This window comes from Podarcis raffonei, chromosome 13, assembly GCF_027172205.1.
Source record: "Podarcis raffonei isolate rPodRaf1 chromosome 13, rPodRaf1.pri, whole genome shotgun sequence".
Taxonomy (NCBI): Eukaryota; Metazoa; Chordata; class Lepidosauria; order Squamata; family Lacertidae; genus Podarcis; species Podarcis raffonei.
The window spans coordinates 1,497,358-1,637,866 of record NC_070614.1 but is presented as its reverse complement, the minus strand read 5'-3'; the positions used below and the strand labels follow the sequence as shown (position 1 = coordinate 1,637,866).

General features: G+C 49.1%; 4 protein-coding genes, 1 long non-coding RNA gene and 1 pseudogene across 9 annotated transcripts in view; 5 read left to right on the top strand and 1 right to left on the bottom strand.

Annotated features, from left to right (window-relative positions):
• The window catches only part of UNG (uracil DNA glycosylase), a 5,875-nt gene extending 260 nt beyond the window's left edge, over window positions 1-5,615 (top strand). Inside the window, exons 2-7 of one of the 2 annotated variants that reach the window (XM_053362326.1) lie at window positions 469-666; window positions 2,083-2,178; window positions 2,794-2,891; window positions 3,069-3,157; window positions 3,955-4,133; window positions 4,472-5,615. In XM_053362326.1, coding sequence (XP_053218301.1) covers window positions 469-666; window positions 2,083-2,178; window positions 2,794-2,891; window positions 3,069-3,157; window positions 3,955-4,133; window positions 4,472-4,612 — 801 coding nt within the window. In that variant the 3' untranslated portion in view covers window positions 4,613-5,615. Of the gene's footprint in view, window positions 1-351; window positions 667-2,082; window positions 2,179-2,793; window positions 2,892-3,068; window positions 3,158-3,954; window positions 4,134-4,471 lie in introns of those variants that run through there. The other variant, XM_053362325.1, reaches the window with a different exon arrangement.
• A 2,913-nt stretch (window positions 5,616-8,528) lies between these two features.
• LOC128400220 (uncharacterized) lies at window positions 8,529-10,936 on the bottom strand. The gene is made up of 2 exons (XR_008327320.1): window positions 10,225-10,936; window positions 8,529-9,864 (listed from the first exon to the last, which is right to left on the bottom strand). It is a non-coding gene; the product is annotated as an uncharacterized LOC128400220 (long non-coding RNA).
• A 529-nt stretch (window positions 10,937-11,465) lies between these two features.
• LOC128400215 (uncharacterized protein K02A2.6-like) lies at window positions 11,466-12,918 on the top strand (the record flags this gene model as incomplete). The annotated part of the gene is made up of 1 exon (XM_053362324.1): window positions 11,466-12,918. A coding segment is annotated over exon 1 (1,407 nt), but the record flags the coding sequence as incomplete, so codon positions are not given.
• Window positions 12,919-32,620: 19,702 nt separating this feature from the next.
• Window positions 32,621-35,783, top strand: LOC128400219 (uncharacterized protein K02A2.6-like; annotated as a pseudogene).
• A 3,916-nt stretch (window positions 35,784-39,699) lies between these two features.
• On the top strand, window positions 39,700-62,060 carry GLTP (glycolipid transfer protein). The gene is made up of 5 exons (XM_053362329.1): window positions 39,700-39,858; window positions 52,012-52,073; window positions 56,602-56,735; window positions 58,979-59,129; window positions 61,344-62,060. The coding sequence occupies exons 1-5, from the start codon at window positions 39,756-39,758 to the stop codon at window positions 61,524-61,526; spliced, it is 633 nt and encodes a 210-aa protein (XP_053218304.1). The 5' UTR covers window positions 39,700-39,755; the 3' UTR covers window positions 61,527-62,060.
• Window positions 62,061-70,581: 8,521 nt separating this feature from the next.
• TRPV4 (transient receptor potential cation channel subfamily V member 4) lies at window positions 70,582-126,785 on the top strand. Of its 4 annotated transcripts, XM_053362312.1 has the most exons (17): window positions 70,582-70,749; window positions 73,949-74,123; window positions 99,523-99,937; window positions 104,058-104,230; window positions 106,351-106,503; window positions 107,722-107,862; window positions 109,532-109,830; window positions 110,927-111,106; window positions 111,221-111,379; window positions 113,449-113,541; window positions 115,284-115,357; window positions 115,875-116,040; window positions 117,326-117,392; window positions 120,137-120,453; window positions 121,341-121,468; window positions 124,911-125,032; window positions 125,994-126,785. In XM_053362312.1, exons 3-17 carry the CDS (start codon window positions 99,561-99,563, stop codon window positions 126,149-126,151), a joined length of 2,607 nt encoding a protein of 868 aa, XP_053218287.1. In that variant the 5' UTR covers window positions 70,582-70,749; window positions 73,949-74,123; window positions 99,523-99,560; the 3' UTR covers window positions 126,152-126,785. The 4 variants fall into 4 exon arrangements, with proteins under 4 accessions (XP_053218287.1, XP_053218286.1, XP_053218288.1 ...); XM_053362311.1 differs by lacking the exon at window positions 73,949-74,123; XM_053362313.1 differs by lacking the exons at window positions 70,582-70,749; window positions 73,949-74,123 and adding an exon at window positions 71,161-71,260.
• The last annotated feature ends 13,724 nt before the right edge of the window (window positions 126,786-140,509 follow it).

Below are 140,509 nucleotides of genomic sequence, written 5' to 3'. Positions count from 1 at the left end.
TCGCTTCCAGCGGGGGAGAAAAAGGCGCCTTCCTGAGGTACCGGCCAATGGGAAGCGCTTTAGCCGCCCTCAAGCCAATGGGAAGCGTCCGGGGGTGGGACTAAGTCCGACGGGGTGCTCTTAACCAAGAAGAGCTAGGGCTACCTTAGCAACAGATCAACTGAGGGCAGGGGCTTTCAAGCAGAACTGCGATAGGGCGAGCGGGCTGCAGGGCTCGGGACCGGCGGCCAATTAGGAAGCTGTTTTGATGGCCCGTAACCAATGAGAAAGGAAGGGGGCGCTATCTCGCAAGTGATAGGCCGATACACGGCGCTTTTGGTGTCGCTGGCCAATTGGGCGCGAAAGTCGCCCGTGTTTTGTTTTCTCATGGCGGCGGCGAGGGCGGCGGGCCCTGGCCTGGCGTCGCTCCGCTGCTGCCTCGCTCCTGCTGCCGCTTGGCCGCCCCTCACGCGCTTCTTCCGCCCGCAGGCAGGCTCTCCGAAGAGGTCGAAGGCTGGCGCTCCGTCCCCGCCTCTCAGCCCGGAGCAGCTGGAGCGGATCCGCCGGAACAAAGCGGCGGCCTTGCAGAGACTCGCTTCCCGCCTCAGCAGCCTCGCTCCTCCGGAGGTCGCGCCGGACTGGAGGCTCGCTCTCGCCGGGGAGTTCGCCAAGCCCTACTTCGCCCAGGTGGGCCAGGGGCGGAGAGGAAGGCGGGGGGCTGCCATGGGCAGGGCAAGGGGGAACTGCCGTCCCGTCCGATACGCGGCGGCTCCCCAGGATGGGTCTCAGCCCATCTCCCCTACCTGACGGCCTTTGGAGAGAAGGTCGATTGCAACGCACCTGATGCAGCAAAGGATGTGCTCCCGCACGGAGCTGCAGTCCGGGCCACTTTAATAGACCCCCCCCTTAATTTATTATATCGAAAACAGACCTGCTGTTGCTGTGCTGTGTCAAATGGACTGTACCAAAATCTGCACACTTGCCTGCCTTGGTGCCTATCTCTTTCCTCCTTTACAGACATGCATTTCTTCCCTTTCTGTTTTATGCCATGTCGATAGCTTATTCAATACTTGGTAGCAGACTTCTATGCTTGTTACTCACGCAAGTGTGCCGCTGGGTTCAATAGGGCTTCCTAGTAAGTGTGTGTAGGGTTATTTATATATTTATGATTAAAGTTTTCCTTGGCTTAAACACCTTGTCTCTTTTTTCAAGTTGTGCTGTACAGTCTTTTCTACAGATCAGTTACATTGTTGAGTACAGTATAAGGTTTGGGAGAGGAGGGGGGGGGGTGAAATTGTGTGTGTAGGGTTCTAGTCCTGCAACCTGGTCTTTTGTATGTTTGCATGTAAGCGGTTCCTTCTATATTTCATGGAGCTAGCACCCATGGAAATTTACATAGGATGTGGTCTTACTCTCCTTGTGTATACTGTATTTACAGAATAATTAAGTGGTTATTCCTGTCTACCTTGCGGGCCCAAAGTGGCATTAACAGTTCCTCCAAAACCATTATTGATCAGCCTTTATATACGAGAGAGATGCAAAAGTATTTAGATTTGATCTACCCTGTCTCAAGAAGCTCCTGGTGGCTAGAAGTATTTTGTTAATTGTTGAGCATGTATCTTGCTGCAACTGACGTTGGAGTCCATAGATGTTAGGCAAGAAGCTGTGGCTAAAAATTGGAGAGGGGCTCCAGGGTCATCACTTGTCCTGAAATGGGAGGCTCCACCTTGCAATGTTCCCCTCACTTTCAAGCATGTTTCTCAAGTTTCTGTATCTCTTGAAAGTTCATCACAACTTTTCTGAAAACTCAGCCGCCTGGCTTATATCATGGGATCCAATTTCAAGTCTGGGTGAAGCAAACTCTTCACATCTTTAAAAACAATTGGTTGGCTGGCCTCTCTTTAAAGCCTTGGGCATAAATGGGATGTATTGACAGAAGAAAGCTTTATGCGTTAACTGAATTGAAATTTTAAAATGACTGCTTGAAACACAATATTGTGTGTGACACCTAGGTGCTTGTGTGCAATCAAACCGCTACCTACTTAACCTGCTGGCCCTCCTTAACCAGGATTGGAAACTGTCTGCTTCTGTTTCCCAAAACAGCTAATGGACTTTGTTGCTGCAGAGCGCAAACGCTACACAGTGTATCCAGCTGTGCATCAAGTCTTCACCTGGACTCAGATGTGCAGTATCCGTGATGTGAGTAAGCCTGGTACAATCAGCCCTACATTTATTCTACCTTTTCCTTCAGGAGTCACTAAGATGTCAGTGATATCTTCTCTTTTTTCCGCCTCTAGATAAGCGTTGCACTTTGTGTCTGCATTGTTTTGAAAACCATGGGCTAGTAACAATAATGTTTGGTGCTGCTAGTTGCATTTTGGCCTCAGAATGTTTTGCATACACTACTGTATCTAAGTTGTCCTGACTGTAAAGGGAGGCCACTATTAGTTAATCCAATTGGATAAATGCTAGGTGAAGCTGAAAGGGGTGGAATGGAATGGAATGGAATGGTGGGGCTTCCTTAAAACTACCCATGTTCTGAGATTTGAACATGGAGCTTTTAATCAAGCACGCTACATAATAATAATAATTTATAATCATTTATTATTTGTACCCCATCTGACTGGGTTGCCCATGAACTGTGGTGTTTATATAGTTGTCTCATTGGTCTTCTCTGAAACACACGAGAGAAAGAGCAAGGGATAAGCAGCCACATACTGTGTCCTACCAAAGGGACGTATTAAACTGGGCAGAGATGAATGATAGCAGGAGTGATTGTATTGAACAAATTTCCGCTTTTGTAACTTTGTTCAGGTAAAAGCTGTCATCTTGGGCCAAGACCCATATCACGGACCCAACCAAGCACACGGACTCTGTTTCAGCGTCCAGAGACCAGTTCCACCTCCACCCAGGTAAGATTAGGCTTTAAACTTTGTGGTCCTATTAGGACCAGATATGCAATACTGCCTTTCCATTAGTCTTTCATTTGCATAGTTATCACTAATATATTGTTATGTTATAAATGAAATCCCTATGATACAAATGCATGAGAGGAAGTCTGTCAAAACCTTTCTGATTTTTGATCGTAGCCTAGAGAACATCTACAAAGAACTGGCTGAAGACATAGAAGGCTTTTCTCATCCTGGCCATGGAGACTTGACTGGGTGGGCTAAACAAGGTGAAGCAGGATCAAAGTTTGTTGGGCGCTTTTCCCCCTGTGGTGGGCTTCCCCCAGTTGCTATCATGTGTGTTTGTTTCACCTTCTGGGTACAGATTGCTTCTTTCCAGCAGTCAGTCATAGTACTTGCAGCAGTGGATGGAGAATTCCTTTCAGCACGCCCCAGATTTTAGCAAGGAAACAGCCCCTGAACATCCAACACAATCCCAGCCTCCTGCTGCTTCAGAGAGGCTAGATCTTGCTGAAAAGAGCAAGCTTAGCTCAAATACAGTGGTACTCTGGTTGCGAACGGGATCCGTTCCGGAGCCCCGTTCGCAACATGAGCAGAACGCAACCTGCTTCTGCGCATGCGCGTGACTTCATTTTGCACATCTGCGCATGCGCGAGCGGCAAAACCCGGAAGTAACCCTTTCCAGTATTTCCGGGTCGCCGCAGGACGCAACCTGAAAAAACGTATCATGAAGCAAACGTAACACGAGGTATGACTGTACAGTACAGACTTTACAGAACAGTGGATAGTTTTGCTGCTACATGCAGCTCCCTTACAGAACAGCTGCTTATTATAAGTTTATACAGCCATTAGCATTAAATTAAACACACAGGCTACAATAAAATGCCCTCAAATACGCTGGGAGGTGGGGGTTGACCTCTTCTGGTGTTGCAGAATTTGGCTGGGATAAACATATTTTGTGTGCAGAGTATTGATCATTTGCCCTTCCTAGCAGCAAAAGCAGCATATTTTTATTTAATGTTTTCTGCATGCTTGCTCACCCTTTCCTGTTTCATTTTCAACCTAGGAGTACTGCTACTCAATGCTGTTCTTACAGTCCGAGCACACCAAGCCAACTCCCACAAAGAGAAGGGCTGGGAGCAGTTCACAGACGCAGTGGTCTCCTGGCTAAACAGCAACTTGGATGGTGTGGTCTTCATGCTTTGGGGGGCTTATGCTCAGAGGAAAGGCAGCTCTATTGACAGGGTAAGTGCACCGTTGCTTTTCCATTCCTCTGGAAGTGACACTTGTCTGGACAGTGGGGAAAAGGCTGGAAGCTGGTCTGTGTGGTATGCAGCATGGAATCTAATCCTGAGCTTGGATTATGGCCTCATGCAGCACCCATTAGAGTACATTGTTTTAAAAGGGTATTCTGGGACTGCAGAACTGGGATTATTAGAGGATGGGCTCAGGTTTGGTCAGTGTTTCTGTTAAATGATATTGGTCCATGGAACAGCAGTACAAAACCTAAGATTCTGCAAATGTGGTGGCAGTTCAGTGGGGCGGGATGACTACAAGGTCTTAACATCTCTGATTTCTTGCAGAAACGGCACCACGTCCTACAGACAGCTCACCCTTCACCCCTGTCAGTGCACAGGGGTTTCTTTGGCTGTAAGCATTTCTCTAAAACAAATGAATTGCTGAAAAAGTCTGGGAAGAAACCCATTGATTGGAGCACCCTGTGACACAGAATTTGAAACCAACTGTGTTTGATTCTTAGAGTACAGTCACTACTTGGGAATAATTCTTTGGATTTGTTTTAATTGAATGTGCCAGATCAAAGAGTCTACTCCAAATCTCTTATTTTGGAGTAGCTTTGAATTTAATGGAATTAATCCTGAAAATGTGTTTTTCACATTTTTGGTGCATTTTGGGACAAAAATAGATTGGCTGAGATGTTAGCCTTTTTATGTTCACTCTGGCTAGTGCCAAGGAAGGCATTCCATTCTGTTATTAGCTAGTGTAAAATGGGCTTGTTGGTTTTTACTCCCCATCTTGTACATCTAATGTTGAGGGAAATGAAAGCACCTTTTCATATATATTTTTACACCAAAGAATTTCATTTTTCATTTTTGGCCCACTCAGTGAAGTATCCATTTAGCAAACTGTTTATGATGTACAAATCAATGTCTTATTTAGTCTTCTAAGCTTGTCCTTTTATCAGTTGTCAATTAAAAGTTGCATCATTTGCTGTGAACTGTGACCCTGTTTTCACACTGTTTTCTGAGGTCTGCAGGAATTAGATCAGCTGTGGCAAAGTCAAAGGCTTCCAGTTGCTTTCTTCCTATTGGGATAGGGAAAGGATGGAGCCAGATGTTTGAAAGCATTGCCTGACCTATAGGAGAAATGGGGTTCCCAGTGCTAATGATGGTTGTGTTAGGGAAAACATCACACATGAAAATCTTACTCAGCCACAGTTGGCAGCTAAACTTCTGTTGCAGGTATTGGGCTTGTAGGAGCCGTCATTATCAACTTCTGTAAATTATAAGAAAGTCTGGCATACCCTTTTTATGTGCAAATTGCATAATAAGATATTCTGTTCTGGTATGTTTTAAATACCAAATTATGACTTGTACTTGTGGTGGTTTTTTTACTCTTTGTACCACTAGGTGACAACAATGCAACTAATTTTTTTTACAGTCACTGTATATTTGTTATAAAAAATAAACATATTTGTTATTTACTGTTTGTTGGCTCCCCCCACTGCTTCTTTTGCATATGTGTTATTAAATTTATTACCCACATTTCACCAGCAGTTCCCAGGGTGGGTTGCAACAATTTAAAATTGGGAATTAAAAACAGTTAAAATGTATTGCATATGCAAGAATAAGGTGGATCCTGAAAACACAGATTTCAGGCGCCAAAGGCCAGGGTAACGCAATGCACTTTAAGCACTCGCCAAAAACTTTATATTGAGGCAGCCAGATGCACCTCTGGGAAAGGAGCACCACAGCCGAGTTCTACAGACTTATTGAATTACAATAAATCTCAGCAAGTTTCCAATTAGTTATTGAAATGAGAATGACTGTTAGCGAAACACGCTGTACCAGAGTTGTTCATGCATAGTGGGGTCCAGATAGTATTATCTACTGAAAAGGTTAGGATAAAATACCATATTTCTAAGAGGTTGCCAGCATCTTGGGTGGAGCATTTGACTGGCGAGTTTCTCCATTGATGCTACTGTCCACACTCCTGAGAAAACTGAACTATGCTGAAATGGCTAAAATGACCGAAAGAATCAGTAATCGGGAAGACCAAAATTTTAATAAGGAATGGGGAAAATGTATAACTTATCTTAATTGTAAATAGTTAAAATCGTTAGTAGGATTGGAATAACACTTGTAGTTTAAGGTTGAATTCTGGACATAATGGCAGAGGTAAAGGACTTGGAGTATAATAAAAGATGCGGGAGGAAATTATGAATAATCGCAAATAGCACAACATTTGTAGGGTGCCCAGCTGGGCACCTTCTTTGCTGGAAGACGCATCCCTGTTCTGATCTATGCAGATGATGCAGCAATGCAGTGGTACCTCGGGTTACATACGCTTCAGGTTACAGACTCCGCTAACCCAGAAATATTACCTCAGGTTAAGAACTTTGCTTCAGGATCAGAACAGAAATCATGCTCCGGCAGCAGCGGGAGGCCCCATTAGCTAAAGTGGTGCTTCAGGTTAAGAACGGACCTCCGGAACGAATTAAGTTCTTAACCCGAGGTACCACTGTACATGGGTAGGCAAACTAAGGCCCGGGGGCCGGATGTGGCCCAATTGCCTTATCAGTCTGGCCCGCGGATGGTCCGGGAATCAGCGTGTTTTTACATGCGTAGAATGTGTGCTTTTATTTAAAATGCATCTCTGGGTTATTTGTGGGGCATAGAAATTTGTTCATCCCCACCCCCCACCCCCATATAGTCTGCCCCCCACCCAAGGTCTGAGGGACAGTGGGCCGGCCCCCTGCTGAAAAAGTTTTCTGACCCCTGACCTTTTAGAACACATGACATGACAAAGTGGAATATGGAATGCTGCAGCATTATGCACTTGATGTGGAACCCAGACACTTTCTTCTGAAGGTGAAAGGAGTAGAGACGTAAGCCGTTTCTTCTTTGATGGAAGATCAAGAAAAACTTTGCGATAAACTTTGATAATTATTATGGACAAAATAGTTATGGACAAGTCTGTGCTTATTTACTTACTTACTCTCACACACACACACTTATAGCCCGTGGAAAGATGGGCTATACATATTTTAAATAAATACCTGACATGGGCAAATATTTTGATGGAGGAAGTAATTTTTCAGGAAGAAGAGCAATATTATTGCTGTAACCTCTGAAATAATGAGAGTCAGAATTAGGGAAATCAATTTCTGATTGTCTTGAATGTACATTCTGTTTGGATGTGTCTAATAAGCCTCCTTCTGAACTGCTGTGCACATGACTAGAAAATCAAGGGCAGAGTCCTGCTAAACTTGTTTTGCTGATGATCTCAATTTAGTTAGCACCACAGAACAGGCAGTTCCTTCTTGGTTTCAGTTTATGAAAGTTAACAGTAGAAACTGACAAATTATCTCTTTTGTACTCCCTACCCCCTTGTCCTGTCCCCCAGTGTTACAAAACGTGGGTTAACCCAAGCAGGATGTCTACCAAGGGATTTCAGAATGAACTCTATGCTCTTGGTAGCAAGCTTGAGGGACCACCCAAGGCTGAACCTTGGGAGGTTGTGGTCTTTTTCTTCATCTTGTTCATTGGTACGTATGAATCATGCTTGCAACTTTCTGAGCTCGTCAGATGGGTCTATTTTGTCATTCAGGAGCTATGAATAATCTATTCTTTTTTTTGAGCTTTTCTTTAATCTACATGGTTTCTGATTCCTCAGCAATTGTGATGCTCAGGACAGGCTTTAAGTAAAGGTTTGTAAGAATTCAGTGCAGATCTACGCTGCTAAGTTTCACCATACAATATAAATGCTACATATATACCGTATTTTTCGCACCATAGGGCGCACCGGACCATATGGCGCACCTAGTTTTGGGAGGCGGAAAACAAGAAAAAATTATTCTGAACCCCAGAAGCCAGAACAGCAAAAGGGATCTGGCTTCTGGGATACCATGTGGCTGTTCTGGCTTCTGGGGTAACCGCGCCAAGCCTCTTCAGGGCAGCGGGATGAAGGCTCCCCCTGCCCAAAGAGACTGCGCAGGGCTAAAGCAGAAGCCAGGACAGACGCGTCGCTGAAGGGGTACTGTGCCTTCTCTCTCTCTGCGCAACGCCCCTCCTTCACAGGAGAGGTGCTGCGCAGAGAGGGAGAAGGGGCAGCGCCCTTCAGCGAAGCTGGAGAAGGAACAGAAGAAGACCCTTCTGTTCCTCCTCGGGCTTCGCTGGACAGGCGCGTTGCTGTGAAGCGGGAGGAGGAACAGGAGACAAGGCTGCTCTATCCAGTATCACTGGAGTGTAAGCCTGAAGCTAAGATGCCACTTTTGCCTTTAGCTTGCTGTACAGCACTATGGGTTGTAGCCAACTATGTCCTACTCAGAGGAGACCCCTGGAAATCAATGCCCATTAGAAATTGCAAAGATCCTTAAATTATCTATTATGCTAACAATAATAAATTTGTGTATGTTTATTCAAAACCTGCCAAAGAGTCCAATTCATTTTGTTGTTGTTTTAAGTAATTTGTAAAAAGTTCCCATTCTTCTTTAAAGCTACAGTTGTCCTTGTCTCGCAGTTTATTTCAATTTCGCCAGTTCCGCATAGTCCATCAATTTCCCTTGCCACTGTTCTTCATTCTTCCATCCTTGTGCTATCAAGACTCTTGCCGCCGTTGTCACATACATAAATAAGTTCTTTCATTTCCTCGGCAGGTCTTTTCCTACAATCCCTAACGAGAATGCTTCTGGGTTTTTTGACAAATGTTAGTTTAAACATTTTCTTCAACTCATTATTATTTCCCCCCAAAAATTAATTTCTCTACATTCCCACCACATATGGTAAAAAGTCCCTTCTTTTTCTTTGCATTTCCAACATGCATTTGACCCAGTTTTATACATTCTTGCAATCTGTACTGGTGTTATATACCATCTATACATCATTTTCATATAATTTTCTTTCAAAAGAGAGCAATCTGTAGGTTTTAAACCTGTTTTCCACTATTTTTCCCAGTCCTCAAATAGTATGTTATGATCTATATCTTGTGCCCATTTAATCATGACTGATTTCACCTTTTCATCTTTTGTTTCCCATTCTAGCAAAATACTATATGCATCCTTCAGCAACTTCACTTTCCCTTCTATGACTTCCTTTTGAAATCTAGAAGTAGTGTAACTAAATCCTTTCTTGTCTTCTTTATATATCTCGTGTAGTTGCCTTTAATGTAGCCAACTCTGAAAATAGTCTTTTATTTCCTCATACTCTTTTAATTTCCATTTTCCTTCTTGATCCTTTAGCAAATCCCTATATGTAAGCCATTTTCCTTTTTTACCAAGTGGCTTGAGCAATAAAGCTTCAAGTGGTGAAAGCCACCAAGGGGTCTTCTGGTCTATTTGTATCTCTCCCAAACTCTCATTAATGATTTCCTAATTATATGATTGTAAAAACTTTTATGTACTTTTCCTTTCCCATACCATAAGTATGTGTGTCATCCCAATCTGTTGTCATGGCCTTCCAAATCCAATGCTTCTTGCTTTTCCAGTTTTATCCAGTCCCTAATCCATACCAAACAAGCAGCCTCATAGTACAATGCTACTGTGAGCCCAAGCGCTTTGCTTAGCCAGGCTGGTCAGGAAACAGACATGCCGCTTCAGTCACCCAGTTTTCGCAGAGGGGTGAAACGGAAGGAGGAGATGCGGAGATTTGGGGTGGCCAAGTTCTTATGTTGGGGGGGAACTGGAAAGGGGCACTCCCGGAATGTGCAAGTGACTGAGACAGATATGAACTTTGGGTTCCTGCACTGTACATAAAGGTAAAGGTACCCCTGCCTGTACGGGCCAGTCTTGCCAGACTCTAGGGTTGTGCGCTCATCTCACTCTATAGGCCGGGAGCCAGCGCTGTCCGCAGACACTTCTGGGTCACGTAGCCAGCGTGACAAGCTGCATCTGGCGAGCCAGCGCAGCACACGGAACGCCGTTTACCTTCCCGCTGGTAAGCGGTCCCTATTTATCTACTTGCACCCGGGGGTGCTTTTGAACTGCTAGGTTGGCAGGCGCTGGGACCGAACGACGGGAGCGCATCCCGCCGCGGGGATTCGAACCGCCGACCATGCAATCGGCAAGTCCTAGGCGCTGAGGTTTTACCCACAGCGCCACCTGCACTGTACATAGTTTGCTCTAAATAAAACCTGTAAAAGACAGGTTGGAGTCCTGGCTGTTTACTTGCAAGCAACCACCTGCAAACCTGACAGTATTCCGGTAGTCACTGTGGTTGCTTGTGTGTAGCAGTGCAGAGCAGCACAATGGATGAAGAAATTGCGCATCAAGTAGCAGCCCTGAGGCAGAGAAACACGGACCTGGAAGGGCTGGGAGCCAGACTGGAGGAGTGCAGAGCGCAGGACCAGCAAATCAGGGCCACTCTGGTGGGGAGATAGGTACTGTCGCTGGTGAGCAAATCTAGTGGGAACCCTCAGGAATACCTTGCCTTTAAGACTGAGATCAAATACGCCCTGGACTTGCAAAGGAGGGAGTTTGAAAATGACAAGGAGAGGGTTGCCTTTGTGGTTGCTCATTTAGAGGGGGGCGCCAGGGAATAGGTGAGCTGAAAACAATGCCTTCCAGGACTTGGGAAACTTTTATGAGGCTATGGATGCAATGTTTACCAGCGAAATACAGGGCAATGTCATGCAGCAGGACACAGATGGAAACATTCACCATCCCGCAGAGCCCATCACCCAGCCCTTCCCGGCTAGCTTTTATTAGCCAGGATCACAAGGATCCAGGAGACAGGTGATCGGTTTCACTTGTTCAAGCAGCCTGTCCACATCCTCAGAGGTACAGATTGGAATTGATCCCATGCAACTTGACTAGACAGAACTCTAGCACTCTCCCCCCCAGGCCCTGCTCCCACAGTGGAGTCTACCTCCTTCCTAATCTGAGCAACTATCTGCAAAAAACTTTGCAAAATCATCAACATGGGATAAAACATCTCTATCACTCTCTGGAAACTATTTGGATCCATTAAGTGGTGGGGGCGGACCATCCGAATTGGTCCCACCTCCCTGCAGAGGGGAAGGTTGTAGAGAAGTACAGTTGCACCAGGAAGTGATCTGACCATGGCACTTCTTTTGTTTCACTTTTACTTAGTGTCAGATCACCCACATCCATAGAGGTGAACACCAGGTCTAAGGAATGTCCATGACTGTTGTGTATTGAGTCAAAGGATTTTATATCTGTATTATTATTGTCTGTATTTGCATTAGGGTAAAGTAACTGCCTTTTGGTTCCAGAGGGTACAGCTACTATTGGTTCATTTAAGCTGCTGTATTTGGATCCTCTGTCTTATTGGTTTCCTCCAAAAGGCAGGACTGTGATTGCCTGATATTGTTCCCCCCTGGTTGTGGCGGAAACCATGAGCGGAAGAGTTGTCGTTTCCGGGATGCTATGTGCCGGACGTGCGGGAAGACAGGTCACATCGCCAGGGTCTGTAGATCGGCGGCGTTGGGAGCGACAGGAGCACCTAGACTGGAGCATCGCAGACCGCCCACAGCAAACCATGTTCTAAAGGACTGCCACTACGTAACGGAGATCAACGGGAGGGTCGTGCAGTTTCCAGCGCAAGGCAAGGCACACGTCAAGGTGAAGATTGAGGGTCAGCTGTGCGACATGGAGGTGGACTCCGGATCTGGATTCACTATCGTGTCGGACCAGACCGCGAGGACATTCTTCCCCAGGGGTAAGTTGCCCCCTCTGGAGCCCTTCCCGGCAACTTTGCAGTCATACTCAGCGGGCCGCATCCATGTCATGGGAATGTGTGCCGTGAGAGTACAGTTCCGGGACAAACAGGCGGTACTCAAACTGGTGATTGCGAAGGGCAGTCGCCCCAGTCTCCTGGGCACTGACTGGTTCCCCGGCCTGGGACTGAGTATATCAGGGCTTAATTCAATCCAAACCTGCCCTGAGATGAGCGAGGCATTATGCAAAGAATTTGCTGGTCTCTTTAATGGAAAACTGGGTTGTTATAAAGGGCCCCCAGTTGACTTCGAATTGGACCCTGGGGTGGCCCCAATCCGACTCAAACCAAGGCGAGTGCCATTTGCACTGCAACCCAAGATCGAAGGAGAGCTGGATAAATTGGTCAAGCAGGGAGTTCTCTCACCCGTGGACTCTGCTAAGTGGGAGACTCCAATTGTCACGCCCCTTAAAGCAAATGGGGAAGTCAGGATCTGTGCAGATTACAAATGTACTATCAATAAGGCACTCAGGGGAAACTCATACCCCATTCCAGTCGTATCACATCTGTTGGCTAAACTGGCTGGGGGCAAGGTGTTCGTCAAAATTGACCTGGCACAAGCTTACCAACAGCTGCCAGTAACCCCACAATCAGCGGAAGCACAGACTATTGTCACACATAAAGGGGCGTTCAGAGTTAACAGATTACAATTTGGAGTTTGTGTGGCCCCAGGGATTTTTCAAGGGCTCATGGAACGCCTGTTAAGAGGTCTGCCGGGGGTCTTGCCATTTTTTGATGACGTTTTGATTGCTGGAAAAGACCCACAGGAACTGGTTGCGCGTGTCCGTGCAGTGTTGCTCAAGTTCAAGGAGGTGGGGTTGCAACTGAAAAAGGAAAAATGCAGTTTTGGGGTGCCAACTGTGGATTTCTTGGGGTTTAAAATTGATGCATCAGGCATCCACCCCACAGATGCTAAGATTAAGGCCATCATTGAAGCACCACGACGACAGAACAAGACGGAGTTGCAGTCATTCCTGGGACTTATTAACTTTTATCATTCGTTCTTACCCAAGAAAGCTTCGGTAGCTGAACCATTACATAGACTGTTGCAGAAAAAGAATGTGTGGCGATGGGGGCAGGGGCAGCAGAAGGCTTTTGACTCCTTGCGGGGAATGCTGAGTAGCAGGAGCGTCCTTGCTCATTACGATGAGTCGAAGCCGCTGGTCCTGGCATGTGATGCCTCTCAATACGGCCTGGGGGCGGTGCTGAGTCATAGGGAACCGGATGGGTCGGAAAAGCCCATCTCTTTCTATTCCCGTACGTTGTTGCCCACGGAGCGCAACTATGCTCAAATTGACAAAGAGGCGCTTGCAATTGTGGCAGGAATCAAAAAGTTCCATGATTATGTGTATGGTCGCCATTTCTCCATTGAAACGGACCACAAACCACTGTTAGGGTTCTTCAACCCGAACAAACAAACACCACAAATTCTCTCCCCCAGAATGTTGCGTTGGTCTATATTCCTGAACGGGTTTCAGTAGACCTTGACCCATGTGCCGGGGAAACGGTTGTGCCACGCTGATGCGCTGAGTCGATTGCCTCTTCCTGGTGGGAGCAATGAGGATCCTGCTCCAGCGGAGCACATAATGATGCTGGAAACACTTCCGGGGGCTCCTGTAACGGCTACTGATATAGCTGAGAAAACGAGGAAAGATGCTGTTCTCTCCCGTGTGCTCACTTGGGTGGGGAGGGGGTGGCCAGGTGGTCCGCATGAAGACAAATTCAGGCCTTATGCGACAAGGCAGCACGAGTTGTCCATGCATAAGGGTTGTCTCCTGTGGGGAGATAGGGTGATCATCCCAGATATATGGAGAAACGTGACTCAAAGAAGTAGGAGGCCCAGGGTTCGCTCTGATTGTTTAGAAATACGCAATCGCTTTGAGGTCCTTTCCCCTAGCATGGAAGACGAAGAGCAGACTCCATTTGAGGATCTCTCCCTCATTACAGTCGATCAGGTATATGAAGACGAGCAGCAAAGGCAGTCTTCAGGGAATGTGCAGGCGACCTTGGAACGGACAGCTCACGGAAGAACCCCGACCAGACCTAAGAGGAGGCGTGTAGTGGTGATAGGGGATTCCCTACTGAGGGGAACAGAAGCAGTGATCTGTGGGCCTGACAAGATGTCTCGGGAAGTGTGCTGTCTCCCCGGGGCTAAGATCCAAGATGTAACTGAACGACTGCAAGGAATCATAAAACCCACTGACAAATACCCCTTCCTCTTGGTTCATGTGGGAACCAATGACACTGCAAGCAATAGCCTCCAGAAGATCAAAAGAGATTACGAGGCTCTGGGCAGGAAATTGAAGCAATTAAATGCACAAATTGTCATCTCATCTGTCCTCCCAGTTGAACGACGTGGCCCAGGGAGAGAGGGAAAAATAGTGGAAGTGAACAACTGGCTTCGCAAATGGTGTAAACAGGAACGGTTTGGATTCTTAGATCACGGAATGCAGTTTCTTGAAGATGGACTTCTGGCAAGCGATGGGCTGCACCTCACAACGGTTGGGAGGAATGTTTTTGCAAAAAATCTCAGAAACCTCATCAGGAGGGCTTTAAACTGACTAATGTGGGGGAGGGAGACAGTGCTCCTGAAGGTAGGAGTCTATCAATTGATGAAGATGATCATCCAAATGTCATAGACCGAATGGAGCAAACAGCACGCAGACCTAGTGGTGGGAGGAAAAAATCCTTAAATAAGAGACACGGGGGAATGATTAATGGACTTCAATGTCTGTACACTAATGCGCAAAGCATGGGAAATAAACAAGATGAGCTTGAGCTCTTGGTACAGCAAACTAAATATGACATAATAGGAATCACTGAAACCTGGTGGGATAAGTCCCACGATTGGAATGTAATAATGGAGGGATACAATCTATTTCAGAGAAACAGACCAGACAAGAAAGGAGGAGGAGTGGCGTTATATGTCAGGGATGTGTATACCTGTGAAGAGATCCAAGATTTAGAACCTCAAAGCCAAAGTGAGAGCATTTGGGTCAAAATTAAGGGAGAGAAGAATAACAGTGACCTCACTGTGGGAGTTTACTATAGATCCCCAAGCCAAACGGAGGACATAGATGATGCCTTCCTGGAACAGATGGCCAAGCATGCAAAAGGAAGGGAGATAGTAGTAATGGGGGACTTCAATTACCCGGATATTTGTTGGATGTCAAACTCAGCCAAGAGCATAAGGTCAAACAGATTCCTCACTGGCCTTGCAGACAACTTCATTGTCCAGAAAGTGGGAGAAGCAACAAGAGGAACAGCCATTTTAGATCTGGTCCTAACCAATGTTGATGACCTGGTTAGTGGGGTAGAAGTGGAAGGATCATTAGGCGCGAGTGATCATGCTCTTCTGAAGTTTACTATACAGCGGAAAGGAGCAGCCAAGCATACTAGGACTCAATTTCTCGACTTTAAGAAAGCCGACTTCATAAAACTTAGGGAAGTGCTTGGTGAGATCCCATGGACAGTAATACTAAAAGGAAAGGGAGTTCATGATGGCTGGGAGTTTGTTAAGAGGGAGATAGTAAAAGCACAACTTCAGGCAATACCAATGAGACGGAAACATGGAAGGTGCCTAAAGAAGCCAGGGTGGCTATCTAAAGAACTTTTAACTGAGTTAAGATTAAAAAAGGATGTGTACAAAAAATGGAAAAGGGGGGAAACCACCAAAGAGGAATTCAAACAAATAGCCAGCACGTGTAGACACAAAGTCAGAAAAGCTAAGGCACAGAATGAACTCAGGCTTGCTAGAGAGGTTAAAAGCAACAAAAAAGGCTTTTATGGGTATGTTCGTAGCAAAAGGAAGAACAAAGAAACAGTGGGGTCACTCAGAGGAGAAGATGGTGAAATGCAAACAGGGGACACAGAAAGGGCTGAACTCCTCAATGCCTTCTTTGCCTCAGTCTTCTCCGATAAAGAAAACAATGCCCGACCTGAAGAATTTGGAGCAAATGATTCAGCAGAGGAAACACAGCCCAGAATAACTAAGGAGATAGTACAAGAATACTTGGCTAGTCTAGATGTATTCAAGTCTCCAGGGCCAGATGAACTGCATCCAAGAGTATTAAAAGAACTGGCAGATGTGATTTCAGAACCACTGGCAGTCATCTTTGAGAATTCCTGGAGAACAGGCGAAGTCCCGGCAGACTGGAGGAGGGCAAATGTTGTCCCTATTTTCAAAAAGGGGAAAGAGAGGACCCAAATAATTACCGCCCAGTCAGTCTGACATCAATACCAGGGAAGATTCTGGAGCAGATCATTAAGCAAACAGTCTGTGAGCACCTGGAAAGGAATGCTGTGATCACCAATAGTCAGCATGGATTTCTGAAAAATAAGTCATGTCAGACTAACCTGATCTCGTTTTTTGACAGAATTACAAGCCTGGTAGATGAAGGGAACGCAGTGGATGTAGCCTACCTTGATTTCAGCAAGGCATTTGACAAGGTGCCCCATGATATTCTTGTAAAGAAGCTGGTAAAATGCGGTCTTGACTATGCTACCACTCAGTGGATTTGTAACTGGCTGACTGACCGCACCAAAGGGTGCTCATCAATGGTTCCTCTTCATCCTGGAGAAGAGTGACTAGTGGGGTGCCACAGGGTTCTGTCTTGGGCCCGGTCTTATTCAACATCTTTATCAACGACTTGGATGATGGACTCAAGGGCATCCTGATCAAATTTGCAGATGACACCAAACTGGGAGGGGTGGCTAACACCCCAGAGGACAGGAACACACTTCAAAACGACCTTGACAGATTAGAGAACTGGGCCAAAACAAACAAGATGAATTTTAACAGGGAGAAATGTAAAGTATTGCACTTGGGCAAAAAAAATGAGAGGCACAAATACAAGATGGGTGACACCTGGCTTGAGAGCACTACATGTGAAAAGGATCTAGGAGTCTTGGTTGACCACAAACTTGACATGAGCCAACAGTGTGACGCGGCAGCTAAAAAAGCCAATGCAATTCTGGGCTGCATCAATAGGAGTATAGCATCTAGATCAAGGGAAGTAATAGTGCCACTGTATTCTGCTCTGGTCAGACCTCACCTGGAGTACTGTGTCCAGTTCTGGGCACCACAGTTCAAGAAGGACATTGACAAACTGGAACGTGTCCAGAGGAGGGCAACCAAAATGGTCAAAGGCCTGGAAACGATGCCTTATGAGGAACGGCTAAGGGAGCTGGGCATGTTTAGCCTGGAGAAGAGGAGGTTAAGGGGTGATATGATAGCCATGTTCAAATATATAAAAGGATGTCACATAGAGGAGGGAGAAAGGTTGTTTTCTGCTGCTCCAGAGAAGCGGACACGGAGCAATGGATCCAAACTGCAGGAAAGAAGATTCCACCTAAACATTAGGAAGAACTTCCTGACAGTAAGAGCTGTTCGACAGTGGAATTTGCTGCCAAGGAGTGTGGTGGAGTCTCCTTCTTTGGAGGTCTTTAAGCAGAGGCTTGACAACCATATGTCAGGAGTGCTCTGATGGTGTTTCCTGCTTGGCAGGGGGTTGGACTCGATGGCCCTTGTGGTCTCTTCCAACTCTATGATTCTATGATTCTATGATCCCAGCACCACTGAGAAACAGGGTTCTTGAGACGCTTCACATGGGACACCCGGGAATGGTCAGGATGAAGTCGCTAGCCCGATGTTATGTGTGGTGGCCTGGAATGGACCAGAACATAGAACAATGGGTACGAACATGCAAGGCATGCCAAGAGGTGCGGCCAGAAGTGGCCAGAGCACCAGTTCACTGGTGGGAGCAGTCCAGATCTCCCTGGAGCCGGCTGCACTTAGATTTTGCTGGGCCATTCCAGGGGAAGGTCTTTTTGGTTATCGTCGATGCATATTCCAAATGGTTAGAAGTGGCGATGGTCCCTAGCATGGCATCAGCTGCCGTAATCAAGGTGTTGAGGCAGCTGTTTGCAACCCACGGGTTACCTGAGACCATTGTATCAGATAATACAATGATAGATTCCGCCAAGCCTTGCGGGACCTTGCTCCCCCTGGCGACTCATTGACTGAGCTTGTTGAGGGCTGGAATATCCAGCTCCTGGCAGCCATCGATGAGATCGCACCGAAGCGCCCTCTGCGACCCCGCAGAAACCGGGCTCCCTGGTTTACCGAGGAGCTCCGGAAAATGAAGCGGGACCTCAGACGGCTAGAGCGAGTATGGCGGGGTGCCCGTGACGGAGCCTCAAGAACATCTTATAGGGCTTTTATGAAAACCTACGAGATGGCGGTGAAGGCTGCTAAGAAGTCTTACTTCTCGGCCTCCATTGCATCCGCTAGCTCTCGCCCGGCGCAATTATTTAGTATAATCAGGTTTTTAACATCCCTTGAAGGACAGCCAAATTTAAATAACAATTTGACACACGGCTGTGAGGCATTTGCGAGCTTTTTTGCGGAGAAGGTCTTGTTGCTCCGCCATGACCTCCCTGCCAATTTGGATACAATAAAGGAACTGGAGGCCCCTCGACTGTCCTCGGGTCCAGTATTGGACCACTTTGACCGGATATCCCCAGCCGATGTGGACAGACTCCTCCGAGCTGGAAAGCCCACCACCTGTCCTCTTGACCCGTGCCCGTCTTGGCTGATTAGAGCGTGTCCAGACGAGGTGCGGGCCCTCCTGGGGGATATCATCAATTTGTCCCTTGGCACGGGGACATTCCCAGGGGAACTGAAGGAGGCAGTGGTGCGCCCGCTCTTAAAGAAAACATCATTAGATCCTTTAGATCTATCCAATTACCGCCCGGTTTCGAATCTTCCGTTCCTGGGTAAGGTGATTGAGAGAGCGGTTGCTGAACAGCTTGGTGGGTTTCTGGATGAAACATCGGCTCTGGATCCATTCCAGTCTGGCTTCCGCGCTGGTCATGGGACCGAGACAGCTCTGGTTGCCCTAACAGATGATCTTCGTAGACAGCTGGATCGAGGTGGGTCGGGGCTGCTGATTCTTCTAGATCTGTCAGCAGCTTTCGACATGGTCGATCATGAACTTCTGGACCACCGCCTTGCCGACGTGGGGATCCAGGGCACAGTCCTTCAATGGCTGCACTCGTTTCTCTCTGGTCGGGGACAGAGGGTGGCGCTTGGGGGGGAATTGTCATCGCGCCACTCCTTGGTGTGTGGAGTACCTCAGGGTGCGATACTCTCCCCAATGCTTTTCAACATCTTTATGCGCCCCCTCGCCCAGCTTGTCCGGAGTTTTGGGCTGGGTTGCCATCAGTATGCCGATGACACCCAACTCTATCTGTTGATGGATGGCCATCCTGACTCGGCCCCAGACACACTGACCAGATGTCTGGAAGCTGTGGCTGGATGGTTACGTGGGAGCCGGTTGAAGCTAAATCCTTCGAAGACAGAGGTCCTGTGGCTGGGACGGGACGATATGGGAGTGGGGGGGCAACTCCCATCTCTTGCGGGGGCGCAGTTAGTGCCAGCACCGTCCGTTAAGAGTTTGGGTGTAATCTTCGACACCTCCCTTTCCATGGAGGCGCAGATTGCAGCTATAACAAAGGCGGCATTTTTCCATCTCCGCCAAGCTAAGCAGTTGGCTCCTTACCTCTCTCGCCCTGACCTAGCCACTGTGATCCACGCGACGGTCACCTCCAGACTGGATTATTGTAACTCGCTCTACGTGGGGCTGCCCTTAAGACTGACCCAGAAACTCCAGCGGGTGCAGAATGCTGCAGCGAGACTCCTTACGGGGTCTTCGCTGCGAGATCACATTCATCCGGTGCTATATCAACTGCACTGGCTCCCGGTGGAGTACAGGATCAGGTTTAAGGTGCTGGTTTTAACCTTTAAAGCCCTATACGGCCTAGGACCCTCGTACCTACGGGACCGCCTCTCCTGGTATGCCCCACAGAGAAACTTACGGTCTTCAAATAAAAATATCTTGAAGGTCCCAGGCCACAGAGAAGTTAGGCTGGCCTCAACTAGAGCCAGGGCTTTTTCGGCTGTGGCTCCGACCTGGTGGAACACTCTGTCACAAGAGACTAGGGCCCTGCGGGACTTGACATCTTTCCGCAGGGCCTGCAAGACAGAGCTGTTCCGCCAGGCCTTTGGCCAGGGCACAGCCTGACTCCCTCCCTCGGCAATCTTCGCGGAGCTCTGGCCCAATGGTGGCCAGTGGCTTGAATTTAATTAATTTTATAATGAATGATTTTAGAGTGTTGTTTGTGTTGTACTTTTGTATTGTTTTATTGTTGTTAGCTGCCCTGAGCCCAGCTTCGGCTGGGGAGGGCGGGATATAAATAAAATTTATTATTATTATTATTATTAATGGGGCAGCTTTTGTATCCCAAGAATTCAGGGCATTCTTGGCTGATAACTTCATAAGAGGGGTCACATCCGCGCCCTTTCACCCATCCTCCAATGGGCAGGCTGAGCGCATGGTAAGAACAGCCAAAGAATCCATTGCGCGCTTAATGGAGGGTAACTGGTCAGCTCGCATTGCGCGAATGTTATTTTTGCAGCATGCAACGCCGTGTACTGCGACGGGCAAGTCGCCAGCTGAGCTGCTCTTGGGTAGAAGACTGGTAACGGTGCTGGATTATGTCCACCCGGATAAAATGCCAAACCGTAATTCAAGAGCAACCCCCCAGGCTGAGACTGACACAACAAGGTATCTCGCCCCTGAAGATCTGGTCTGGGTGAGGAACTATTCACGAGGTTCGCGGTGGGTGGCTGGTGTGGTCACCCGGACTAGTGGACCTGTGTCCTATTATGTGACCTTGGAAAATGGGCAAGTTTGGAAGAGACATATAGATCAGCTGAGGCGCCGGGCGCTCAGCAGGGAGGGGTCAGATAATTCATCTCTGGCTAACGACGCAGAGCTGCAAGACCAGAGTGAAAATGGCCCAGAGGTGCAGTCACCAGGGGCTTCAGCAAATGAACCAGGGTCTGCTAGTCCTCAGGATGACGAGGTACAGGTAGGGGACCCTGCCATGTCTGGGACTCCATCTGTTCCTGACGAAACCCCTATAGCACCCCCCTACCACAGGTAACATCCAATCCAGAACCAGCAACACCTGTTGTCAGGAGATCAAGTAGAGTTTGTAGGCCCCCACAGTACCTGAGAGATTACGTCTGCGGTGCTCACTAGGGGGGGGAGGGGTGTTGTGTATTGAGTCAAAGGATTTTATATCTGTATTATTATTGTCTGTATTTGCATTAGGGTAAAGTAACTTCCTTTTGGTTCCAGAGGGTAACAGCTACTATTGGTTCATTTAAGCTGCTGTATTTGGATCCTCTGTCTTATTGGTTTCCTCCAAAAGGCAGGACTGTGATTGCCTGATATTGTTCCCTCCAAAATGTATCCTTTCTAGCTAGTTCCCTGTCCCTATAAATGTAGCTCTCCCCTCCTCAGTTCTCAGTCTTGTTTGCTTTAATAAAGAAGTGTTACTACAGAACTGTCTCCAGCATATTATGTCAAGAGAGCTGAAATCACAAACCCCACGTCACAACAATGACTATGAGTTGGGCCAAACTTATTCAGGGACAGCCCCATGGAGGCCATGCTTTTCACAGTGTTTCATAAGATTGAGCGGGTCTACTGTTTCAAATATCTGGGGGTAGTTTTTCATTCTGCCGGCAGTAGGAAAGCACATGGGGATCATGCTGCTGATATTGCTCAGAGGAGCTCATCTGCAATCCTTTAATTTCTTAAAACAAGAGGTGGGCACTATATACCTGCAGCACTCAAATTATTTGAAGCCAAGCCAATAGCACAACTTCTCTATGGTGCCCGGCTGGGCCCCTTCTCCAATTTTGCACCACTAGAACTTGTACAATCCAAATTTCTAAGATCAGTCCTCCAAGTCCCAAAATGTGTCTCTAATGCTGTCACGGTCCGAGTCAAAGTCCCTGCTGAGGACGTCGAGACCAGGGGCTAGATGGCAGGGTGGGAGCAGGAACGAGAGCCCAGAAGTCAGGAAGCCAAGAGTCCGAGGGTCAGAGAGCCAGAGTCTTTTTTTTTTTAAGATATTTATTAAGATTTTCAATTTTTTATACAAACAAAAAACAAACAAAAAAAATTAAAAAAGACATATAGTTCATAATACAATCTTTTCAGTAACATATTTCTCTGACCTCCTCATACCTCCCCTTCTTGTATTCCCTTTTAAATTCTTTGTTCAGCAAATCCTTAACTTAAAGCATTACAGCTTATAATATCACCTTATTTTCTATCCAAACCCTTTTTTTCATCCATGTTCCTTTATATCATTACAGCTAGAAACCACTCAATTTCAATCCAACATCATTCAGCATTCCTTAATTTTACAATATTTCTGTAAATAGTCCTTAAATTTTTTCCAATCTTCTTCTGCCGACTCTTCTCCCTGGTCACGGATTCTGCTCGTCATTTCTGCCAATCCCATACAGTCAATCAGTTTCATCTGCCATTCTTCCAGAGTGGGTAGATCTTGCATCTTCCAATACTTTGCGATGAGTATTCTTGCTGCTGTTGTAGCATACATAAAAAAAGTTCTGTCCTTCTTTGGCACCACTTGGCCGGCCATGCCCAAGAGAAAGGCCTCTGGTTTCTTCAAGAAGGTATATTTAAATACCTTTTTCAATTCATTATATATCATTTCCCAGAAAGCCTTAATCCTGGGGCACGTCCACCAAAGGTGAAAGAATGTACCTTCATTTTCCTTACATTTCCAACATTTGTTATCGGGCAAATGATAGATTTTTGCAAGCTTGACTGGGGTCATGTACCACCTATATATCATTTTCATAATATTCTCCCTTAAGGCATTACATGCCGTAAATTTAATCCCGGTGGTCCACAACTGTTCCCAGTCAGCAAACATAATATTGTGTCCAACATCTTGTGCCCACTTAATCTTTACAGATTTAACCGTCTCATCCTGGGTATTCCATTTCAGCAGCAAGTTATACATTTTTGACAAAGTCTTAGTTTTGGATTCTAACAATTCTGTTTCCAATTTAGATTTTTCCACCTGGAAACCAACTTTCTTGTCCGAATTGTAAACCTCCATTATCTGGTAATAATGAAGCCAATCTCGCACTTTATCTTTCAATTTCTCAAAACTCTGCAATTTCAGTCTGTCCCCTTCTTGTTCCAAAATTTCCCAGTATTTTGGCCATTTGGCCTCCATGTTAAATTTTCTCTGAGCCTTAGCCTCCATTGGTGACAACCACCTTGGAGTTTTATTTTCCAATAGATCCTTATATCTAATCCAAACATTAAACAATGCTCTCCTGACAATATGGTTTTTGAAAGCTTTATGTGCTTTAACCTTGTCGTACCACAAATATGCATGCCACCCAAATACATTGTTAAAACCTTCAAGATCCAAAATGTCTGTATTCTCAAGAAGCAGCCAGTCTTTCAACCAGCAGAATGCTGCTGACTCATAATAAAGTTTAAAGTCTGGCAGGGCAAATCCACCCCTTTCCTTTACATCAGTTAATATCTTAAATTTTATTCTAGGCTTCTTGCCCTGCCAGACAAATTTAGAAATGTCTTTCTACCACTTCTTGAAACAGTCCATCTTGTCCACAATTTGCAATGTTTGAAACAAAAACAACATTCTAGGCAATACATTCATCTTTATAGCTGCAATTCGACCCAACAAGGAAAGCTTCAAATTTGACCAAATTTCTAAATCTTTTTTCACTTCAGCCCAACATTTTTCATAATTATCTTTAAACAAATTCCCATTTTTAGCTGTCATATTAATCCCCAAGTACTTCACTTTCTTAACCACAGTCAGTCCTGTTTCATTCTGAAACTTCTCTCTTTCAATTGGTGTTAAGTTTTTCTCAAGAACCTTAGTTTTTAACTTGTTCAATTTAAACCCTGCAACCTGACCAAATTCTTGAATTAATTCTAAAACTCTTTTGGTACTAGATTCTGGCTCCTGTAATGTCAAAACTAGATCATCTGCAAATGCTCTCAATTTGAACTGTTTAGCTCCGACCTGTATGCCTTTAACCATCCGGTCCCTTCTAATCATATTCAGCAAAACCTCCAGGACCGATATAAAGAGCAGAGGGGAAATTGGGCATCCCTGTCGTGTCCCTTTTTCTATCTTAAATTGTTCTGTAACCACATTATTTACAATTAATTTGGCCGTTTGTTCTGAATATATTGCACCCATACCATTCTCAAAACCATGGCCTACCCCCATACCCTGCAGGTTCTTTTTCAGGGGCGAGATGGCAGGGTGGGAGCAGGAACGAGAGCCCAGAAGTCAGGAAGCCAAGAGTCCGAGGGTCAGAGAGCCAGAGTCTAGAAGCCAAGGGTCCGAGGGTCAGGAAGCAAGGAGTCACAAAGTCAAGGGTCCGAGGATCAAAAAGCAAGGAGTCAAGGAGCCAAACGCAGCAAGGCAGGGAATGTGTTGCTGTGGCAAAGAGCCAAAGGGAAATGCTGACCTTATATCCCTTCCCAGCTCTTGCCACCAGGTGCTGTGAGTTACCAATCAGCCTCACCTGTGTGGCCGCGCCTTGTCTCCTCAGAACAAACTTGGGAAGGCCCCAGTCCTGCAAAGTCCTACTCGCCACAGGGCCTGGCTCCTGCACGCACTCCTGACAAATGCCACTCTGAGACTAGACAGACTTCACAAAAGTGGAGGCTAGAGTGTGGGTGACTATACTCAACTACTGGCTCAGACTGTCTCTATTTCCCCTTGGCCTTATCCCACTAACTATGAGTGATGATTTTCAATCCACATGGAAACAGGCAGTGGCAACTAAAAACTCATCCCTGGGCTTCTCTCCAGGTCTTCTACTCAGCATGGGATATGATCAGGCCAAAGCACTCATTAAACAACATGTAGCAGACATAGAGCGCCAACTGGATCTAGCCAGGACCCCAACTTTTATTGCCAATGAATCTATCAGGTACTCTGCCTCCCTCATGGCATATCTAACTAAACTTGAAGTCCTAAGCATCGTAGGGCCTTTACCCTGGCACGATGTCACACCCTCCTCTCGGCTGTCATTGAAGGTTGATATAGGAAGAGAGACAATGCCGCTGTGATTCTGGACAAACAGAAACAATAGAGCATGTGCTTCTCCAGTGCCATTTGTATTAGCCTCATCTACCCACTCATCTCCCCATAAGTACCCAGGGTGCACAGGGCAATTCTATACCTCCCTGCTGCTTTCAGATACCAATCCTGCTACAACATACAACGTATGTTGCATAGCAGTGCTCAAAATTTGTCGGATCATGACCTGCGCCACAAACTAGATTTAATGAACACTCATATTGGAGTGCTTTGTAAATCGATAGCCATAGCCTTTTATATACTAACCTTTTATGCTCTTCCACATCTGTTTAATGCTCCTAACCCTTCTTTTAGATTCTTTTAGCTTCTTATAGTTTTTTATATTTACCTTCTGTTTTAATAATTTTAGCTTTCCAAAATGTTTTACAGATTTTAAATGATTGTACCTCACCCTACTTATGCTGGTCTATGACCGTAATAAATATTTTATTTGATTAATAATAGGCCCCCCAAAAGGGGAGGGTGGAAGTCCAGAAGATTCCTAGGAATCTTGTTTTTATTATTTATGTTTGATATATCTCTGTAAAATTTTAATTTGAAAAACCAAATAAATAAATTTGTAAAAATAGAAAGGGGGGGGAGAGGACGGAACTGAACTGGCTCAGTCAGGCAATATGCCTTCTGCACAATTTCAGATGGAAGTTCTTTGCAAAAGAAGAAGGAAAAATTAAAGTTTAGGGTTTTTCAGATTAAATGATATTTGTTAAATTTTCAGCAGCACAAAAAAAATCCACAAAAATGGCAGCAAAAAGTTAGTGTACAAAGCATTATTTATCAATTTGGTCTGTCCACAGGGTTATATTCACTGTAAATGACATTTATTACAATGTATCGCCACTATCCCTTCTACAAGAAGTCATGTTTTTAAGTTAGTTTTGCTTCTATGAATAATTCTGTCTTCCTCTATGCTTCTTCCTTAAGAAGCTAAAATGATTTCTGTGGCTGAGGGGGAAGCGGACCCCAATCTGCAGCACATACATCCCAAGCAGTGCTTGTAACCATCTCTAGAAGGAAAACACTATCCCCTTTTGGGCTTTTTGTAAAGGCCAATAAAAGAACAACCACCACACCATCAAGACAAGCATGGATGACAGACTGGAGTACTGGGCCCAAGCTAACAAAATGAATTTCAGTGGGTGTAGATGTCAGGTTCTGTACTTGGGCAGGAAGAGCCAGCTGCACATATATAAGGTGGGGGACACCTAGCAGTACATGTGAAAAGGACAGAGGACCACAATCTGAACATGAGTCAACAGTGTGATGCAGCAGCAAAAAAAGAAGAAGAAAAAGCTATTGCTAATCTAGGCTGCCTCAACAGAAGTATAGTGTCCAGATTGTTATGTACAGTGGTACCTCGGGTTAAGTACTTAATTCGTTCCAGAGGTCTGTTCTTAACCTGAAACTGTTCTTAACCTGAAGCACCATTTTAGCTAATGGGGCCTCCCGCTGCTGCCGCGCCACTGGAGCACGATTTCTGTTCTCATCCTGAAGCAAAGTTCTTAACCCAAGGTACTATTTCTGGGTTAGTGGAGTCTGTAACCTGAAGCGTATGTAACCCGAGGTACCACTGTAATCTTAAATGCTTCGGCATTTAATACCACTGTATTAAGATTAGCTGCAGTTCTCACTCAGGGCCACCAGTATCCAAATGAAGGATTGAGAACTGTTGCTCACTGATTGGTTAGCTAGTTGGGAGTTGTTACAGTTACAAGTTACTTAGTATTCTATAAAGCACCCAGCTAGGCTGCAGCGAGTCTGACTCCAGGAGCAGTTCTAACAGCTGCAATAAAGAGCTGTGGATCTAACAGAGCTGTGTCCTTCGTCCATCATTCCCACTATTTAACACTGGTGACGAAGGTGGGATCAGATGAAACAAGACACAGCCAGAGCTGAACTGCTGAGCTGAACACTCAAGAGCGGAGATATCGCCGAGGCTAGCGTCCCTCCCTCACCATTCAACCGGCACCGGGAAAACATGGCGAGGGTTTGTTGCTCGTCTACGCCAGCAGATACTCTACCAGCACTGGGAAACAAGAAGGCATCGGCAAGGTATGCTAACAAGGACTGCCACGCTGTCACCAACTGCCGTTGCTCAGCCGAGCTGACAGTTGGCTGGGCTGACGGGTCGGAACACAGGAAAATTTATGTCACCGTGACTATTGAGGGCAAACCATGTGACATGGAAGTTGAACTCTGCCATGTCCATCGTCTCTTGGAGTACCATCAAAAGGTTGATTCCCCAATTATCTAAGAAACAATTGGACTCCACCTACCTGCATTTGAGGGATTATCAGGGAAATAACATTCCGGTTGCAGGTGTGGACAAGTTCAAAGTGACCTTTATGGAATTTTTGGGACCGCTGAAATTAGTCGTGGTCGATGGAAATCGGCCCAGCTTGCTGGGACTGGACTGGTTTGCGTCCCTGGGGTTGGAAATTACAGGCATCCACAGTGTTTCACAGTCAGAAATAGACGCCATCATCACAGAGTTTTTGGAAGTGTTTGATGGAACCTTGGGACAGTACGTGGGGTCACCCATCTCCTTTAACCTTGATCCGCTAATCAAACCCATCAGAGTCAAGCCTCGACGTGTACCATTTGCACTCAAGCCTAAGGTGGATGAACAACTGGACAAGCTGATCACACAGGGGGTCCTGGAACCCGTAGACAAAGCTAAGTGGGAGACTCCCATCGTGACGCCCATCAAGCCTGACGGAGCAGTGCGCATCTGTGCTGACTATAAGTGCACGATAAACAAGGCGCTCCAACAGCATGCGTACCCCGTCCCTGGCATCCAACACTTACTACGCTCACTGGAAGAGGGCGAGGTTTTTGCGAAACTCGATCTTGCTCAGGCCTACCAGCAGCTGCCGGTAGATGACGCCACTGCCAAGGCCCAGACGACCCACTCACCGTGGGGCTGCAGTTTGGAGTCAGTGTGGCGTCATTCCCACTATCTAACGCAGATCAAGGGAAGTACAGTAATAGTCCCACTCTCTCCTGCCTTGGTCAGAAGACACCTGGAATACAGTGTCCAGTTCTGGGCACCACACTTTACGGAGGAGGAGATTGACAAGCTGGAACATGGGCAGGGGAGGCTGACTTGGGGTTGGGGTTGTTTTCTCCTGCTCTGGAGGATAGAACTCAAACAATGGCTTCAAGTTACAAGCAATATTTTGACGAAACATCCGGAAGACCTTTCGGACAGTAAGAGCTGTTTGGCAGTGGAAGAGACTCCCTCGGGAGGCGGTGGCCTCTCCTTCCTTGGAGGTTTCTAAGCAGATGTTGGGTGGCCCTCTGTCACGGATGCTTAGCTCTGATTCCTGCATTGCAGGGGGTGGGCTAGAGGACCTCGGGGGTCCGTATCAAATACCTATTTTTGGTAACAGTTTTGAAAAAAGTATACGTCGAACGCCGCTAGGTTCCAGAGAAGATGTCACGCCGCAGCGACTACAGTTCCCAGCATACATTTGCGCGCTCCGTGCTTGTTCTTCAGCCCTTCTTCCAGCGGTGCATGCTGGGTAACATAGTCCTCCCAGTGGCTGGTTTCCACACAGATGCCGATGGGAGGTTGCCGGAAATGCCTCCCTCCCGAGGCATGCTGGGTAGTGTAGTCTGCCCATGCCGCTAATCTCCGCAGGAATAGCCGGCGGGCCGAAGGAGCTCTGTGCAAGGCATGCTGGGAAGTGTAGTCCTCTCCCGCTGGAACGGCTCTCAGGCTGCAGTCCTGGGCGACCCTGCTCAGTCCTGCTCGGGGGGCATAGCATAAGGGGACGCTGGATATAGAAAATGGATCATCTTGGGTTTGCGTGATTTTCACAGGAGATCTCCCCCAAAGGGCCAGCACATCACAGATCACATCTGCCTCCGCTGACTAAACTGCAACCTTCCTGGATCTGGTGCTCTGTAGCAGCCGGGCTGTGATGCAAAGCATGGATCCCAGGAGCGGGTCCTGATTCCACACGGGGCCCTCTTGAGACCCCCAGCAAAATGCTCTTGGATCCTTCCTTCCTTCCTTCCTGTGACGGTGCGGTGTATGCACAGCTGTGCTGCTGCCTGATGGATTAAGGCAACCTTGTAAAGTGAAATATAATTCGAATAATTTCAGTAGTAGCTTTAAGAAAGACATGAGACCTAAGACAAATTAAGGATTAGTTAAATTATGAGAGACGTGTGTACCGGCAACAAGTAATATATAATTGAAGTAAGGAATAGACGTGAAGTTGGGTCTATAGTTCAAAGACCAAATCTTGCTTTATTGTTCTGTAAATAATTTTGTGTTCATTATTATTTTCATTTGTATTTTTGGTTTTCTTCCTTTTCTCTCTCTCAGTGTTTCAACAAAAAAGCAAATGAATTTATTTTTTAAAAAAAGAAAGAAATATGAAACTGACAGAAATAAATTCTATGATGCTTTCCTTTCCTTTATTATCTCGGAGAGAGACTTCTTAACCTGAATACTGTTTGATTTTTCTTGTTTATCCTTCCTTATGACAACACACCATTGATCATCACCAGGGTTTACTGGAGATTGCTTTTGAGTCTATAGACTTTTCTTAGCTATTGACTTCCTGGGTTTGTTCACTGTGATTGCCTTTTCGCAATCCTTGAGGCTCTGTGACTTGGAATCGTGGTTTTGTGCAACTTTGTCTAGATTTTACAGTTCAGTCAGTGGAAATGGATATGATCTGTGATTTGACCGAGGTTTTGGAGGTTTCTTCTGTAAAAGTCATCTGAAGTCAAGCAAGATCCATTTTTTAAATGTCCTGAATTCAACTGTTGCCTTCATCCTGGCAACATTACATTGCAAGTGATAAGCTTAATGGGGAAGGATAGTGTTGCCAAGAGGATGCATTTGCAAAAGTTGGATTTCTCATAACTGCCAGAGCGGCGCCTGCATTGTAAGTCGACCCCCCAGCATGAATTATTAAGTCCCATTCATTGCCCTGGAATTAAAGCCATCTCAGTTAAGCGCTTTGGTATGTTTATCCACACACAAAAAATTTCTTCTACACCCCAAGACCAGGCCTTGTTAAGAATCTGATTCTGACCCAAATGCAGAAGAACACTTAACTCCGGAAACGAGGGGTGCTGAGACTTCCGCTTATATCCTCTGCCCTAGAGCAGTTCCTCAGTGTTGTGGTGTGAAAAGGGTATTCTGCACATGCCTAGAGGTACTCCTGTCTTGCTTACTACTTTTTGTGTTTCAAGACTTCCATTGTTATGATATAACACAAAGCTGTATGTACACAGAAAGGGTCTTTGGCACATTATATGTGTTGATTGGCTTATAAATGCCAGGACGGCTGTATTACCATCATCTTTTTGTGTGTGAAATACAGCAGAGAATTATGCAATTATCGCTATCTACACTACATATTATTTTCATCTGACCTCATTGTTTGCAACGCCCGCAAAAAGATAACCACACAACACTCCATGCATTTGATGAAGTGTGCTGTAATCCACCAAAGCTTACACCATAATACATCTTTTTGTTTTTAAAGTGCCTTAAGACTCTTTGTTGTTCATCTTATACATGTCAGCTCAGAAGTAAGTCCCATAAAGTTCACTGTGGCAGACTGCCAGGAAACTGGGCAAAGAGTTGCAGGCTTAGGCATGTTTTATACTTTTACAGTATTTGATATGGTTGTTGTGCAGTGTTAAGAGGTTTTGGGGCAACGTGCCACCAGTATGCCAAAGACACACATCTATACTTCTCCATGACATCTGAGTCAAGAGAGGCTGTGCATGACCTGGACCACTGTCTTAGCACGATAATGGACAGGATGAGGATAAATAAGCTGGACTGCGAAGATGGAGACACTCTGGGTGGGTGGTTCTCATGTCTGGGAGGTTGGTCAGTTGCCTCCATGTGAAAGAGCAGCTTTGTAGTTTGGGGTGGCTTTGTTGCTGGAGGCTCCGGCAGCCTCAGTGGCTGAGTGCCTTTTACTAGATATGGCTGGTGTACCAGCAATGATGGCTGTTCTTGGAGGGGGTAGTCAGGCCACAACGATTCATGCACTAGTCACCTTGATTCTAGATTCAGGTAGGTAACCGTGTTGGTCTGACGCAGTCAAAATAAACATAAAAATAAATAGTCCAGTAGCACCTTAGAGATCACCTAAGTTAGTTATTGGTATGAGCTTTCGTGTGCATGCACACTTCTTCAGATACACTGAAAGAGAAGCCACCAGACCCTTATATATTGTGGGAGAGTGGGGTGGTGTTTTCCTGAGAAAAACCTTCCCCTCCCAACACTCCCACTAAGGGTCTGGTGGCTTTTGTTTCAGTGTATCTGAAGAAGTGAAAGCTTATACCCAGAATGTTATGTACTGAGTTGAATAGGATCCAAACTGCAGCAGTCTGATTGGTCCTAGAACAATAGGATTCAGAATGCAGCAGTCTGATTGGTCCTAGAACAATGCAGCAGTATGATTGGTTGGCAGGAACTACCCAATCATGCTCCAGATAGAAGTGAATCCACAACCTGATTGGCTTACAGTAGAATTCCGGAATTAGCCAATCATGTGCAGCCCATTGTGTAAATAATGTATATAAAGCAGATACTTTGAGGGGACTTTCATTCATTCCTCCTCACCACTATGAGCTGAATAAAGAGCATGAAATCACTTTGTGACTCTGAGTATATTTCACTGGCGACGAAGGTGGGACCCCGCTGAGCTGCCTGCCACACACAGCACCGCAGCACTGCCACCTGCCGCACCGCTGCCTCGCACCGTGTATCCAGGCTTCAGCTCCGGGACACAAGGAACTCAGAATGGCAACCGACAACAGCTTCTCGCCATTCAACCCAGCATCGGGAGACTGGGAAGCGTACGCCTCCCGTTTCACCTTCCTCCTAGAAGCCAAAGGGGTCACCGACGAAGAAGACGCCAAGAAGAGGGCGATATTCTTCAGCGTCTGCGGAGAGGAGACGTTTGAAATCACCCGGGCTCTCCTTGCGCCTGAAGACGTCACTACTGTTCCATACAAAACAAGAATGGAACAGCTGAAGGGGCACTTTTCGCCACAGCCCTCAGTGGTGGCTCGTCGAAATGCCTTCTACGCAAAGCGGCAAGCCCCTGGGGAAACCATAACTGGGTTTGTGACCTCTCTCTGCCAAGCCACCTGGTTCTGCAACTTCTCAGAGCTGGAGAACATGCTTCGTGACCGCCTCGTCGGTGGCCTGAAGGATGAGAAGCTGCAACGACGCCTCTACGCTAAGAAGGACCTAACGTTCCAGGTCGCTCTGGAGGAGGCCCTGGCAACGGAAGCTGCTGAGAGGTCGACGCAAGAGGCACGGCCGAGCCAGCCGTCCCAACCGAGGGTCCACCACGAAGACCTCACCGACGACTCAGGATCCAACAGGGAGGAGGTGCACCGAGTACAGCAGCGCACTCAAGCAGCCCACACACCACAGCTGCCTTGAAGAGAAGGAGGGAACTGAGCAAGCTGTGGAGAAAGTCACGAGAGGAGGACCTTCCGTTTCCGCAACGCAGAGTGCAGGCAGTGCAGAAAATCGGGACACATCGCCCGGGTGTGTTGGGCTCGGCCCACCCGACGCCAGGCATCAGATGACCAATCCAAGAGCCCCAGGTCCCGGGGCCCAACGCACCAAGGCAACTCGACAGAGCTCATGGACTTCCAGGTATACCAGTTGCCCCACCCCAACGTAGAGAAAATTTATGTTGACGTACAGATAGAGGGGGCCCCATGCCGCATGGAGCTTGACACGGGTTCAACTCTATCCATAATCTCGGCAAGGACCTTAAGGAAACTGTGTCCTACTGGGGGTCCCAAACTCAGGCCGGCCCCATTCACCCTCCGGGACTTCCAGAAACGTAAGGTCCCCACAATGGGGGTGGGGACCTTCAGGGTGCAATACCGAGGGCGGACGCAGCAACTGGACTTGCTGGTGGTCAAGGGCCCCTACATTAGCTTACTGGGGTTGGCATGGTTTGGACCACTGGGGCTAGCCGTCACCGGGGTGAACCATACTAGCTTACAAGTGGACATGGACGCCATATGCAAGGAATTTCCAGGGGTTTTCGATGGGAAATTGGGACAGTATACGGCCCCCCCCATTGCTCTACAGCTTGACCCCCGCAGTACGACCGGTCAGGCTCAAGGCCCGCCGGGTCCCGTTCGCCCTGAAACCCCGTATAGACGAGGAATTGGACCGGCTCGTGGAACAAGGAGTGCTGGAGCCGGTGCCTAATGCCCCCTGGGAAACCCCAATCGTCACACCCGTCAAGCCTAATGGTTCGGTCCGCATCTGCGCAGACTACAATGGTCAGCCAGTGGTCAGCCATGTTCTTGCCACCCTGGCTGGGTCGAAATTTTTTGGCAAGCTGGACTTGGCCCAAGCATATCAACAGCTGCCAGTAGATGAGGCCACAGCAGAGGCACAGACGATTGTGACGCACAGAGGAGCATTCAGGGTAAAGCGGCTGCAATTCGGTGTCAGCGTGGCACCAGGCATATTCCAGAATCTAATGGACTCGCTCCTTAAAGGGATTCCTGGCGTCACCCCCTTCTTCGATGATGTGTTGATTGCCGGGCCCACACCAGAGGAGTTTGAGGACCGCCTCCGCACCGTTCTGCACCGTTTCCAGACAGCGGGTCTCAAGGTGAAGCGGGAAAAATGTCTACTAGGAGTGCCTCAGGTGGACTTTCTGGGATTTATGGTGGATGCAGAAGGGGTCCACCCGACTGGGGACAAGGTACGGGCCATTTGTGATGCCCCAGCGCCCAAGAACAAGACTGAACTTCAGGCCTTCTTGGGACTATTGAACTTTTACCATTCCTTCCTTCCCCACAAGGCGGCGGTAGCGGAGCCCCTACACAGACTCCTGGACAAGCGGGCCCCTTGGGTGTGGGGCCAGCGCCAGGAGGCCGCATTCCAGGCAGTCAAGGACTTGCTTGTCTCAAACTCGGTCTTGGCACACTTCGACGAGAGGCTGCCGGTGGTGCTAGCATGCGACGCCTCGCCCTATGGAATTGGCGCTGTCCTGGGACACCAACTCCCGGATGGAAGAGAGGTACCAGTGGCATACTTTTCCCAGACACTCAACGCAACCGAGCGGAACTATTCGCAAATCGACAAGGAGGGTCTGGCAATCGTGAAGGGAGTAAAAATATTCCATGATTTCTTGTACGGGCAGCCCTTCACCGTGGTGACGGACCACAAGCCGTTGCTTGGCTTGTTTGCCCCGGAAAAGCAGACCCCCCAAGTGCTGTCTCCTCGCGTCCTCAGGTGGTCAATTTTCCTTGCCAGCTACCAGTATGCACTGATTCACCGTCCAGGGAAGGCGATGGGCCATGCAGACGCCCTCAGCTGGCTACCACTACCGGAAACAGGCCCCAACCCAGCACCTGCACAAGAGGTTATGAGCCTGGAGCTGCTTCCCGACCGCCCCATTCAGGCACAAGAAATTGCACGCCATTCCAAGAAAGATAGGGTCATCTCCTGGGTCCTGGACTGGGTGTGGAGGGGATGGCCCAGCAGCAGCCCCGGGGCAGAATTCGCTGGCTACACAACCTGCAAACATGAACTGTCGGCCCACAAGGGGTGCCTGTTATGGGGAAGCAGGGTTGTTGTTCCCCAGCCCCTCCGCAAAAGGGTCCTCACAGCCCTACACGAGACACACCCAGGGGTAGTAAGAATGAAGGCCCTTGCCAGGAGTTATGTGTGGTGGCCGGGGATCGACGGAGAGATAGAGGCCTGGGTCAAACACTGCCAGGCCTGCCAAGAATCCCGCCCAGATCCCCCAAGGGCCCCAGTCCAGTCCTGGGAGTCCGCCCGAGCACCATGGTCACGCCTGCATGTGGACTTCGCTGGCCCCTTTCAGGGGAAAACATTCTTCATAGTGGTGGACTCCTACACCAAATGGCTGGAAGTCGCACTGGTACCGTCCACTTCTACATCCGCAGCCATCCGGGTACTACGCAGGCTGTTTGCAACCCACGGGCTCCCTGACACTCTCGTCTCAGACAACGGGACTGCATTTACGTCAGGAGAATTCCAAACCTTCACAGCGCAGAACGCCATCCACCACATCCGTTCGGGCGCCATTCCACCCTGCCACCAATGGCCAAGCAGAACGCATGGTGCGGACCACCAAGGACACCCTTCGCCGCATGACACAAGGGGATTGGGAGTACCGCCTTGCCACATTCCTTCTAGCACAGCACAGCACCCCCAGCTCAACGACTGGCCGGAGCCCCGCTGAACTACTAATGGGTCGGCGCCTTGCATTCAGATTGGACCGCCTTCACCCCGATAGAGCTCAGGATGAGGTAGTGTTGGGGGAAGGCAAGAACCCCCGGACCTTCGAGGCTCAGGACCCAGTGTACGCAAAGAATTTTGGGGCAGGCCCAGCATGGGTACCTGCCACAGTCACCAGGGTCACTGGCCCCGTGTTGTATGAGGTGCTAACGGATGGGGGGCAATGCTGGCGCCGCCACTGTGACCAGATACGGCGACGATTCCCGGGAGAAAACCAGGAGGAGGAAAGGGCAGAGGAGTCCCAAGGGAACAGAGGGGCAGTGAGGGCCATAGAGCACGAGGGGCCAGCAGGAGAGGCAGAACCAGTAAATACAGAGAGGACCTGCGAGGCCGAAAGGACACCGGAACCAGAACCACGACTGAGTGAGCCGGTTGCGCCAGACCAAACAGCCCCATCACAGCCAGCATCCTTGGAACATGAGCCAGAACCTGAACCCCGGACCAGGGAACACCGCAGGCCGCAACACACACGTAGGCCACCGGCGTACCTCGAGGACTATGAATGCGACCTCCCGGGCAGGACTGGAACTTAGAGGGGAGGGGTGTTATGTACTGAGTTGAATAGGATCCAAACTGCAGCAGTCTGATTGGTCCTAGAACAATAGGATCCAAAAGGCAGCAGTCTGATTGGTCCTAGAACAATAGGATTCAGAATGCAGCAGTCTGATTGGTCCTAGAACAATGCAGCAGTATGATTGGTTGGCAGGAACTACCCAATCATGCTCCAGATAGAAGTGAATCCACAACCTGATTGGCTTACAGTAGAATTCCGGAATTAGCCAATCATGTGCAGCCCATTGTGTAAATAATGTATATAAAGCAGATACTTTGAGGGGACTTTCATTCATTCCTCCTCACCACTATGAGCTGAATAAAGAGCATGAAATCACTTTGCGACTCTGAGTATATTTCACAGAACAAACTTAGTTGGTCTCCAAGGTGCTACTGGACAATTTCTTTATTTAGTAACCTTGAGTTGTTGAATGAGCTCTAGGTGGGACTGCCCTCACACCTGGGCTGGAGGCTCCAGCTGGAGCAAAACTCTGCGGCCAGACAGTTGATGGAGAAATACTATCCTGAGCTTAAAAGCTTGCCAGGGGAAGAGCAGAACTCCATGTCACACTATTACACTTGCTGCATTGGGGCAAGCATTTCCGCTCGCCTGATGGAATGATCTCCCCCCCACCCCCCTTGCACTGTTCTGGGTGCTCTCCTGGGTCCCTCCCCTGAGCCACTTTGGGGTGGGGCAGAAGAGGAGAAAAAGTCCCAGAGGTGCTTGTGGGACTCTTTGTGTTGGCCCCCACTATGGCGACTGTATAGCTGAGTCCAACCCAAAGTATTTGCATTGATTTTCAAGGCCCTTAACAACTTGGGTCCAGGATGCCTTAAGGACCACCTGATTTCTTAGACCTCTGCCTGATCCCTGAGGTCTCGGGGGGGGGCGGAGTCTGTGTGTGTGGACCTTCACAGCTCATATTCAGCAGGTTCAGGAGCATGGGCCCAATCCTGTGGAACTCCCTCTGAGCTGAGATCAGACAGGACTCTCTCTCTGTTGAACTTCTGGTGCCTAGCAGGCATTTTAAGACAGTCCTGGTTATATAGTTAGGCTTTTTAAAAAGACAAAACAAAACTTTGTCATATTTGTTAAGCTGACTGCACACTGGTTAAATATGATTCTGATTAAGTGGTATACATGCATTGCCAAAATAAAATACAAATTATCAGAAATTGGAAAAATAAATACATAAAGGCTGATTCAGGGGGATTAGGTCAAACTGCCCCCTACTTCCCGAACCCCAGCAAATGCCCATCCATCCCTCCTTCCCTTTTGGAACAGTGATTCCCTTCCCAGGTCCGTTGAGAAGTGTTGTCATCCAGCTGGCATGAATTATTGAATGTTGCTAAATTTTTAATACAGATAGGATGGCTTAATGAGCCCCTGCATTTGCCCTACCCTGTTAGATCCACTTGATAAAGACGCCCACATAGCAACGCCCAGCCTCCCTCTCTTGCTTGCCTGCCTTCTGCTTTCCAAAACGGAGGGGCTGGAAGGCACAGGCCTAACCCCCGTTACACAAGGAGTTCTTCCTTCAGGGCCACTGGAGGTGGTAATGCTGAGCTTGGGTGTTGTCCTAGGAAGCCCTTTTCTCCACACTAAAGCAAAGCTTGGCTACATGGGCATGTGAGTGTTAGTGGAAATAGCAGAAAACTGAGTCATGATATGGCTGCACCCACCTAACGCAGAATAACAGGTAAAACCTTTGCGAACCTCCCCCTGTAGCAGTTTCACAAGCTTCGAGGTGGATTATACTAAACTTGTGTAAGATGTTTTTTCTCACAGACTTCAAGCTACAAGAATTATTGTTCTTGGGGGCTACAGAGGGGGCAAAATATAGTCTGGTTGTGACCTCCCACCCCATCCTGGATAGTCACCTTTGCCCTCACCCCTTGGGTCTCATCCTCCACTCAATCAAAGCCAACAGCAGACTCCCTCAACCTGGTGCCCTCCAGATGCTTTGGACTACAACTCCCATCTACTTCCATCAGCGTGGCAGGTGGGAAGCCTACTGCACAGTGCTGAGGCTGATAGGAATTGTAGTCCAAAGCATATGGAGGGCACCAGGTTGGGGAAGTCTGGCCTACAGAGACATGGAACACCTGTCCACTGCTGGCTGCTCCCTCCCACCGCTTGTCAGTTTCCCTTCCCTCTGCCTTCACCCACAGTGGTCCTAGCACATGGGTCACTCTCCCAGAGGTATCGTATGCAGCCATGCCCGGTTCCTCCTCCTCCTTTGGCGATCCTTCAGAGCTGAGTAAGATGGTCTTCCATGAACATGGTCTGAACAGGGAGTCCATGACTGTGGAGGCCAGTTCTGGATCCACACGTCCTTCCACAGTGGGGACATACCGTAGGTTGGTGAGGGTTTGCAAGCGTGCCTTCCTCTTAGCACGTTTCTCCCTTGCGTCTGGAGTTTGAGCGTCTTCAAAACCCATGGCACCTTTGGTAAAGGCTGTTCTCCAATTGGAGCACTTGCAGGCCAGTGTTTCCCAGTTGTCGGTGTTTGTACTACATTTTTTGGCCTGCCCAGTTCCATGCAGTCCAGGACAGAGGCCCATCCCAGGAACTAGCAGCTGTGGCAAGGAAGATTCTGGGAGCTGCCCTGCAGGGCTACAGGAAAGGGTTAAGGACAGCTGTCAAGCCTCTGTGTCTAGCAGAGTTGTCAAGCCTCTGTGTCTAGCCTCTGTGTCTAGCAGAGGCTTGACAACCATATGTCAGGAGTGCTCTGATGGTGTTTCCTGCTTGGCAGGGGGTTGGACCCGATGGCCCTTGTGGTCTCTTCCAACTCTATGATTCTATGATTCTATGATCTAATCCAGCATCCTGCTCTCACAGTGGCAAACCAGACAGGGGAACCCACAGGCATGATTCGAGCATAAGAACCCTGAGCCCTGAACCTGCAGTTTTCTTGCACTGCTGCAAACCTCAGTTGTTCCTCTGAACATGTGCTGACTTCCCCTCTTGCTTCTCAGTGGCCCAACCTTGTGTTTTACAGTCCTGTTGGCACTCAGCACCTGTGTTTGCTATGCACAAATGTCTTACACACATAGATACCACATAGCAGAGCAACATGTTATACAGTGGTACCTCGGGTTAAGAACTTAATTCGTTCCTGAGGTCCATTCTTAACCTGAAACTGTTCTTAACTAGAGGTACTACTTTAGCTAATGGGGCCTCCCGCTGCCGCCGCATGATTTCTGTTCTCATCCTGAAGCAAAGTTCTTAACCCGAGGTACTATGTCTGGGTTAGTGGAGTCTGTAACCTGAAGAGTGTGTAACCTGAAGCATCTGTAACCTGAGGTACCACTGTAATAACATCAATGAATGGAAACAAACACGATAGAGTGTAACATAGGATGAATGTAGCTCTGATCATCTTCAATAAAATACAGCAGAAGAAAGATATTTTTGCCCAACCAATTTACGAGCATCCCATCGATGTGTGACTGTGCATGTGTGCATTGCGCTGAACCTAGAGGCAACTTTTCAAAGGCCAAAGCAGCCCTAAAAGAGCCCAGAAAGGGCAAAAAATGCACTGAGGCCTGTGGAGAGTTGGAGGTTGAGCAAGGAGGTTGTGCTTTACTTGCAGCCTTGGGCAAGAAGTAAAGCACAAGTCCCTGGGCAAGCTGACTTCCAGGTTGGCGACCGGGGGGTGGGAGCTGTAAGCCCCGGGAACAGCGCAGCAGCAGCGGTAGAGGGGCTTTACCCCGTGGAATCCTGGAATGGAAGAGGGGAAGCGACCCGCAGGGTCCTCTAATCCAGGCCCCGGCAGTGCCGGCACGTCAACTCCAGCCTCCCTGACAGAGTTCCCCGCCCCTGCCCGGCTCCGGAGCGCCTGGCCCCGCCGGGCGTGGGGGCGTCGCCGGCTGCGGAGGGCGGGCCGTCCCGCCTCCGCCCAGCTCCGCCCCGGGAAGCGGCTTCTGGCCGCCCGCCGCCGCCTCTCGCTGGCTGCCTGGCTGGGCTCGGCTGGGCTGCGGGCGGCGGGGCGTCGGGGCGCCATGGCGCTGCTGCTGGAGTACGAGTTCAAGGCGCTGCCGGCCGACAAGCAGATCGACACGGAGCCCTTCCTGGAGGCCGTGGCGCACCTGCCGCCCTTCTTCGGTGAGCGGCGCTCGCTCCGGGCGGGGACCGGGACGGGGACGGGGGGGGGCGCTTGCACGGCGGCCGGCTGCTCGCCTTCCTCCCCGGGGAGACTCGGGCGGAAGGGCGGAGGGGGCGCGCCGCCCCTCCAGGTACGAAGCGGGGATGCGCTCGCGGCCGGGAACCGCGGGAGGCGCCTAGCCGTGTCCCGAGGCTTCGTCGCGTTTCTTGTCATCATTCGGACAAGAGCCCGGCCAGGTCGGCGGCCTGGTTCTCCCCTCGCCCATTTCGCGGAGGGGAGAGAGAGAGAGAGGCTGCTTTGCCGCTATCCAAAGAGGAGAATAGTTTTCCTTCCGTTCTCCATTTGTATCTTGCCTTTCTGCAATGCTGTACACAAAGGGCAGCTTAAAAAAGGTAAAAGAAACCGCAAAGATTCCACAACCTGTACAGTCTGAGCCAATGAAAATAACTTGTAATGATAAAAAGGACTATATATAGTTTTAGACCCAGAGTGGTGTTGGAGGGGGAAAGCCCAGGGTTCAAATCCCCACTCAGCCCCTGGGTGACCTGAGGCCAGGCGCTGCCTCTCAGCCTAACCTACCTCACAGGGTCGTTGTCAGGATAAAATGGTGATGGACAGAAGTCTATGGGCACCTTGAGCTCCTTGGAGGGAAGGTGCCATATAAATTCATTAAATAAACCTCTTGTGTTGAATATTGCTATTGAATATTTTGAGTGCTTCCTCTTGTATTGGGCATTAGAGTTTCGCCCTTCTGCATCTGGAGGGGCCCAGGCCGACCCAGACCTCTGTCTCTTAGCATCCCTTCACTGCCCAGCCTGGCAGCAGTAGTGGTTTTCTTTTCTTTCCCGCTGGCTTGATGGGTGAATGGCAGACCTGAGTGACATTGTGTTGAACCTGCATGTTAGGAGGCAGTGTATCTGTGCAAATACTAGGGGCAAAGCAGAAGGGCATCACGCTTGCACCCTGCTCAAAACATCTAGTGGGCCGTTGTCAAAAGCTTGATTGCCGGAGTGCCAAAGGCAGGTCTCTGGCCTGATTCAGCAGCACTGTTTCGAGCTGCTTGGAGTAAACGGTGCCAATTTTGGGATGGAGCCTCTGTGCTGCTGGGCACCCAGCTCCTATCTCAGTCACTGCTGCCTCCAGGCAGGGCTGGGAGACCCCCAGGTCTGAACCCTTGGAGACCCACGGTCACTCAGTATTGATCAGCTTTTGCCATCCTGGGCCCCTCAGGGTTGTTAAGACTACAGCTCTCACCACCCCTGAGCATTGACCAAGTTGGCCGGGGGTATTGGGAGTTGTAGTCCAACAACCTCTGGGGACTCCAGGCTGAAGAGACCTGATGTGGACAGCATGAGCCAGAGGGACCTCAGGCCGGACTCGGGGTTAAGGTGGCTTCCTCCGGTGGTGAGGTTAGAGTGCTGGGAGACCAGGGTTTGACCATTTGTTCCGCAGCAGCATTGGAGCCCTTGGCACGGAGTCACCTGCTGTATTGTGCTCTGCCTCAGCTTCTCCACTCTAAAAAAAGCAATAAAAGAAATGATTTAATTTCAGTAGAGTTGTTGTGAGGACAAAGACAGCTGTTATGCAAAAGAAGAACATTTTATGTAGGAAAAGGGCTGGTGCAGTTCAAAAACAGGATTGTCCTATCCAGTTACTCGGCTCAGAACATCTTGAGGGCACCAGGTTGGCCAAGGCTGCTCTCACTGCAATGCTGCTGGAACTTGAGAGATCTTTCAGGTCCACCAGTAGCTGGCATTCAAAGGAATAAAGAGGTGCCATTCAGCTATAATTTCTGCCCACCTCACCTCAGAAAATATATTTCAGAGTTGGAATAGAGTTGGACATCCAAAATGATGAAGGGGATGGAGGGACTTCTAAGAGGAAAGGTTGCAGCGTTTGGGACTTTGTAGTTTAGAGAAAAGGCAAGTGAGAGGCAGCAGGATAGAAATTTATAAAATTAGGCCTGGCCTGCAGAAACTGTGCAGCCAGAGGAAGGTTTTCCTCCCTCTCTCGTAATGCTGGAACTTGGGGGCATCTGATGAAGCAGAGTGTGGGAAGATTCAGGACCGAGTAAAGAATGACTTCCTCATGCAGTTAAACTCTGGAACTCCCTTCCACAGGAGGCATGGCAGCCACCAACTGGGATGGCTTGATAGCAGGACTGGACTAATTCATGGAGGGCAGGGCAATCAATGGCCGGTAGCCAGGATGGCTCTGCTCTGCCTCCAAATTGGAGGCAGCAATGTTTGCGAATGCCAGTTGCTGGAAACGGCAGGAGGGCAGAGCTGCTCTGGTGCTTGGGTTCTGCCTGCATGTTTTTCCTTGAGGCATCTGGTCGGCCACTGTGGGAACAGGATGCTGGACTCTTTCCTAAGGTTTCCATCTGTCTCTTCTGACAAGTTTTGGCAGGGCTTTGCCGTGCCCTTGGGCCTGTTGTCACGTGGGGAGAGGAACCTGTGGGGAGGTGGCACCCCTGTCACTTGGGTTACCCAATTGCCAGCCTGGCCTTATCCTGCAGGTGTGTGTCTGGCAGGGACTCAGCTTTCCTTCTAAATCCAAAGGCTTGATCTTGGCAGCACCCAGCAACCTCTTTTTCTTGCCTCTAGCCCTACAAGAGAAATAGTTTTTTTAAACGCAGCTGAAGAAATGGCCACCAGAAGGATGCTGCTGGATCCGACCAGGGCACCCTGAAGTCCAACATTCTTTTCTCACAATGGGCAACCAGCCACCCCAATGGAAAGCACAGAAGCACAACAGCACTCTCCCCACCTGTGATTCCCGGCTATAGCATTGTTATGGGGTTTTTTTTGGGGGGGGGGGCTCAGGCTGGATGATACCAACATGTCCCTTCCAATCCTGTGCATGCAGAGTTAGAATCAGTGAGAGGAAACCTACTGATCCAGTTTGACTAGTCTCTTGGCTAAGCTAATGGCCTCAGCTTGCTAGTTAAATACTGCTGTTTACATGTCCAGAGAGGTTGCTCTGCTGCCATAGAGACAAATGGGTGGGCCTTTTCCCACCTCACCTGGCAGATCCTATGTCATTCTAGGATGGAGAACAAGAGGCCAAATATCAGAGGGGGGGGGGCTGAGGTGTGCACAACAATATTATAGCCATGATGGCTAGTAGTCATGATCCTTCATGGATTTGTCCAATCCTGTCTTAAAGCCATCCAGGTTGGTGGCCATGACTGCATCTTGTTGGAGCAAGTTCCATTGTTTTAAGCTTTAAAGAAGCCTGTCCTGACTCTTCCAACACTGAGATTTACTGGGTAACCCCAATTGATTTTTGTATGACGAGACAGGGAGGAAACCTCCTTTCTGCCTGTCCGCAGTCTCCACAAATGTGGGCATTATCTTCTCTTTGCAAAGCCTTTGTGCTTCTGGTTTTCCCAGGGACTGGCTGCATCCCTCCAGACCATGGAAGGTGCTCTGGACATGCTCAGAAAGGCACCTCCATTGCAGCATGTCCTCTGGGAGCAGCCATTAAGGCCTCCAAGATTCAGGACAGTGAAAGGGCTTCTGCACTCAGCACATAGTTAAGCTTTGGAATTTCCTCCCTCAGGAGGCTGCAATGGCCACCAGCTTGGATGGCTTTAAAAGAGGACTGGACAAATTCATGGAGGAGGAGAGGGCTGCCGGTGGCTCCTAGCCAGGATGGCTCTGCTCTGCCTCCACACTGGAAGGCAGCCGTGCTTTCGAATACCAGTTGTTGGAAACCACAGGATGTCAGGGGGCTGTCAGGAAAGGCAGGTTCATCCACAGGTCAGAAGGAAGACTCAATGTGAAGTCAGCTTTTTTATTCAGAAAAGGAAAACGCAGCAGAGTTCACCCAGGCTCAACTGCCCTAGTAGAAGACGTTGCTGGGACTGGCGTCTGGCCCTCCTTTGCTCTCCAGCCCTCTTCCTCCGGACCCCTCCCAAGCAACTCTAGCAAGAAGAAGGGATCCCCCTCTAGGCCTGTTGCTCAGCAACACACGGCTCTTCATGATCTGGGTGTCAGTGGAGGAGGAGAGCTTGCTGTAGAGGGACTGGCCAACTGCTGTGAAGCTGAGGCAGCGTCCGGCTCCTCTCTCTGCTCTCTTTCAAACTGAGACCCTTGGCACCCAGCCCTGTCCTGGAATGGCTTCCCTGGTTCATGGGGTCAATAACCAGACCCCATCTTCAACACTGTTCTTGAGCTAAATGGTGTCCTTCTGAGCATGCACAGAGTATCTTTCCGCTGGAGTAGCCACGGCCTGGAATTGTGGGGTGTGCCTTCTGGGCTTGGGCGTCTTTTCCTGTGATCCTGAGTATTACATGGCACAGTCTGCGCACCTATATATCTTTATTTTTCAGGAAGGATTATTTGTGGGTGGGGGCAGTTGTCTGTTTTTCTGCCTTCAGGAGATGCTGGAGCAGCTCCTCTGAACGGGGTTTGTCTAAGGAAAATCTCTGTGTTGAGGCCATGGGGTAAACCGAGAAGTTGAGCAAATGTTTGCCAAGGAGTCGCTGAGCGCTTTGTCCTGCCTGGCTGCACTTCTTGCCACCAGTGATCAAAATGCGCCACGTAAGGAAAGTGATCGCTGGCTTGTCAAATAAGGAGCGCACTTTCATAATGGATGTAACTGGAACTCTTTGCTCCCTGGGCACCTTGGGCTGATTATGTTTTATGCGCTGCCTTCTCACTCTACCAGCCTCAGGGTATCTGTTGAGCGGAGCTGTCAATTGTTAAAAAAATAATAACCTTAAATTCATGAGAGCCAGAGCTCATGAAAGGTCCTAATCTGGGAAGGGATCAAGCTGGGGACCAGCTCAGAAGGCTGGGACTCAGGAACAATGAAGCAGGGTTCTGATATGTATATCCAGGGCCACTGAGTGAGTACGGCTCAGCCCTGCTCACCTGGCGGATTCTCTGCCTCTCTAGAGCATTTTTAAACAATGGAAACAAGGCAGTCCTCTAAGAGACAGGACACAAAAAGGAAAAGCAGGGAGGGGGGAAAGCAACACAGCTCCAAAAAGGAGTTTCGTAAATTGTTAAACACACAGTTTGGGAGGTTGGTTGAGTGGAAGAATGTAAAACTGAATTGGAGCAGCCTCTGGAAATTGCCTTACTTTGAGGAAGGAGTCATGTTGAACTAGCAGAATTCAGGAAACCCCCCCCCCCCTGCAATGGCCTTGACGCCAAATGGAGCATATATGTTTGGCGATTGGGATTTGATCCCATCTAGTGGCAAGGGGAAGGGACGCGGGTGGCACTGTGGGTAAAAGCCTCAGCGCCTAGGGCTTGCCGATCGAAAGGTCGGCGGTTCGAATCCCTGCGGCGGGGTGCGCTCCCGTTGCTCGGTCCCAGCGCCTGCCAACCTAGCAGTTCGAAAGCACCCCCGGGTGCAAGTAGATAAATAGGGACCGCTTACCAGCAGGAAGGTAAACGGCGTTTCCGTGTGCTGCGCTGGCTCGCCAGATGCAGCATTGTCACACTGGCCACGTGACCCGGAAGTGTCTGCGGACAGCGCTGGCTCCCGGCCTCTTGAGTGAGATGGGCGCACAACCCCAGAGTCTGTCAAGACTGGCCCGTACGGGCAGGGGTACCTTTACCCTTACCTAGTGGCAAGGGAGTGGCAGAGGCAAGGCTCTGGCTTGTTGGAGCAGCGCCCTGCCCTGCCCTGCCCTGGCTCTCCCGTGAGTGTGGAGCAGTGACTGGCTGCTCTTTCTTCATGCCAGACGTCTTCCTGAGCAAGGGCTCCTGCCAAGTGCTGCGCCCTAGAAGAGAAATCCGCTGTGGCAAATCCCAGACTTATCTTTGCTTTCCATCTGCCCAGCAGCTATGCAGCTGCTTCTTCTGGGAGCTTTGTCAAAACTTGAAGGATTCTTCCCAGGGTGTTTTTTTGGGGTGGGGAGAGGATAGCTTTCCATTTAGGGTGATCTGTTGCTATTTCATAAAGCGCCTCATGAAAGTTCAACCTGCTCTATGAACTTGATTGTGGTCCAGATGAGGGCATAAGGATCAGGCCTGCTGGATCAGGCCATTGGCCCATCTAGTCCAGCAGATGCCACAAGGAGAAGCCCGCAAGCAGGACCTCTCCGCTCCTGTGGCTTCCAGCAACTGGGATTCAGAAGCATGGCTGCCCCTGAATGTGGGGGCAAAGCAGAGCTGTCCTGGCTGGTGGCCACTGAGAGCCTTTTCCTCCTCTAGGAGTTTGCCCAGTCCAAGTTGGTGACCACCACTGCTTCCTGTGGGAGGGAGTCCCTCAGTTTAACTACGTGCTGCATGCATAAGTGAATCTCCCAACACTGAGCTGCCTGGGCTGTCCATGAGTTGTGGTCTTATGAGGAACTTTTCTCTCTCCCCTTCCTTCAGGCCAGGCATAATTTTCTACACGTCTATTGTGTTGCCACTTCCTTGTCTTTTCTCTCCTCACAGCAGCCCTGCTGTGTATCACACTTCCATTTTTACACAACTTTAAGCTGCATTAATCTGAGGTGGCCCTCCAGCGTACCTGATGGTGGTCCGTAGTGTGAACTTTAGGAGGAGCTTGACAGCACTTGGGATGCTGGGATAGTTTCACAGATTCTGCACACGGCACCTTTTCCTCTCCCACAAATAAGATCATGTTCATGCAAAGCTACCCAAGACACTTCTTCTGTTCTGATGTAATTCTGAACCCTTGGTGGCTGTATATTTTGGAATATACAGAATATTTAAAAAACCTCCAGCTGTTTTGTAGAGGCACAAAGTGGATCAGCTAATCTAGCCCCTGCCAACCTGATACCGCCAGATATTTTGGACTACAATTCCCATCACTCTCAGCCAACACTCCAGATTGGCAAAGGCGGACCAAATCTCTGAAACGTATGAGTATGAATGTGTATATAAATGTTAGAATCCTAGTTTGTAACCATAATTAACGTAAAGTAGGGGGATAGTACAAAGGAGTGGACGAGCTGTTGACAGCCATCTGTCTTTGGAGACAATGGAGTGTGCCTCTGGGGGTGAAATACAACTGCTATGTTTTAGGGATCATCTTAGGGACTCCACTCTGGATTTGTACAGGCTTAACTCCTTGGCTTTTTCTCCTCCTAGAGATGTCCCCTTAGATGGGCTCCTTTCTCAGGTGGATGAGCCCCACCTGCCCCTCTCTTCCCTCTACAACAAGGGCAGAAACCACCCTCTTGACCCTTGGATCCACCACGGGTCACATCTGCTCAATCTGCCAGACCCTGTCTTGCCCTGCAGGGGAAGTCCCTAACTCCCCAAGGGGTTGAGAGCCATCGACCACCCTCACCTGGTTTAGCTGGCCAGTCGAGGCCGTTCTCGGGATGCGGCTGCTGTTGCATGCCAGCAGCTTCTAGGAGCCCCAGGTGAGAGCTGAGTATAGAGTGGGGACCCAAGATGAGCAAACTACCCCACCAGAGGTGCTATCCCTCCCCTAACATCCCCATACATCCTGGAGTGGACCAAGGGAGCATATATTTCTGGAAATTTGGTGTGGAACTCAAAAATATCCTATAAAAGGTTGAGACTTCACTTGGACTGTCTCCTCCAGGTGGCATGTCTGCTTGAGAGTCTGGTCATTGTTGTGAACCCCAATTTGAGCTGGCTGCTCTCCTGGGCTCTGTTGGCAACAAGGCCTTTCCTGGCTTCTCATTCCAACAGGTGGGAAAGTTGGATAATCATTCAGGGTCACAGAAGATCCCAGTTGTCTTCCTCTCGTCCTCCTCCCTCCTGCAACCTTTTGCACTCTACATCTGCATGGGATGCTGCCTGACTGGCTTGACGCAACAGCAGCTGCTGAAAATCCTGCTGCTCAGGTTCAGGCCCTTTCTCTGACCCAGTTGGCTCTAGGTGCAGGCACCTAGGCGTGGGGGTGGAAGCGCGTCTCCCCTTGGGCCAGATTGGCTGGTGAGTCTTGCAAGGCTGCTGCTCTGCCACTCAGCCACGGCTCTTGCTCAAGTTGCTGGTACACTTGCCTGCAGGCAGGTATTGTGTGGCTGGAACCAGAAAGGCAAGAATGTTGGGTCTGTTGTTGCATCTGGCTGGTGGGAAGGTGGCCCTGAAGAGCAAAAGCTCTTGGGAACTGTTAGAAGGTTGGGCGGGGATTGTCTCCCCATCTGGCCTTCTGGGGCGCTTTGGACTCCCCCATAGGCTGCCTGGATGAGGCCAAAATTCAGTGGCAGAGCAGCTGCCTTCATGCAGAATGTCCCAGGTTCAATCCCCTGCTTTTCCCTGTTCGGGCTGCAAAAGACTCCTGCCCGAAACTGCAGACAGCTGCTGCCATCCTGGGCAGACTAATATCCTAAGCCCATCTAAGGCAAACATCTCGTGTTTCTGTTTAAAGCAGCCCTTCCATTCAGAACCACAAAGACCCACCAGACTCTCGCTTCACTTTGAAGGGGAAGGCTGTAGCTGAGGTGGCACGTGGAGCCAGCTGATTAGTCATTTGCTCATTGCATTTATATCCCACCTTTTTCTACCGAGGAGCTCAAGGCAGGGCCCAGGGCTCTCTCCCTCCTCACTTAATCCCCACCACAACCCTGTGGGGTAGGTTTGCCTGGGAGGCCATGAGCAGCCCAAGGCCATCCAGGGAGCTTCATGGCTGAGTGGGGGTCTGAAAGCTGGTCTCCCAGGTCCCAGTCTGACACTCTAACCATTGAGCCACCTGGCTTGAGAGCAGTACATGTGAAAAGGATCTAGGAGTCTTGGTTGACCACAAACTTGACATGAGCCAACAGTGTGACGCGGCAGCTAAAAAAGCCAATGCAATTCTGGGCTGCATCAATAGGAGTATAGCATCTAGATCAAGGGAAGTAATAGTGCCACTGTATTCTGCTCTGGTCAGACCTCACCTGGAGTACTGTGTCCAGTTCTGGGCACCACAGTTCAAGAAGGACACTGACAAACTGGAACGTGTCCAGAGGAGGGCAACCAAAATGGTCAAAGGCCTGGAAACGATGCCTAATGAGGAACGGCTAAGGGAGCTGGGCATGTTTAGCCTGGAGAAGAGGAGGTTAAGGGGTGATATGATAGCCATGTTCAAATATATAAAAGGATGTCACATAGAGGAGGGAGAAAGGTTGTTTTCTGCTGCTCCAGAGAAGCGGACACGGAGCAATGGATCCAAACTGCAGGAAAGAAGATTCCACCTAAACATTAGGAAGAACTTCCTGACAGTAAGAGCTGTTTGACAGTGGAATTTGCTGCCAAGGAGTGTGGTGGAGTCTCCTTCTTTGGAGGTCTTTAAGCAGAGGCTTGACAACCATATGTCAGGAGTGCTCTGATGGTGTTTCCTGCTTGGCAGGGGGTTGGACTCGATGGCCCTTGTGGTCTCTTCCAACTCTATGATTCTATGAGCCACGCTGCTTCACATGGGCTTTGTATCCAGGTGGGGCTGACAGGGACCCCTGCCTGAAACTGTAGAAAGCCCCTTTCAGACATGATAGATTGCAGCAGCGGGGGGGGGGGGCACGGCTGGCCAGGCGGACGTCAACTCCCATCCATCATCCCTGACTACTGGCCATTCTGGCTGCGACTGATGGGAGTTGGAGTCTGAAGCATCTGGAGGAGAGCCCGTCGGCTCGGGGATCCTGACCACCACCTGTGGACACTGGGCAGGGCATCAGAACTAGGCTGGATGCCCATTTCCCCATTTATTTGGTGAAAGATGGCAAACACATGGATGCTAGACAGAAAAATAAGGGCTGCTTCTTTCCATGGCTGAGGGCAGGGATGCGGAATCTGTGGCCCCCAGGTGTGCCGAGCGCCAGCTTAGTGTGGGGTTGGACTAGCTGACCCTTGGGACCCCTTCCAACTCGTTCACCAGAGCCATCATGGCCAGTGGGACTTGCAGTCTGACAACATCTGGAGGGCTGGAGCTTCCCCACACCAGCACCAATGGCGATGCAGCCAGTGGATCTGTGCTGAGAGACATCCCCCTCTGACCGATTTCATCACTCCAGAGAATGCTTTCGGCAGACAATAGGCAGGCTTGTTCTCTCCTGGGCTTCACAGTAGGAGCTATTATGTTAGGAAATGCATTATAAAAGCTCTCTTTGCAGCCCCTCCCTGCAAACCCCCTTAGTTTGACCAGCTGTACAAAGGCTGCTTTGAGAGCCAAGCTGCTTCTTATGGGTATGTTGGTCAACTGGTTCACTTGGCATCTAGCAAAACGTTTCTCCCTCCAAAACTGTAGGAATACCTGACGGCTTCATAAACTGTGAGCTGTGAAGATATCACAGGTTTGGGGAAAACTGTGGAACTCTTCGCGACTAGAAACTGGCCAACAAAACATTTTCTGGAAGTACTAAAAGGCTGCTGGCACTGACACTGAATGCGTGTGTTAAGCAGGTACAGGGTGTGGCACATCCAACTTTATAACGTTTGGACTGTCTCTCCAAAGAGATCAGGCTGTCATGCGTCTGGTTTTCCTTTCTTATTATCCCCACAACACACCTGCAGTGTCAGTTAAGGTAAAGGTAAAGGTACCCCTGCCCGTACGGGCCAGTCGTGACCGACTCTAGGGTTGCGCGCTCATCTCGCTCAAGAGGCCGGGAGCCAGCGCTGTCCGCAGACACTTCCCGGTCATGTGGCCAGCGTGACGAAGCTGCACCAGCGCTGCACACGGAAACGCCGTTTACCTTCCCGACGGAGCGGTACCTATTTATCTACTTGCACTTAGGGGTGCTTTCGAACTGCTAGGTGGGCAGGAGCTGGGACCAATCGACGGGAGCTCACCCCGCCGCGGGGTCAATTAGGTTGAGAGAAATTGATTGCCTGAAGTCGCACTCAAAATTTTGGCCCCTTACCACCTCCCATGTTGCATCATCTCTGCTTGGATTAGATGACTTTTGCAGTTTCTTACAAATTAAACAGCTCAGGACCGCAAGACCTCAAGGACCGCCTCTCCCCGTATAAACCATCCTGGACTCTGTGTTCATTCTCTGAGGCCCTGTGTTCTCCACGTGAGGTCCGGAGGGTGCCAATGCCAGAACGGGGCCTTTTCTGTCCTGGCTCCCCATTTGTGGGGTGCTCTCCCCAGAGAGGTCTGCCTGGTGCCTTCTTTACATATGTTTAGGTGCCAGGCAAATCTTTCCTCTTCAACCAGGCCTTGGGCTCTACAGCCTTTAAAATGTGATTGTGGGAGGGGGTTGTTCTTTTGTTGTTTTGTGCTTTCACCTTGTATTTTTATCTTCTGAGCTGCCCTGAGATCTTTTGATGATGGGTGGTATATAAATCTATTTAATAATAAAAATAAAATAAAAAAATATGATCCTAGGTACCTCTCCTTGGAGACTTTCACCCCTCCTGATACCTGGTTCCATTGACTCTTGCTTGCAAGGCATTTTTATTGAAGTTCAGCCAGAATCTCCCTTCCTGAGTTTTCACCTTCTTGTGGACCAGAAAACTAGTGCAAACATGTTGCCCCCCCCTTCTCACGTGCCCCCTAACTAGGGGGTGTTTTTTTTTTTAAAGGAAACAGTTCTGTTTCTTCTTACTGGGCTTTAAGCAGGAGTCTAATGTTGGGTTAAAATTTTGTTTTATAATGTATAGAAAACAAGAACAGTTATAACGACAGGTGAAAATTGAAAGATGAAAAACAAAACTATAAAAGAGGCACGTAGAAGAATGAGTACAGTTGCACATGGGATAAAATAACAAAGTCAAGAATTTTCTGTTTAGCTGTCAGTCACATTGAATCCTGAAATTGTAGAGCAGGTTTCTTTCGTCCAGCGTGGGGCTCAAACCCATGACCTAGAGATTAAGAGTCTTGTGCTTAACTGACTGAGCTATCCCAGGAGCAACCCTTGTGGTACCGTCCAGCTCTACAATTCCAGGATTCAATGTGACTGACAGCTAAACAGAAAACTCTCTTAATATAAAAGGGTTTGCTTATCCTGAGCCACCATTGGAAAGTTAAGAATATTCATGTTGTTCAGTTGTCAAGTTTGGTTCAGATTTGCCAGGCTTCTGACAAGGGCTGTCTTCAAAAAGATGCCTATGTAATAAATGAATGCCAAAGCATATAAACAGTGTCTGGAGGTTCTAGTCCTTGTCAAAAACTCAATGATGTGTGATTTTCTTCATTATAGCTATTCCAGTGCCTAGTGCCCGATTCTGGGCTCCTTTCCGTGGCAGCTGTGGTTTGTATTAACGCCAGGCTGCTCCTTTTCCTTTCAGATTGCTTGGGGACGCCCATTGTGTATGCGCCAGTCAAAGCTGACCTCTCTGGGAACATTAAGGTAAGGAAGGGCCTTGGTGCGTCTTTGGGAGAGGCTGGCCAGTCACGTGGGAATTGCCCTGCAGTGGGGGGCAGAGCAGGACCCCAGTCCAGGGGAAGCAGCTGCTTTGCTGGCAGGAGGCTCCAGCAGGGCCAGAACTCGGCTTGCTGTCACCCAGGGCAAAGACCCAGTTTGTCACACACCCACACAACGCATTTGTTCAAAGGGCATAAAAAGTAGTTTGAAGGAGGCTGGAGAAGCGATAGTCTTTCCAAATACTAAAACTGTCTGTGTATGTATCTGGCTTTCATTCAACCTTAAGTAGATCTCCTCAGAGATCATTTGAGGACTTCTAAGAAGTATTATGACTGTATGATATACTACAACTCCTACTCCTTTTTTTTTTAGTTTTTAAATACATCTTTATTGGTTTAAAATACAATCTTACAATAAAGGTAAGTACAACAAAGTTAAGCACAGAAAAGAAAAAAGGAAAAAAAATTTCTCCACATCAAAAAGTACAAGAAGTTTAAAAGTAACAAGAAGAAAAAAGAAAAGAAAAAAACAATTAAAAGTACCAGATATTTATACATCATGTCTTATCCAATAAAGTCTTCTGTGAAAAGCTTCCAATTGTTCTCCTTATGCTTTTGCTGTTGTCTTGATTTTATCACACAGTTTGTTTTATATCTTTTTCCATAAGATATAAGATAAGATATATAAATATCTTTTTCCTCTAAGATATTTATTCCATTTATTTATTATACACAAATATCATTCAATTCTGCTAGGATGGTATCATTTTTACAATATAGTCTTATATATTCCTTAAATATTTTCCATTCTCCGTATACTTTTTGATTTAAGGTTCCCCTGACTTTTTCACTCAGCTTTGCTAATTGGAAATACTCTATCATGAGTGTCTGCCATTCTGTTATTGTTGGTGTTGTTTTGCATTTCCAGCTTCTGGCCACTAGTATTCTCGCAGCTGTGATTGTGTACATGAACAGTGGTCTTGTGTTTTGCTTAATTTCTATTCCTAATAGGTAAATCTCCGGCCTTTTTTTAACAGTGAATTTAAATAATTTCTTAAATTCATCATATATGTTGTTCCAAAATTCACTTATAATTATGCACGTCCACCACATGGGATAGTAAGACCCTATCTCCTTTTTGCTTCGCCAGCATGTTGGTGAACTACCTTTGTACATTTTAGCAAGTTTTGACCGGGTGTGATGCCATCTGTAAAGAATCTTCATGGTATTCTAACTCAAGTTATAACATGATGTAAATTTAATGTCTTGTTGCCACAGTCTTTCCCACTGCTCCATATAGATATTATATCCAAAGTCTTGTGCCCACCTTATCATTGATGTTTTTACTGCTCCTCTTTCACTTCCCACTCTAAAAGATATTCATACATTCTTGATATATACTTTCCTTTATTATATATTAATTCTCTTTCAAAAGTGGAAGTTTCTTTGGCAAGACCTTCTTTCTATACACAATTTTTGATTTAGCTGGAAATACTGTATCCAATCAGGCAGATGGCATTTTTTAAAAGTTGGCTTATCTTTGTCTGATTCTAGTAGTATCCAGTAGGTGGGTCACTCTCCTTTCATGTTTTTTCTTTTAACTGCTATTGTTTCCGCTGGAGATGTCCACAAAGGTATCTTTGGTTCCAAAATTCCTCTATATTTACTCCATATCTTATAAAGTGATTTCCTTATTACATGGCTTAAGAAACCTTTGTGGACCTTCACCTTTTCGTATATTAGATAGGCGTGCCACCCAAACTGGTTGTCGTGCTCCTCAAGATCCAAAACATCTGTGTCTTTTAATGTAATCCATTTTTTTAGCCATACTAATCCTGCTACAGCATGGTATAGTTCCAGATCCGGTAATCCAAATCCTCCTCTTTCCCTTTTGTCCATCAATACCTGATGTTTAATTCTCGGTTTATTTCGGTTCTAGACAAATCTAGCTAATTCCTTTTTCCAATCCTGGAAGCATTTCATTCCTCCCAGAATTATTAAAGTTTGAAACAAACAAAAAAAATCATTTTTGGAAGGATGTTCATTTTTATTACCGAGATTCTTCCCAAAAGGGAAAGGTGTAATTTAGTCCAGTTTTCCAAATCCTTTTTTATGTCTTTCCATGTTTTAATATAGTTATCTTCGTAGAGATTTATATGTTTATTTGAAATCCAAATCCCCAGGTATTTAGCCTTATTTTTAATTTCCAGACCATTTTTTTCTTGTAATTCAGTTTTCTCCTCCTGTGTTAGATTTTTGGTCAATAACTTTGTTTTCTGGTGGTTTATCTTCAGGCCCGTTAATTTCCCGTATTTTGTAATTAAATCAATAGCTGCTGGAATACTTTGATTTGGATCCTGAGTTGTTATCTGCGGATGCTCTGATTTTATATGATTTCTCTCTGACTGTAATTCCTTTTATTTTTCCTTCTTTCCTGATATTATTCAGCAGCGGTTCCAAAGCTAATATAAATAACAGGGGTGACAAGGGGCACCCCTGTCTGGTTCCTTAGTTATAGGGATATTGTCTGTTAGATTACCATTTATTATTAACTTTGCTTTTTGTTGTTCATATATTGCCTCTCTTCCTTTTCTGAATTTTGTTCCTAGACCCATAACCTCCAATTGTTTATTCATGTAATACCACAAAACATTGTTGAATGCCTTTTCTGCATCGAGTAATAATAAGGCAGCTTTTTTTTATCATTTTTGGCTTCTAAATATTCTAAAATGTCTACAATGTTTCTAGTATTGGCCAAGATTTGTCTTCCTGGGAGGAACCCGGACTGATTTGGGTATATAATTTCATTGATGGCCTCTGTAAGCCTATTTGCCAGTATACTGGCAAAAAGTTTGTGATCGCAATTTAATAGCGATATTGGTCTATAGTTAGATATTGGCTCTGGGTCTCTCCTACTCCTAATGATAGAAACTGTGATACTAATCAGGCACACACCAAAGACTAAGTCCTATTGAACTCAGTGGGACTTACTTTTGAGTAAAAGTGCTTAAGACTGCAGTATAAGACTGCAGAATCTTTACACAGTTACCTGGGAGTAAGCTCCATTGAATTCATTGGGACTTCTGAGTAGTAAAGGCTTGCAGTTTAAGGCTCTAAATAATAAAATAAAAGAATAAATACTCCACAAGTTTCCTTTAAAAAATTGCTGAATGATTTAAAATGGATTGGCTACATTTTCCTTCCAAATTACAGGAAGGGGTAAATACAAAGTGCTTCGTATATCAGCATCACACTTCTTTCATTACAGGTATTTTATTTTCAGTATAAAGAGGACTCAGTTTTTGTAGGTGATTGTATGCACCAGTGCTCTCTTTATGTATTCTCATGGTGTAAACATGTATGTTGTCCTCTGAACCCAAACACACACACACACACACAGAACACACAAGCAAGCAATACTCCAAAGTGCTTCTGTTCCCAAAGAGGGCAGGAGGTGGTGGTCTGATCTCTTCACCGCTTTTAATTGATCTCTGAGATGCTGAGGGAAACAAAAGAAGAAAGAAAGAAACAAAGCTTCCCCTTTTCAACTTTGCTTGGAGAGCAACCTTCTCCAGGATTTCTCTTTCGCAAACAGTTCCAAAAACAGGCAGGGGGGAAGGGGAAGGAGGATCTTTTTCCAGGTTTTTTTTTGCATTCCCTAGCAAATTAGCATCCCTCTGGTTCTCAGCAGCTCCAGATCCACTCTATGGAAGACTCTCGAGAGCCGCAAGGAGGGGCCGTGGTCAGAGGAAGCCCCTGCAAGCTGGGAGCCTCAGTGGTGTCCCTCTAGGCTTCATCCAGGGATGAGACTCTGGCTACCCCCCCATTAACTTCAGCCCTGGTTTCCAGGTTCAGTCCCCCCCCCCCGGGCATCTTCAGTTAAGAGGGCGGCTGATGGGAAAGATGCCAAAGACCCCCTGGAGAGATATACCAGATATATGGCAGTTTCCTATCTTGCAATCTTAGTTGAGATTCCTGCATTACAGGGGGTTGGAATAAATGACCCTCAGGGTCCCTTCCAACTCTACAGTTCTATAATTCTCTTGTTGAAGGTGGTGTTTCTTGCTTGTATAACAAAATCACAAGTCTGTTGTCATGCTGCAGTTCACAGGCATGGCAACTCCAGTGTGGCTGGTGGCTCAAGTGAGCTTCTTTAAAGGAGCAAGGTGCTCCAGAAAGCAGTTTGTCAAAAGTGAGGGAGCATTGGTCAGGTGTAGAGGGAGGATGAGGTGGCCAGGTGTGGGGAAAGGGGAGCCAGTGGGCAGGTGGGTGTTAGCCATTGAGGAAGCAGCCCCTACTTAAAAACATTTTTAATTACATGGTGAGAATTCAAAATTGGTAGCAGCCACTGCCTTCCCCTCGGTCCTCAAAAAAAGAGTGAGATGTACAAGGGAGATGGTAGAAACAAAGAGAGCAAAAATGACTCTTGATTTTTTGCTATTTGTCACCTGTGCCACCTTCTCTGTGTTGTTGAATTGACCTTTCTGTGTTTTTTTCGTTTGGTTCCATTTCAGAAAATACGAGCTGTTTACGAATCGAATCCAACCAAGTTCAAAACGCTGCAGAACATCTTGGAAGCGGAGAAGGAGATGCATGGAGCGGCTTGGCCAAAAGTTGGGGCAACCTTGGCACTCATGTGGCTGAAAAGGTGCCTGCGGGTTGGAGGGTGGTGGCTTGGAGGCCTCCCTGGCGCCTGGGGGGCTGACGGGATGATGTAATGTAGTCACCCAACAGCCTCTGCCAAACGAATAATCCTCCGGAAGATTTCATCTCCCAACTGCTCTCCGTCCCAGCAGGAGAGCCATGCTGGCCGGGGCAGATGGCAGTTCTGGTCCAAAAGACCCGAGAGGTACCAGCAAACCCTGAGCTATGAAAATGCAACAAGGAGTCAGGGGGAATGGCCGAGGCCCTTGTTCCCTCCCCACCTGGGCATGGAGTGCCAAAGGGAAAGACAACACTTGGCATCATAGAGTTGTAGAGTTGGAAGGGACCCGCAAGAGTCATCTAGTCCAGCCCCCTGCAATGCAGGAATCGCAGCTCAAGAATCCCTGGCAGGCGGCCATCTGAGTTCTGCTTTAAAACCTCCAGTGGAGGAGAGTATTTACTCTGCAAAATAATTTTATTTATTTCATGAAATTTATAGACTGCTTGATTGTAAGAAGAAAAACCTGAAAGCAGCTTACAAGAAGAATAAAACAATACAATTGTCAAAAAAGCAGTTAAAAACCAGCTATTTAAAACTTTCAGAAATTCCGCATTTTTTGCTCTATAAGACACACTTTTTCCCTCCTAAAAAGTAAGGGAAAATGTGTGTGCGTCTTATGGAGCGGGTGCTGACAGGGCTTCTCCCACCTCATAGAAAAGCCCGGAAGAGCCACGCTCCCTTTAAAGAGTGTGCGGCTCTTGGCTGGCTTTTGCGGGAGGTGGGGGAAGGGACAGAGGGCAGCTTAGCCGCACGCAGTCTCTTCCAGGCAGGGGGAGCCTTCATCCCGCTGCCCAGGAGAGGCTTCAGCAGCTATCCCAGAAGCCAGAACAGCAAGAGGCTATACCAGAAGCCAGATCTCTCTTGCTGTTCTGGCTTCTGGGATTCAGAATATTTTTTTCCATGTTTTCCTCCTCCAAAAACTAGGTGCGTCTTATCGTCTGGTGCGTCTTATAGAGCGAAAAATGAGGTAATTTAAACTGGTGATAAAGCTAGAAACAGGTTGAAACACATGTCAACATTCTGCATCGCTAGATAGTCTTGCCTAAACAAAACATTTTTAGCCAGTGCTGAAAAGAGCATGGCAAAGGCACCTGTTTTATGTCAATAGGCAGGGAGTTCCAAAATGTGTTTCCTGCCACAACATGACCCAAGCTTTAGGAGAGAGTGGAGGATGAGAATTGGCAGGAGAACATAGGAACAGAATTGTTGGTGTGAAGTCTTTAATCGGGACCAATCTCTGCACAAATACAAAAGAAAAATGGTCTGAATATACTATATACTGCCTGTGGTGGGAAATGTTAGCAACAGTGATTAAATCCATTTCACTGATAACCTGTCCCCACCCCCCCATTTTGACAATTTTATTAGTATAGATGGGTGATCAGCTGGAGCGTAAAGAAGCACTAATAGTGACACAAGAATGAAAAAAATACCGATAGTAAAAGGATGGTTTGTAAGAATCTGGAAGGTAGCTGTGATGCATCAGCTAGGAAGGGTTGGATAGATAGATATAAATGATACTATGCGCATAGAGGTATTTGTTATAAGTAAAATAAAACAAATTATTATTTTAATCCATTTCAACCTGCTGTTGAACACTGCTCAACGCTGTGCGCTTCTTCAAGGCTTAGTAGGCTTAGCTCACCTGTTCACTGTGTTCCTCTGCCCACCCCCAGCATGCAGCCAGTTTAATCTTTCTACCCCAGAGCACTCCTGCTTTGAATGAAAACAATCAAGTCTTCAGTCCTCAGTCCAATTTCACTTCTTTTGCGAGAGAGACCAGGACAGGGCTGGGCTTCAGTCCCACCAGGGTCTCCAGAGGATTCCAGCTGCTCCGTTTTCTCCACTATGAAGGAAGCTGTGCTGCTCTCGTTTTTTGGGAGGGGATGGTGGTCATTGGCTTGTTTTTGTTTTTGTCTTACGATGTATTTTGCATTCTCATTTTGTATTTTTCTGTTGTGAACCACCCTGGGATGGTCTGACGGAGGGCGGCATACAAATAACAGCCACTCCCATCACCCTCAGCCAGTGGAGCCAGTGGTCAGGGGCAGTGGGAGTTCTAGTTCACAACAGGCCTGTTTTAAGTGACAAAAGGTTCAGGTGCTGTGTTTCCTGGCGGTGCCTGGCAGGTGCCTCTTGCAGGGCAGGTGTCTCCCCCCGCCTCACCTGCCCCGTTTCTCCCGCAGGGGCCTGAAGTTCATCCAAGTTCTGCTGCAGAGCCTGTGTGATGGCGAGAGGGACGAGGAGAACCCAAACCTCATCCGGGTCAATGCCACCAAAGCCTATGAGTTGGCACTGAGGAAGTACCACGGCTGGATGCTGCAGAAGCTGTTCTTGGTGAGTGGAGCTCGCAAGAGCCACCCAGCTGAGCCAGCCTGATCCCAAGGGGCTCCGTGCCTAATTTTATAAGCTTCCTGTTGTGTCGCCTCTCACTCACCTCTTCTCTAAACTACAAAGCCCCAAACACTGCAGCCTTGTTTCATGGGGGAGGCACTCCAGCCTCTTGATTGTTTGGGTGGCCCTTTCCCAGTTCTGCAGTCTCCTTTTTTGTGGTGAGGTGGCCAGAGCTGTGAGGTAACCAGAAATGATAGCTGAAGGAACCTCCTTCTTCTGAAGCAGTCTCTCTTTGAATGCCAGCTACGGGGGCAGGGAGAGCTACAGGAGATGCCTCGGTTGTGGATTTGCCCCAGAATGGTCTGGTTGGCCCCTGTTGGATGCTGACCTAGATGGGTCATAAGGAGAATCCTGCTGGACATCCCATTGCTGACTGTGCTTCAGGCTAGAAAGGCTAATAGCCACTGACTAACCTGTTCTCAGTGTAGAACTCTAACCCAGAGTTATACCTGTTTTGCATTTTGAAGGAATTCTGCACTAAGTTAACCTGAGTCTTGCACCAGGAAAACAAGGTGAATTCTGCCATGGGCATAATTTTCCCCCACCTGTGTGTGTGTAATTCTGCTAGTCACTAGGAGGGGTGAAGCAGCATAAGGCACTGAGGAAATCCAGGAAATCCAGGAAATCCAGCTCCCCTCCTCTCCTTCCCCACTTCTCTGGTTCCTGAGATTTTAGCTGTTGTTCTACACATGCTTTTAAGTCTGTCTTGCTGGTCATGAGGACTGAAATTCCCACAGCATTGGGCCTCCCACCCGCCATCCATTTCTGTGCTTGCCAGTTGCAGAACGCAGACATGCCCAGACACCCAGGAGCAGAGAGTTCCCTAGATTTGCATTCAACTAATAAAGAAGTACTCCCTCCTCTTTTTTATCTTTTTTTCTTAAACAAGACAAAACAGTAGATCATCCCTAAGAGTATGTTGGTCTGCTCTCCATGCTGTACAATATTTATTTTCTACTGCAGTTCAGGTGGGGTGGGTGTTTAACTCCAGGCGGTTTTGCCACACCTTCCGTCGTCTGACTGGGTTGGCATGTTGGCACTTTTCCTGGGGGGATGAGGGAGGGCAGCCCTGTGCATTGGTCTTCTGGGCGAGGAGGGCAGAGATAATTCAGGCTTCATTCACACCAGACGTTGAAAGCACAGTCATGGCTCCTGCCAAAGAATTCTGGGCACTGTAGTTAGTGAAGGATGAGTCCCCTGTTCCCCCCAAAGAGCTGCAATTCCCAGGGTGGTTCAACCGTCACATGGAGCTCTGAGAATCGTAGGCCTCTGAGGGGAATAGGAGTCTCCTATCACCTCTCAGCAACCGTGCAGACCACAGCTCCCAGAATCCTTTGGGGGCGAGCCATGGCTGTTGAAGTGGTCTGAGACTGCTTTAAACGTATGATGCGAATGAAGCCTCACTCTGAACATGACAAATGAGTGCAAAGCTAAAGAGAAGGATTCACATCCTGATTTTCCAGGGGCAGTCCCGGAATTACTGAAGCCATCCCAGTTTCTGATTTGGTCCTGGAATGTCCTGCTTTTCCTTTTCCCTCCCCTCCACATCTCAGATGATAATTAAAAGTGGTGTGTGTTTATGTGTAGGTGCAAAAACAGAGTCCTGTTTAAATGGACAATAAAATTCCTGCACCCAGTGAAGGAAATGGTGAAGCTAGCATACGAAGCCCTGCCTATAATTTTGAAGGAAAAGGTCACCAATCCACATTAAATTCTTGACTGGCCATGCTTCAGCAGCTGCTTTAGAGAGGAAAGAGAGGGCTGGCTTGGGGGTGGGGGAGAGAGAAGCCTACTGTCTCCTCAAAGAGAGAACTTTTGCCTCCCTTTCCTTCCCCCCCACTTAAACTCCGCCCTCCTGCGTCCAGTTAGCCACCTCCTTCCACACACGCACCCCACGCACGCTCTTTGTCCCTCCAATGACAATGGGTAGACCACCGCCAGTTTTTTATACTGGGGAGTAGATCGCAGCCTATTTGAAGTTGGAGGTGCCTGATCTAGTTCAACCTGTTGTGATGCGGGCATGTGCAGCTGTCCCATCTGGGGATCAAACCTGCAACCTTGGCGTTCTCAGCACCCCGCTCTAACCAACTGCGCTAGCTGGAGTTTCTTGCTTCGTGCGACTTGGGTTTATTCTGTCTCTCATTTGTCCTTACCCAGGGCTCTGTGTATGCTCTCCCTTACAAATCGGATTTGCTGAAAGCCCTGGAAAAAGGCAAAGAGGTGAAGGAAGAGGAGACCTTAGAGAAGATCCACCAGTTCCTCTCCAAGGCGACACCCATCCTGGATGCAATCTACGAAATGTACACAAAGATGAATGCTGAACTGAGCTACAAGGCTTGACCAAGCGCCTCCCTCTGCCCACCCGCTTCCTCCAGCAGATGGTCTCCTGGTCACTGTGAGCAGCCCCTCCGGCCGCTCTCAGCCTCCGGAGAAGGTCGACTTAGAAATGCGTTTCTACCGAAACTGAAGCAATACAACCTGGAGATCATCTCCAGGATCTTCCTGAACTTTTTGTCCTGCTCGTTCAAGAGCTTAAAAAGTATTTTATAATCTTTATCTAACAGATTTATTTATAACCAGTCTCGGGAAATGAGGGGCACCTGGCAATAAAGCTTAGCTAAGTGGTACTGTATTCCATATATATATATATATATATATATATATATATATATATATTCCTAATATTTTATAATCTCTGTATATTTTGGGATTCCTGTATAGTTAGATGCTTCGATGGTGCAGCAGGTATGGCTGTTTGTACCTGGTTTTTTGATGTGCTGACTGAATTAGGTGTTTCTCCACAACAGATGCCAGCGAAGTGTGTGTGTGTGTGATTTGCACAAAGAAGTAATAATGAAAACCAGTCTTCAGTTACCGTATTTTTCGCCCTATAGGACACACTTTTTCCCCTCCAAAAATGAAGGGGAAATGTGTGTGCGTTCTATGGGGCGAATGCAGGCTTCAGGAAGCTATCCGCAAGTCTTGCAAGCCCGGCGGGAGGTCCCGCAGGCTCGCAAGGCTTGCAGGCAGCAGCCTGCAGCCCAAAAGCTCGGGGGATAGCGGGGAGGCAGAGCGCTCCCACCCCGCTATTCCCCGACCTGATCTGGAGGCTGGCGGGGGGGGGGGGGGAGGAAGCAAGCTTGCTTCTCCCCCCCGCCAGCCCCACAACCTCGGGGGATAGCGGGGAGGCGGAGTGCCGCCACCCCGCTATTCCCCGACCTGATCTGGAGGCTGGCGGGGGGGGGGAGCAAGCTTGCTTCTCCCCCCCCCGCCAGCACCACAAACACGGGGGGCAGCGGGGCAAGCCGCTGTCCCACGGAGGCTAGATAGGCTGTCCCTGAAGGCAGAAGAGGGAGACGGAGCGCTCCGTCTCCCTCTTCTAGCTTGGGGATGGCTGTGCAAACCTGGGGGGGAAATAAAAAATTTTTCTTTGATTTCCCCCCCAAAAAACTAGGTGCGTCCTATGGGCCGGTGCGTCCTATAGGGCGAAAAATACGGTATCTTTCTTGAGTGACATTTTTAATCTCACCAGAGTCGAAATATTTTCTCACTCCTTTTTGCAACTGTTTACTTCAGGGATAACTTCTCACCCTTTGAACTACCTGCAACCTGCCTCCTTTCCCCACGTTCCCCATTGTTGCCTTTTTAGATATCTTGGTTTCTGAGGCACAAGAACCATTTTAGGCCTTAAGTGGATCACTGCTCATCCAAGCCTTATATTTTCTTCAAGTAGCAACAGAGAAGACAAAAAAATAAAATAAAGTCTGATGTGGGGAGATGTGTGTCTGTGAATTTATTTGTAGAGTTGAGCCATGCTCACACATTTAAGGGGCTAGGATGCCATTTTAAACAGTCCTGGCTTCCCCCAAAGGATTGTGGGAGCTGTAGTCTGTTAAGGGGGCTGAGAGTTGGGAGGAGGTCCCTGTTCTCCTCCCGGAGCTTCAGTTCTCAGACTTCTCTGTGAAGAGGGATTGACTAGGGAGAAGCCATGACTATTTAAAGTAGTATCATAGTGCTTTCAGTGTATGGTGTGATTGGGGCCTGTGTGTCTTTTGCAGACAACTGAGGGGAGGGCTTTGCAAACCCCTGCTATAGAGGTGCCCCCCCATCCTGGAAGGTTTAAAGGCTGTCCGTAGGCTGCAGTTCCACAGGAGCAGATCATGCCTGCAGAAGGAGGTATTGAGGGACAGAACCTCAGTCTTTTTCTTTCTTTTTAAACGGTTAGGGCTCACCCACACTTCTGCGTTACCCTGGGAAAACCTGCTGTTTACTGCTGAATCAGAGCAAACTTTGTCTAGTTTTCTCTGGATTGACCTTTGCTCCGATGCAGCACTAAAGAGTGGATTTTTGGAGAAATGGCAAAACTGCTCTGAGCTGTGCATAGAAAGCCTGGGGCAAGCAGAAAACCACTTGGCCCTGTGCTTTCTAGGGAGGGGGCAAGTGGAAGCGTGGAAGATATGCTTGAGAAGGTTTCGGCCAATTAGAAGGAAAAAGGGTAGGGAGAATCACACTGCAAGTGGTTAGGGGTTGGGGTTTAGCACTTTTGGCGACGGCAAAAGCAGGGTAAAGGTAAAGGACCCCTGACCGTTAAGTCCAGTCGCAAACGACTCTGGGGTTGCAGTACTCAACTCGCTTTACTGGCTGAGGGAGCCGACGTTTGTCCACAGACAGTTTTTCCGGGTCATGTGGCCAGCATGACTAAGCCGCTTCTGGCGAAACCAGAGCAGCGCACAGAAATGCCATTTACCTTCCCGCCAGAGTGCTACCTATTTATCTACTTGCACTTTGACGTGCTTTCGAACTGCTAGGTTGGCAGGAGCAGGGACCGAGCAACGGGAGCTCACCCCGTCGTGGGGATTCAAACCGCCGACCTTCCGATTGGTGAGCCCTAGGCTCTGTGGTTTAGACCACAGCGCCACCCGCATGATGTCAAATAGTAAAACCAGCAGAAAATGAATCAATACAAATAGAGAGAGGGAGAGGGAGAGGGAGAGGGAGAAATGCAAAATTAAACAAATTTTACGTAATTCTCAGCTGCTGCACAATTGGGCTTTCCTTGGTGCAGAATCCAGCCATTATGGTTATTGAGAGCATTTGGTTTTTGGCCAAAAAGGCTCTGGAAATGATTTACGTACATTTACAACAGGACGCTCCCTGCCCCCAGCCTAACAATGTAAAAAAACCACAGCACACAAGGGGAAGGGGATTGGGAGGGAAGAGGAAAAGAAAAACCAAGCTCAGGCACCAGTTTCTAAAGAGCCTTTTGTTCCTATAATGAGCAGCGGGCCCAGTTCAGGGGCAGGAGGCGCCTGATGGAGCTGGGCTTTCAGCAAAGCTGATGGCATGAATCTCGCTTCCTATCTCTCCGTCCGATGGAATGGCTGCCCCAGGTGACAGCCGAGGGAGAGTATTGTGTTAATTTGTGATGTACAATTTTGCCTTTGCTGGGTCAGCTTAGCTCAATGCAGTATTCAGTCTGCTGGCAACAAATAGCCTCATGTTTTGTGGAGATTCCCACCTGAGAGCCCCAGCCATGGAAGCCTGCTCTCCCTGAATGTGGAGGGTGGCCCTGTGACTGCTGAAGGGACCAGTCCTCTTTGCAGTTCTCCAAGCATTATTTGAAGCCTTGCCTATTGCTGCCCATTGTAGCATCTCGGTGCTTCTAGATCCAGAGCTGGTCTCTCCATGGAAATAATTCCATTCATTGACCTGCTGCCTGTTTCCTTAGGCAAGGCAAAAAAGTTTAATTATGCAGACCTGAAGATGTTGGGGAGCTCCTCCAATTTCCTCTAAATCAGAGGAAGGCTGAGGAAGGCTTTGCCATCTGGGTTCCCTCCAGATGTTTCTGACTGGCTAGCACAGATGTGTGAGCTGGCGCTATTGGGGATTTCGGTCCAAAACATCTAGAAGGAACCTGGTTGCCACAAACTGCTTTAAAGAACCCTGTGGCATCTCCAAGGCAGGCAGATATCTCTCCATTCCTGAAGCCTGAACTTCCTTATTGCATCAGCACATTTTGTTATCTGTCACTTGTTCCACAAATTCTATCATTCCCTTCTGTGCTGGGTGTAGACCCTTACTATTTATTTCATTAAATTTATACAATGCTTGATTGTGGGGGGGGGAACAACCCTCAAAAAAGTTTTACAAAGGATAAAACAAACAAATTATCAATAAGAAGGATTAACAATGATTAAAGACTTTTGGAAAATTAAAATAATAATAGACTGAAAACAGCTTAAAACTTGTGTTGCCTTTCTAAACATCTGGGTAGGCTTGTATAAACAAAAAATGTTTTTAGCCAGTGCCATAGAAGTCCAGGGAAGGCGCCTGCCTGATATCAAGAGGCAGGGAGTTCCAGAGTTTGGGTGCTGCAACTCTCAAAGCTCAAGTTCTTACAACTGTGGCCAGGGCTGTCTTAAGCATATGTGGTGCCGAGGTGAAAAGATCTGCCTGGCACCCCCCCCCCCCCCAGCTTGCACAGTCCCAGGCGCACAGGAGTGTGGAGCCAGCCGGCCGCCTCAGCGTCTTGCTGGCTCGGTCACCCCCGAAGAGTCCACCACGGAGCTCTGACCAAAGGGCAGGCTCTTCCCTGGACTCAACTCTCGGGCCTCGGACTCTCAGCCTGGCGCCTCTAAGAGCCTGGCGCCCGGGTGCCCCACACCCCTAGCGCCTATGGGTAAGACAGCCCTGACTTTGGCATCTGCCACAGTGCCAGTTCTGCTGATCAAAGCAGTCAGGTGGGTGTATATGGGGGGATGCCATCCTGCAGCAAACTGGTCTCAAGGCATTTAGGCCTTTATATATGACAGCAATGCCAGTGTAGATCTCTTGAGCACAGGGGTTGGGTGCTGGCAAGGCGTCACACCTGTCAGCATCATGCTGCAGCATCCTGCACTAAACTGTAGCTTCCGGATCAAGTGCAAGGGAAGCCCCACATAGAGTAATCCAGCCTTGAAGGAACCAGTGCACGAACTCCTGTGGCCAGGCTCTCCCAGTCCAGGACGTGGTTGTAGTTGTCAAACCAGTTGCAGTTCGAAAATGGCACTTTTACCCACAGTCCACCTGAGCCTACCATGACTGAGCTGGATCCAGAAGCACCCCAGACTGTGAAGCTGCCCCTTTGGATAGCTAGCTGCTAGTGAGCTTGGGGGAACCCCAGGTCTGCAGAAGTAAGGGGGGCAGGAATGCCACACTCCCTAACACTTGGGGGAGGGAACAACCCAGTGAGCCTGCTCAGAATGCTGGATGGCTGTGGGAGTGGAGAGGAAATGGAATTGAGTAACCTAGAAAGATCCCTCCCTCCCTCCCTCCCTCCCTGGAATCCTGAACTGGAGCAGCCCACTGCACTGCAACATTTTGTTGCAGGCGCCACTTGTCCATTGCTCAGGTACCTTTTCAAGCTGTGTTTATTTATTTAAAATAATTTTTATTAACCGACCAATCAAATCAAATCACATCACAAAAATTCCGAATTACAAAGCCAAATTTTAAATTTTTTGTTGAGGGGACCCATATTTCAAGTTCCGAAGGGGATTCCAATCATCTTCTTGCTGCTGCGTTAATATCCACAAATCTGTCCAAGTAATATTCATAATTCTATCCAGTCCTATCTTGCTGTTCCCACATCTCATCTTGTTTGTATATTTTTCTTTTTTCTTTATGATCTCTTCTGATAATCTTTATTTTTAAACACTGCATCATTTCGTTTTGCATTCTTTGCCAGAGATTAGAAACTAATGTAATGGAGCTGTGAGCCAGCTTAATCGCATCATCTATGTAGCTTTGTCCTACTTCAGTGGGCGGCATCACCAATGTCTTCCATGGGCTGACTCAGAAATCCTTCCCTTGCAGGGCCGTCCCCAACCTCATCCTGGCTCAGAAAGTACCACCAAGGGATACTCTGTGTGTTTGCCCACAAGAGCATTTCATTGGAGCCAAGCCTTTTCCTGGCTCGATGGAGATGTAGGTTGCCAACCGGGTGCCCAGAAATCTCCACGTAGTTGCAGTTGGACCCGTGACAATAGCAAAATGTGGGGAATTTCAAACACTGACCACCGATGCACATATGTAAATATATTACAATTGTTGTTGTTTAGTCGTTTAGTCGTGTCCGACTCTTCGTGACCCCATGGACCAGAGCACGCCAGGCACCTCTGTCTTTCACTGCCTCCCGCAGTTTGGACAGACTCATGTTTGTAGCTTCGAGAACACTGTCCAACCATCTCGTCCTCTGTCGCCCCCTTCTCCTTGTGCCCTCCATCTTTCCCAGCATCAGTGTCTTCTCCAGGGAGTCTTCTCTTCTCATGAGGTGGCCAAAGTACTGGAGCCTCAGCTTCATGATCTGTCCTTCCAGGGAGCACTCAGGGCTGATTTCCTTAAGAATGGATGCGTTTGATCTTCTTGCAGTCCATGGGACTCTCAAGAGTCTTCTCCAGCTCCATAATTCAAAAGCATCAATTCTTCGGCGATCAGCCTTCTTTATGGTCCAGCTCTCACTTCCATACATCACTACTGGGAAAACCATGGCTTTAACTATACGGACCTTTGTTGGCAAGGTGACGTCTCTACTTCTCAAGATGCTGTCTAGGCCTTATTTCCAATCTCTTTCCAAATAATATTGACCATTAAATCTGCCTTTTACAATGCTACCTCAGTCCATGTTTTCAGTGAGGTCTCTGGGCAGCTGGGGGGGCAGCAGGTTGGGGGCCTGAAGAGGGTGCTGCCTGCTGCCTCCCTCGCTTTCACCCACCACCTGCTCCTCTCCAGTCTCCTCTTGTCTCCCCCGCAGCCTTCAGGGCACTGACTTCAGGGAGAGAAGCCAGCAGCCCCCCTCCAGCAAGCAGACCAGGTGTTGCCCTTCCAAAGGGGTTTGGATCCTTCTCTCCAGCTGCAGGGTTGGAAAGAAGCTCCAGGACGGATGGGGGAAGGCAGACTCAGCCAGGGGGGCAGCAGGCTCTGGTGCCTCTGTCCTGCCAAGCCTCCCAGCCTGTCTGCCCTAATCCTTGTGCTCTCGCGGCTGCATTCCGGGGGGGATTAACTCCCTGCCTTTTGCTCTCTGAAACAGGGCTGGGGGGGCTGCAGAGGGGACTTTGGGAGCAGCTTGGTGGACTGAAGGAGCCAGAGATGGAAAGCCCAGGCAGGTGCCTTCTGCCAAGCAACGCAGGTCCTGGGTCCACTGACAGCTCAGCAGTGCCAGCACTGACTGGCAGCAGCTGTCCAGGGTCTCAGACCCAGAGCGACCCAATAAGGCCAGTTATGCAGCTACCAGTTGTGCTGGTTACTGAGAGGTGAGGGAAAACACACTCTGCATGTCCTCAGAGACACTCCCCTCACTTCCTATTACTCCAGCTGATGGCGGGTTGCTTGCCCAAGACATAGGCCTGGAAGGAGGAGCCTGTGGTGACTCCACCCCAAACATGGCTGGAGTAGAGCTCTGCTCACCCCTGACCACTGGCTGTGCTGGGCAATGGACAGGATGGGGATCGGACCCCAACTAGAGCTGGGGGACACCCAGGGGTGGAGGAAGGGGGCGGTGGGGGCGGGCTGCCCCAGGTGTCACCACTGAGGGGAGGTGACAAAATGCCGGGCAGCACTCACCGTGGGGCCTGGGAGTGACGCGGTGGCTTGGGCGCCCGCAGGCTCCATGCTGCCCAAATGGTCTGCCCACTGCCTCCCCCTCAGCTGTAGGGCGACTGAGTGGGAGGAGGCAGGCAGACTCCTTGGAGGCCCCACGGAGCATCCTGCCCTGGCTTGCCCTGCCCCCACCCCTGGGTGCAGGGCACTTGCACTACCCCAGGCGCCCAATCGGCTTCCTCCACCACTGGGGACACCCAGGCCTGCATCCTGAGCAAAGGCCATTTTGTTTGTTTGTTTAATTCATGTCTCCACTCTCCTCCAAGGAACTCCAGGTGGTGTACATGGTTGTCTCCAACTGCTCATTTATTCCCCACAACAACCCTGTGAGGTAGTTCAGGCTGAGAGGTAGTGACTGGCCCCCAAGGTCACCCTGTGAGCCTCATGACTGAGTGCGGATTTGCACCCTGGTCTCTCCCAGGTCCCGGTCCGACACTCTAAGCCTTGCAGCGCACTGACCACAGAAGGAGAAGGGTAACTGTAATCAGACTAGCTGATCGGACTGGGCAAGGCAGGGCTGAGCTTCCCAGCAGCTGCCATCACCCAGAAGAGGGCAAGGGGGGCAGGGGCAGGGGGAGCTGGAAGCAGAACCGCAGTTGCTGTCCACTCAAGGTGCCCCGATTCACCCACCGGACCGCAGCTCAGTGGCAGAGCAGCCTGGGCTGCAGAAGTCCCCGTGTTCAGTCCCCACCAGGGCTGGGAAAGACTCGTGCCTGAAGCCCTAGAGAGTTGCTGCCGGTCTGTGCAGGTGGAGCAGAGGTCTGACTGGGCATAAGGCGGATTCACATGTTCCTGAGCCTAGGGGTAGAGCAGCTGCTGGGGCTGCAGAAGGATCTGTCTCCGGTTAGGGGTTGGAAAAGACTCCATGCCTAAAAGCTGGAAAAGCCGCTGCTGGCCAGCGTCCACAACACTGCGCCAGATGGACCACTAAGGCAGCTTCCTATGATTCTTTTCCCCTCCTCCTGACAAAGAATCCTATGAAACTGACAAGCTTGCAAATTCAAGCAGAATCAAGCCTCTTTTAAAAGAACAACAGATGGAGGCCAGGTCCCATTTTTAACATTGGCAAGAGGCAATAAAGTGCTGTGGGTGAGGCTGTGATCCCACACAGGCTTACCTGAGAGTAAGCTGCCAGAACTGAGTGGGTCTTACTTCCAGGGAAGAAGTGTGGAGAACTGGGCTGACACTCCCAGTGTAAGAAGAGAAGAGGCGCCCGGCTGGATCAAGCCAAGGGCCCTGCGGATTCAGCCTTCTGTTCTCACAGTGGCCCCCAGGCGCGCTCGAAGGACCTGAGCCCGAGCCCCCTCGGCCCCCCGGCAGCTTCTGGCAACTGGGATTCAGGAGCCTCGCCGCCTCCAGCCGCGGAGCCAGGGGAGAGCCATCCTGGCCAGCAGCCCTCGAGATCCGCTCCTCCATGAAGGTGTCGAGTCCTCTTTTCAGCCCATCCAAACTGCTGGCCATCGCTGCCTCCTGCGGGAGCGAGTTCCACAGATTAGCTAGTACTTTCTTTCATCTGTCGTCCTGAATGGTCCAACTTCCAATTCCACTGCTTGTCCGCGAGTTCGAGTTATGCGGGAGGGAGAACTTTCCTGTTCTCCACGCCAGGCAGAATTTTAGAGACTTCTCTCGTGCGCCTCCCTCTCGCCTTTCCTAAGCTGCAAAGTCCCCATCGCTGCCGCCTCGCATCCTAGGGAAGCCCCGTCGCGGATCGGATCTCGCTTCCTTCCGAGCAAAGGCTCCGACGGCGGAGGAGGGACCCAGGCGTCCGGCGCCCCCCTGCGCGCCCGGCTCACGTGGGATGCCGAGAGGAGGAGGCGCTGCCCGGAGGAGGATGGCCCGCCCGCCCGGGGGGCGGAAGGTCAGCCAGGCCGGCCGGCTGCCTGCGCGGTGGGCAGACCTGGCGACGGCTCCTCCTGCGCGGCTCCAGGTAGGGGATCGGGGCCAGCGCCTTCCCCCGGCGGGGCGTGGGGGGTGGGGAGCTGGTCCCTCTTGCTTTAGCCAAGGCGGGGTGGGGGTGGGGTGGGGGTCAAGCCCCTGCCCCTCCCCCACCGCGCATTCCCGGGCTGGGCGCCCCCGAACCTCTCCAAGCCTTGAAGGCGCGAGAATGGGAGCCCTGGAGGAGGAGATAGGGCCCGATCCCCGGACCCAAAACTTTACGTTCGAGCCTTGGCCACGTGCCTGCCTGGGGACCTGAGCTGATGGCGAGCCAAGTGCCCTCTGCACGCGCTCAGAGGCAGCGTCTCCAGGGGAAGCCCTCCACCCGCTCTTGAAAGGGGAGGAGAGCCGATCCATGGAGCCCCCGGTTGGGAAGGACTAGGAGACCCCTGCTCTGATCCAGCCCCCCCCCGCTCTTCTTAGAGTCTTCCTGTTCACACGTGCTGCTCTTCTGACCAAGCTAACCCTGCTGGCTCATTTGACCCACACCACGACCCTGCCAGGTAGGCCAAGGTCACTCAGGGAGTTTCAGGGTTGAGTGAGGATTTGAATCCGGGTCTCTCCCAGGTCCATCCCTCTAACTGTGACACAGTACACAGCTAGCAGATGGTTTTGAAGACTAGCAGATGGTTTGTGCAGAGAAATGGTGCCTGGTATCTGGGTGTCCAGATTGTGCCTCTGTCTTTCAAGGATCCCACCCCCTGGGCCACACATGTGCCTGGGAGGGGATGAAGCCTTTGCAAGCCAAGCATGGCTTTACTTCTTCATGCAGTGCATAGTGGAACTACGGAACTCCCTCCCACAGGAGGCAGTGACGGCCACCAACTCCGATGGCTTTAAAAGAGGCTCAGACAAATTCATGGAGGAGGAGAGAGTGCCGGTGGCTCCTAGTGGCCAGGATGGCTCCGCTCTGCCTCCGCAGCTGGAGGCAGCCATGCTTCTGAATCCCAGTTGCTGGCAAGCACAGGAGGGGAGATGGCTCCTGTGACATTTCACACCCCACCTTGCAATCTTCGCCTCTCTTATTCAGCCCTGTCTACACTGAGTGGCAGTGGCTGTCCAGGGTTTCAGGCAGGAACCTGGGACCTTCTGCACACAAAGCAGATGTTCTGCCACTGAGCCACAGACCTCCCTTATTCATGTTCATTCAGGAATAAACTCAAATGGGAATTTACTTCCAAATAAGTTTGCATAGTATTGTGGTGGTGTTTTTTCTGTATGTTTTTTTTTAAAAAAATACATAAATTTTAAATAAACAACAATCCTGTGTGCTTTTGATCCAAAAGCTTTGATATTTCCATTTTGCTTTCTGTTAAAATCATAAAAAATTATTTCAGAATATGTGGGAGGTTTTCTCCAATTTTTATTTTGGCCATGAAATATAGAATTATAGATTTGTGGAGTTGGAAGGTACCCTGAGGGTCATTTAGTTCAGCCCCCTGCAATGCAGAAATATCGACTAAAGCATCCCTGACAGATGGCCACCCAACCTCTGCTTAAAAACCTCCAAGGAAGGAGAGCCCCCCCACCTCCTGAGGGAGTCCATTCTATGCCAGTTTATAATGACACCCAAGAGGACATGGTCACTTCCTCTCAAGTTTCTGAGTACTTCCACTTCATCCATCAGTCCCTCCTTGTTGGTGAGGACCAGGTCCAAGAGAGATGATCCCCTTGTTGCTTCTTCGACCTTCTGGGAAATGAAATTGTCTGTGAGGCAGTGGAGGAATTTGTTGGAATCTTGGCAGAGTATGTGTTCCAACAGATATCGGGATAGTTGCAAGTCTCCCATGCTTACTACATCACTCCTTTTTGAAAAAAAGCTAACGCTACTCTAGGCTGCATTTGTACAGTAGACAAATGAAGAGAAGTCATCATCCCACTCTATTCTCCCTTGTGTCTAGTTCTGGGTACCACAATTTAAGAAGGATGTTGACAAGCTGGAATGTGTGCAGACGAGGGCAACTAAGATGATCAAGGGCCTGGAAACCAAGTCTTATGAGGAATGGTTGAAGGAGGTGGGTTTGTTTAGCCTGCGAAAGAGGAGGCTGAGAGGAGACATGATAGCTATCTTCAAATATCTTAAGGGCTGTCATATGGAGAATTGTTTTCTCCTGCTCTGGAGGATAGGACTCAAACCAGTGGCTTAAAATTACAAGAAAGGAGATTCCGACTAAACATTCAGAAAAACTTTCTGATAGTAAGAGCTGTTCTGTTATCCATTATTATCTCTTGAAAGGCATTCTGCCTGCATCGTGGTGTTCTCTGACAGCAATTCATTACGTTGATTATTTCTTGTTTATGGATTCGTACATACATTATATAATGATGTTTATGATTTGTAAATTTTGGGTTATATTCTAACTTCTACTAATAATACATTTACCATACTTATTAGCCATGTGTTGCGGCTGTATTTGAGCAGTAAGTGATATTCGGCAGTGGAACAGACTCCCACAAGAGGTTGTGGACTCTTCTTCCTTGGAGGTTTTTAAACAGAGGTTGGATGGCCCTCTGTCATGGATGCTGAGATTCCTGCATTGCAGGGGGTTGGACTAGATGACCCTTGGGTCCCTTCCAACTCTATGATTCTATGAATGTTTGGTAATCTCTGCTCTCTCTGCTCCATTGAAAAATCCCTCATCTAAGCCAGTAGGTCAAAGTGTGGATAGACAGGCCTCCAGTTTCTGGAAGCTGCACCTTCTCTTCCAGCAAGGCAGCCAGCTTGTGTTTGCTGCAGGTGTCGTTTTGCACATTCTCCGGCAGGAAGAGAAACGGCACAGGCGATCGCTGTGGTTGTTTCCTCGCCGTCCTTGTCTCTTGGTCCTACGTGCTCCATGAGGTTGTTTCATTTCAGTTCAGGCAGTATGAAGGAAGTGAGGCTTGCTGGGGGAGCCGGCAGGAGTCAGGGTCAGGTGTGGGGCTTCTGCTACAGGGTAGGCTTTGTGGGGAAAGCAGCTCCTTTCCTGTGGGGACATACCAGGAAGTGGGTGGTGCCACCCTCGGTGTGTTCCTACATGCCCCCATAGAAGCAAGGAGTGGTCTAGAGTTCTCTGAGTTGCCATTTGCAGGTGGAGTCAACATTCCTTAGGACTGGAGCTGAATGCTGATCTCCTCTGAGGGACTTTGGCAAATCTTCTCTCCCCCCCCCCCACTTTGGACGCATTCCTGGTTCCTTGGAATGACGCTTGCAGGAGTCACATTTATTCAGCAACAGCAGAACAACTAGCAAGAAGCCGGCTTTGGTGGTCCTGTGTGGCACTTGGGAATGAGATTTTGGCCGCAGGGAAACTGAGGCAAGGAAACCCCTCTGCGGAGCTCCTTGAGACATCTCTGTTTGGTGTGTGGGGCCAGCCTCCTGACATTTAGGTAAGCAGAAGTGGAGCAGATTTGGGAAGGGGAGAGGGACTCTGTTGAATCCTGGATGGGATGGGGGTGGGCCAGCTATAACTGTTATCAAACAGTGGAATCTCAAGTGGCAAAGTCATCCTGCATGCCAGGAGTCTTGGATGCTATCCAGCATCCCCATGTAAGGAATCTCGAGAACAGAAGTGTAGCGTCCAGATCAAGGGAAGTCATAGTCCCATTCTTTTCTGCCTTGGTCAGACCACACCTGGAGTACCGTGTCCCATTCTGGGTGCCACAATTTAAGAAGGATGTTGACAAACTGAAACGTGTGCAGAAGAGGGAGACCAAGATGATTAAGGCTCTGGAAACCAAGCCTTATGAGGAACGGTTGAAGGAGGTGGGGATATTTAGCCAGGAGAAGAGGAAACAGAGAGGAGATATGATGGCTATCTTCAAAGATCTTAAGGGCTGTCACATGGAGGAGGGCACAAGCATGTTTTCTCCTGCTTTGGAGGGTATGACTCAAACCAATGGTTTCAAATTACAAGAAAGGAGATTCCGACTAAACATTCGGAAAAACTTTCTGACAGTAAGAGCTGTTTGGCAGTGGAACAGACTCCCATGGGAGATGGTGGCCTCTCCTACCTTGAAGGTCTTTAAGCAGAGGTTGGGTGGACCTGTGTCCTGGATGCTTTAGCTGAGATTCCTGCATTGCAGGGGGCTGGACGAGATGGCGCTTGGGTCCCTTCCAACTCTATGATTCTATGAATGTTTGCTGTAGGAAGGCATCATCCAGGCATCATGCAGTCTGTCTTGGAGGTCTATAGCAGACACCCACAGTAAGGTCAGCGTTGTTCCTCTCCTACAATTTTTACCCATATACTCTGAGTCTGCCTTCCATGCTCCAGGTCATAGAAGTATTCACAAGTGTACACCAGTGTGTTCTGAGGTCTGCAACCACTGTCCTTGCTCATCTGGCCCAGAAGCGGTGTCTGAGGTGAGCTCCAGTGACACAGCATGGCTCCTGGCAGTCCTGCTTCTGTGCGCCACGTTCCTCCAGGGGTTCATGTCCTGCATGGCGCAATCTTCCTTCTCCCTAGTGACACCCCCTCCTGCGCTGCTGTTCCAGGACAGCCCTCTCTGCTCTATTGAGAAATTCCTCATCTAACCCAGTAGGTCAAAGTGTGGCTAGACAGGCCTCAAGTTTCTGGAAGCTGCACCTTCTCTTCCAGCAAGGCAGCCAGCTTGGGTTTACTGCAGGTGTAGTTTTGCACATTTTCCGGCAGGAAGAGAAACGGCACGGGCGATCGCTGTGGTTGTTTCCTTGCCATCCTTGTCTCCTGGTCCTACGTGCTCCATGAGGTTGTTTAATGTTTTAGCTGAGACTCATTCTTTGCAGGGGGTTGGACTAGATGACCCTTGGTGTCCATTCCAACTCCACAATTCTATGATTCTAGGAGAGCTGGGCTTGAGCTTTGCTGCCAGCTCTGCTTGGCCTCCTGTTCCCCCATCACTACAGCTGGGGTAGCAAAGATCACAAGCTGTGAATTGGGAGACCTCCAGTTGAAATCTCACCTCTGCCAAAACTCCTAGGAACCTGCCTTGCACTGAGTGAGACACTGCTCCCTCCAGCTCAGTACTTCCTGCACTGGCTGGCAGCAGCTCTCCAGGGTGTCCAGCAGGGTTCTCTCTGGAGATGCTGGGGCTTCTTCCTGCAGGCAAACGGAGGCTCTAACAAGGAGCAAAGTCCTTCCCCAACTCATGAGGTGACCCTGCAGAAGCTTTGCACCTACCTCAGCCCCCCACCCCCAATAGCTTATTTAAATCATAAGAAATTTGATTTAAAACACACACAAACGGATAAGTGGTTGTTCATAATTAATGTTTGTTTATATCCATGAGAGAATAACCTGCCTGTGCAATATTTGGGGGATAGGACACCCCTGCCCCATACTCGTCAAGCTTTTCCACAGTGTTTTGAGTGTCTGAACTTGTAAAATAGTGGATTCTACCTTTTGCCATTGATGGTTGTTAATGAGTTATACAGAATGAACTTATTCAAAAATTTAGCGGTGAACCTACCTAATTCACAGTTTCTGAAATGATCACAATGATCACAGTGCACTTCTCCAGCAAAGCAGCGTGTACCAAAATGTCTATATCGGTAAAATATGCATGTATGTATGTTGCTGAAAATAGCATGCAAAAATTGTATTATTTAAGGGGAAATTGCTTCAGAAATGTGTATATTAGATAGAAGTACAAACAAAAATGAGTTTATTAGGATAAATTTGCAGTAAAATGCTGTTGAATTTTCATGAGGACTTAAAAAATAATAATATGCAACTGAATTTCAGATGGGCAAAATGAGGAACAGAGGAAGTGGACAGATCTGCTCATCCATACTTTTGACACCCCTTCCCATATGTCAAATCATGACCTTAAGTGCTTAAAACTAGATTTAATGTCACACCCATCACCACAGCCCCACAGGCAGGTTACAGCTATAACCATTTTACAGATGGGGAAGTGTGCACTGTGAATTCCAAAAAGTCAGGACCTGAACCCAGGTCCCCTCAGTTCCAAGTTTGGTGTATACAAGCAGGCAGGCAGCACTTTCAGTGAGGAGTTTGAAAGAGCACTCACAGAAGGGTCACAGAGCACCTGGAATTTGCGCACACATTTTATTGCATTCCTCAGGGTTTGAAGAAGGATTAAGGGTGGCTGGCGCCATAATAAGTAAACTCTAGTTCATTGGGCTGGGCACTCACTATTGCAGAAAGTTCAATACGAGGTTGGTTGGTATTCCTCTCAATGTTTCCCATGTTAAGTTGCCTCTTTTCCATCTAACTCCACTTCTGACACTTGATTTAGGCAGCTGCACAAAAGTTACGTTTTTCCTCTGCAGAAATGACCTCTGTGTAGGAAACATTGTGGAGCATCTGTGGCCAGCTTAGTGCCCTCCAGACATTTCAAGCTACACCCAGAGTTGCAGCCCAAAACATCTGGAGGGGCCCAAGCTGGCGAAGATGAGTGAGGGCTGCAGCTTGGGGGCTGAGCACCAGCTTGGGATGGCAAATGAAAGAGGTGGCAGGATAGACGCTGATAAAATGATGTCTGGCATGAAGGAAGTGGATAGTTTTCTCCTTCTCTCATAACGCTAGAAATCGGTTCAAAAACCTCCAAGAAGGAGAGTCTGCCACATTCCACTGTGTCCATTCCACTGTGGAACAGCTCTTACTCTCAGAAAGTTCTCCCTAAGGTTTAGTCAGAATCTCCTTTCTTGTAACTTGAATCCACTGGTTCAGGTCCCACCTTCCAGAGCAGGAGAAAACATGCTTGCTCCTTCCTCCATGAGACAACGCTTCAGGTAGGTGAAGGTGGCTATCCATCCTGTCACCTCTCAGTCTTCTCTTCTTTGGCTTAGCCATCCAGGCCCAGTGGAAGCAGCCTTCCAGGCTGGCTGGCCAGGGACTCCTGCAGGGGTGCGTTAGGACCCCCCATCCTCTGATGAATAGATTTCTGCTGCTTCTCCCATCCTGTGCTGCCAGACGTTCAGCCCCAATGAAGTCACTGCCTATGGTGACTCCCTGGCGGAGCTCAGAACCTCCCTGTTTGCTCTGGGCCGTTGCCTCCCTCCCTCCACGCTGCTGTCCTGGAGCTGGAGAACAGAGCCTGGCTCTGTGCAGCTGGACATGAGGCCTGAATCCCCAAACCTGTGAAATTCTACAAACGGCTTAAGCAAACAGGATGGTCAGGAGGAGGGGAGAGGGGGACGGGGAGGCCAAACTGAATCAGGCCCTTGTGCTGCCGTCACCTCAGCAGGCCGGCCCTCCTGCCTATGGGGCTGAGCAGGCAAACTCCGCCTGGGGCAGCGCTCCAATCACTGCCTCCCTCTGGAGCAGGCCACTTCTCTGGGACTTTGACCACTCCACTGGGATGCTGCCTGCCCCACCTCAGCCCTCCCCGTCCCTCGCACTGGAGGGTGTGGCCTCAGATACACACCCGCCTTCCCACACCTGGTGTCCTCAAGCTGCTTTGGGAGACGGCTCCTAGCAGTAGCACCCCAGCACCCAGATGACGCTGGGGCTGAGGGCAACATAGTCAGTGAGTTGGGTGGGACCCCAAGGGTCATTCAGTCCAGCCCCTTGTCATGCAGGGATCACAGTTGATTGCTGCTCAAAACTTCTGCCAGGCTGGGGGTGGCCGATATAGACAGGCTGCCTCCCTTTAAGTGCCCAGGGTGCTTGGTTTTGAGTTTTGTAGTCTGTTTCCGCTTTTATAAAAAGAAAGAAAGAAAGAAAAGATAAGGGCAGAAGATCATGTCTGAATTGACACTGGGGTAGGATTCCATTTTCAGGGCATCTGAAAGCCCCTACTTCTTATTGGTTTATTCAGCTGTGATTCCTGCATGGCTGGGGGTTGGATTAGATGACCCTTGAGGTCACCCTTCCAACTACAGTTCTGTGATTCTGCTTTAATGATTGTATTTCTATCCTGCCTATTTTCTCCAAGGAGCACAAGGTAGTGTACATGGTTCTCCCTGATCCTGTGGGGCAGGTGAGGCGAAGGGGGGCAGTGGCGGGCCTGAGCTTCAGGTTCAAGGGGCTTTCGAACCCTGGTCTCTCCCAGGCCCTAGTCGGACATGCTGAATACTACGACACTTTTTGGAAGCATTGGTCCAGCAGCCCCACCCTCCATCTTTCCATGCCCTCCATTCTCAAACAGAAACTCTCTAGGGAAGATGATCCCCAGGCAGAGACTGAAGGGCTGGGAGTTGCAGGCTGTTTTCAGGGCTCTGGTGAAGGATCCATCATAAACCTTACTATTTATTTTGATTTGATTAAATATTTGGATTCCGCTTTTCCAACAACAAATGTTGAGTTCAAAGCTTTTTAATGTTTTTAATGTTTGATGTTTTATCGTGTTTTTAATATTCTGTTGGGAGCTGCCCAGAGTGGCTGGGGCAACCCAGTCAGATGGGCAGCATACAAATAATAAAATTATATTATTATTATTATTATTATTATTATTATTATTATTATTATTATTATTATTATGGCTCCCAATAGTCACAACAGCAGCAAAAAGCAGCAAACATTGCAAGAGGGTAGCATAAAAACAAAGCAGACAACAACAGCACATTCATTGGAACAGTTAATGCAATTCAATAAAGTCATGGTAATTCAAAATCTCGGAAAGAGCTGCTGAGCACCAGCCCTGAGGCAGGGGACACCCTCTCTCTTCCGATATGTGGCTTTGCCTCCTACAAAAGCTGTCCCCTCCCACTATGGGGACGTGACTTCTTCCAGCTGAGGGGCAGCCAGTCCAGAACGTTGTTAGCTGTACCACGCTATTAGGCTCCGCCACGGCCCAGCCCCAGAGCCATGCAGGAGGCGAGCCAGGCTGGAAATAAGCAGCAGCGCTCCTCCTGGCCTGTGTCCTGAGACCGCGGGGCTCCCTCTGATGTGGTCTCCCGCCCCTTGTGGTTCTGTGGGCTGAATGGAGGGAGCCGCCTCCCATCTGACCATTGGCAACCCTGTCTGTTTTCTGGATTGCTTTCTATAGTAACACGGGGTGGAGGCCCAGCTGCAGGCTGCCGTTAGCCAACCCCCCATGTGTGCTTCTAGGCTATCACCAGCAGGAAAAATAGCACAGAAATCTCTGTCCCGCAATAAAGCCTGTGTGGTGTAGTGGTTTGAGTGGCAGACTAAGGGCTGGGAGGCCAGGGTTCGAATCCCACTCAGCCACGAAGCTCACGGAGTGTCCTTGGGCTGGCCATTGCCTCTCAGCCTAGCAGACCTCACAGGGCTGCTGTGAGGATAAAGCGGGGAGGAGGGGGGCATCCCCCAGAGTCACATCTAGCAATGTGGGGTGGCACTTTCCCTAAATTCCCTGTCCTGAAGGGGAAGGGGAGGGGGCATTTATTGGAATTAATATACCTTCTTAAAAATCAATGAAACACATTTTTTAAGACAAAGCGGAGAGGAGGAGAACTATGCACTCCACCTTGATAGTTTATAAAATGATGCCCTGGAGAGATTTGAGAGAGAGAAGTCCCCCCCCCTCTAACTCTAGAACTTGTGGGCATCTCATGAAGTCGAATGTTGAAAGATTCAGGGCAGATAAAATAGTGTCTAGTTTAACCATGGAACTCACAGCAGCGATGGGCCACCAGACTGGACAGATTCATGGGGTCGGGGGCTCTCAGTGGCATCTGGCCACAATGGCTGTGGTCTGACTCCAGCAATGCTTCTGGGGGGAGTCTGCTCTTGTGCTCGAATCCTGCTTTCCATTGGAGCATCTGGCTGGCCCTATGAGAACAGAGTGCCAAACTGGCCTGATCCAGAAGGCTCTTCTTACTTTCTTACAGTTTCTATGCCCAAACCAAAATAGGTCACCATGCACCCCTGTTTCTAAGTGGTGAGGTGTCTGAGCGGTGGCGGCGTGTGCCTTGACTTTGGTGTCCTTGGAAGGAAGGTGACTGGAGACTGATGTTGTTTCTGTGATATTAGGCATTATTTGCATATCTATCCAGGCTGTGCTTGAGATGGAAGGTTCAATAGCATCAACACTCCTAATTGATCCTGCTCAACACTCAACACCACGACTTGTTGCAGAGAGCAAGTTTCAGAGGGCAAGTCAGGCCACTGCCTGGTTTGGGCCTGTTTTTCCAAGATTGCCAGCCATTCTTCTCCAGACATGCCTGCTTCTGGAAGGATCTCCAGCCATTTAGTATCTGTGGCAACACCTTAGCTGCCCGTGGCCATCTCTTGAGTTATCCAGAAGCCCACTCTCCAAAATACTGTGTGTCTGTGCAAGGCTAAAGTGGTCCACCTGGTATGACCGCTTCAGTGGACTTTTTTTGCAACAAAAGTCACAAAATTGGGATAGGTAGAAGGCCCCCAAATCCATTTAATGTAAACTCAGTATCATTACTGTATTTAGTTTTTTTGGACAACAGTAAAATGTGAAAAGACAGAGCAGGCTCTTGCCAAGTGGAATGCATAGTTGCAAAGGAGGAATTCTTAGATTGAAACTGGGAGGAAGGCAGATTAGTCTGGGAACCCAGGTGAGGAACTACGCAGTCACAGGGACAAAGTGTGTTCTCGGAGAAACAGGACGAAGCCTCTTCTCAAATTCAGAGCAAGAATATATAACAGATTCCCAGAAACACTCCAACTGAAAGCAGAACAACCCGGTATTAAACTTATGTGACTCTTTGTCACCAGATCAGAACTGACACTGGAACAATGGTCACTGACCCCTGGCCCCAGAGGTGGCATGGGGAGGGCTCCGTGCCTCTTTTCACCAGACAAATATGGGGAGGGGCCTGTGTGCGGTCAGGACCCCGTGTCAGGCAGGTTGGGAAGCAGTCCTGGAAAAGGCTGGTGGCGAAAAACTCTCCAAGTGATCGTCCAATGAGCCTGAATCGCTCAGTTTCCATCAAATTTCCGATATTTGGCTTCAACTGCTAATTTCAAGTTAAGGATATGTAGAAACAGCAGCAAGACTGAGATAAAGAGAGAGAACTGTGTGCTTACATGCACTGTTGCACTTATTCCATTCTCAAGCTGCAGAATTTTTAAAACATCTGATGGGGGGGGGAAACAGGCAGCCCATAAATATAGTAGGGATTTCTGCATGCTGTGGGAGTGTCTAGGCATATATTGGGTCCTAAATATATATTTTAAACCCCTAAAACTGCCCAGCAAAGACCCATGTTCAGTGACTTCTAAGATCTGTGGAATATTAAGGATGGAGCGCAGGGGAAAGCACAACTTGCCTGCTTTCCTGCTCTCCAGAGCCCTCCCCACCCCTCGATACAAAAATAAAATACTGTTGCAGCACGCCAATCTCCGAGTGCTGAGAGACTCCAGGAGTTCCTGCACTTTCCCAGGGTTGGGTTTCCTTGGAAAGAAGGTGAACATGGTTTTATTTACACATATACAATCTGAGGACAGGATGGAGGGGTATAGCAGATCCCACCTCTGTATACCAAAAATGTAGTGGATTCCACAGCTACCATCAATTGTGTAGCGGATCTCATCTACGTATACCAATTGTGGCGGATCCAAACTGCATACTCTAATAAACACTGCAAGTTATCTTTTTGGATTTTGTGTGAAGGAAAACTTTGGTACTTGGAGACTGAGACAGAGGTTGAACTAATTAAGAAAGATTTTATAGAACAAAGTTGATAAAACACAGCACACATCAGGAGGCAATGTTCTTTCAGGAAACAGTTAACCTATTAATAATTGTATTAAATCAAAAGGAGGTGACAGGCTTCTAATCAAACACAGCTTCTTTTAAACTTCAGTTGCTGTTCAGTTATTTCACTTCAGGTAAATTTTACAGGTTTTTAGGTTTTAGATGGTAAATGCTTAGCTTATTTCCAATTTTGTTACTTCAGTTTCTTAAACTTAATTGCGTAGGTCAGGGGTTGGCAACCTAAGGCCCATGGGGGTCGTTTAACTGGCCCATGGACTCCCACCCATTCGGCGACCTCCACCACCCGCCTGGCGCTAAACTGGTGCTCCTACAGCCAATGGGAAGCTGCGCACGCCTCCTCCATGCCGGAAGGAGCGCCGGAAATAGCGTTTGCACATTCATGCGCGTGCGCACTGTGGCCCACTGCGGCGTCTGCAGGACCATGAACCGGCCCAAGCCACAAAAACTTTGCCAACCCCTGGCCTAGCCGTTTCAGCTTAATACTTTGGTTCTTAAACAAGGCACTACATTCTGTCAGTTTCCCCACCGTATATCAATCACACTCCTGAGGTACTTCTAGCAGTATAACAGACCCAGGGGACCCCCTCATCCCCCTTCACTGGCTTGGGATTCTTCTCTCCCCTCATGACTGACAGGAGACCCAAGGAGATGCTATCCTCACAGCTCTACTTCTCCTGGCTCAGACTCAGCCCTCCAGTTCACTCCTGTCTGAATACTTTCCCTAGACATTACACACTGTCTTCCAGTCTAAGCTCAGAGGCTCCTTCTTCTAGCTGTAGATATTTTCCTGAGCGCGGTTGTTCCACACAGACCAGAACCAGCTCTCCTTCTCTCCCTCCAGCTCTCTCTTCAACCATCCCTCCATCTGAGCTCTTTCTCAGAAATGAGTCCTTTTATACTCCTTCTCAAAGTGCTGGCTCCACCCCCTCTGACTAGCTGTCTTGGTAGCCAATCAGAGAGAGGCTCCAGCCCTCTGGTGGAGTTCTGAGGAACTGCAGCCCCAGCCCCTGCTCTGGCTCAGCTGTCCTTCAGGAGGGGCTCACAGCATCCACAGCCCAGCAGCTCTTGCTTCCTCAGTGGACAGCTTTGAGGTCAAGCGCAGAGCAAGTCATGCCTGTGTCTCCTCAGCCCAAATGCGCAGGCCTCTCCCATGCATGCCCCGCTGGGCCTCAGATTCTCCGCCCTAGGAGGATGTGGCATCTAGCCGGGTGAGAACAGGTCCACAGCTGTTCACTTCAGACCCGCAAAGGCCTTCTGAATGGAAACACGACCGGAAGCCTGGAAGTTTCTGGCAGGACATTAATCTTGAAAGTCACAATAGGCGGCTGCTTTGTGTCTGGCGTCCGCAGGGGTCTCCGCCCGCCCCCTGGGCACAGGGTACAAAGGGCACCCCAGCTTTAGGGACAGAGGCGGGGGAAGCCGTGACGCAGTGCAGGAAGGCAGCATGTTTTGCACCCCACCCACTCCGGTCTTTGTGTCGGAGAGAAAGGGGGGTCCCCCTGGGACTGAGCTCAGAACACAGGGACGTGCAGGGCTGGGAGGATCCCCCAAAGTCATCCAGTGCAGGGAGAGAGGGCTGCTTGCCCAACCTGGCAGGCACCTGCGTTTTTGTCTGGGTGGTGAAGAATGGCCAGGGGTTTCAGTGCGAACAACTTGGTGGACTGGGCCCCTCTGAAGCCCTGTGTGTTCCACTCTGAGCACCAAAACACCTTGAGCTGGGAAAGGGCTTGTGGAGGAGAGGTCCCCACAGTGACTAGCACAGGTGTGGGGAGGGTAGCTGCTCTTGCACTCCTGCCCTGTTTGGGGGCTTCCCATCGGGGCACCCGGAGGGCCACAGGATGCTGGACTCAAAGGGCCGCCTTACGTTAAATATACATAATAGGTTTTTTAAATAATAATAATAATGATGATGATGATGATGTTGCATCAGAACTACTAGGAAGAAAACAATCAAAGTTGTATGATGTAAGAGCTGCACAAAAGCTGTGTTTTCCAAATAAATAGAGGGAAGATCGTGTAGAAAAATAAATGCAACAAATCACATTGTGAAAGCCAAATTTCTCCATTTCATTTTTTTTAATGATATTTTATTGAAGTTTCAAAAAAAAAAGTTACAAAGGTGATAAGAAAATAGAAAAAAAACAAAAAAATACAAAATACAGAATAGAAAAAAAGAAAAAAGAAACGATTAAAAATAAGTCCATCTTTCAATGTCTTGCCTTTCATTTACTTGTTTCCCTGACCTCCTCTCACCTCCCTTTTTTGTATTCCATTTCGAATGATTAATTCAGCAAGACTGGAAGAAATTTAAGGACTATTTACAGAAACACTGCAAAATTAATGAATGTTAAAATGATGTCGGAATGAAATGAAGCGGTTTTAGCAACAATGTTAAAAAGGAGTGTGTAAAAATGGCTTGTTAATAGATGAAAATATAAGGCTATAATATGTTAAGATAAAGAACTAAGATAAAAACAAAGAGGCAAATTTCTCCATTTCAGTGGAGGAAAGAACATTTTGTGTTTCTGAACCTCATCGAATCATAGAATTGTAGAGTTAGAAGGGATCCCGAGGGTCATCTAGACCAACCCTCTGCAATGCAGGAATCTCAGCTAAAACAACTGGATGCATAAGAAATGAACTTCCAACAAACAGCATAGAAATGCCTTCCTTACCCCCAGAGACACGTAATTTGTGTCTTCATTTCCCTGCCATAGCCAGTGTCCACATATTCTGGTACCACAATGAGAGGTTTAATCCCTTTAGTGTCTTCCATTTCTGGCCCATGGAAGGTCTTAGGGATGGAGAGCTTTGTTTCGTCTCCAGGCAGTCTTTTGCAGACAGCTGTGGCCTCCACCACCTTTGAATTACTCCATGTTGCTTATATTCCACTGTAACTTGGCCTGTTTGGACCAGGCCTCTGATGCCTTCTGAACAGCACCTCGTTTTCTCAGCCCTCAACAAAGAACTAACATTTTTATTCTTAATAAGACTGGGCAGCTGGAGAGGCCTTGGCATTTGCTGCTGCCCTCGAAATCACAAACCCTCCGTCATCCAGAGGCACCGTCCTTGCGGCCTCTTCCAGTCAGGCAGGGCCAACTGGCAACAGGAAGGGAAATGAATCATCGGCGCTTCAGGTGTGTCTGAAAAGCAAACGGGAGCGTGGCCAGTGGGTGGCCCCAAATTTCAGTGGCCAGCAAACCAACGGGACGGGAACAAACAGGCCTCTGTGTGCCTTCAGGCTGAGCTCACGGCCTGGCATCTCCCTAGAGGCAGGGGCTGCCTCCATTTCCCACCCTTTCTAGCTGATAAACCTTTGTGCATTTGGTGACTAAATTTGGTCAGCCAGTGTGGTGTATCAGACTGGGACCTGGGAGATCAGGGTTCAAATGTGCACTTGGCAATGAGGCTCAGAGCTTGTAGGGCAGCAGCTGAAGAAGGAACAAAAAGGGTTTTCTTGTGTGAGTTTCTTGTGGCTGATTAGCTGCTTTCTCTGTGCAAAGGTCAGAGGGGGCAGGGCTTCTGTTGAGGTAGGGGATTAGCTGTGGGAGGAGCTTGTCAGAGCTTGTAGGGCAGCAGCTGAAGAAGGAACAAAAAGGGTTTTCTTGTGTGAGTTTCTTGTGGCTGATTAGCTGCTTTCTCTGTGCAAAGGTCAGAGGGGGCAGGGCTTCTGTTGAGGTAGGGGATTAGCTGTGGGAGGAGCTTGTCAGAGCTTGTAGGGCAGCAGCTGAAGAAGGAACAAAAAGGGTTTTCTTGTGTGAGTTTCTTGTGGCTGATTAGCTGCTTTCTCTGTGCAAAGGTCAGAGGGGGCAGGGCTTCTGTTGAGGTAGGGGATTAGCTGTGGGAGGAGCTTGTCAGAGCTTGTAGGGCAGCAGCTGAAGAAGGAACAAAAAGGGTTTTCTTGTGTGAGTTTCTTGTGGCTGATTAGCTGCTTTCTCTGTGCAAAGGTCAGAGGGGGCAGGGCTTCTGTTGAGGCAGGTGATTAGCTGTGGGAGGAGCTTGTCAGAGCTTGTAGGGCAGCGGCGCGCGCAGTTTGATCCATCTTTTAGATTTAGGGGAGCTAGTCTCAAACGTTTGTTGGGGGAGATATAGGTTTATTTGGGGGGATTTATTTGTCCTGTCTTCACGCTTTTTATGATGGAGGACCGCTGTAGTCACCCCCAACGACACCTTCTCAATATGGAGGGTGAGGGAACAGCTGCAGTCGCCTGTGGTTCCTGCGCAATGTTTGCCATCTTGCCAAAGGTTGCAGGCAGCTTTACATGCAGCAATTGCATGTTGATTGCCCTCTTAAAAGACAAAGTCCAGCAACTGGAGGAACGTGTAGCTACGCTCCAAAGAATTAGAGAGCTGGAGCTCTTCTTGGAAGCAACAGAGCACACCGTCTCCACCAAGGAGGAGACAGGGGACTCCCCAGAGAAGGAGGCTAGTTCACCAACACAGGAGCCAGATATATGGAGAAACGTGACTCAAAGAAGTAGGAGGCCCAGGGTTCGCTCTGATTGTTTAGAAATACGCAATCGCTTTGAGGTCCTTTCCCCTAGCATGGAAGACGAAGAGCAGACTCCATTTGAGGATCTCTCCCTCAGAATCACAGAATCACAGAATCACAGAATCATAGAGTTGGAAGAGACCACAAGGGCCATCGAGTCCAACCCCCTGCCAAGCAGGAAACACCATCAGAGCACTCCTGACATATGGTTGTCAAGCCTCTGCTTAAAGACCTCCAAAGAAGGAGACTCCACCACACTCCTTGGCAGCAAATTCCACTGTCGAACAGCTCTTACTGTCAGGAAGTTCTTCCTAATGTTTAGGTGGAATCTTCTTTCTTGTAGTTTGGATCCATTGCTCCGTGTCCGCTTCTCTGGAGCAGCAGAAAACAACCTTTCTCCCTCCTCTATGTGACATCCTTTTATATATTTGAACATGGCTATCATATCACCCCTTAACCTCCTCTTCTCCAGGCTAAACATGCCCAGCTCCCTTAGCCGTTCCTCATAAGGCATCGTTTCCAGGCCTTTGACCATTTTGGTTGCCCTCCTCTGGACACGTTCCAGTTTGTCAATGTCCTTCTTGAACTGTGGTGCCCAGAACTGGACACAGTACTCCAGGTGAGGTCTGACCAGAGCAGAATACAGTGGCACTATTACCTCCCTTGATCTAGATGCTATACTCCTATTGATGCAGCCCAGAATTGCATTGGCTTTTTTAGCTGCCGCGTCACACTGTTGGCTCATGTCAAGTTTGTGGTCAACCAAGACTCCTAGATCCTTTTCACATGTAGTGCTCTCAAGCCAGGTGTCACCCATCTTGTATTTGTGCCTCTCATTTTTTTTGCCCAAGTGCAATACTTTACATTTCTCCCTGTTAAAATTCATCTTGTTTGTTTTGGCCCAGTTCTCTAATCTGTCAAGGTCGTTTTGAAGTGTGATCCTGTCCTCTGGGGTGTTAGCCACCCCTCCCAGTTTGGTGTCATCTGCAAATTTGATCAGGATGCCCTTAAGTCCATCATCCAAGTCGTTGATAAAGATGTTGAATAAGACCGGGCCCAAGACAGAACCCTGTGGCACCCCACTAGTCACTCTTCTCCAGGATGAAGAGGTACCATTGATGAGCACCCTTTGGGTTCGGTCAGTCAGCCAGTTACAAATCCACTGAGTGGTAGCATAGTCAAGACCGCATTTTACCAGCTTCTTTACAAGAATATCATGGGGCACCTTGTCAAATGCCTTGCTGAAATCAAGGTAGGCTACATCCACTGCGTTCCCTTCATCTACCAGGCTTGTAATTCTGTCAAAAAATGAGATCAGGTTAGTCTGACATGACTTATTTTTCAGAAATCCATGCTGACTATTGGTGATCACAGCATTCCTTTCTAGGTGCTCACAGACTGTTTGCTTAATGATCTGCTCCAGAATCTTCCCTGGTATTGATGTCAGACTGACTGGGCGGTAATTATTTGGGTCCTCTCTTTTCCCCTTTTTGAAAATAGGGACAACATTTGCCCTCCTCCAGTCTGCCGGGACTTCGCCTGTTCTCCAGGAATTCTCAAAGATGACTGCCAGTGGTTCTGAAATCACATCTGCCAGTTCTTTTAATACTCTTGGATGCAGTTCATCTGGCCCTGGAGACTTGAATACATCTAGACTAGCCAAGTATTCTTGTACTATCTCCTTAGTTATTCTGGGCTGTGTTTCCTCTGCTGAATCATTTGCTCCAAATTCTTCAGGTCGGGCATTGTTTTCTTTATCGGAGAAGACTGAGGCAAAGAAGGCATTGAGGAGTTCAGCCCTTTCTGTGTCCCCTGTTTGCATTTCACCATCTTCTCCTCTGAGTGACCCCACTGTTTCTTTGTTCTTCCTTTTGCTACGAACATACCCATAAAAGCCTTTTTTGTTGCTTTTAACCTCTCTAGCAAGCCTGAGTTCATTCTGTGCTTTAGCTTTTCTGACTTTGTGTCTACACGTGCTGGCTATTTGTTTGAATTCCTCTTTGGTGGTTTCCCCCCTTTTCTATTTTTTGTACACATCCTTTTTTAATCTTAACTCAGTTAAAAGTTCTTTAGATAGCCACCCTGGCTTCTTTAGGCACCTTCCATGTTTCCGTCTCATTGGTATTGCCTGAAGTTGTGCTTTTACTATCTCCCTCTTAACAAACTCCCAGCCATCATGAACTCCCTTTCCTTTTAGTATTACTGTCCATGGGATCTCACCAAGCACTTCCCTAAGTTTTATGAAGTCGGCTTTCTTAAAGTCGAGAATTTGAGTCCTAGTATGCTTGGCTGCTCCTTTCCGCTGTATGGTAAACTTCAGAAGAGCATGATCACTCGCGCCTAATGATCCTTCCACTTCTACCCCACTAACCAGGTCATCAACATTGGTTAGGACCAGATCTAAAATGGCTGTTCCTCTTGTTGCTTCTCCCACTTTCTGGACAATGAAGTTGTCTGCAAGGCCAGTGAGGAATCTGTTTGACCTTATGCTCTTGGCTGAGTTTGACATCCAACAAATATCCGGGTAATTGAAGTCCCCCATTACTACTATCTCCCTTCCTTTTGCATGCTTGGCCATCTGTTCCAGGAAGGCATCATCTATGTCCTCCGTTTGGCTTGGGGATCTATAGTAAACTCCCACAATGAGGTCACTGTTATTCTTCTCTCCCTTAATTTTGACCCAAATGCTCTCACTTTGGCTTTGAGGTTCTAAATCTTGGATCTCTTCACAGGTATACACATCCCTGACATATAACGCCACTCCTCCTCCTTTCTTGTCTGGTCTGTTTCTCTGAAATAGATTGTATCCCTCCATTATTACATTCCAATCGTGGGACTTATCCCACCAGGTTTCAGTGATTCCTATTATGTCATATTTAGTTTGCTGTACCAAGAGCTCAAGCTCATCTTGTTTATTTCCCATGCTTTGCGCATTAGTGTACAGACATTGAAGTCCATTAATCATTCCCCCGTGTCTCTTATTTAAGGATTTTTTCCTCCCACCACTAGGTCTGCGTGCTGTTTGCTCCATTCGGTCTATGACATTTGGATGATCATCTTCATCAATTGATAGACTCCTACCTTCAGGAGCACTGTCTCCCTCCCCCACATTAGTCAGTTTAAAGCCCTCCTGATGAGGTTTCTGAGATTTTTTGCAAAAACATTCCTCCCAACCGTTGTGAGGTGCAGCCCATCGCTTGCCAGAAGTCCATCTTCAAGAAACTGCATTCCGTGATCTAAGAATCCAAACCGTTCCTGTTTACACCATTTGCGAAGCCAGTTGTTCACTTCCACTATTTTTCCCTCTCTCCCTGGGCCACGTCGTTCAACTGGGAGGACAGATGAGATGACAATTTGTGCATTTAATTGCTTCAGTTTCCTGCCCAGAGCCTCGTAATCTCTTTTGATCTTCTGGAGGCTATTGCTTGCAGTGTCATTGGTTCCCACATGAACCAAGAGGAAGGGGTATTTGTCAGTGGGTTTTATGATTCCTTGCAGTCGTTCAGTTACATCTTGGATCTTAGCCCCGGGGAGACAGCACACTTCCCGAGACATCTTGTCAGGCCCACAGATCACTGCTTCTGTTCCCCTCAGTAGGGAATCCCCTATCACCACTACACGCCTCCTCTTAGGTCTGGTCGGGGTTCTTCCGTGAGCTGTCCGTTCCAAGGTCGCCTGCACATTCCCTGAGGACTGCCTTTGCTGCTCGTCTTCATATACCTGATCGACTGTAATGAGGGAGAGATCCTCAAGTGGAGTCTGCTCTTCGTCTTCCATGCTAGGGGAAAGGACCTCAAAGCGATTGCGTATTTCTAAACAATCAGAGCGAACCCTGGGCCTCCTACTTCTTTGAGTCACGTTTCTCCATATATCTGGCTCCTGTGTTGGTGAACTAGCCTCCTTCTCTGGGGAGTCCCCTGTCTCCTCCTTGGTGGAGACGGTGTGCTCTGTTGCTTCCAAGAAGAGCTCCAGCTCTCTAATTCTTTGGAGCGTAGCTACACGTTCCTCCAGTTGCTGGACTTTGTCTTTTAAGAGGGCAATCAACATGCAATTGCTGCATGTAAAGCTGCCTGCAACCTTTGGCAAGATGGCAAACATTGCGCAGGAACCACAGGCGACTGCAGCTGTTCCCTCACCCTCCATATTGAGAAGGTGTCGTTGGGGGTGACTACAGCGGTCCTCCATCATAAAAAGCGTGAAGACAGGACAAATAAATCCCCCCAAATAAACCTATATCTCCCCCAACAAACGTTTGAGACTAGCTCCCCTAAATCTAAAAGTTGGATCAAACTCATTACAGTCGATCAGGTATATGAAGACGAGCAGCAAAGTCAGTCCTCAGGGAATGTGCAGGCGACCTTGGAATGGACAGCTCACGGAAGAACCCCGACCAGACCTAAGAGGAGGCGTGTAGTAGTGATAGGGGATTCCCTACTGAGGGGAACAGAAGCAGTGATCTGTGGGCCTGACAAGATGTCTCGGGAAGTGTGCTGTCTCCCCGGGGCTAAGATCCAAGATGTAACTGAACGACTGCAAGGAATCATAAAACCCACTGACAAATACCCCTTCCTCTTGGTTCATGTGGGAACCAATGACACTGCAAGCAATAGCCTCCAGAAGATCAAAAGAGATTACGAGGCTCTGGGCAGGAAATTGAAGCAATTAAATGCACAAATTGTCATCTCATCTGTCCTCCCAGTTGAACGACGTGGCCCAGGGAGAGAGGGAAAAATAGTGGAAGTGAACAACTGGCTTCGCAAATGGTGTAAACAGGAACGGTTTGGATTCTTAGATCACGGAATGCAGTTTCTTGAAGATGGACTTCTGGCAAGCGATGGGCTGCACCTCACAACGGTTGGGAGGAATGTTTTTGCAAAAAATCTCAGAAACCTCATCAGGAGGGCTTTAAACTGACTAATGTGGGGGAGGGAGACAGTGCTCCTGAAGGTAGGAGTCTATCAATTGATGAAGATGATCATCCAAATGTCATAGACCGAATGGAGCAAACAGCACGCAGACCTAGTGGTGGGAGGAAAAAATCCTTAAATAAGAGACACGGGGGAATGATTAATGGACTTCAATGTCTGTACACTAATGCGCAAAGCATGGGAAATAAACAAGATGAGCTTGAGCTCTTGGTACAGCAAACTAAATATGACATAATAGGAATCACTGAAACCTGGTGGGATAAGTCCCACGATTGGAATGTAATAATGGAGGGATACAATCTATTTCAGAGAAACAGACCAGACAAGAAAGGAGGAGGAGTGGCGTTATATGTCAGGGATGTGTATACCTGTGAAGAGATCCAAGATTTAGAACCTCAAAGCCAAAGTGAGAGCATTTGGGTCAAAATTAAGGGAGAGAAGAATAACAGTGACCTCACTGTGGGAGTTTACTATAGATCCCCAAGCCAAACGGAGGACATAGATGATGCCTTCCTGGAACAGATGGCCAAGCATGCAAAAGGAAGGGAGATAGTAGTAATGGGGGACTTCAATTACCCGGATATTTGTTGGATGTCAAACTCAGCCAAGAGCATAAGGTCAAACAGATTCCTCACTGGCCTTGCAGACAACTTCATTGTCCAGAAAGTGGGAGAAGCAACAAGAGGAACAGCCATTTTAGATCTGGTCCTAACCAATGTTGATGACCTGGTTAGTGGGGTAGAAGCGGAAGGATCATTAGGCGCGAGTGATCATGCTCTTCTGAAGTTTACTATACAGCGGAAAGGAGCAGCCAAGCATACTAGGACTCAATTTCTCGACTTTAAGAAAGCCGACTTCATAAAACTTAGGGAAGTGCTTGGTGAGATCCCATGGACAGTAATACTAAAAGGAAAGGGAGTTCATGATGGCTGGGAGTTTGTTAAGAGGGAGATAGTAAAAGCACAACTTCAGGCAATACCAATGAGACGGAAACATGGAAGGTGCCTAAAAAAGCCAGGGTGGCTATCTAAAGAACTTTTAACTGAGTTAAGATTAAAAAAGGATGTGTACAAAAAATGGAAAAGGGGGGAAACCACCAAAGAGGAATTCAAACAAATAGCCAGCACGTGTAGACACAAAGTCAGAAAAGCTAAGGCACAGAATGAACTCAGGCTTGCTAGAGAGGTTAAAAGCAACAAAAAAGGCTTTTATGGGTATGTTCGTAGCAAAAGGAAGAACAAAGAAACAGTGGGGTCACTCAGAGGAGAAGATGGTGAAATGCAAACAGGGGACACAGAAAGGGCTGAACTCCTCAATGCCTTCTTTGCCTCAGTCTTCTCCGATAAAGAAAACAATGCCCGACCTGAAGAATTTGGAGCAAATGATTCAGCAGAGGAAACACAGCCCAGAATAACTAAGGAGATAGTACAAGAATACTTGGCTAGTCTAGATGTATTCAAGTCTCCAGGGCCAGATGAACTGCATCCAAGAGTATTAAAAGAACTGGCAGATGTGATTTCAGAACCACTGGCAGTCATCTTTGAGAATTCCTGGAGAACAGGCGAAGTCCCGGCAGACTGGAGGAGGGCAAATGTTGTCCCTATTTTCAAAAAGGGGAAAAGAGAGGACCCAAATAATTACCGCCCAGTCAGTCTGACATCAATACCAGGGAAGATTCTGGAGCAGATCATTAAGCAAACAGTCTGTGAGCACCTAGAAAGGAATGCTGTGATCACCAATAGTCAGCATGGATTTCTGAAAAATAAGTCATGTCAGACTAACCTGATCTCGTTTTTTGACAGAATTACAAGCCTGGTAGATGAAGGGAACGCAGTGGATGTAGCCTACCTTGATTTCAGCAAGGCATTTGACAAGGTGCCCCATGATATTCTTGTAAAGAAGCTGGTAAAATGCGGTCTTGACTATGCTACCACTCAGTGGATTTGTAACTGGCTGACTGACCGAACCCAAAGGGTGCTCATCAATGGTTCCTCTTCATCCTGGAGAAGAGTGACTAGTGGGGTGCCACAGGGTTCTGTCTTGGGCCCGGTCTTATTCAACATCTTTATCAACGACTTGGATGATGGACTCAAGGGCATCCTGATCAAATTTGCAGATGACACCAAACTGGGAGGGGTGGCTAACACCCCAGAGGACAGGATCACACTTCAAAACGACCTTGACAGATTAGAGAACTGGGCCAAAACAAACAAGATGAATTTTAACAGGGAGAAATGTAAAGTATTGCACTTGGGCAAAAAAAATGAGAGGCACAAATACAAGATGGGTGACACCTGGCTTGAGAGCACTACATGTGAAAAGGATCTAGGAGTCTTGGTTGACCACAAACTTGACATGAGCCAACAGTGTGATGCGGCAGCTAAAAAAGCCAATGCAATTCTGGGCTGCATCAATAGGAGTATAGCATCTAGATCAAGGGAAGTAATAGTGCCACTGTATTCTGCTCTGGTCAGACCTCACCTGGAGTACTGTGTCCAGTTCTGGGCACCACAGTTCAAGAAGGACATTGACAAACTGGAACGTGTCCAGAGGAGGGCAACCAAAATGGTCAAAGGCCTGGAAACGATGCCTTATGAGGAACGGCTAAGGGAGCTGGGCATGTTTAGCCTGGAGAAGAGGAGGTTAAGGGGTGATATGATAGCCATGTTCAAATATATAAAAGGATGTCACATAGAGGAGGGAGAAAGGTTGTTTTCTGCTGCTCCAGAGAAGCGGACACGGAGCAATGGATCCAAACTACAAGAAAGAAGATTCCACCTAAACATTAGGAAGAACTTCCTGACAGTAAGAGCTGTTCGACAGTGGAATTTGCTGCCAAGGAGTGTGGTGGAGTCTCCTTCTTTGGAGGTCTTTAAGCAGAGGCTTGACAACCATATGTCAGGAGTGCTCTGATGGTGTTTCCTGCTTGGCAGGGGGTTGGACTCGATGGCCCTTGTGGTCTCTTCCAACTCTATGATTCTATGATTCTATGATTCTATGATTCTATGACCCAGAAGCCTCTCACTGCCTCTCAGCCTGACCTCCCTCGCAGGGTTGTTGTGGGGATTCAGTGAGGAGAGGGAGGGCCAGATGTGCTACCTTGAGCTCCGTGGAGGAAAAGGTGGCATAGGAATCGAATGCAAACATCATCATAATAACTAATAATAAATAATTTTGCATTCTTGCCATATCAAGAATTATAATAAGGTTTTAATTCAGTGTTTTGTTATCCCTGGAGGGCAGCAGACATAGCAGGAAGTCCTGTGTCTTTCCACAACAAATTTCTCCTGTAGTTTAGAGCATCAGAAGAGGCTGCTGGATCAGGCCAATGGCGCATCTAGTCCAGCATCCGGTTCTCACAGGGGCCAACCAGACCAATTCACATATTGCTTTGAAAATATTATCTTTTATATATTGTAAAGGATCTTGGCTGCATGCAATAAACTTGTCTTAACTTGACTATTTCCTCCCCCCCAAGCCAGCGTGGCCAGAGGTTGCTGGTGATGGAGCTGTGTGGCCCCACAGCCTCCGGAGGGGCGGGTACAGGTTCCCCATTGCTGCCCTGGAGTTTTCCCAGGTTGCCCCCTAAGAAGAGAACTGCTTTTCCAAAACCTGCCAGACTCTGCAGAGAACCTGCTTCTCACTCTCATTTCTTTGCTGCATCAAGTCATTGGTCGCGTGTCCACCTGTCAGGGATTCTTCAGCTGTGATTCCTGCTTTGCAGCAGTGATGGACTAAATGGCCCTTGGTAGTCCCTCCCAACTCTACAACTCTGTGATTCCAAGTCCCTCTTTCCCCTCTCTAGGTCCCCCCGCCAAGTGTGAGGGCTTCCCAAGAGGTCCTTGGCTGTCCATGGCAGGAGATGCCCCTTTGGTCGGATTCAGGGCTTATTCTCAGGTTGTTTGCTCCTACGACATCCTTGCATGGCGGGTTGCTTCTGACCTCTAGAATTTGCCCCCTGCCCCCTCATTGTTGGAAAGCTTGTGAAGGTGTATCGAATAAGATCACACCTGCCAAAAGGAAAAGGTGCTTTGTTTTGCAGAAGTGCTTCATGGCACACTCAAATGTGCATTTTTTCCAAGAAAAACTGGAGGGCTGTGTGAGAGAAGCCTTTTTGCTAAACTGGTGCTCCCCAGCTGATTGGGGTGATGGGAGTTGAAAAAGGCTGCTGCGGGGGGCTGCAGCTTCTCCTCCTGTTACAACACCCCTAAACAACACCCTGTGAAAAGGAGTGGGGATCCCAGGCTGCCCCCACCCCAGATGAGCAGAGCCCTTGGGCAAGTGGACTGGATGGGACTTGGCAGCCACCAAGTGTAATGACAGGCCGCGTAATGAGAAGTATGCAAAGCCAGCCTCTCCCATGGGAAAGCTTGTCAGACAAGGCTGCCGGCAAGTAGAAAATCACAGGGGGATGGTGGCTTTTGCAGGTCTCCCCCCGCCCCCCACCCCCCTCCCTGTGCTGCCAGAACTTGGAGCAAAGGCTGCACAGAACTGCCTTTGCCTTGATTACACGCGGAAGAGAAGAGGCAGAAGGCTTGGCCCTTTGGCAGACGCCTTCACCTTTTATTGTGACTGTCAGACTTGGAGGGCGAAACTCCTTCTCTCTCCTACCCCCCCCCCAGGGGGGGAGATTTCTAGTTTCAGCCCTGAAGTTTGTTTACAATCCTGGTGCTTAGTTACTAGATCAGAAGCATGTGCAGAGGGCCTTCCCATCACCGCTACATCACTGCAACAGGTTTCAACTTCTTAGCAAGGATTCAGACCTCATTACCATAGCAATGGTTAAAATTAAAAGCACCACCTTGGATTTACTCTAGAGTGAAGTGTTTTGAACGCTCTGAAAGTGCTTTATTAATTCATTGGAGGTTTTTAAGCAGAGGTTGGATGGCCATCTGTCAGGGATTCTTCAGTTGAGAATCCTGCATTGCAGAGGGTTGGACTAGATGACCCCCTGGGGTACCTTCCTACTATTCTGTGATTCTAATTATTTAACCTGCTTCCTTTGCAGAAGTCTGGACCCAAAGCATCATCTAGTCCAACCCCCTGCAATGCAGGAATCACAACTATTTCTATTATTATTAGTAGTAGTATCATTGGTCACATGTTGCTGATTGGGGAGGCTTCCTGAGCTGGGGAGGCTGCCCGGGGGTGTTTGTGACGGCAGCTGCAATACCTGGGAGTTGGCCTCTTTCAGCTCTGTGGGAGTGGGCCCTGAGCAGAGAGTGGGCCCTGAGCACCTCTACACATCTGAGCAGAGATGTGTAGAGGTGCTCACTCAGTCTCAGAGCATCCACCAGAGATCCACCTCAGCCTCAAAATGACTTCCCCTGCTCCGGATTAGGCTGGTGAAATGAAGAGAGCTAAGCCAGAAGTTGACTCTGGTGGGAAAGGATGGTAGGATCAGTTTCTTTCTGGTTCTGAAAACAAATCCCTGGGCTCAGAACCAGAGCTGGACTTTGGGCCTCAAATATGCCGCCCGCTGCCTCTCACACTTCATTCTAAATAGTGGTTGTGGTGCCTCCAATACTTTGTGCCCAGTGCAACTGAGCTGGCCATGTCCCCCTAAATCTGCCTCTGTCAGAATGTGCTCAGAGGCAGCCTTTTCTTCCTTAGCACACAATTTGCTGTTCCAGAAATCTTTGCCTTGGTGACGGAGCAGCTCAGGGCCCCCTGAAACTTCAAATCCTCCTGTCTTTCTACATCCCGAGGAAGCTGGGCTTTGGGTGGGGTTGGGCTGGTGAAAGCTGCCCTTGTTTCCTTGCCCTGCTGGCGTCTGTGCCGTAGAGCAACCACATCTGGGCGTGGGTAGGCTGGTGGCCAGCCCCACCGTCCTCCCCACAGTGCTCTTTGAAGCAGGCCCTGGTGGGGCGGCTGGCAGATGGGACAGAGCAGCAGCAGCAGCAGCAGCAGCGTAGAGTTCCTCCAGCCTCCCTCCTTTCCCCAGTTCCTCCCCACATCACTCTCCTGTGTGCCTGCGGAGCACATCTGGCACATGGAAATTGTTGCCGTTTCAGCCCAGGAGGACGAGCGCCAGGCAAATCCAGCTTCTTTGCACTCGAGAGCCCAAGGTGGGTGGTATTTGGAACGCAATTAGAGTTTCAGGTGGGATGGGGATTTGCACCCAGAGCCAGGTCTGAAGTTAGGCAGGGGTGGGGGGTCCTTGCCTTTGCAGGCATCTTCCAGACCCTTTCTTGCAACAGGAACACAGGAGCTGACTTTTCCTGAGTCAGACCCCTGGTGTCTACACTGACTGGTAGCAGCCCTCGGGGGTTTCAGGCAACCAGTGGTCTTTGCCATCGCTTCCTGATCCCTTTCAGTGGTAATGCCTGGGATTGAACCCAGGCTCCTCTGCATGCAAGGCAGGTGCTGCGCCACTGAGCTATGGCCCTCGGCACATTCAGCTTTCATTTAAAACAGCCAAAGGAACCCAACACAGCAAGTTTCTAGTCCTCTTCGTTCTGGAGGCACAAACAGGTGTTGTTTTGCCCTAATGGCTTGGTAAGAGTTAAAACTGCTCCCGCCACAGAGTTCCAAGGTGATTGACAAGCCCTTGGTGCTGGGGGGCGGGAGTTCGCTGAAAGTTTTAAAAGTGAAATCAATTTAATTTAAGCAGATTAGTCTACCTGCAGTTGGCACTGCAGTTCCATACAGGTTTACAGGCTCTCGCCCCAGTGTACACTTTTAGTAGAAATGATTTCAAGACATTTTGGTGACTGTGGCAGAAATCCCATAGGGATTCTGTAGGGACTACAGGAACTGACCCTTTGTTTCTTTTTTGATGTATCCAAATTTTGCCATTTGGGCCATAGGCAGGACTATGTTTGTCTGGAATACGTCTTCAAAAAATGAAGACAAGGGATTCCCTGAGCTTACAGAGTCCTTCCTAGGACCACGCCCCGCCCCCAACTGTCATTACTAAATATGTGAGCACACAACATGAAAGCTTGGATGCGCTAAAGGTCTTTGGACACGGATGTGAGGATGCAGCTAGGATTTCAACAGCTTGTCAATGGGACATAAGAAGAGGCAGAGGCCATCTCGCCCAGCCTCCTGTTCTGACAGGATTTGCCAAGGGCTTCCTGTGCTCCTCTGGTTTCCAGAGACTGTGGAGGCAGAGCAGAGCCATGGTGGCTAACAGCCCTCAATAGCCCTCTCCTCTTCTAAAGTCATCCAGGCTGGTGTCCCTCGCAGCCTCCTGTGGGAGGGAGTTCCCCAGTTCAACTCTGCGCTGCATGAAGAAGGACTTTCTTTTATATCCTGGCTGAATCCTCCAACATTCAGCTTCGTGGGATGTCCAGGAGCTGTTATGGGGGGAGGGGGGGAAGCTTCTCACTCACTTTGTCTCTAAACTAAAAAGTCCCAAATGCCGCAACCTTTCTTCATAGGATCCTTTTAGTGGCCCTTTTCTGAACCTTGAAAAGCTTGAGAAATCCGCATTTGGCTGTGTAATATATATATAACTTATGGACTTTGGCTAATTTGGGGGAAAATGCACACAAGCCGCACATTTCCAGGGGGGGTGGAGAACCCACAAGACTTTGGACTTAGATGTCCCACACTCTACATCCGGATGTCTCAATTTATATTGACATGCCACCTTCTCTTTCTCTTCTCATTTATTGCTTGCTTGCTTTATATATACCATATGACATAATCTCCTGCTATTGCCCTTTTGGGTTGTTAACAATGTTAAGAAAGATTTGCAAAAATTGTGGCACGCTCCCTTCTGTTCTGTATTTTATTCCATTCCTTTTCCCTCTCCCAGACCAGGTGTGACCCTCTCTGCCCCTCGCCACAGCCCTCATGGCAAATCTGGAAGACGCGGCCCACGCCAGCCCCAGCGAGTCTGCCGAGAGTCCGAGTGAGGAGCTTTCCCCACAGAACGACTCCTTCCCACTCTCCTCACTGGCCAACCTGTTTGAGAATGAGGAGGGAGCCCCCTCGGCCGAGGCTGCGCGAAGCCCCCCAGGAGCCGGGGATGGAAAGCAGAACCTCCGGATGAAATTCCATGGGGCTTTCCGCAAGGGTGTTCCGAACCCCATGGACCTGCTGGAGTCCACCATCTATGAGTCTTCGGTTGTGCCAGGACCCAAGAAAGCCCCCATGGACTCCCTCTTTGACTACGGCACTTACCGCCATCACCCGAGTGACAACAAGAGAAGGCGCAAGAAGGCCCTGGAGTGAGTATGGCGGCTGGTCCGGCTGGATGGTGGCGTCTTCTTGGGCTGCAAAGGGGCTGGGAGCTGAACTCCCTTGGCTGGTGCTGGGTCGGGGCAAGCCGTTCAGCCTCAGAATATAGAATGTAGGATGCAGAACTGCAGGGGTGGAAGAGAGCCGAAGGGCCATCTAGTCCAGGACTCCTGCAATACAGGGGTCACAGCTAAAGAATCCGTGACCGGTGGACAGCCAAGCTTAGAAACCTCCAAGGAAGGAGTCTCCACAGCCTCCTGAGGGAGCCCATTCCATTGTCAAACGGCGCTTACTGTCAGAATGTTCTGCATAATGTTAAGCTTTAGTTCTTCCTAATATTTAGTCAGAATCTCCTTTCATCTGCAGAATATATTCCAAAGAACATTTTTTTAAAACCCAGAAAAGGGGAGCAGTCAGAAAAAAGCGTAATGATGATTCACCCTTCACCAGCAGGTCTCAGGACGAGTTAAAAAGAGGGTCTGTAGGGAAGGAGCTGGGCTGACCTGAGTCCTTTACAGCTTTAAACACAAACACCTTGATTTGGGCCCAGAAACAAACTGGGGTTGTACAAAATCGAAAGGGAACCCCGGCCAGTAATCTGGCTGCTGAGCCGCAACTATATGCTGCCCCTGGGAGCTTACACTGAAGGCTGGCTCTTAAATTATTATTATTGTTCTTCTATTCTTATTAATTTTTTATACCCCCCTCCTTCTGAAGATCACAGGGTGGTTCACAACATAAAAATACAAACAGAGTATCTGTAATGTCTGAAAAGTCTGAGATGCATAATTTCTAAGGAAGATCCCTGGAGTTCTGTATTTCTGTCTGGACCTTCCCACTTTTTGCAGTTAATTTCCTGAACAAGTTGAAAATTGGGGGTGGGAGGAAGGGAGCGAGGAATGACCGCTAACACAGTTTTGAAACACCACTAGAAAACAAGCATTTTGCAGGATTCACCACGAAAGGGCATTTTTGCAAGACTGTTTCTCCAAATGAATGCCTTGGGTGGTGGGATACATTCCCATGGCGGCCATTTATCACCTAAGCAAACAATTGGCAGAGTGTAGGCTCTGGTGGGACGTATTGCAAAAGGAAGTGTGTGCACTGACTTGGCAGGACATCAAATTCAGGATGAAAAAGGGTGTTTCATTCCCCCCTCCTTCAAATTCTGACACTAAAAATGTACCCTGTCGTGAGGTCATTTTGGTAACAGAGGGAAAAAAGCAAGAGGGAGAATTGGTTTTAGGAAGCGATACTGGAGCCCACAAGAGTAGGTCCCTGTAATTGGTGATGCGATGATAAAGAGAGGATCCTTGAGCATGTGAAGAATGCCTCTCTCTCTCTCTCTCTCTCTCTCTCTCTCTCTCTCTCTCTCTCTCCTCACCTGGATTGGATAGCCCTCCCTGTTGAAACCCAGCAAAGGCTCCTTCCCCTCCCCAGCTAGGGAGAGCATCTTGTTCCCACATGGCTCTTTGGGGCAGGTGTGGCAGGAGTGGCGCCTGGTCAAAGAGTCCTCTGTTGAGCCCTCCTGCCTTGGCTGTGGATGGGCCTGGGGGGGGGGAGAGGCAGGGTTGCACCAGCTAGATGAATGGGCTGCTTGAGGAACAGGGGCACATGGGTGCCAAGAACCCCACAAGGTGCCAGGAGGCCTGGGGTGGGCACACTGCACCTCTCTCTCTCTCTCTCTCTCTCTCTCTCTCTCTCTCTCTCTCTGAGGCCCAGCCCCATCCCTCCTCCAGGCTGCTTTGGAGACAGAAGATGGATGAGGTGGAGAAAGGGGGCATTCATTGTGGGAGCGATAGATACACCTTTTGCTCCTCTGTGCCAAGAAACTCCAAGGGTGCCTGTGCTTTCCCAGGTTTGGTTTCCTGGGAATGAAGGCCGATGGAGAGACTGGGGTGTTTTATTTGCACCTCTATACAACCTTAACAGAGGAAGGAGGGACTCAAGAGCATCCAGACCCCAGCAGATCTTGCCTCTCCTTTAGGGTTTCAGGGCAGCCCCAAGGCACAGCTTTGGGGTCTAGCACAGAGTAAGTCCAGCCTCTGGGTCTCCAGCTTCAAGCATCAGCCAAAAACTCTCTCACACAAACTCCTTGGCCTGTCATTCCCCATCCTAGGATGAGGAGGCATCAACTCAGTGAGGTGGGGGAAAGGCCTGCCCATTTGTCTCTATGGCAACCCCTTCAAATAGGTAAATGATGATACTATCCTGACCAGCCAAGGCCATTGCCTTGCAACAAAAATTGTGCAGCTGATTTAGAGGCTTGTTCTGCTAGACTGTAAACCTTACCGGATACAGAATCATGGATGTGGAAGGAACCCACAGGTATCGTCCAGACTGACCCTCCCAATCTATAAGTACAGGGTGTATATAAACACAGAGGCCAGAGATCAGCCCCAAAACCTATTTGCAAGGCCTGGAATATGGGTTACAGTGCCCTTTTGTGTTTTTTTTAAAAAATGTTTATTAAAGTTTTACAAAACGTACATCACATATAACAAAACAAAAACAAATCAACAGACAAAAAATAACAAGAAAAAGAAGAAAAAGAAAGAAAATTCCACTTTTAAGTTTCAAAATTCCATATCCCTCTTTCCTGACCTCCTCACATCTCCCTTTTTTGTATTCCTCTTTACTCCGTCAGATTCAGCAAATTCTAACCCATTTCCAACCTCGTTTATAATTATATATTTCCACTTATTATGTCTCTAATTTCCCTTATCTTGATCCTTTACTCCACCTTATATACTTTGACATAATATTATTCTAGTCATACCCCCTCCTTATTAAAATTCTTCTTTTCATAACTCTTTTAACCATATCCCAAATGCCATGTTACCCTCACATCCCACATCATTTTAACACTCAAACATTTTACAATATTTTTGTAGGTAGTTCTTGAACTTTTTCCAATCCTCTTCCATCAATTCTTCTCCCTGGTCACGGATTCTGCCGGTCATTTCTGCCATCTCCATGTAATCAATCACTTGCATCTGCCACTCTTCCACGGTGGGTAGATCTTGTGTCTTCCAATACTTGGCGAGAAGTATTCTTGCTGCTGTTGTTGCGTACATAAAAAATGTTCTGTCTTTCTTTGGCACCAATTGGCTGACTATGCCCAAAAGGAAGGCCTCTGGTTTCTTAGGAAAGGTAAATTTAAGTACCTTCTTCAGTTCATTATATATCATTTCCCAGTAAGCCTTAACCTTTGGGCACGTCCACCAAAGATGAAAGAATGTTCCCTCAGCTTCTTTACATTTCCAGCACTTGTTATCAGGCAGGTGATAAATTTTTGCAAGCTTAACTGGGGTCATGTACCACCTGTAAATCATTTTCATAATATTCTCCTTTAAGGCATTACATGCCGTAAACTTCATACCGGTGGTCCACAACTGCTCCCAGTCAGCAAACATAATGTTATGACCTATGTCCTGTGCCCATTTAATCATCGCTGATTTGACCGTTTCATCCTGTGTATTCCATTTTAACAGCAAGTTATACATCTTTGACAAAATCTTAGTTTTTGGTTCTAGCAATTCTGTTTCCAATTTTGATTTCTCCACCTGGAAGCCAATTTTTTTATCCAAATTATAGGCCTCTCTTATTTGATAATAATGAAGCCAATCTCGCACTTTATCTTTTAATTTCTCAAAACTCTGCAATTTCAGTTTGTCACCTTCTGGCTCCAAAATTTCCCAATATTTTGGCCATTTGGCCTCCATATTGAGCTTTTTCTGAGACTTAGCTTCCATTGGCGACAACCACCTTGGGGTTTTGCTTTCCAACAAATCTTTATATCTTATCCAGACATTAAACAATGCTTTCCTGACAATATGGTTTTTAAATACCTTATGTGCTTTAACCTTGTCGTACCACAAATATGCATGCCACCCAGTTACAGTGCCCTTTTGCAGCCCCCAACAACCAAAGCTGCCCCTCCCACATCTAGGACTGGAAGCTGAGGCGTCAACTCTGCAGGGTGTGATAAATCCTGGCAACTTTGCAGTGGACTTCAGTTCCTCCAGGCGGCTGTGTTGCCTGCCACCTCTGAGGCTTGTTTGGCCCAGAGCACACGGAGGTTTGCTCACCCGTTTGCTCCATCCCCAGGAAGAAACCCCCCAGCACCAAGGGGCCTGCCCCCCACCCGCCCCCCATCCTCAAGGTGTTCAACCGGCCCATCCTCTTCGACATCGTCTCCCGGGGCTCCACCGCTGACCTGGACGGGCTCCTGCCCTTCCTGCTGACCCACAAGAAGCGCCTGACAGACGAGGAGTTTCGAGGTGAGGGGGCCGAGAGGCAGGGGCACCCATGGGTGAAGGAGGGTGTTGAGCAGCCAGTGGCTGAGGTGTGCTGCCAGGGGAGTTGGGTGCTCCCTGGGAGGGGACCTGTAGCTGGCATGAATTCTGCAAATGCAGACTTGCTTCTTTAGCCTGACGAGGGCTGAATCTACACTGACCTGTTTAATGTTATTAGGATGAAATTAGATATATCATTCTAAAATGTCACAGGGCATATGGGTAAATGAAAAGCATTTCATATCTTGTTTTCTCCATAAAAACACAGTTTTCCTACTGTCTGTTCTTGGTTCCTCTGCAGCGCCCTCTGGTGTCTCATTTTAATAATGCATTATGAATCTTACAAGCAGAATGTAATGTGTCCATCTGTGTTACGAAAACCAATCCTTAACCCTTCCTTAACATGATAAACCATGAGTGTAGATCAGCCCCAGGCAAGGGAAGGGAAAGGGGGGCAGCAGGGGTCCTTGAGGTACACGTGGCAGGATTGTTTATTTTATTGCATTTCATAGAATCCCAGGATTGTAGTGTTGAAAGGCACCCAAAGGGTCCCTTGTCAAATTTCCCGCGAGGCAGGGACTTGTATCCCCCTGTGTTCTCCAAGGAGCTCAGTGTGGCTCTTCTCCCCCTCCTTGTGTGGTGTGTCTGGGCGAGAGGCAGTGACGGACACCCAAGGCCACCCAGGGAGCTTCATGACCAAGCGGAGGTTTTGAACCCGGGTCCCTGGGTCCTCGACTGACATGACAGCACACTGGCTCTTTCCCGCCTACTGGATGCTGGGAGTCTTTCTCAGTTCTCCTCCTCCGCTTGAGATGGGCAGGAGCTTTTCCAGAGCATGGCTGGCATTTCAAATATCAATTGTGGATTGTGTTGTGGAGGCTCCTTGGGCTTTTGTCCCTGTAGCCCAACAGGTTGGCCAGGTTTTTGTTTTGTTTTTTTAATTGTTTCAAAATCTGCTTGGCCACAGACTACAGTGGGGCAGAAGACGTCTGTGTCTGTGTGTCTGTGACACTTCCCCTGTTTATGCAGGTTTTTCGTTTTGTTTTAAAAGACCTTTCTCCAGCAGCGGGGGGGGGGGGGGGAGAGAGAGAAAGAGACCCAGCCTGATCATGGCTCCTAGCCCCCTGGCAGTCTGAGGCGGCGGACGCTAGGAATGCCACTTGCGGAAGGCGCAGGAGGGCAGAGATGCTCTTGCGCTCCGCTGCTGCTGCTGCTTGGGGGCTTCCCATTGGGGGCATCCTGGTGGCCACTGTGCAAACAGGACGAGATGGGCCCCCCCTGGCCGCACCAGCCAGGGCTTCCATGCTGTTCTTAGAGCATTCCAATGAGGTTTCCTCAGGTGGATCAGAATTCTTAAAAAGCAATTCTTATGGAGATTGACAAATAGCTTGTCGTGCTGTTGAATCCCTCAGCTCACTTCACAGCCACAGTCCGTCCTGAGCCCAAGATTCTGTCCAGCTTTAGGTTTCTCTCTTTAAATATAAGCTGTAGAAAGCAGCTTTAAAACACAAAAATATGATTCAGAATGCACTTAATTGCTCGTGCACAGCATTATTGATGATGTGCAGCCAGGGCACTGGAACATCGTGCTTTGCACATGCTCAGTGCATAGGGGAGCATGCAGAAGAGATGGGAATGGACCTCAGTTTGTCAGCAGAGGGTGATGCAAATGCACATATAGAACCATAGAATTGTAGAGCTGGAATTGTAGAGTCCGACCCGCTGCAATGCAGAAATCACAGCTAAAGAATCCCTGATGGATAGCTATCCCACCTCTGCTTGAAAGCCTACTAGGGAGACCATTCCACTGTCAAATGGCTCTTACTGCTAGAAAGCGACTGGAGAGTGTCTACAGTTCCTGATGAGGGTTGGAGAGACCTGGGTTCAAAACCCCCACTCAGACTCAAAAGGGCCAGCCACTGTCTCTCAGACTACCTCACAGGTCTGTTGTGAAGTTAAAAATAGAAGCTGGGGGGTAACAACATACACTGCCTGAGCTCCTGGGTGAAACGTTGAGAGGTGAACATTGTAAAGTAGTAATTGCTGAGCTCCTTGTCTGTGATGCAACATCCTGTTCTGTCCATCCCTCCCTTCTCCCACCCCAGAGCCCTCCACTGGCAAGACCTGCCTCCCCAAGGCCCTGCTGAACCTCAACAATGGCAAGAACGACACCATCCCATTCCTGCTGGACATCGCGGAGAAGACAGGCAGCACGCGGGAGTTCATCAACTCGCCCTTCCGGGATGTCTACTATCGAGGTGGGAGGGGGACTCTGGCAGGAGCAGTTTGGGGGGGGGAAGGCAGCTGCTCCAAGGTGGGGCACTGGGGACCGTGCCTGGCGACTGGGGTGAGCTTGGCCTCAATCCCACCTTGAAATGATTGTCCAAGGGGCCTCAGTCCCATCCTTGAGTCCTGGTCAAGCCAGTTCTCTACAGGCTCCTTTCCCCCATCTTTTTACTTTGGTTCTGCTATCCAAGGAGAGTGGGAAAGAGCTGAACGCCCAGCCCTGAGATCCCGCCAGGCACTTCTTTCTGGGCTTCTCAGTCCTGAGGGCCAGAAACTTGTTCGTTTGTTTTTAAATGAACACCATTATTATTACAGTGGTTCCTTGGGTTACAGACGCTTCAGGTTACATACACTTCAGGTTACAGACTCCGCTAACCCAGAAATAGTGCTTCAGGTTAAGAACTTTGCTTCAGGATGAGAACAGAAATCGTGCTCCAGCAGCGCGGCGGCAGCTGGAGGCCCCATTAGCTAAAGTGGTGCTTCAGGTTAAGAACAGTTTCAGGTTAAGAACGGACCTCCAGAACAAATTAAGTACTTAACCCGGGGTACCACTGTATTTATTAAATTTATCAATCACTTTTCTTGCCACAGAAACTCAAACTGACTTATAATATTTTAAGCAAAAAACAAGCACATATATACATTAAAGCCAGCATCAAAAAACAAACTCCAGTCTACGCTAAAACATCCCACCCACGCAGGAAGGCCTGATGAAAGAGGAATGCCTTGGCCTGGCACTTAAAGATTTGTAATGATGGCGCCAGGCAAGCCTCCCCAGGGAGAGCATTCTGCAAGGAGGGAGCAACCACTGAAAAGACCTCGTTCTTGTCTTGCCACACGGAGCAGGGCCTCAGGTGATGAGCACAGGCTCTGGGCTGGTTTGCATGAACTGAGCTGGTCCTTGAGGTACTGGGGTACTGAGCCATATAAACAAAGGCAGGGGGGGTCACACCTCATGCTCCACCCACTTTCCCTTCTGGCCACACCTACCACTGGCAGGCGAGATTCCAAGTGAGCTGAAGTGACCAGGCGGTGGCACTCTGGTCTGATTTGTGGCGGAATCGCAAGAAAACATGTTAGAGGGTGCCACAGGCTTGGCAGCGACTAGATGGGAGATTGGCTGGCAAGCCTAGTGGTGAAGCCTAGTGGCTTATGCCTGAATGGTGGTTCGGGTTGTGTGTCCCTTCCAGGCCAGACTGCACTGCACATTGCGATTGAGCGGCGCTGCAAGCACTACGTGGAGCTGCTGGTGGAGAAGGGGGCAGACGTCCACGCACAAGCCCGGGGGCGCTTCTTCCAACCCAAGGATGAGGGCGGCTACTTCTACTTCGGTGAGCGGGACAGGGAAGCCTCAAGATCCCTCCGTGGGGTCTGTCCCGATTCTCTGCCAGTAGCCGCTGCTGCTGCTGCTTCTTCATGAATGTTGTTCTTTTTTCAAAAGCGTATAAAAGAGGAGCTTGCAATCTGATTCTTTTTCCAGCAGAGAACACAACAGAGGAGGAGAGAAAGGCATGGCAGAATGAGGAGAACAAACCACAGCTACAGATGTTGTAGGTTGGGTTAACTGGAGATGGAGGTGCATTTAGGTGCCTGGAGACAGGAGATCTGGAGGCAGACAGGGGCACCGAGGAGGACAAGTTTTGCCATGGGCACATTTGGATTTTAAGCAAGTGCCATTGGATCCGTCAACTAGGGAACTCCCTGCCATCGGAGTCAGTGACGGCCACCAACTTGGATGGCTGCGAAAGGAGATTAGACACATTCTTGGAGGAGGCGATGGTTCTTGATGGCTCCTAGACCCAGTGGCTCTGCTCTGCCTCCACAGCTGGAGCCAGCGCCAGCCATGCTTCTCCATAGCAGTGGGCAGGGGGCTCTTGTCCTTGGGTCCAGAAGAGGCATCTGGTCGGCCACTGTGAGGACAGGTGCTGGCCCAGATGAGCCTCCTTTGGCTGGTCCAGCAGACTCTGCTGATGTTCTTGTGTTTAGGAGTGGGAAGATCACCCTCTCACCACCAAGGGAGCAAAGAGAATGATTTCAGAAGATTTGTGGGAAAGACCTCAAGTGTGCCCTTGTAAGCATTCAAGGAGGGGGTGCATTCAGTGAGTGAGAATTTTAAGAAACAGGCATCTCCCCCCCCCCCATAAAAGTCAGTTGGCTCTTGCAAGAGTGGCGGAGCCTCTGTGCATTGCAACACCCAAAGGCCAGGGGTCCCTTTTCCACCCAGGCTTTGTGGAGACACATCCATCCAGCAGCCCTGGAAGCAGAGTGCTCTGTGACTGATTTGGTTGTATTTCTCTTTTCCATATAAAGGTAAAGGGACCCCTGACCGTTAGGTCCAGTCGTGGCCAACTCTGGGCTTGCGGCGCTCATCTCGCTTTATTGGCCGAGGGAGCCGCTGAACAGCTTCCGGGTCATGTGGCCACCATGACTAAGCCGTTTCTGGCGAACCAGAGCAGCACATTGAAACGCCCTTTACCTTCCCGCCAGAGCGGTACCTATTTATCTACTTGCACTTTGACGTGCTTTCTAACTGCTAGGTTGGTAGGAGCAGGGACCGAGCAATGGGAGCTCACCCCGTGGCGGGGATTTGAACCACCGACCTTCTGATCGGCAAGTCCTAGGCTCTGTGGTTTAACCCACAGCACCACCCGCGTCCAACCTCTTTTCCATAGAATCATACAATTATAGAGTTGGAAGGAGGACCCTAAGGGTCATCTAGCCCAAACCCTGCAGTGCGGGAGTCACTGCTAAAGAATTGCTGACCAACAGTCACCCAACCTCTGTTAAAAAGCTTCCAAGGAAGGAGAGCCCACCCCTTTCTGGGGGGGTCTGTTCCACTGTGCAACAGTCTGACCACCAGAAAGTTATTCCTAATGGCTTGTCGGAATCTCCTTTCTTGTCATTGGACTCTGTTGGTCCCCTGCTCTGGAGCAGCAGAAAACCAGCTTGCTCCATCTTCCGTCTTCCATCTTCCCTCTTTCCTTCCGCCCTCCTGCCCAGGTGAGCTGCCCCTCTCCTTGGCGGCTTGCACCAACCAGCCGCACATCGTCCACTACCTGACAGAGAACGCCCACAAGCAGGCCGACCTGCGGCGCCAGGACTCTCGTGGCAACACGGTGCTCCACGCCCTGGTGGCCATCGCAGACAACACTCGTGAGAACACCAAGTTTGTCACCAAGATGTATGACCTGCTCCTCATCAAATGTGCCAAGCTCTTCCCAGACACCAACCTGGAGGCTCTGCTGAACAACGACGGTCTGTCGCCGCTGATGATGGCTGCCAAGACGGGCAAGATTGGGGTGAGATCCCTCCCCGGGGGTGGGGGGAGGGAGCTGCTTGGAAAAAAACCAGCCCTGTTGGCCCAAGGCCCGGGGGCAAACCGGGTGCTCCAGGGCGAACAACCTCACAGGTTGTTGTGAGGATAGGAATGTAAGAAGTGGCCGCTTTGGAACTGCCTGACTATGGATTCCAGCAGGCATCTTCACGCCACTCTTTTCAGCTCCTGACAAAAATATTTGTGTTTAGACAAGTCTCCTTGGATATAGGGAATGTTGACATCTGGTTTGTTTGGTTTTTAGCTTATCACTGATTTTAATTACTTTTTGAATATTTAAATCTGCTGTATTTAAATCATTTTCCTGTTAATTTTTTTGTTTCATTCTTTTTGTAAACCACTTTGAGGGTTTGCTTTGACAGTCATGGGGTATATAACTTTTATGAAATAAATTAAATTAAAATAATCATGGGGGGAGCCATGCCTAAAGTCCTGAGCGACTTAGAGGGTGAGGGAGGAGTCATGCTCCACAAGGGAGCAGGCGGGCTGCCCAGCCAGCATCTCTAGGGAAGAGGAGCTTCTGAGCAGGCGGGTGACAGAAAGGGGCCTCTTTCGGCCAGAGACCCTGGGGAGTCTCCGCCTTCCACCCCAGGCACCCTTCAAACACAATTCCCATCAGCCCTAGCCGTCATGTGACCGGGGGCAGGACTTGTCGTGTGGCTGCTCTTGTTCTCTAGAACAGCCTCCCTGTCGAGGCAGGACAGGCTCCCACTTTCTGGAAACAGCTGAAGACATTTTTCTTCCAACTGGCTTTCCCAGCTGATTGCCATCCATAGCTTTCTCTCCCTTGCATTTTCCCACTCCCCTTCCAAAGCCACCATGGTCTCCTGCAGAAGCGAGCTCCAGAGCTTAACTATGCACTGCATGGTGAAGGAGCCCTTTCTTTCACTGTCCTGAATCTTCCGTTTCAGGTCCCAGAGGATGTCCTGCAATTGGGGTGCCTTTCCACATTGGTGGACATGGCTGCCTCCTGCAGAAGGGAGTTCCGCAGTTCAGCTCTGCGCTGCGAGGGGAGGGCCTTCCCGTCATCTGCCTGACCCGGCTCCCCCCTTGTCTTGCAGACCTTCCAGCACATCATCCGGCGGGAGATCAAGGACGAAGACGCTCGGCACCTCTCCCGCAAGTTCAAGGACTGGGCCTATGGCCCTGTCTACTCCTCCCTCTACGACCTCTCCTCGCTGGACACGTGTGGGGAGGAGGTCTCCGTGCTGGAGATCCTGGTGTACAACAGCAAGATGGAGGTGGGCAGAGAAGGAAGCTGCAGATCAAGGCAGCTTGGGTTGACGGTGCTGGGCCTTTGATGGGGCAAGCGGGGGCTGCCGCCATCTTTGTTCACCGGGCACCTCTCCCCGCAGAACCGCCATGAGATGTTGGCCGTGGAGCCCATCAACGAGCTGCTTCGGGACAAGTGGCGGAAGTTTGGGGCCGTTTCATTCTACATCAGCGTGGTCTCCTACCTCTGTGCCATGATCATCTTCACCATGGTGGCCTACTACCGCCCCCTGGAGGGCACTGTGAGTACTGCACCCACTCCACCATGGAGCTCACGAAGGCTGCGGGGCAGAGTGGCTGTGATTTAAATTAGGGTTCTGAGGTTTGGGGCGCAGCCTCCCATTTTCAGTTCCCATGATGCCCTAGCAAAAAACTTCTGTGCTGTGCTGGGGCTGGTAAGAGATTGGTAAACGTGCGGTGATTTGCTTTGATCCTCTCAGGCATTTGAACATGGTAAATAATGAGGAACCCGTGACTTATCAGCTTGCTTTATTTATACCCAGAACTTCAGTCTGGCAATTCCGCAAGAAAAGTAGTGATCGGGAGTGAAAAAGCTCTGCATTTCAGGGGGATGGACTAGGGGACCTTTGGGTTTCCTTCGAAGTCTACAATTCCATCATTCTATGAGTCTATAATCTCTAAATGCTTCTTTAACTTGGAGCGGGGGAAGTATTGGAGTTGAGTGAAATGGAGGAAGCCCCTCAGGCTTAAGGGAGGCAAGCAACGGGCTCCTAATTGGCCTTGCTAATTAAACACCCTAGTTTAGTGCAGCAGCTCCAGCACAGAGAGACATGGGTTCAAAGGGACGGGGAGGGTGTGTATGTGTGTGACTTACCTCACAAGTTTGTAAGTTCCCTGGAGAGGGTCAAGCTCAGGATAGATAAATAAATCACCAATGAATAAACTCTGACTTATAAAACAAGTCTGTATTAGACATTGTATCTATGGATAGGGAAAGAATGGCACCTCCGGGTTCAAAGACAATCCACCTCCATTGATTAGACACTTGGGATTGAGAGTGAGGCAGGGTTGTCAAGCCTCTGCTTAAAGACCTCCAAAGAAGGAGACTCCACCACACTCCTTGGCAGCAAATTCCACTGTCGAACAGCTCTTACTGTCAGGAAGTTCTTCCTAATGTTTAGGTGGAATCTTCTTTCTTGTAGTTTGGATCCATTGCTCCGTGTCCGCTTCTCTGGAGCAGCAGAAAACAACCTTTCTCCCTCCTCTATGTGACATCCTTTTATATATTTGAACATGGCTATCATATCACCCCTTAACCTCCTCTTCTCCAGGCTAAACATGCCCAGCTCCCTTAGCCGTTCCTCATAAGGCATCGTTTCCAGGCCTTTGACCATTTTGGTTGCCCTCCTCTGGACACGTTCCAGTTTCTCAGTGTCCTTCTTGAACTGTGGTGCCCAGAACTGGACACAGTACTCCAGGTGAGGTCTGACCAGAGCAGAATACAGTGGCACTATTACTTCCCTTGATCTAGATGCTATACTCCTATTGATGCAGCCCAGCATTGCATTGGCTTTTTTAGCTGCCGCGTCACACTGTTGGCTCATGTCAAGTTTGTGGTCAACCAAGACTCCTAGATCCTTTTCACATGTAGTGCTCTCAAGCCAGGTGTCACCCATCTTGTATTTGTGCCTCTCATTTTTTTTGCCCAAGTGCAATACTTTACATTTCTCCCTGTTAAAATTCATCTTGTTTGTTTTGGCCCAGTTCTCCAATCTGTCAAGGTCGTTTTGAAGTGTGATCCTGTCCTCTGGGGTGTTAGCCACCCCTCCCAGTTTGGTGTCATCTGCAAATTTGATCAGGATGCCCTTGAGTCCATCACCCAAGGGGGAGCTGTTTCCATCACATGAGCATCACAAAAGCCACCTTCCTATATCTCACAGGCTGTCCAAGGGAAGAGGGAGGGAGATCACTTTCTCCTGCTCTGGAGGGGGGGGGGCTTCAAGTTACAAGAAAGGAGATTCAGACTAAGCATTAAGGAGGGTAAGAGCTGATCAGGAGTGGAACAGACTCCCTGGGAAGGTGGAGGACTCTCCTTCCTTGGAGGTTTCTAAGCAAAGGTTGGGTGGCCAGAGATTCTTTAGCTGAGATTCCTGCATTGCAGGGGGTTGGACTAGATGACCCCATGAGCCCCTTCCATCACCTTATGACCTTCCCAGAGGTGCTCTTTACCCAGCTGCTATTGGGAAGGCAACATACTGAAGCTGGCCATCCCGTTGGAGCGTGGCCATTGCTGCGTGCTTAGCAGGTGTCTTTTGGCACAGCTCTCAGCAATGTCTCTTCCCCTCTGCAGCCCCCATACCCCTACACCACCACCACCGACTACCTGCGACTCGCCGGGGAGATTGTCACACTCTTCACGGGCGTCCTCTTCTTCTTCACCAATGTAAGTATGAGCCGTGCATTACTTGGCAAAGGGGTCTCCTCCTCCTCCTCCTTTCCCCCACTGTTGCCCCCTTCTTCCTCGCCAACTTAGCAGATGTGTTTTTCTTTTTCCCTTTTTGTGGGCTCCTCCTGCCATTCTGTGGCCTGATTACAGAGCTTGCAGGCCACATTCTCATCATACTTTTAAAGTGCTTTGATACTGCTTTAAACAGTCATGGCTTCTCCCAGAGAATTCTGGGAGCTGTAGTTGCTGAGTGGTGAGCAAGTCCCTGTTCCCCCTCAAAGGCCTACGATCCCTGGGAAGAAGGATTGACAGTTAAGCCTCTGTGGAAATGGTAGCTCTGTGGGGCGGGAAGTAGGGGTCCCTCTTTAGCCATGACTGTTTGCAGGGCTGCCAGAGTGCTTTACTTTCATGGTGTGCATAAAAGGTAAAGGTAAAGGGACCCCTGACCATTACGTCCAGCTGTGACCGACTCTGGGGTTGCGGCGCTCATCTCGCTTTATTGGCCGAGGGAGCCAGCATACAGCTTCCGGGTCATGTGGCCAGCATGACTAAGCCACTTCGGGCGAACCAGAGCAGCGCACAGAAACGCCGTTTACCTTCCCGCCGGATCGGTACCTATTTATCTACTTGCACTTTGACGTGCTTTCTAACTGCTAGGTTGGCAGGAGCAGGGACCGAGCAATGGGAGCTCACCCCGCCGCAGGGATTCAAACCGCCGACCTTCTGATCGGCAAGTCCTGGGCTTTGTGGTTTAATCCACAGCGCCACCTGCGTCCCTTGTCACGGTGTGAATAGGATTTATCAAATCACACTCAGTCTTGCGCACCATGCATGCTTGCACTGGGGCACCTGGTTGGACACTGCAAAGGGGCCTTGCCTGGATCTGGGGATGATAATGTAGCTTTGGTTCTTAACAAAGTTGCAGGACTGAAGGAACAAAGGTTACATCCACACCATGCGTTTAAAGCTCTGTGGTACTACTTTAAACAGTCCTGGTTTACCTGACGCACCCTTTTTTTTTTTAAAGGAAAAACAAAGTTAACCTCTTTTGTCTCACTTTCGTGTGATTTTATTGAATACATAAAAAGAAAATTTGCATTTGTCTCTTCCACAAATCTGTCAAAAAATCTGGAATAAGTAACTTGCTTGGTTGATACATTTCTTGATGTGATAGAGAGCCTTTTATTCTTTCAGTCCTACGCTCATGTTTCTGTCTCTCTGGCGTCTCCTGTGGCCACCTCACTTGCGCTCCCGTTTCTTAGGATGTTTCTTTCCACTTACCTGTCTGTATCTCATCGCAAACATCCAGATAATCAGCTTTATCTTTTCTTCTTGGGAATATAACATCCCCTGCCAACCTTGGTTTGGGCTGGTTTAATTTATATGCTTTTGACTCATGAAGTTCCAATTTGGTTTTTGGGTTATATGGTAAAAGTCAACAAAGACACTCCGCCCCCCCCCAAGCCACCCATTCATGGCTTCCCCAAAGAATTATGGGAGCTGTAGTCTGTTAAGGGTGCTGGGAGTTGTGAGGAGACCCCAGTTCCCTTCCTAGAGCTACAATTCCCAGAGTTCCCTGGGAAGAGAGTTGGGTGGCTAAGCTCAGATGGGTGGAAGTTGCTGTGCAAAATGTCCAGAGGGCAATCAGGTGGACGAAGGCTGGACTAAAAATGCCAAGTTCCTTGAGTAGCTTCTGCCTCTTCTCCATTGTGGACATTTTGTCTTCTCTTCCTCCCCAGATAAAAGACCTCTTCATGAAGAAGTGCCCCGGGGTGAATTCTTTCTTCATTGATGGCTCCTTTCAGTTGCTCTAGTAAGTAAAAGAAAGAAACCAGAGTGCAGCAGAATCAAATTTGCAGCCTGTGTGTGGCCCCCGACAGGTCAACCAGGGGCAAATGTGGCCCTCAGGCCAAAAGGCTAGCCACCCCTGCATTTAAGAGTGTGGGGGCCCCTTTGCCACACATTCCAGGGCATCTGCTGGGGTGCTTTCTGGCTCCCCCCTCAATTCATTTGGGGGAGGGAGCCAGAAAAGACGTCCAATGCACATTTAAAGCACATGACTTTCCCCAAAGACTCCTGGGGGGGTGGTTTGCTGAGGGGACTGGCAGATTGCAGCTCTGCCAGGGGTTAAACAACTGTTCCCACAATTCTTGCATGGGAGGGGTAGCATGTGCTTTAAATGCACATTAGATGTGCTTGAAAACTAAGGTGTGAATCTGCCCATAGATTTTGGGAGCCCTTCTGGGTGAGGCTACCTGGTGGTTGCAGTGTTGCCCCGCTGCTCCCCACCTGTCCGCCCCTGACTGGGCTTTGATGCTTCTTGCCTCCAGCTTCATCTACTCGGTCCTGGTGTTAGTGGCAGCTGCCCTGTACCTGGCGGGCATCGAAGCCTACCTGGCTGTCATGGTCTTTGCCCTGGTCTTGGGCTGGATGAATGCCCTCTACTTCACCCGCGGCCTCAAGCTGACTGGCACATACAGCATCATGATCCAGAAGGTGAGCCAAAGCAGAGCGCAGTGTCCGGGGCCTGTGAGGACCTTGGGCTGGAGGAGGTCTGGCCGGGCATTTGAAGGTGGGTGAAAAGCTGAAGGGACTGTGGGATGCCTGAGGGTTTTGACCAGCAAGGCTGCATTCCTGTGTGCTTATCCTTGCAAAACCAATTTCTCATGGTTTCTTAGAAACCAGGTTGTGCTAACTTTGTCATCCCTCTAAAAGCTTCAGCAGAGCACCCTGTCAATCTGCTCAGAAGAGTGTGTGGCTGATGGGGTCTTCTCTGGGGCAACCACCTTGCCTTAGTAAACAGAGTCTCAAACAAACTTCATCCTAAGGGCACTGTGAAGCCTTGCCCCCCCGCCCCCCCCGGGCAGTGCTGAACTCTGCAGCGCAGGGGCTGGCATGATCCTCAGAACCTGAAGCTCCCCCAGCGTTGCTGGAGAACAAGAGTGGAGCGCCCCCCACACTGCGCCTGCTTGACGGGGGGACCAAAGAAACCTCTGCACATGCCCTGTGTTCAGATATACAGCTGCTGATTCCTGGAGGTTAAGGACTTGAGGGTCACTCCCTGGTTCGACTGATGGTGTCAAGCAGCTGTTTTGGTCCCCGAGTTGTGGAACACTTGTGGAATGTGGGGTGTTGCCACCACCCCTCCAATCGTTCAAGATTCGCTCTGGCTCCTTGCTGCAAACGTTCCTTCAGATCAGAAGCGGGAACCCTTTTTAGCCCAGGGGCCACTTTCCCTTCTGGACAGCCTCCCAAGGGCCGCTTGGCAGTGATGGGTGGGGCTGCTGGAGGTGGAAGTGGGCAGAGCAACAAATGCAATTTTTATCTTCCGTTTCTACACATGCTCCCATGCCCCCCTCCCTCCTGGCAAACAAGAGGCTTGACCAGAGGTCAAAGACACATTCCAGGCCGGCATTTGGGGCCAGTGAAAGGTGTGCCCTGGGGAGGGTTCTGAGGGCCAGACAGAGCAGCACAGAGGGCCAGATTTTGGCCCCCCAGGGCCTGCCAACATCTCTGGCCATAGCCAAGAGGCAGTTTCCAGGTGTGCTTTACTGCCTCTGCAACAGGTGAGCACATCCCAGTCAGGAAGGAACACATGGGTGTGAATCAGGGCCGAAGGGAGCGGCACTGAAGGACACATTTGTCCTTGAATTTCCTCACTCTGGCTTCAGACTGTTAGACGACTAATGTGGGGCTCACCCCAGAAGCAGCTGCCTTGAGCCTTTGCCTGCAAACGTTCAGCCTGGTGTGTTGAGTGGCTGCCTTCCCTCTCTGGTTGCAGATCCTGTTCAAGGACCTTTTCCGCTTCCTGCTGGTCTATGTGCTTTTCATGATTGGCTACGCGTCTGGTAAGATGGCTGCCCTTTTCGGAGTGCTGGTTTCTGGGCTCCTTGGTTTTCCTATATTTGAAAATCTGTGTCCTGCTGCTCAGCTGAGCAAGCTCCTCACATACCTGCAAAGTTTGAAAGGGGCATCGCCAAGGCTTTTCGTGGGCAGCAACATTCCTTGACACAAATACTGTTGGATTTTGAGGTTTTCAAAAACAGCCTCCAAGGTGTAAAAGATGCTGACTCTGACAAGCTGCTCTATGGCGCTTCCAAATGTTTATTAGTGAGACTTGGACATCAAGCAATCAATTAGCACATAAATTAAAACAAATCAATTACAATTTGGAAACCACAAAACTCAAAACAGCAAATCTAACAAGTCTGGTTAGCAGCAAAACAGAAAGAACATTTCAGTCACCCAACCACATTCCTGAACAGCCAAGTTGCGACTGCTTTTCCTGAATGAACTTACTCACCCAGGCAGATGCTGGTTTGTTTTAAAAATATTCATTTATTGAATAGTTATGAAATACAAATTAAAAATGAAATGAGACAGCTGCAAAGGGTGAGTTACTGGTGTTGGAGTTTTGAAGCAGCTCAATAACTAGACAACCTTATAACTTCCTTCCTCTGTATTTTATGGAGTTTTGAAATGGAGAGGTAACTCAGAATGTCCATCGTCTCGTCCAGTGGTTCCCAAAGAGGGGTCTCCTGCCCACTGGGGGGCCGTGGGATTTCCTAGGGGTGCTAAGATGTCAGTCGTGGAGTATCCTCCCCTCCCCTGGCAGCCTCAGAGGCAAGAAGAACACACAGTTCATATTTTATGGTTTTTTATTCAGTCATCTGGTTGCAAGACAGAGGATCCATGTCTCCACGCATAGGAGACGTTGGCTTCTCTGAGTCCCTCTTCTTCCGTCTCCCACAACATCCTGGAAACCTACGGGAAGTCGCAGGAGTCACATCCCCGCATTTTCTGTTCTTGAATGCGGAGGGACTGGCGAGCCCTTGGACCAGGAGGGCCTCCCAGACGCTCCAGGGAGGTCTCTGCTCTGTAACCCCCCCCCCATCTTGTAACTAGGGATTTTCTCATTCATCTGTACATCAACCTGTCTCTGTCTCCTCCTGAAACTGCTGGAGACAGAGGGTCGAAACGCCCCACTCCTCCTCTTCTGAGAGGAGCCAATCAGACGAGGCCTCACTTCCCATTCCTCCTGTTCAGTCCAGTCCCTGACATAAGAGGCAGGCAGGCAGGCAGCAGGGGGCGCTGGAGGCGTAAGCTGCCATCACTGCAGCAAGTCCATCAATTTATTGACGTAATTAAACAAAATAGTTTTTAATGGATTTTGAATAAAGGCGCAACTAATTGTTGTGGTTTGGGGTTTTATTTTGTTAATACCTTCCTTGGTGGGTCATGCAACCCGCTATACTGAATAATGCTTTCTATAGGGTAAGGTAGGGGTGCTGGGGACGAGTTTATGGAATTAAGGGGAGAGCCACTGGGATAGAGTATATCGGGGTGGGGGGCAGACTTAGCCTTTACAATTGTAAAGTAAACACTTTCCATATTTTCCCAAATGAGTCCTTTTTCTTCTGCACTCTGGTCACCCTCAGGATTGTGTTGCATTGCCACATTTTGGTCAATATTTAAAATCATTTGGAGAAGCATTTTTAAAAATGGTCCTGTTCAAAAGAAGTGGGATGGCCTAGTGTTGCTATTTTCTGCCCACCTAAAGCTGAGATTTGAATTTTGCATGCTCAGTAGAGTGAATTTTCATGCTCAAATTGGTTGAATTTTTTCTGGCGCTCAGTCGGCAGGCAGGTTTAATTCCTATAGATAAACATTTGGAGTTTGATGACAGGCGTGGTATTTTTAAACCTTGTTTCTCCCCCCTCCCAGCTTCTAAATCCAACAATTTTTAAAACTAGAAGCACTGCTGTAAAAAAATATTCCAAGAAGGGACAACACCACTTTGGGTGCCTTCAGACATTGTGAATATTGTGCAATTTTTCCTGAGGTTAGAACTCCTGCCCTGTTTTCTGATTAGCCTTCTGCACGGCATGCCTGTTGCTGTGAACTATGGCTTTGTGACCAATATGTGCTAAATTTCATTCATGCTGGGGGGGGGAGGCCCGACAATCGGCGCCATTTTTGTTTTTTGCTGGAATCAAATAACACATTAGTTTTCTGGCAGTGGCTTTTACATCATGTGAAAGCCCAAATATGAGGCAGAAATTGGGCAGTTAGGAAAACTTCAGGAAAATGGGAGGTGGTGTGGCGCAGTGGTTAGAGTGTTGGGATCGGACCTGGGAGACCAGAGTTTGAATCCCCACTTGGCCACGAAGCTCACTGGGTGACTCTCATCCTCACCTGCCTCACAGGATTGTTGAGGGAGTTAGAGGAGGAGGAGGAGGAGGAGACCTGTGCACCTTGAGCTCCTTGGAGAAAAAAAGGTGGAATATAAATTCAGTGATTAAATGACAATAAGAATAAAATGGACTAAACTGTCCTATGAATGCAGCTTTTGAAGTGTGAATGTATTTGGGACTGTTTAGCCTTGACACCACGTTCTCATCCAGAGGAAGGCGACGTGGTGCCCTCCAGATCATTTAGAGTCCAGCTCCCATCAGCCCCAGTCAGCCAATGGCCAGTGCTCAGTGTGCAGCACCCAGAGGGCCCCTGGATGGTAACTCCTGGCCTAGCAGCTCTCCTAGGGAGACTCCCTTGGCTAGTGCAACTGCTCAGTGCCTCCTTGGCTTTCCTGCAGCGCTGGTCTCCCTGCTGAACCCCTGCCCCAGCAGCGAGGCCTGCAACGAGGAGCGCTCCAACTGCACAGCCCCTGCCTACCCTTCCTGCCGGGACAGCAAGACCTTCAGCAATTTCCTCCTGGACCTCTTCAAGCTGACCATCGGAATGGGGGACCTGGAGATGATCGAGAACGCCAAGTACCCTGGGGTCTTTGTCATCCTCCTTGTCACCTACATCATCCTCACCTTCGTCCTTTTGCTGAACATGCTGATCGCCCTCATGGGAGAGACAGTGGGGCAGGTGTCCAAAGAGAGCAAGCAGATCTGGAAGCTGCAGGTAGGCGAGTCGCTGTGGTGGAGTCAGCCGGTGGGCTTGCAAAGGGCCCAGAACACACCTTGATGCTCTGGAACTGCCCCTGTGCTCGTGAATGCAATGCAATTTAACTGTCTTGAGTTCTGAATTCTAAACTGCTGTAACCCACCCTGGAATCTGCTAGTGAAGGGCAGGTAACAAATGTAATAAATGATAATAATAGGTTGAAGTTTCATAGCACGGGAATGGGACGCTTGCATCTCTTCCATTGCTTCTAGACTTGAACTCCCGTCCTGCTTGATTGGGGCAGAGAGGACTCCTGCAAGAGGGTCGCCGGTTCCCCATTCAGATCTAAATTAAACCCTGGACAAAACCCAGTTGTAAGGGAGTGGCTTAGTAAAAGGCAGTGCACTCTCAAAACAATACAAGAAATCACAGGTTTGCAATGCAGGATTCCTTTATCATTTCTTGGGAAAAATTAGTATGATTTGAGAAATTTGGAGCTCTGTAGTGTAGGCAAAAGTTGTAGAAGACATTATGGTGGGGATTTGTTGCTGATGTTTGTTTTTTGCTGTTTTCATGAATAGTATGAAATTGAGTTTGAATAAGGTTGATTCCAACAAATGGACTTTCTTGTGTGGTTTGGCTCCATGCTAAGATGACCTCAGCATTGGTAGCATCCAAAAAGGCTGCAGAGGCAATAGATCACTTCCCACAACATAGTTTTGACTTGCTATAATTCAAATACTCGAAAAAATAATTTAACAAGTTCTTTGCATCAAGTGGGTTGCCTGAATTGCCCTTGGAGTAGCCTGAGGGTGTCATCCTGAGACTGACATCTGGATCAGTAGAGCCACTGAAACCCGGTCAGGAGTGGACTCTCATACTTCTCCTGACTTCTCTGCTTGCAGTGGGCGACCACCATCCTGGATATTGAGAGGTTCTTCCCCGTGTTTGTCAGGAAAGCCTTCCGCTCAGGAGAGATGGTCACCGTTGGGAAGTCCTTGGATGGGACGCCGGACCGGAGGTGGTGTTTCAGGTAAGGGCGAGAGTCCCCATGGGAGAGGGAGACGTTGACTAAATGCTTTCCATTTCTGGATTAGGCCCTTGAGCCAGAGTTGTCTGCTGGAAATTCTGCGCCAGTCTGGGTGACAAACCAAATTTTGCCCCAAGGAAAACCTCCCCCCACCTGGGGTGTCAGCAGGCATTGCCCATGCCCTCCCAGCCACCCATCTCGTCACACCCATGAGGACTAGGCACTTGAGATACTCAGGGAACTGCATCCTGGATTAGGGTTACATTTTCTGCACTCCTACAGGCACACAGGTGCACCTAGTGCTATTTTTCTAGAAAAAGAGGCACCAGAACTTGCCACGAACGCCTCCCTTGTTCTCTTAGAATGGCAATGGTGCCCCCTTGAGAGGTGCCAGAACTGAGTTCTGGTCAGTTCTGGCTGAAAAAAGCCTCGGGTGCACCCATTCTGACACGCACAGCCTTCCTTTTTGCCTCAGGAAATGCTGCAGGTTCTGGACGCTTTGCAGAAAGCCTTACATCAGCAGAGAGAGATCTTTCCAACATTTAGAAGGTGCTCTCCAAAATGGAATCTTTTTTTCTTTTTTGTATTCTGCCCTATAATTTTAAGACCAGGACCAGGGCAGGCAATGCCTGTTTTAAATTAGACAGCGCTCCCAAACCAGCTGTTTTTTGTCAGTACCCTTCATGGTGCAGAGAGAGCAACAAAGGGATATAGGAGAGCCAGAAGTGAGGGGGTTTGGGATGGCATTGGAGTGGTGGGGTGAGGATTTAGACCCTGAACCAGGTCTGAAGCTTTGAGGGAAGATGGTCCCAGGCAGTGGCGTAGCGTGGGTTGTCAGCACCCGGGGCAAGGCAAGTAATTTGCGCCCCCTAACCCAAGTGAGCCAGGTAGGGGCAGAGAGCTGCGAGTGCGAGCGCGCCCCCCCAGATGTTGCACCCGGTGCGGCCGGCCCCCCCTGCACCCCCCACGCTACGCCACTGGTCCCAGGCCCTTTCTTGGCACAGGAGTGCAGGGCACTGCCTTCTGCAGAGAGTCAGATCTAACTGACTGGCTCCCCAGAGTTTCAGAGAGGGAGCCTTTCCCAACCCTCCCTGGAGATGCTGCTGGAGACTGCACTTCTTTGGCTTAACATGTGCACTGCCAGTGTTATGTCGGGTCTTGTCCAACAACTTAAATATAACAGAGAACCCAACAGAGAATGAAACGCTGCTGCTTCTCACATTTTTGCCCTTCTGGTTCATTTTTGTACTGGGTAGTTATGGGAGTGTCAACCTCATTTGCCCTCTCCATTCCATATGTCTTCAGTAACTTTTCGATTTTTTCCTTCTGACTCAGAGAGTAGATGCCCTCTTCATTTCTCTGAACCTCTACTCCTAAGTAATTCTGAATCTCTCCCAAATACTTCAGTTTGTATTTGTTACCTAGGCTGTTGATAAACCAAGACACTTGCTTTTCTGCAGTTGTTATTAGACAGATATCGTCAACATAAAAAAGTAAATAACAAACACTTCCTTGCACCATTGCTGAATATAAACAGGAATCAGCCAGGCTTTGTTTGAATCCCATCTTTTTCAAAGTTGTGTCTATGCATTCATGCCATAGACGTGCACTTTGGTGTAAACCGTATAGTGCCCTTTGCAGCTTTAACACCATGCTGTCTTTTTCCAGCTCATAACCTGGTATTTGCTGTAAATACACCTCAGCGTCAATAGGAGCATTTAAATATGCTGAGGCAACATCAAAATGATTAACTTTTAACCCTCTCAGACTTGCCATTGCTAAAACTGATTTTACTGTTTCAGCCTTTGCTCTTGGGGCAAACACTTCATCATAATGTATCATTTTCCTTTGTGTCAAGCCCCTTGCAACCACCCTGGCTTTCCTCTGACAACTACCATCAGCCAGTTTTTTCACTTTAAAAACCCACTTACAGCTTATGGGCTTTTTACCTTCAGGCAATTCTGTAGGTACAAAAACATTGTTGTTTAGCAGACAGTTATACTCTGCCTGCATTGCCTTTAACCACGCCTCTTTCTCTAGAGCAGGTAACTCTTGCACTTCTTCAAAGTTTTCTGGCTCAGTTACACAAACCTGGTTTATGGTGGCTGGGAACCCATAACGGTCTGGAGGTTGACCTTTATTACTTCTTGCAGACCTCCTTGGTTCATTAATCTCACCCCCTGGGCTACCTTCAGGACTGCTTTTGGGGTGGATTGACTCTGTAGATCTACCTCCTCCTGTCCCTGTTGCACTTTCTCCCCCCCCCCCGCTCCATGCTAGCAGCTGGAGAAAAATGCTCAGCCTTTACCTCCTCCCTTTCAGTTTCTCTGGGAGAACTGCCAATTCTTAGCTTTGTTTCAGCTGCCTTAACAGGTACGCTCGGCAGTAAAACTTTTTCTGGCAGCAGGTTTGCATGTATCTTGGGCCAATTTCTTTGCTCATTAAAGCTGGCTGATAGACTAAAACTCAAAAGATTTTTATCATCTTCAAACCTATAGGCTTTCGTACCACTTTCATACCCAAGAAATAGCAACTGCTATGCCCTTTTTCCACCTTTTCTTCCGTTCTTTACAGGTATGTCAACCCATGCCTTTGTCCCAAAGATTCTCAAATGTTGCAAACTGGGACTTTTGTTATAGAGAATTTTATAGGGTATGTCATCTAGTACCCTTGACCATAAGCGATTCCCAATATAATTTGCGGTCTTAATACACTCAGCCCAGTACCTAATTGGAAGATTTGCATCTGCTAACAATGCTTTCATTAGTGTCTGCAAGACACCTCCCCTACGCTCTGCTACTCCGTTCTCCTGAGGCGTCGCCACATTGGTAAGTCTATGTTTAATCCCTTGGGAACGCAACCAGTTTCTTAGGGAGCTTGCCATAAACTCTCCTCCCCTGTCTGTCTGAATAGAGCACACCTTTTCGCCAAGTTGCCTTTCTACCCTTCTTACCCAGAACTTCAAAGTTTGGGCAACGTCAGACTTTTGCTTTAATGGATAGACCCAGCCAAATCTAGAATAGTCATCCACTAGGATCAAACAGTACTTGTTATGGGAGACACTTGGTGGAAAAGGACCAGTTACATCAGCATGAATCAACTCCAGTGGTTTTTTGGTTTCTCTCTGGCTTGCTCTTGCTACTGGGCAAGCCCTGCTTTTAACCTCCTTGCAGATATTACAGTCTAAGTAATTATCACAACTTTTTATGTGTTGTGATAATGAGGTACAGTGAGGTAGGTGAGGCCAAGAGACTGTGACAGTCCCAAGGTCACACTGTGAGTTTTACAGTTGAGCAGGGAGTCCTAGTCCAGCACTCTAACCACTCTATAGCACTGTCCAGGTCTGCTAAACCAGGTCTGCTAAACATTTCAGACCGCCCAGGATGACCTCACTCTCCCCGCTCCCCCTGCCAATACCTCAAATGCCACAATGCTTCCTTCCTAGAGTGGACGAGGTGAACTGGTCTCACTGGAACCAGAACTTGGGCATCATCAATGAGGACCCCGGCAAGAGCGACACCTACCAGTACTATGGCTTTTCCCACACAGTGGGCCGCCTCCGCAGAGGTAGGTGCTGCTGATTGCAGGAGGGGGGGCCTGGAAGGGGTCACGGGTTGGGGGGCATTCTGGAAGCAGGCGCTGTCAGCTTGCTCACAGGAGAGTGGGGTGCTTCTAGAGTCTGCACGGAGGAACCTGCTCCCGCAAGAGGCAGCAGTGCCCCCCCCCCCACTTGGATGGCTTCAAAAGAGGACAGGACAAATTCATGGAAGAGGATGAGGCTTCCAGCGGCTGCGCTGACTCTGCAGTTGGAGGCAGGAAGGATTCCCGATGCCAGTTGCTGGAGATGAGGGTTAAAGAGGCTCTGGCAGCTGGATGGGGGATGTGATCCACTGCTTTGCCATCCTGGGGCCCTGCAGCAGATCTGGGTGGTTGGGAGTTGTAGTTCTAAACACCTGGAAGGCACCAGGTTGGTAGAAACAGCAAAAGTGTTGCTGGGGGGATGAAGAAGTCCAGAGGCAGCTGTCCTGCCCCAAATCAGAGGCACTTGGTGCTGGAGGCTGTGCAGAACCCAGGGAGGGGGCTGGGCAGGCTTCTCTTCTCTGCCCAAGTGGAACAGTGGAGGCCAAGCCTCCTTTGTGGGGAACGGCTGAGGGATTTGGGAAGGTTTTGCCTGGAGAAGAGGAGACTGAAAGACGGACAGGATAGGATAGCTGCCTTCAATCATCTGAAGAGCCGTCACCTGGAAGATGGAGCCCACTTGTCTTCTCCTGCTCCAGAGGGTGGGACCCAAACCAATGCACTCAAAAGGCAAAGTGGGAGATCCCAACGAAACATTAGGGAGAAATTTCTGACAGTGAGAGCTGTTGGACAGTGGAAGGGACAACCTCGGACTCTCCTTCCCTGGAGGTGTTTAAGCAGAGATTGGATGGCCCCCTGTCATGTATGATCTAGTTGAGATTCCTGCATTGAGGGGATTGGACTAACCTTACAGTGTTATGATTCTGTGATTCTTTTTCCCTCCCTGTAGATCGGTGGTCCACTGTGGTGCCGCGGGTGGTGGAGCTGAACAAGAACTCGCAGCCAGATGAGGTGGTGGTTCCCCTGGACAGCATGCGCTCCCCTGCGGCAAATGAGCACAAGCCCAGCTACCCCCAGAGCTGGAGAAAGGAGGACTCCCACATCTAATGGATGCACAAGGAGCAGGGGCAGAGGGAGCTGGTCTCTGGACTGGGATCAAGAAGCTGCCCGGCCTCTTTGCCACTGCAAGCGCTTGGCGGGCACAGCACCGCTTGGACCCCGTGTGGAGGGAGTTTCCTCTTGCTCCTGCCCCTTCACGCGAGGGTCCCGCTTGTAGTCTGCAGAATGTGGCCCACCTGCCTCCTCCAGAGCAGCCTGCAGGGGGAGGAGCCTTCCCCAGGTTATCAACTTGAGGTGGACAGCAGAGGCACATCTTTATGGGTTTGCTTTTGAACACAAAAAACAGAGTTGTCACAATACCAAATTATGCGCCAGTGGGTGGAAGCTGCAGAGGCTGGTGACTGGGAACATCATCCTGTGTGGTCAGGCTACGAGCTCCATGGCGCTGACGTTACAGGAGGCTGGGTGGCGACAGTGACTCTTGCGGGGGCTGTTTGAAGTGGCCAGTGACTCCTGGAGTGGCTCTTTGCGTCCAAGCGGGCTCTAAATTCAGGGTTAACTTCTGTGATGCTGAGCCGGGGCAAATGGCCCAAGGGCTGCTGCATTTCTTACTCCAAATAGTTTTATTTTGCACAAGGTTTTATCTGATTATTTATTTAGTAATAAAAGCCAAAGTATGTCAGCTGCCCCTCCTTGTCTTGCCTGGTGGAGAGAGAGGGGTGCAAGGGTGCAACAGGCAGGGAGTCTGCCGGGTCACTGTGAGCAAGTCACACGGCTGCATCTCACCCCATGTTGAGCCCCCTCAGCCCCTTGCCCAAGGAGGCCTCTTTCTCCCTCTCAGCTGCTCAGTTTGCACAGAAAACCCAAAGTTTCTTTGTGCCATTTTTTATCCAGAGACACTGTTCTTCCAAATAGATCTGTTTAGTCTGCCCCCCCAACGGCTGCTGAGTTGTGTGAGCAGCACAATCATGTGGTCCTATGCTTAGAAATAGAGCAGGGGTTGTGTGTGCCAGGGGTGGGGAGCCTGCGGTCCTCCAGATGTTGTTGGATTCCCAACTCCAATGGTCAGGGATGGTGGACGTTGCAGTCCATCAACATCAGGAGGCCTACAGGCTTCCTCGTCCGCATTCTGGACTTTGGGACCCTGCCTGGAGCTTCTGCTAAAACAATGCAGTTCTGAGGTGGTTGATTCTAGCAAGACCTGCACCACCCTGGTCCAGCTGATGGGGTGGTGGGGCTCAGCTGCATGCTGCCATTCCCAGAATCAGAATACTAGAATCAGATAATGGTGGCGTTAGAAGGGCCCCAGGGGTCATCTAGTCCAACTCCCTGCAATACAGGACATCACAGCTAAAGAATCCCTGACAGACGGCCATCAAACATCTGCTTAGAAACCTCCAAGGAAGGAGAGTCCTCCACCTTCCCAGGGAGTCTGTTCCACTCTTGAACAGCTCTTACTCTCCTTAATGCTTAGTCAGAATCTCCTTTCTTGTAAGTGGATTCCATTGGTTTGGATCCTTCCCTCCAGAGCAGGGGAAAACAAACTGGCACCCCCTTCCATGGGGCAGCCATGCAGATGGTTGAAGGTGGCCCCCTTCTCCAGGCTGAACTTGCCCAACTCCCTCAACCGTTGGCAAAATTATTTGGCAAAACTGTAGTTTTAGTTTTGTCACAGGATTTGCAGGCGGAGGTGCCTCTCCTAGTTCAGCCTGCATAGCAGCTTTAGTTAAAGGGCAACAAATGGACAGGTAAAAATAACCCCACATCCAAGCAGGGGCGGGCAGTCTGGCATCCGTGGTGTACAGTGAAGTTTTAAAATCACATCTAGGGCAGAAGAAGACATTACCCTTAGCAGCTCACAGCAAAGCCTCTGCATTGCTATGGAGCAGGGGGGTTTGCTGCCTATTAGAATGGTTAATAAATGTTGCTTAATAATATATTAACCGTTGAAATAAATACTTGAGTAATAGCTCACAGCCTTGGACAGGAGCACACAGTGTCAGCCTGCAACTGCAACTCTGAGCCACAAGGGGGCAGTGCAGCCCCGGGTACAGTCTCTGCTGGGATCCATTTAAAGAGAGAGCAGTTCTGCTGGCGCTTCCTCAGCTTGTGGCAGGCAGGCATCCAACAGGTATGGCATTCCCATGACTGCTTGGAGCTGACACCTGTTAAAGCAGGGCTAGGGAGTCAAGCAGTGGGCTTTGGACTGCCTCTCTCTCCCATTGCCCCCTCTGCGCTGGCCAAGCTGTCTGGGGCTTCAGTCCCAACAACATTTGGAGGGACCACGGGTTCCCCACCCCTGCCAGAGAAGAGAGATGGTCCCTCTGAGCATGTGCAGAGTGCCTTTCCCAACCAGCAAGCAGCTTTCTTTGAGAGTTGCTCTAGGGCAGCACTGGGTGCATTTCCATCACAAACACAGAAGTGCCATTCTGCAGAAAGGAATCCCACCACAGTGCTTCACGTGTCAGCTCCCCCATAAGCCCCCCCCCCCGGTTTGTGTCCTGATGGTTTGGCAATGGGGGAGGAAGAGGAGTGAGACGGACGTGGGGATCCAAGGGCTGAGGAGGCAGCATCTTAAGCCAACGAAAGTCAATTACTGCTGGGGGTCACAATGGCGCTTTGTCACGTTGAAGCATGACAGGCGCCTGGGCGATGATGGAGCGCAGCATAAATCACCCGCGTCAGGGGAGTCTGCCGGCAATGGACTAAGCAAGTGATGTGAAATTGCAGAGTAAATATTCCAAGGAAGGCTCTCTCCCTCCCTCCTCGGTAAGCACTTGACTAGCCCAAAGCGCAGTAGAGGAAAACTCCGAATTGCATCTTTACAGCTCCAGCGTTAATCTCATTTTTGACACTGATGAGGATTTTCTCAGTTGCTCCCTTAAAGGAGACCTGGGAAGAGGCTGACAGCCTGCTTCTAACAAGGCTCGGGGTTGATGTGTGGGAACACGTGTTGATTTCTGAAGGGAGCACTGGCTCTTGGAAGAGTTCTAAAACAGAGATCTATCTGGGGCTTAACAGCTTGGCCTGCTGAACAATGCAGTGAGACGCAAAAGGTTGCACATTATTCCGCCAGCCAAACTGCTGCAATAAAAATAATTACGTAGGTGATGCATTAGTACAGTATTGGACACATTTGACTCTGGTCAGAGCAACACCCCCACCCCAGCAGCTGAGAAGCCACTTTTACCACCCTGCACTCAGAATCCTGAAACTGTAAAATAAAATGGCTTCAGGGGGCACCTGAGATTAGAATCCTAGAATTGGAAGGGACCTCAGATTCCATTGGTTTGGATCCTCTCCTCCAGAGCAGGGGAAACAAGCTTGCACCCCCTTCCATGGGGCAGCCTTGAAGATGGCCCCCTTCTCCAGGCAGAACATGCCCAACTCCCTCAACCGTTGGCAAAATTATTTGGCAAAACTGTAGTTTTAGTTTTTAGTTTCAGTCCATTCTGCTGCAACGCAGGAACAGATTGTAGGGGATTCATTAACAAGCCTGATTGCCTCTCCTGGAATTTGATGGCCTCTGCAGCTACTGCTTCTGCTGCCCAAACAAGTTGTCTCCAGTTTGGTCATGCGTGGCTTAATTGCCCAGAAACTGAGAACACCGGGGCTTCCAGAGGACGTGAAGCAGGTCTTTCTTCGTCCCCCAACCCAGGCAGGGCTTAAGCATCTGTCCCAAGCAGGCCTCAGCCCAACAATCACTTGGGGAAACGATGTACCGGTATTTGATTTCTAGGATAGAGAGAAAGATGCCAGGCAGATTTATTGCCTGCAGTCACAAGTGCCCAGAGCGCCAATGCAACAGGTCCCTCCTGCTAACGAAGGCCACGGACCAGATCGTTTTGCCAAGAGAAGCTTTTCTCCCTCGTCACACTAGGCCTTGAGGACGTCCAAGGAAAGCGAATGTTGGAAGACTGAGGACAGAGGAAAGAAAGGACTTCTTCATGTTCCACATAGAGAACGGCACTCGCTGCCGCAGCGGAAGAGGACTGGACCAGTTCCGAGAGGAGAGGGCTATCGATGACTCTGGGCTCTGCCTCCCCCAGGGCCTCTTGCGCTCTCCTTGAGGCACCTGGGGGCCACTGCGGGGACCGGAGGCTGGACGACATGCCCCCCGCCTCATCCAGCAGCCTCTTCTTGTAGAAGTTGAGAGAAAGGGGGGTGGGGACAGCGGTGAAGAGAGCAGGGAGCAGCTTGGTTTCTGAAGCTGCTTTTCATTTTTCAAGAAATGGATTCTCCAGCATTCATTGCAAGACAATAAAAACAGCTGACAATAAGCGCTGCAGTAATGAACGCTTCAGGAGCGGAGGTAATTGTTCAATTAAGATTAACACATTACCAAAGTCCCATATTCTCCCCCCCCCAGCTCTTTATTCTCCTATTGTAATTTAAGAACGTCAAGAAGGGATTTAAAAGCCCCTCCTGTCAATGCAACACACAATCGTTTTTATTATCATCGGATCCCTCCCATTTCCCCTCCCCTGGCATAACAAAGCGAGACAGACGGATGGGGGGAGGCAGGAACATCAGAGGGAAGAAAGGGGGTGCTTAACGCAGGAGCCAAAGACAGAGGGAGAGAAGGAGGGGGGCAGAGAAGTTGCTGCCGTCCACATTCTCACTTCTGCAAAACTCTGAAGGGGAAGGGAGGGGTTCCTCCCCTGATTTTGCTTCCCCAACTTAAATTAGGGCTGCCGTGTTAAATTGATTCATTGGCTCCACTGATGCACACAACTTTTTGACAAAAAGCCCCCCCCCCCCTAAAATGGTCAGATTTGTTTCTTCGTTTTTAAGTGTGTTTTTTAAAAGAACCATCTCTCTTAGGCTTAAAACCAGCTTAAAACACAACTAGGTCGTTCTTTTTCTCAATCAAAGCCAGTTTTGGGGAAAAGGCATTGAAATGCAGCTATTTCATAGGCAACAAAAGGATGGACACCAGATAGATATGAATCGGGGCCAACACTGTGTGTCCACCCCTTTCCAAGCCAACGGATGCGGAGTAAATGGGAGTGTGTACATAGCCTTAGAGTAAAATCCAAAAGAGGACTTTTTTGCTTCAGAATTGTTGGCTTACTCATGCGTAGATTTACGCAGATGTAGATTAGTCAGTCAACTGAAACTCCTAATTAAGGGACTTGGGCCCCACCTGCAACCTCTGTTTAAGGCAGTATCATACCACTTTCATCAGAAACAAGGAATCCCAGGCACTGTAGCTTGTTCAGGGGGCTGAGTTGTGAGGCGGCACCCCCTCCCCTCCCCTCGCCCCTCCCAGAGCTACAATTCCCAGAGTTCTCTAGGGGAAGATGGCATGTTCAACCAATTTGAAAATTGTATATCTGAAAGGGGAATAAGCTACTGTGACTGCTTTAAAGGTGTGGGGCGGATGGGGCCCAAGTCCCTTAATTAGGAGTTTCAGTTGACTTGGGGGGGGCAAGATTTATTTAATGGAGCAACAGTCTTAACCCTTGCAATGCTTTTGCACTGGGGAGCCCACAGGGTGTGTGTGTGTGTGTGAAGAGCACCCGCTGTGTCAGGTTGTGAGATAAAGCCTTCATGGGACACAAGTCTGAGCCTCTAAGAGCCTGTGAAAACAGGTCTGGGGGCTCAATGTAGTGAACCCTGATGCCTAGGAAACACCACAAAGCCTCTGGGACTGCAGTGGGGGTTTATTTTGGCCAGTTCTGGCCAGTTCCTGGGATTTGTGGCAGGTGAAAGGTGTTGTCCAGGGGATGTTTCCTGGGCTCAAGCCTGGCTCCCCTCCCCCTTGGCCCGGGAGGAGGTCACAAAGCACATTCCAGGCCACAGTCAATATGATGTCTATTGCCCCAAAGCCACAAAAATGGCGCTGCATTAACAGTCCTGGGTAATAAACAAGTATTGACATCTTCTATAGTCAATGCAGGAGTGAACTGACCTTTGCTGCCCATGCTAAATTGACACACAGCAAAAGCCAACACAAACACCCCCACCCCCAGCAGGAGAGAGAGCGAGGGGACGGGAGACTTTAACGGGAATATAGAAGAGTGGTTTTTTTAATGCAGTCTCTGCTTGTTATGAGAAAGTACTTGAATACTGAATGATTACATCACCCCATGGATTGAAAGCACTGCGATGACACTTTAAATGCCACGGCTTCCGTCAAGGAATTCTGAGAGGTGAGAATTATTAGGGGGCGCCTGTTCTCCTCCCAGAGTTACAATTCCCAGGGTGGTCTAACACTCAATTCCTCTTCCAAGGGAACGCTGGGAATTGTAGCTCTTTGAAGGTAACAGGCACCTCCGAATGGCTCTCAGCACCCTTAACAAACTACAGCTCCCAGGTTTCTTTGGGAGAAGTCCTGCCTGTCTAAAATAGTATCATAGCGCTTCAGGTACATTGCCTAATGCACAAGATCACGCAATGTTGCCTTAAGCCAAGTCAGCCCATCTTCCCCCACCTGGCACACCACCCAGGTTTTGGATTACAACTCCCCCCCCCTTGAAACCCCCAATTCAAAAGACCTGCAGCCCCCAGCCAGCGCTGACAGACCTGCTCACCCCAAACAAAGGAGGAGTCAGAGGCAGCATGCAGTTCAGCAAATGCCAAGCACAGCGGCAAATTTATTTTTAGATAAATTTGAAGGTTAATTTTGGAAACGAACATTCAATCAAAGTGAGAGATGAACGGAGGCTCCCCCCTCCCTGTTTAAATTATTTTCTGAGCTGTGCAGTTTTACAGTAGCTGCCTCCTGAGACCTGCTTTATCAGATGCTTCCCTTGAAATTATTTTTATCCTCCTGACTGTATTTTGATCAGGCCAGGTCTGCAGGGGGGAAATGCTGCTACCCCCTGGCACGTTATAAAGCCTCACAACTCTTGGCTTGGCAAGAGAGAGTTGGATGCTTGGGAGATAAATGAGAAATGTCCCCGAGATATGTCAGCCTTCTGGGCTACTTCCTGCCGAGCGTATTTTGGAGCCTCGACGCAGCTTCGCCTGCCTTGACACCATCAACACTTCTGCTTATTTTGCTAAGTTTCTAAACCTCTGGAGGTTTCTAAACAGAGGCTGGGTGGCCACCTGCCAGGGATTCTTTAGCATTGTGATTCCTGCATTGCAGGGGGCTGGACTAGATGACCCTTGGTAGTCCCTTCCAACTTTACAGTTCTGTTAATCCTCTCCGGGAGGGAATGTGGGTGTTTTGTCCCTCAGTGGCACTGAGTGTTGTGTCCCTCACCAATGCCCCTCCGCTGGCCCTTGCAGCTTGCGACCCCCTCCCCTTAGATCTCCTCCCAGTCTCCCTGATGGAGAAACTGCCATGGTGTGGCTCTGCTCCTTGCCAGCGCAGGAGACAGCCTGGCCTGCTTGGCGTTGGTGGCAGCAAAGGCAGGCAGCGGGTGGCAGAGCTCAGGGGCCAGTGTGGGGGAAAGCGAGATGTGCCTTCCATTTTCCAAAGGAGGGAACTTTTTAAACACAGCCAGCAAACTCACATGCATTTTCCAGAGCTGTGCCATATGTCAGGAGCTGCTCTGAGGATTCTCATTGGTTGCTCCCCACTTCAAAGGGGCAGATTAATGGAGGAAGAGGCTCTGAGATGAAACGGTCACCTGGGGCTGGAGACTGGGGAGAGATCAAAGAGAATTGACATTAGACACACGGGCAGGGGGAGTCAAGTCAGCCCAAGCTCAGGGGCTCCTCCGGCACCCTGGCTGCAATATCTGGTCCTACCTTTCAGGCCAGGGATGCATTTGGATGGGGCTGCTGTGTAGAAAGCGCTTGTAGCCCTGACCTGGCAGGAACCAGGCTGCCCTTCCCACTGCCAACCAGGCTGGAATGGTGCATATGGCAGAGCCCTGGGAAGTCTCCTGCTGACTTCCCACCTGTTACTGCAAAGGCCAAACAATTTTGATTTTTGGTCAAAATAAATATACATAATAGGAGTCTCAGGAGCTGACCCACTGGCCCATCTAGCTCAATATTGTCCACACTGAGTGGAGCAGCTCTCCAGGGCTCCCAGTCGCTCCCAGCCCTCCCTGGAGATGCCAGCGGGGATTGAAAGTGGGCCCTTCTGCACGCCAAGCAGGTGCTCTGCTGCTGAGCTACAGCCCTCCCCAATAAAGTTATAACCCTGCAAACCAGGGAACAGCAGCCGTGTTCCTGACGCAGAGCCTCAGCCGCGGCCAGTGGGGGCACAATCCTCACCCCGCCCCCACCAGAGCGGCTCTGAGATATAGGCCAGCAGCTCTGCAAAGTTCAAAGGAGTCTGCAAAGCCAGCCTGCTTATGGCTTTCCTGCCAGTAACTCTCCTAATGCAGGTAATGAGATTTCTGCGTATGCAATGCAGCCTAAAGGCCTCAGCTCTGGCAGGGGAGTCGAGTCCCATCTGCGGGGCCAAGGGCAAGGAGGGAGGGCAGCCACCCCACCCGCTGCCTTTGCCCCGGGTGTGCCAGAGGAGAGCACCAGCTTCTCACGAGTGCCAGGGAACGTCGTGCCAGCACAGACACACCAGACACACTTCTCCACTGGCAACGGACAAGCATTTGCCTTGGGTTGGCTGGCTGGCAAGCAGAAGAGGTAGGGCGAGTTTCAGGGCTTGGGCTGAAATGCCCCCTGAGCACCAGGCACCTAAGCGGGGTGACGTTAGTTTAACAGGATTTGCAGCATAATGTGCTTAGGAAGGAGGGCATGTGTGCGCAGCTCGGGGGAATAAATAACCCATTTTGACGGCTGTCGAATGTCATCAGAAAGCTGCCTGGAAAGGTGGGGAAGGAGGCCATGGCAGCAGTGGTGGGAGAGGCAGGAAGCAGAGGGCATCTCACCCGCTCTGCCGAAAGACCAGCTTCATCCAGGCCCGGAACTGCCTCCATACAGTGGCGTAGCGTGGGTTGTCAGCACCCGGGGCAAGGCAAGTAATTTGCGCCCCCTAACCCGTGGATATGCGCCCCCTAACCCTAACCCCCAGGTGTTGCGCCCGGTGCGGCCGGCCCCCCCTGCACCCCCCACGCTACGCCACTGCCTCCATAACAAGTCCACAAGCAGGACCCAAGCACAACGGGGCACACAGGTATTCAGAGGAGGGCAGCATGTTTTGCATCATGAAAACATTGGGGGTGGGTGGTTTTAGAACATGTGAATTTGTGTAAAATTTGCATATGGCAATTTACATGCCTCCTTTTCTTCAGGGTTCATTATTGGGCTGGACAGCCCTTCAAGTGCAGGGCTGCCCTCTGATGGCCTTTCAAAAAGAGGAGCACCCCCTGCAGAGGAGGCACCAGCAGTCACTGGGCGGCTGGACAAGGCAAGGGGAGTGAATGTTTGGGTGCATCTTAGGATGAGTGCCAAAGTGGAACCCAGCCCACAATAACATGCCTTCCAACATTCCTCAGGTAAAAATAGGGACATTGCTCACTCCCCCGCAACTGACCCTCCTCGACCCCCCATTTTCACCCCCCCGGCATTTCCTATCAGAAGAAGGGCGAGTGTCACCAACCACGACACCAAGGGGACACAGCACACCTGCTCTCCGCCATCCTGAGAAAACACCTTAATTCTGATTTTATGTTATCCTTTGGTAGATTAGCAAAAATAAAAACACTCCAATAAATGCATTTTATAAAGGGATAAGATTAGATGTGGATGCACAAAGCTTTTTTCTTTTTTAAAAACCAAGCCCCCTTGCTCTCCGCTGTTCTTCCCAGGGCAGCTCTGCCCTCTGCCTGCACCTCACATCCTGCAGGGCTGGGCCTTGGCAGCGGCAGCCTCCTCCTCCTCCTCGCTTGCTCTCCATTGGCTGCTATCAGCTGCCCAAGGAAGGCGGCTGGCTGGGGCGACCGTGGAGAGGCACCAGGGTGCTCCCCTGCAGCCCCCACCGCTGAGGACCAGCTCACCCTCCGCAGCACTGGCAGGGGAAACAGGGACGTTCCAGGATCAATTCAGAATCTGGGATGGCTTCTGTAATTGCTGGACTGTCCCTGGGAAATAGGGACACTTGGAGGGTATGCAATCAAGTTGGTTAAGGTGCCACAGCAGGACTCTGCTGCTTTTGCTGCACGGGAATAATGCTGTCCCCTTCTGGAAGTTGTTAGCATGCAAACAAGTTGCTCAGCCTGTTCCTTTGATTGCTAGCCCTGTGCATGACCAGTGCAATTCAAAAAGGTACCCAAAGGTTGGGTTTTTGTTTGATTATTTTTATTTTATTTTGTTGCATTTACACCCTACCTTTTCCTACAAGGAGCTCAAGGTGGCACATGTGGCTCCCCCCCCCCCATCTCATTTAATCCCCCCAACAACCCTGTGCAGCAAGTCAGGGTGATGGGCAGTGAGTGGCACGCAAGGTCACCCAGGGAGCTTCATGGCCAAGGGAGGATTTGAACCCTTGCCAGGGTCCCTGCCAGGTTCTAGCCTGACACTACTAACCACTACACTGCACTGGCTCATGTGCTTGCGGACTGTGGTGAGGAGACCGGGGAGCAGGAAAGACAGGCTAATCTGTGCGGGGGGGGGGACACTCTGCTCTTGTAGATTAATTAACATAAAAGCCCAAGGCTAATACCTTGTACATGCAGCATTAACCTGGATCCAGACAGGCCTGCTCACCTTCCTTCCCTCCCTCCCTCCCTCCCTCCCTCCCTCCTTCATTCTTTAGTTTTTCTTGCCAGAAGGATGAAACGCAGTGCCTGGCAGAATTTATAGGGTCAGAGGACAGCTTCATCATACCTGGGTTGCCTCTTCTAGGAGATTCATTACAGGCGTATTCTCCCGTCCCCAGGGCCCCCTCCAGAAGTGAGACCCAAGGCAGCAAAGGAACTGACCCAGCTCAGAGGCTGATCCCACAGTAAATCAGATGTCATTCTGCAAATGTAACTGGAGAAAAGTGTTCTCCGTCTTCTTTTCTGTAGGATCAGAAAAGCCCAGTCTTTCCATTGCAGGGACAGACCTGCTTTCCTGCTTGAGAAAGAGAAAAAGCCTTTCATTCGCAGAGCTGGGCTGGCTGAACCCTTAAGAGCCCAGAGCCTTAGAGACTTGCTGCTGCTTCCTCCTGTCTCAGAACCAGATAAACATCACCTGTTTCTATCAGCCACAGAAGGAAGGGCCCCTTGCAAAATCCTTTTTCTCTTAGTGTGACAGGTGGGTGTACTGAGCCTGTTCCTTTCTTGGTTTGCACCATGCAGCTTCACCGGAAGAGAGCATTTTCTTGCACCCTGTAGAGTCAATAAGGGATAGTGCTTTGCTGGCACCCTGCTGACTGGAGGAACGGTGTAATTCTGCTGCCTGTATGAGGCAAAATTGGAAGCCCATCCTCTGCACTTGGCCATTGGGAATCTGTGGGAAGAAGCATTTAGCAAGACGGGGCGGGGGGGGGACACATTGCTAGCACCAGATATTGTTCAGAAATGTATGTATAAGGATACAAGTTATTTTTCAACAAATTAAATAATGAAACAGCCACCCAGAGTGGCTGGGGTAACCCAGTCAGATAGGTGGAGTACAAGTAATAAATTAATATATCGTTGTTGCTGTTATTGTTGTTAAACAGCCTCAAAAGAAAAATGAAAAAGTGTTTTCATTTGCTGAATCCTCAGAGGAGATGGTGCTTTGCTTGCACCTGCTGCTTGAGTGTTCTGTGACGCTACAGGGCACCAGGAGTTTGGGAGCAACGTGACGCCAGGATGCTGATGTTGAGGCACAGCTTTGCTTGTCCAGAACATCTGAATCAGGAGAGGCTGTAAAACTTTCCTATTCCTCCGATGCAGACTGTTAAGAATACATTCCCCACAAGGTCTACTGAAGTTTGCTTTTAACTTCTTTTGGTTTTCAACTTCTTTTTAACTTTTTGTGATTTATTGTTTGGTTTTATGCTTTTATACTGTTGCAAATCACTCTGATATACCTTTATGATAGAGGTATATAAATATTTCCATTTAAAAAATGAAATTGGGAAGTTCATAGAACAGAATTGTAGAGTTGGAAGGGATCCCAAAGGTCATCTAGTCCAACCTCCTGCAATGCACCACTGGTCCGTGTGGCTCAGTATTGTCTACACTGACTGGCAGTGGCTCTCCAGGACTGCAGACAGGGGTCAACCCGGGGACCTTCTGCATGCCAAGCAGCTGCTCCCCAAAAGGAGTTGCCTTATTCCGGTGCAGCTCCGCAGTGTCTTCACGGACTGGCAGCGGCTCTCCAGGACTGCAGACAAAGAGCCTTTCCCAGCCCTGCTTGGAGACACCTGGGGCTGAAGGGGGTGGAGGGCTCTTTGCATGCCCAGCAGCTGCTCCCAGTGGCGTAGCGTGGGTTGTCAGCACCCGGGGCAAGGCAAGTAATTTGCGCCCCCTAACCCGTGGATTTTAGCAGGGGGCAGAGAGCTGCGAGTGCGAGCGCCCCCCCAGATGTTGCGCCCGGTGCAGCCGCCCCCCTGCACCCCCACGCTACGCCACTGGCTGCTCCCCCAGCTGTTCTTACTGCCCAGCTTGGGCCAAGCGAGCACGGCTTTGGCTCACAGCGCTTGATGTGGCAACACTGAACCAAGTGGCTGTCTCTGGCCGTGAGAAACTCCTCCAGCCTCCATTTCCCCCATTTCCTCCGCAGAATGCAGCACCTCCAGTGTCTTTTATTCGCCTCTCTCCCCCTGACATTTTTTTTAAAAAAAGATCTAAGCAAATATTTTTCCTGAAGACAATTTAATTTGAACATGCCACAAGGCAGTCAGATCTCTTGCGCTGATTTCTCTCCCCCAGCCCCCCCCCGTAGCATGAGCCTCAGTGAAATTCCCCCCTTTGTGCCAATCCTTCTTTGTTCCCTTGATTGGCTGTCATGGTGGCTACAGTGCCACTGAGCCAGCGCTTCCTTCCCAGCTTGCCATAAATATCCAGAGAAACACCAGGAGCCGGAGTTACAGGAGGCGTGCGGGGAGAGGCCATAATCCCTCTGTCTCCTGCGTCCTCCAGAAGGACTAGCCTGGGTCCCACACCTCCTCCTCCTCTCCTCACCTGGGGAGCATTCCCACCCGGCCTCCTGAACACGGAGCAGAGCAGAGACATTCAAAGTAGAGCTGGAAGGAACCTCAAGGGCCATCTGGTCCAGCCCCCTGCAAGGCAGGAATCACAGTGAATAAGAAAGTAAAAGAAGCTGGGGAATTGAATGCAGAGATGTGGGAAAGTCATGTGCAAATTCTCCACTTCCCCACAAGCAAAGTCAGAGCACGCATGATATCAGCATGTTGCATGGCATGTGCGCATGGCATGCCCACGTTGCCTGGCAGCGCCCCCCACAATTGCGGGGGCAAGCTGGTGCGCTTGCTTCATTGGATGTCCTTTGCTGGATGTCCATGGTGCTTCTCAACTCAGCCACCACAGCAGGAACAAACCTTTCCATGGCACAACTCTTGGCCTGGCATCCAAGTGCAGCAGTTAAAGGGCTGCCCTTTGAGTGGGACTGGAAGGGGTCCTGTGTCTTCCCAGTGTGAGGGAGGAAGCCTTTGGCCCCTCTATGGGCTGCATGAAAAGCAACTGCTGAAATGGGAGACTACCCCATTGCACCCCTGCTAGTGAGATCCGCAGGCCCTCCAAGGCTTAGCCATTTCCCCCCACCTGCCCTTGAAATGTTCCTACTTGGCAAGGCGGAGGAGGAAGTGCGTTGCTTGATGCATCTGGGAGGAACAAGGGTAGGAAGAGAATCAGATTTCCCTGCTGAGAGACTGTCCTTGGAAGGGACCTCTTCTAGAGGACAAGAAGTCTGCCAAAATGGCAGCCATGGGATCCAGGGACATTTCCCATAGTGGAGGCAAGGGTTAATCACGGCAATGGAAACCCTTCCCTTGACCCTGGGATCAGAGGTGGATTTAGCAGAGTTCAGTCCGCTGGGCACAGAGCCTCGGGGGTTCTGCAAGGGGTGACGCAGCTGGGATGTAGAAGGCAAGAGGCGGTAGAATTTGAGACCCTAAGGTCTGCCACTGCTGGGATGGTGTGCATGTGGACTGTACTGAATGAAGACAAGGCACTCTGCATGCACCTAAGAGCAAGTGTCACATCAGGCTTCTGGCATGCACTGTGTGTGTTCTACATGCCCAAACCACACAGTGCATAGTTGAGAGGGCAAGACAAATTCACGGAGGACAAGGCTACCAATGGCAATGAGCCGTGATGGCTCTATATACATCAGCCTCTGAATGCCTGTCACTGGACATCATGATAAGACGCCTGCCCTTCTGCCCTGCTTCTCGACAGAGACCATTAAGCGAACAAAACCTCTCTGCGCTTTACATAAAAAATATTATACATAAAAAACAGATATAAGATTTATCAAAATAGAGTTGAAAAATCTGGTTGGCCACTGTGAAAAAGATCACGTGGGACTAGATCAGCCTGTCTCAACCTTGGGTCGCCAGATGTTCTCGAACTACAGCTCCCATCATCCCTGGCCAATGGCTATGCT

What these genes read in the sequence shown, in the direction of transcription:
- GLTP (XM_053362329.1), top strand. Translation starts at nt 39,756, where the DNA reads ATGGCGCTGCTGCTGGAGTACGAGTTCAAGGCGCTGCCGGCCGACAAG. An exon ending in ACCTCTCTGGGAACATTAAG is followed by an intron (nt 52,074 to 56,601) that starts GTAAGGAAGGGC and finishes GTTCCATTTCAG; the next exon opens with AAAATACGAGCTGTTTACGA. An exon ending in GCACTCATGTGGCTGAAAAG is followed by an intron (nt 56,736 to 58,978) that starts GTGCCTGCGGGT and finishes TTTCTCCCGCAG; the next exon opens with GGGCCTGAAGTTCATCCAAG.
- TRPV4 (XM_053362311.1), top strand. Translation starts at nt 99,561, where the DNA reads ATGGCAAATCTGGAAGACGCGGCCCACGCCAGCCCCAGCGAGTCTGCC. An exon ending in GGGCGGCTACTTCTACTTCG is followed by an intron (nt 107,863 to 109,531) that starts GTGAGCGGGACA and finishes CCTCCTGCCCAG; the next exon opens with GTGAGCTGCCCCTCTCCTTG. An exon ending in CATGATTGGCTACGCGTCTG is followed by an intron (nt 117,393 to 120,136) that starts GTAAGATGGCTG and finishes GCTTTCCTGCAG; the next exon opens with CGCTGGTCTCCCTGCTGAAC.